Source organism: Lissotriton vulgaris, chromosome 1_1, assembly GCF_964263255.1.
Source record: "Lissotriton vulgaris chromosome 1_1, aLisVul1.2, whole genome shotgun sequence".
NCBI lineage: Eukaryota > Metazoa > Chordata > Amphibia > Caudata > Salamandridae > Lissotriton > Lissotriton vulgaris.
The window spans coordinates 805,454,911-805,599,089 of NC_141685.1; the positions used below are offsets into that span (position 1 = coordinate 805,454,911).

The following is a 144,179-nucleotide window of genomic DNA, read 5'->3' on the forward strand; positions in this document are numbered from 1 at the left end:
ACATACCTGACCTGACAGGAGGGAGAGTGGACAAAGGGTGCCAAGCACCTGGGGCTACTGCCCCCCGCTCTCTGAGGCCACCGAGGTTTGGGAGCCCCGAGAGGCATGAGGCCTGGGTCTCAGCCCTGACTACTGTCAGTGGCCACTATGATTTGAGGACTGTCTGTTGGGACACACCTGTGAGCAAGTTAAGGTTAGAGGCTGCACAGGTGGTGCCCACAGAGGAAGAGAAGGGTGCCCCATGGAGTAGCTGGGTGGACCCTGAGAGTATGTACAAAGGATTTAAAATAGGTTCTGATTGGCGTAGAACTGGAATGTGCCCCTGCTGTTGCGGGCCAGGTCCATGTTCTATCGCCCCAAGCAGGGAAGCCCATCACAGTGGTGATTGGTCTACCCTGCGTTTTGGCTGGAAGGGGGTTGTGTTGGACCTGGGCCTCTTGGCAGGGTCATCCCTAAACTTTTTGCCTTCCTCCAATAGTCTCTCTGACCTATTTTGTTTGGTTTAATGACTCTGGGCACTTTACCACTGCTGACCAGTGCTAAAGTGCATATGCTCTCCCTACTGAAAATTGTACATGTGATTGATGTCCATGATTGGTTCATTGGATTTACTGTTAGTCCCTAGTAAAGCGCACTAGGAGTGCCAGGGCTTGTGAATGCCAATACTGCTAGTGGGCCTGCAGCGCTGGTTGCGCCACCCACAGAAGCAGCCTTAAGATGTGTCTAGGGTCCGCCATTGCAGACCCCGCGTGCAGTCTCGTACTGTCATGCCGGCTGGGCAAGTGCACCCACTCGCCAGCCCCTGAACCTTCCCTTGACCGCATATTAGTCACCCCTATGGTAGGCCTGCGGGCAGGGTGCATTGTAGGTGTAAGGAAGGACAAGCCCTGATGTGTGTGGCATGTCCTAGTAGTGAGGTACAACTAAATTCGTATTTCACTATTGAAGGCTACCTGCTCCGTTAGGCCAGAATGGGCTGCTGGAATTATTACACTCTATAATCCCAGCAGCCTCAGGGAGCATGGTAGAGAGTCATGTTTAGTATGCCTGAACTCAGAATAATAAAATATTTCTTTCAGTAAAGTTTATTTTAATATCCTGTGTTTGCAAATGCTACTTTTAGAAAGTTAGCATTTGCTTGCCTAACCATTTCAGCCCGCCTCTGCTTGTATGTGTATCTGACTGTCTGGGATGTGTGAGTGACAGGGCTGGGGGATGACAGGTGGTGAATGCGCAGATTACACCTTAGTGGGAGGTAGGAGTGGCTCTTGACTCTGGATCTTGCTGTGCTCTGCCACCACAATGCTGGCTCCGCCCTCCTGGGGAGCGACTGATGACTCAGCCGACACCTGGCCCAGGAAGGGCGAAGCCCCATCAACAAGGTACTTCTGGCTGCCCCTGTCCACACAATGCTGGCTCCACCTCCTGTGGAGCGTCTGATGTGCCTGCCCCTCACACTGAAAGCAGAAGCCGGATTGCACCCAACAAAGTACTCAAGGACTGAAAGTGGCTATGCAAAGGCCCCCCTGGCCTGTAAGAACAAAAGAAATGCAGTATAAAAGAAGGAGCCTTGCTCCTTGCAAATCAGATCCTGTTTGGGCTACAGAAGGAACTCTGCCTGACGAGAAGGACAAGGAAGAGTGCTGTCTCTTGCCTGTGTCTGGTGCCTTGCTGCAGAAGGAGAGGAAAAGGAAAGACTGCGAGAAGACTTTTGCTTTGTAAAGACTTTGTGCCAAACTCTGCTAAAAGATCTCCAAGGGCTTGCTGCTGAACTTGCTCCCTGACCAGCGCCCCAGGACCAGTGGGCGCTACACCCTGAAGAAAGCGACTGTGTGTGCTGCTTATCGCTGCAGTACTGACGGAGGAGACTGGGAGCGCTGGGCAATCCTGCCACGCTCCCCGTAATCCAAGGCATCAACATCCCCCCGAGCACCGTGACCGGGGCCCCAAGCAACAGCGAGAGCAACGTGAGGTCCAGCCGCCGCTGGCCCGAACACCGTCCTCCACCTCTACCCTAGCAAAACCTTTGTTCGCTCATAGGAGAAATCGGAATTTGAAGGACAAAATTGTCCATTCTAAATTTAGCTGTAGGTTACCCAATGGCAACCATACTCAGAGATCAATCCTGACAAATCTACCGGTACGGGGCACGGTCCCGTGCTCTTCCTGCAAATCTTGAAAGAACATCATAGGAGGAGAGACATTTACCCACAATGGTTCCACCGTCAAAGCAACCGATCTTTGGAACTGCAAAACCACTAATGTGGTTTATTTCATCAGCTGCCCATGTGGTTTGGGGTATGTCGGTGAAACATGCAGATCGGTCCAAACACGACTAACGGAGCACCGATCTGCCATTAAAACCCAAAAACTGAATGCGCCTTTAGTGAAACATTTTCTGGAACTACAACACACACCTGACGAAATACATTGGCGCGTTCTAGAAAAAATCAAAACTGCAGACAACAAAGGAGGATGCTCCATTCGCAAAAAACGTGAGGTTTTTTGGATTTTTGTTCTAGACACGTACAAAAGGGGATTAAATAACGAAATTCCCTGGGAGAATGCCATCTGTCTCGTTTAGAAGGAATATTATATTCATGGGCATTCCTCTTGTCCCTGTATTCCGGCACTCAAGAACCTTTGACTGGACAAGAGACACATTATGCTCTCCCCGTCCGTTCCAGGCTTTCATGTATAAACTGTTTCTTCTTGAACTGAATCAATTAAAGAGACCCCGCTTTCCCCCCCCCCCCACCCCCCTTCTTTTGCACGTAAATCCAAGTGATGTGTATTTAATTAGTGAGATGTACTACACTAAGAATCTCCACCTTTCGACGGATAACTTTCATACTTAAGTTTCTCATCATTAGAACATCTTCCATTATGAGTACAGCTAATCTCTCCATACTTTATTTAAGTGTATGGATATTGTTTGAAATATAATATGGCGCAGATAGATGCTTTTCGGAATTCAACTGAACATACATTGAATCCGGCGTAACTTTCCCTTTAAGATATCACTCTGAAGGCCATTGCGTCAGTAGCAATTATGTAGTTTCCGGCTTTTAAAGCGTGCTTCTTTGAACCGGCTGGGTTACTCACCACTTCCAACGGCTGCGGGACGCCGTTTGATATTGTGAACACGGCTCCCGCGGGTTGATGACACGGCTCAACCTTCATCGTTCTTAGGTAAGCGCGTGGCACATCCTAGCCTGCATCTCACCCTTTAATGCACATCTTCATGCAATTTTGAATAATGGGCATTATTTTATCGACTTTCCCAACAGCGCGGCTGTATTTTCCAACGGCTGTGAGGAGCTAGTATATACCTTGATTGAAGCTCTCACGGGTTGATGTAACTGTTCGCCCTTGATCTCCTTGGGGTAAGCGAGCATGCATTCACGTTGGTATATCGAGCTAGGAAATATAGAACCTTTAGTAATAGGCACTGTTTCTTTTATTTCCCCAGCATCAGAAATATATGTTTTTCCACGGGTGTGAGACGCCACTGAACATTTTGATCGTGGCGCTCTCTGGTTGATGTTATGACTTGCCCGCTAATCGGCTGGTAAATAAACCATTTTGCTTTGTTTTTAAATGTTACATTATGGAGGTCTCCTTCAAGTTCCGATTCATAATTAGGAGTTTACTTTGATCTCCTCTTCCAGCATTCCGCATTTGTCACGGGAAACAGAATACAAACGACGGCTGGCGATACCGTCCATTCACACTTAGAAACGGTAAGCTGTTCAATCACGGGCATACTTAAAAGCTGACGTTCTCTGTGTTAAATGATTAGTAGTTTTCACGTTAAGTGAGAAAACACGCGCTCGCCTTTCCACAAGTATGTATGCACTCGGAAGCTGACCTCTATCATATGAGGTGTCAGGCAGTGTTTGATGAATGTACTATAACAAACCCGCTAAGTTAAACGGAAGTATTTACATTAGGAAGTTGATCTCTTTCATGTGGGATGTCAGATAGCTGATATTCGTCCACAACTTTAACACATATGGACATACCGGTAATCTATGGCCTTTCACGTTCTATTTTCAGCATCGTGATATATAGTGCAGGAAATTAACAGCCAACTTGAATACGGCTTTCCCTTACTGATATTTTTGTTCATCTGAAAAGACTTTTTAATGGTAAGTCATCCTTATATTCAATACCGCATTCGGACTCTGGATTAATTACATTGAGAATCAGAAATTTGAGATATTCTTAAATAATTATTTCCAATAACAACCAATCATCCTATGCACTATGTTATGATCCTGTTACACACTTGATAAAACCCTGTGGAGGTATTTTTTGGAATCGAGTCAATCTGTATTCACTTTGAGTATAGCAAATAGGAGATAAAAGGGAGAGCTACATGATCTGACATAGGCTGAAATCTGATTTTTATTGACAGGACCCTCGTGACTGTATTGAATTATGATGTTCTACTATAGGTCAAATAAGAGCTAAAAATAACTGTATTGAATTATGATGTTCTACTATAGGTCAAATTAAAGTTAAAAATCGAGAGGTTTATTTAAGGTATCACACTATTACAATGTATGATTTATATTTCTTTCAGCCTATACAGTAAGCCAGGTGAAGTGTAGTTCCACCGAGATGATAGGTGTTGATATATTCACAAGGAACAATTAGAGAACACTCATCCCGTGTTTCTCCTGGGTAAGACAATGATTTTAGCCCCTATACCCATGCACTTTTTATTTTCTGGTCAGCACGCTACATCCACAGCTAAATTGCAAAGGTTCTGATGGGTATAGATACTACATCAGATAATCTTTATGATTCCAACTTCTTTGAATCATTATTCCTTGATTCCCATTGTCCAAACACATAGCCACTGCTCAAATGTAAAATCTTTAGTGTGTACCTTATGTAGCTACATGGTTTAGCTGCATTCTGTAGGGAGTTGTTGTTATGTAAGCGCAGCAATATGTATTATTAATTGAATGTTGGGAGTTCTTTTATGTCCCTTTCATGTTTTTAATTTATTTCACATATGTTTTACAGATTGATTGTGGCTCCTGATGAAGGCGTTCTGTTGATAACGCCGAAACGCGCGTCGATGTTTTGTATTTTTCGCCACTGTTTTATTACATATAAATTTGTGTAAATTTGTTGTGAATGTTATTTATGTACGATTGTCAGTTTTTATAATTAATTGGTGCATATGATTTTGCACTGAGTTTTTTAATATGAATATGTACATTTAGAAATAAACTTAATTTTGTACTTTTAATTGTTGTGCTTTACATACTGTTTTTCCCTAGTTGTAATATCAATTGTACAATTTTTTCTCACACCGAACACCGTGACCGCATCTGCACCGGGAGCCCGAGAGCAAAGTGAAGGAGGACCCGTCCGGTCCAAGCTCCCGGATTGACTGCGCCTCGAGCTGTCAATCCACCTGCAAAGACGGACAGCCGCCCTGTGAGAACCCCCCTCTGGTCGGTATCCTGCCCGACAGCTCAGCTGTGAGCGCACAGCTGCAACCGGCACTTGGCTGGGTACGTCCTGCACTTGAGGACCGTACTGCCACTTGCCGCCACCACCCAGCCGCCGCCTCCAGGGTCGGAGTGAACGACGAAGGAAGGACCCCGCCGCCACTGACCACCGCTGCCCCGGATGACCCGTGACCTGCTTGGCTGAGAGCCACAACGAACAGCGACCCCGGAAAAGCAACGCGACGTGGGACAGCTCCCCTGGAAACCGCCGCTCCACAAGAAGTTGAAAGGTACTGTGTTGTATCCTCACGGTGCGAGCGTCCTGCAACCCGAGCTCGCACCGCACCATCCGCTCCCCAAAGCGAGCCGCCCCTGAAACCGAGGCTCGCACGGCTCCTGGTCCTCGGAGCCCACGCGGGAAGCGTGAACTCTGGCCGACTGGGCCCGATCTCCTCTCTGAAGCGAGCGGAGACAGCGGAAAGCGCATTGAGGCGCTATAAGACACTGAACCTTCTTGAGCTTGGGCATAAGGCCCAAAAGATTGCTTATTGCTAAAAGAGAACTGTGGCAACTTGAAACTAAGTAACCTAGAACCGCTATTGAAAGTTTGATAACTGTATTTACAAACCTGCTTGAGATTTATATAAAGATATATATTTTTACAAATACAGTTTGGTGTCATTGTGTGGGGGGTTGGTTGTGACGGTGTAATATTGCAAATGTTTAACCCAATGTGCCCCAGAGATTAGCCTAAGACTGCTTAAGCCACACTACCTAGAGGGTAAGCAGAGGTTGTCTTGACGGTAACCCTCAGCCCTGACGAGGAAGAGAGAGTCCCTGCTTGTCGCTAGTGTTGCACTGCGCCAACTAGAGATTCCCCCTTCCTACAATTACCGTGACAGGCATTTAAGTGGCCAACACTAAAGTGAAGTCACACATTTATAGCACCTGGGGGTGGGTGGCCAGAACGCTGAGCTACCGAGGCCTCTCGGTTGATGCTCTGTGGAGAGGAAGGATGGGCCGGGCTACCAAGGCCTCTCTCAGCCAATGCCATTTGGGAGGGGGGGAGGCTGACTCTGGACTGTTGTGGCCTCTCTGCTCACGCTGTCCAAGGGGAGGTTGGAAACAACAGCGTGCAACGAGTTATCATTTCTCTGCTGCTTTCCATGTTAGAGGTCTGTATTATCGCCTCACACGTCATGCAGTGTCAGAAACAGAACACAGTGTATCTTGACTGTGTCTTTATCTTTTGTCACAACAGAGCCTCGTTGGAACAAGCGCTTCTCTGTGCCATTAAACTTAAATGAAAGCGGGCACCGTGCTCGCGCTATACACATCAAAGCACTTTACCTTTTGTCACAACAGCGCTCCATTGAAACAAGCCCTTCTTGGTGCCCCTAAACTTAAATGAAAGCAGACGACGTGCTCGCGCTATACACATCAAAGCATGCAAGTGAGCGTGCTGGGCTCCAAAAATCCTAAAAAAAAGTTCCCCTTGGACACAAATAAAACACAAAAGCGGACAAAAACTGTGGTTAGGCGGTGCTGCTTCCGGAAAAAACAGAAGTGACTTATGCATCCACAGCCAACCATAAGCCTGCTAAGAGCAATGCCACAGTTAACAAATGGCAAGCGGCAGGAGAAATTACCTGGCAGTTTCACTCCCGATATAGATTACTTGAAGTCTCGGAGAGACAGCGCATGCGCACTGCCTAGCCTAGACCCGAAAACATTTATTAGTCACAGTTGCTCCAACTATGAGGCTGAAAGAAAAAAATTAAGATGAGGCGCAGCGGCAGTCCTGTTGACTAATTAAAATGTATTAGGAAGGAAAATGCACAAAAGTGTGTGAAGAGCGGTTTTGATTTTTTTAAATAAACAAGCAAGGGGTGGGGAGAAAGTAATTTTAAAAAGAACTATGACACAGCTCACATTGAATGCGGGGATCTTGATTTATAAAAATCCGAATTTTTGAACTGCCAAACCCTTAAGTGGAAGTCCACCAAACCGGCAGACTTTTCCATTTGAGGAAGTGCATCAAATGGGATATTAAAAGACTAAAAGGTGTGGGATTCAAAGATGGCTTCGGAAACTCGCATATTCCATACTTTGCCTCAGCGCACATTCTATAGGTCGTTTCCATGCTGCAGGCACTTGTAAATAAACACTGGCGAAATGTTGCTGTGTTATGTACTTGCATGTTTCACTATACTAATTCAACACTAATCCTCTGTGGGTCCCGGAGTAGCGTGCTACCCGCCGAAAAAGCACTTCGACGCCTCGTCAGGGGTAGTAAGCGCTATATAAATGCAGTTACAATACAATACAATACTAAAGTGAAAGCTTCCTCCTCACATTGTTAATGCGGGTGAGGAGGAGGCAGATGCAGCCCATGAGAGGGAGAGAGGGGCCGCTGTTCAAAATACAAAAAAGCTGCAGGAGGTGTTGTTCTGGGAAGATTAGGTGAACTAGGAGCAGTTGGGAGGACAGGAAAAAAAGACAAAGTGGAGCATTGCAGGAAAACATATGGCCCATAGTGAAAGGATCCATGTAGCAAGGGCAGTCTCCAGGACAGAACAAAAGGAGGGACTACTAAGTGTATTCACCAATGAAAAGCCAGCATTTCTAAAGGACAGTAAGAGGAACCAATTAAAAAGATGGGCGTTTTTTTGAAGTCCATACCTAGATACTAGTGTGCTGCCTAGGCGAGACCTACAAATGATTGCACTACAAATGATTGCACATCTTTCAACTTTTAAAAGGACCAGGTGTTTGAATGTTCAACCAAGGGATCCACTCAGTGATGTATGCCCCGGTGCTACGAAGTGGGATTTACATGTGTAGAACAAAGTATCCCTAAACACACCCAGCACAATTATTCCCCCCAATTCACACTATGGTTTTTCCAATAGAGCCTAACAACACTTTCTGAAACATCTTCAAAAAAAATCTCAATTCCATTTCATGAACCAGAATTTTTAATCATGTAAACGATGGGATATTGCATTTCTTTGCCAAAAGGTACGATTCTGAACGGTAAAAGTGGTGGGAGGTTAATGCATGCATGAACGCTCTGCCCTAGGCACAGCTGCTCGGAGGTAACTGGCACTGGAAGCATAATAAAGTGTCCGTGATGTTGGATGGCTAACCACATGGGGGGGGGGGGTGGAGGGAAGGGGAAGTTTCACAAACATTCTTTCCTTTTTGACAGCAGCTTGATAAAGAAGCAGACGGGGACAACAACTGCGGCTGGAAGCAACTGTCCTAAAGCAACTGAGGATAGGTGTTGGCGTTTTACTATCTAGTTGTTGTCACATCTTCTGGTCACTTAATTATGTACCGTTTTTTGATCTGCCCCCTGTATGCCATTCTCTTTGTTTTTCCAGCACCCACCTCCAAGCAGTTAAAACAGCACCCAGGTTAACAAGCCACATCTTCACCAAGCGAGGCCATTTCCCAACTCGCAACTCAGGAGGACTGGTTTCCCGCCCTTCTCGCCTTCCCTCATTCATCTATCTCTAAATAATACCAACTCTGCGCACCCCAACACTTATCACACCAGTAGCTCCTGCCCAGTTTGCCAATTTAACTAACAAACTGTTGTAAATGCTCGTCCTTTGTATACAAATAAACAAAAACAAAAAAGTACTTTTCTGCATGCCTGCATCTTATAACTGGTGACTCCATCTCCCTTCTCTCTCCATATGCCACCTGTATTCTTGAACATTCCCATTTTTTTCTTAAAGTATCTCTAGCCACATCCTTCTAAAAACAGTATGCACACAGTGCAGTTTTCAACCACTTACTACACTGCCCTGAATGGGTGTAGCTCAAGCTCAAAAATTCAGCACGGTCCGTTCTTTTACACCTCTGCTAACAGGTTAAGACACTTTGCACAATATGTGGCGCACAGCCTTATTCGGTTAACTCTTATTCGATAACATTTGTAGTTAACTTTGGTTTAACGACAAGCAAGCTGTGAGAGCTGGATGATGGTGCGGACCAGCAGGGTGGATGTGAAAACCTTGTACCATAACAGAGTAGCACATCTTCGAGAAGGAAGTAAAAAGCACTTTATATTTACAGCTCGTACATGCAGGCATTAGCTCGATGACAGGAGAATACCAGCCATGTGTAAAAACTTAGGTCGTTTAAGACAATACATTTCCAGTTGCACTGTCGAAAGATCACACCTAAACATGCTGGACAAGAAAAGGCTGTGTACAGAAAAAACAGAAAACATACTTATCAGTGTATACCTACAACGTTTAAATGTGTTCGCTAGGTTTAAAAATAAAAAAGATGAACTTTCGAGATAGGCCAACAGGTTATTGCACATAAACAAACCCAATAGCAGCCATATCAGTCATACAGTGTCCTCTCCTCCTAGCCTAGCTGGCACCAGACCACTAATGCCTGCTTAATCTTTGCACAACACTATTAACCAATCTGAGACATTCATGCAAAAAAGCACAGAAATAGAAATCAGCAAGTTACAAATTGAGTTTCTTCTTTTTTCTCAACCGCCTGCCCCAATTAATGGTTTTAGGCGGTTTGGAAACAAGGAGCCTTGAAGATATATTTTCTGGCAATGCAACAGTCCGAGCTCAGATCTTTGCATCACTTGCACAGTGGAGCCTCAGCGGCAGGCAGGTCACTTCACTTCAGAAATCCATCTGCCCTCTTTCTTGCTTCTCCCTGCTCTCGGACCAGGCCTTGTTTAGGGTTCTTTTCATTTCGTCATCCCCTTCATCGTACATCTTCTTCATCAGATTCATCAAGCTCTCGTTGGGGTCTGCGTCTTTGTCAATTGGGGGTTTGCTGTCAAGAGATGGGTTGAAAGAAAGACTATTTACCAACAGGCACAGTAATTCTCGACTAATTGTATGTCCTTCATAGTTCAATAAGCCTCATCCAATTAGTATGGCATTCAATCAGTGGCAACAGATTCTCCAAATATTAGGGTCCCCTTTAAAAACTGGTTTCTGTAACCAGAAGCAGCCAGGATTGGGAAAGGTGCAAATATGTTAACTTAGGAGGTGTCAAAACACATTAATGAAGTTGGCTTCTGAACATCTACGTGACACGCGGATTTAGGCTGCTTAAGTCTTTGTCGAACTGTGGGAGTCACAAGCAATGGAGTCGGTGTGGGTGTTTGTGCTTGGTTGGGTGCGGTTGAAGAGATTTAGTCACTTTGTGGGGCATGCATTACAAAAATACGCACAGTAGGATCAAAATGTGCCTTGGACCTCGGGATGGGAGCTTGTGTTTGCTGGCCGATGACTATTTGGCAAGCAACTAAGTAACTATGACGAGTGGAGAAAAGGATGTTCTAAGACGGTAGTCCCCGCCTTGGGCTTGCTTTAACTCTGCTGCAGGAAAGTGGGTGGACATCGGCTGCACAACTAGTTGGTTTTATGAGAAATTAATGTTTTGAGTGGTTGTGGGGCAGGGTGACAGCGAGCAAAAAACAAAAACAAAAAGGTGGCTATGAGAACACAGGAAGCTGCAGTTCACCTCAGGGCTGCTTCTTGCAAACGGTTAGCCTGTTACTATCATGTTCTCTAAACAGTCACAGTAGGTGTAATGTAGCTGAAGAACTTAACATGAGGAAAGAAGCATATGAATTTGCTTTCTATTTCCTTACAGTGATAATTTTTTTACCACCATGTAGATCACATCCATATATGACCACTGACCCTACGCGCAGCGTCCACGCGCAGCGACCGCGCCCAACCCGCGCCGAAGGTGCGCCAAAGGTAAGCCCGTCTACGCCCGTCCGCGCCTGGACCGCGCCCAGCGCCAGACCCCCTGCCCCTCGCGCCTCCCAGCCCCCCCGCATTACCTACGATGCCGCCTCCCTCCTAGCCCTTAACCCCGGCCGCGCTCCCAACTGCGTCCAAGCCGCCCCAGGACAAACCCATGGACCTTTCTCCTGCGTCACCTGCAAATTCAGCGGCACCGACAACATCTCCACTACAACCACACCACAGATTCCCGACCCCAACCACCTACAATGCATCCTTCTCAACACCCGATCGATCCACAGACACGCCATTGACCTATGGAACCTACTAGACACCATTTCTCCGGACATCGCCTTCCTCACGGAAACATGGATGAATGCTTCCTCCGCACCAGACATCACCATTGCCATCCCTGAAGACTATAAGATCACTCGCAAAGACCGTACCAGCCACACAGGAGGAGGGATCGCTATCGTCCATAAGAAATCAATCCGCATATCAACCAGCTATGACGCCAACCTCGCCAACTCCGAACACCTTCACTTCCAGATCCACATCGACCCCAAAACCACACTCAGAGGCACCCTCCTATACAGGCCACCAGGACCTCGCGCAAAATTCAGTGAAGACATCACGGACTTCATCACCCCACACGCGCTCCCCTCCAAAGACTACATCCTTCTGGGAGACCTCAACTTTCACCTGGAAAAGATCAACGACCGCAACACCGCCATCCTCGTGGACAACCTCGCCAACCTCGGACTTAAACAACTAGTCACTTCCCCCACCCACATCGCAGGCCACACACTCGACCCCATCTTCACATCCAGCAACCATGTCTCCTTCAGCCACACCACAGACCTCCTCTGGACTGACCACAGCTGCGTTCACTTCACCTACAACAAACCAAAACCCAGCATCCACCTCCAACCTACCTTGCAAAGAAACTGGAACAAAATCACCAAGGACCAAATCTCCGCATCGCTCCTTCAAAACACCCCAGCCCTCTCTTCTAACGCTAACGAAGCCGCCACCAACCTCACCATATGGTTATCCAACACCGCTGACACCTTAGCACCACTGAAAAAACGTCAAAACAAACCTGGCAGCAAGAAGGCCTCATGGTTCAACGATGATCTCAAGAAGTCCAAGAAACTCTGCCGCTCCCTTGAAAAGGCCTGGAAAAAAGACCCAACCACCAGCACCAAGGACGCCTTCAAAAACGCCACCCGCATTCACCACCAACTAATCCGAAAAGCCAAGAAAACAGCATTCAAGGATCGACTTGACAACAACGCTCACAACAGCAAGGAACTTTTCAACATCGTCAAGGAATTTTCCAATCCCTCGGCCAACTCCAACGACATCACCCCCTCTCAAACCCTCTGCGACTCCCTAGCCTCATTTTTCCACAACAAGATTGCAGACATCCACAACAGCTTTGACAACCAACCCGGAAACCAACCCACCCTACCATTTGCTGATCATCTTCCCCCCGTGAACACCCTTAACGACTGGAACACAATCTCCACTGAGGACACCATCCGCCTGATGAATTCCATCCACTCAGGATCCCCCACAGACCCATGTCCTCACCACATCTTCAACAAAGCAGACTCCATCATAGCACCGCACCTCCGAGACGTCATCAACTGCTCCTTCAACTCCGCCACCTTCCCGGAAGACTGGAAACACGCTGAACTCACCGCCCTTCTGAAAAAACCCACAGCGGACCCCACCGAACTCAAAAATTACCGCCCCATCTCGCTTCTTCCTTTCCCGGCCAAAGTCATCGAGAAAGCTGTCAACAACCAGCTCGCCGCCTTTCTCGAAGCCAACAAATCCCTCGACCCCTCACAATCTGGCTTCCGAGCAAAACACAGCACTGAGACCGCCCTCATCGCAGCAACAGACGGCATTCGAACTCTACTGGACAATGGAGACACAGTCGCCCTCATCCTCCTTGACCTCTCGGCAGCATTCGACACAGTCTGCCACAAAACCCTTTTACAACGCCTCAATAACATCGGAATCCAAGGAAAAGCACTTGAATGGATCACCTCGTTCCTTACCGGAAGAACCCAGAGAGTCCGCCTTCCACCATTCAAGTCCGAAGCCTCTGAAGTCATCTGCGGCGTACCACAAGGATCCTCACTCAGTCCCACCCTCTTCAACGTATACATGAGCCCCCTCGCGGCCATCGCACGCCAACACAACCTCAACATCATCTCTTACGCGGATGACACTCAACTGATCCTTTCTCTCACCAATGACCCCAGCACCGCCAAAACTAACCTACATGAAGGAATGAAAGAAGTTGCCGAATGGATGAAACAAAGCCGCCTGAAACTGAACTCAGACAAAACAGAAGTCCTCATCCTAGGTACATCCCCCTCTGCATGGGACGACTCCTGGTGGCCGGAAGCCCTTGGAAAAGCACCCATCCCGACAGACCACGCACGAAACCTAGGCGTCATCCTGGATTCTTCACTCTCAATGAACAGACAAGTCAGCGCCGTATCCTCTTCCTGCTTCAACATTCTTCACATGCTCAGAAAAACATTTCGCTGGATCCCCTCCGACACAAGGAAAACAGTCACCCACGCTCTGGTCACGAGCCGACTGGACTACGGAAACACCCTCTACGCAGGCACTACCGCAAAACTCCAGAAGAAACTCCAACGAATCCAAAACGCCTCAGCCAGACTCATATTAGACATCCCACGCAACGAACACATCTCTGATCACCTTAAAGACCTCCACTGGCTACCCGTCAATAAGAGGATCACTTTCCGACTGCTTACCCACGCACACAAATCACTCTACGACATCGGTCCAGAATGCCTCAACTCACGACTATCCTTCTACACCCCCTCCCGCCAACTACGCTCTTCCACCCAAGCCCTCGCCACTGTACCTCGCATCAACAAGACCACCATGGGAGGCAGATCCTTTTCATACCTGGCTGCTAAAACATGGAACTCACTCCCCGCTTACCTTCGCCTTACCCAGAACCACCTAGCATTCAGAAAGCAACTTAAAACGTGGATATTTGACAAGTAATCCTCCTCCCCTTCCTAAGCGCCTTGAAACCCTCTGGGTATGTAGTGCGCTATATAAATTCTATGACTTGACTTGACTTGACATATATGCAAAACGAAGGGGAACTATTAGAGCTACATAAGTGTTTAAGGCTGAACAGCAGATGGCGGTGCTGGTCAAGATTAAGGTGCCCAGGCCTAAACGTGTATTGGTTGCAGTACAACAGCCGGCACTGGAAATAGCAATAGGTCTCTCTTTTGCCAGAGTTGGAGCTATTGGTGTTGTAAATGACAAGGTCTTTTACCCAAGTGGTGTGAGTGCATGTATGTGGTGTGGAGTGGAATTATGTGGGTTGGGCTGAGATTGTTAATTGTGCAATTGTGTGTGCAGTGGAATAATGTGGATAGTAATTATATGGTATTGAGTGTACTGAAATAACGTGGAGTGGAATTGTGTGTCATGGAACGGAATTATGTGGACTGGTATTTTGTGCTGTGGAGTGATATGTAGTGGAGTTGAATTATGTGGTGTCCTGTTGAATTGTGTAGCTTGATGTACAATTGAGGTGTGGATTGGATGTATGTAGTGTGTAATTGAATTGTTGAGTTGAATTATGTGGTTTGTTGTCAAATTATGTGGTGTGGAATGGAAAATGTGTAGAAGAGAATCGTGTGGCGTTGAACTGTATGGCGTTGTGTGAAAATATGCTGACTGGAATTATGTGGCAGGATGTGGAGTGTATTTATGTGCATTGTTGTTATTTGGCATGGACCAGAGTGGAAATGTGTGAAGTTTACTTTTTTGGTTTGCAATTATGTGGCATGGACTTGAATGATGTGGAGTGGAAGTGTGTGTATAGTTGAATTGTGTGGCTTGTAATTATGAGATGTTTAAATGTGTTGTGTGCAATGGAATTATGTGGCATGGATTTTTGTTGTGACACTTAATCTTGACAGGGGTGAATGTTTGATTTGCTGTTTGATTTGCTCTGCATTCCATCCATCATCTGTGTGTCTTTTGCTTTCTCGTACCAAATTGCGCGGGGTATGCCCAGACGTGGGTCCTGGGCTCACTGTGCCACTGGATTCAATCTAGTCTGGCAGATATGGGGTGATGCCCCGAAACTGGTCCCAGGATGCTTGTTTCCGGTCCAGGGAATACCTGGCTTGGCTGTTCGGGCAGCACTCTTCCCATGAGGCACAGGGTCAAGACTGATTTGCATATGGCTGGGTCTAAACTGGGGGGTATGGCGAGCAAAAGAATGATGATTTAACCCAGATCTCTTGACTGGGGGTGAATGTTTGATTTTCTCTACATTCTGTCCAGCATCTGTGTCTCTTTTAATTGTGTTGAATTATGTAGAGTTGAATACGTGTTGTCGATTTACTGCAGTGCTGAGGAAACAGCTTTCATGGGATGCAAGATGAGGATGTTCCTCTTTTCTGTCCTCTCCCCCTCCTGTATTTGGCTAAAACAGATATAAAGATGTGTTTGATCTGGATGTTTATAGGGACCCTGTAAGTAATAATAATAATAAGGGTAGCTTATAAAGCGCTTGGTTACGCAGAAGCGTGTCCCCGCGCTGCAACTGAAGAACTCTTGTGAGAGGTTGGAGACCAGTGAACTGTTATGTGGAGAACAGGTATGTTTTTAGGTTCTTGCGGAAGCTGGATTCGGATGGATCCAGACGGAGATGGAGAGGGAGGGAATTCCAGCTTTTCGCTGCCAGATGACGGAAGGAGCGTCCGCCCATACGGGCCCTTTTGACCCTAGGAACCTGAAGTAGGCCCCCATATGAGGAGCGCAGATCGCGGGCAGGTGTATACCTTGTCAGTAAGTTCTGGAGTGGGATAGGTGATTTCTTAGCCAGGATGCGGTGGCATGTACAGAGGGCTTTGAATTCCACTCTGCTTTTTACTGGCAACCAGTGGAGGGTTTTGAGAGCGGCTTTGGTGTCTGATCGTTTAGGGGTTTTTAGGATGAGACGGGCTGCTGCGTTCTGTATTACCTGAAGGCGGTTCATAGCTTTGCTGGTGGTACCCAGGTAAAGTAGGTTGCCGTAGTCTAGGCGTGATGTCACAAGGGCGTGTACCAGTGTTTTCCGTGCTGACATAGGAAGGAGGTCAAGGACCTTCCTTATGGTTTTTAGGACGCCAAAACAGACACCTGCAACTCGGTCTATTTGGGGTCCAAAAGATAGGTCAGCGTCGAGCCAGACGCCAAGGTTTTTTACTCCCTGGCGGGGTCTGGGAGCTTCACCCAGGCATGGAGGCCACCACGCCGATGACCAAACAGATGGGTTCCTCCCCACAACGAGCACCTCGGTCTTGTTGCCGTTTAATTTAAGGCAGTTGGTGGACATCCAGGTTGCAAGTTCTTGCATGCAATCCCTGAAACTGTCCATCGCAAGACCGGGTGCACGCGATAGGGAGATAGCCAGCTGTGTGTCATCGGCGTATGACACGATGCTCAATCCGTGACTCACGGCAATTGAAGCCACTGGGGAGACATAGAGATTAAACAAGGTTGGGCTCAGGGACGAACCCTGGGGGACGCCCTGTCCCAAACCTATGTCTCTCGAGTAGTGGTCGCCCTGGCGAACCTGGAAGCTTCTCCCTGTCAGGAAGGACTGTAGCCATTGGAGTGCAGCTTCGGATATTCCTCCGTTGTTCAGACACTGTAGCAAGTTGTCGTGCGCCACAGTGTCGAAAGCTGCACTCAGGTCCAATAGGATGAGGGCCATGGTGTGTCCCTCATCCACCCCCTGACGTAGGGTCTCAACTGCAGTAAGCAGTGCGGACTCTGTAGAGTGGCGAGGGCGGAATCCGAATTGGGTGTCGTGCAATAGGGCAGCCCTTTCCACAAAGTCCATTAGTTGTATATTGACCGTTTTTTCAGCCACCTTGGCGAGGTAGGGCAGGAGTGAAATTGGGCGGAGATTGTCAAGTTTCTCAAAACTGATGGTAGGTTTCTTCCTGAGGGGCAGAACAACCGCCTTTTTCCAATCCCTAGGTACTGTCTTGGTGCTGAAAGATACATCGAGTAGATGTCTGATGTATGGTTCTATTACCCTTAGACTATCCGTCAGACGTTTGGGTGTGGTTGGGTCTCGAGGAGAGCCAGACTTCACCGACCTACAGATTTTGAGAAGATCTTCCGTGGGAGGGGTAACAAAGTTGGTGAGTCTTGGTTTATCTCCCCACTCCCTTGGGCTTTCAACAAAGTCTGCCCCGGTATTGGGCTGTGTAGGGAATGCTGAGTAGATTTTTGTTATTTTATCTGAGAAAAAATCTGCGATTTTGTCACACAATTCTGGCGAGCAGTCATCGGGGACAATAGCTGAGTTTCCGCTTGAAAGAGTTTTGTAAAGTGAAAACAGCTCTTTCGTCGAGTTACCAGCCTCATTGATCCTAGTCGTAAAGTATGCTGTTTTCATCTTTCTGATTAGTCCATGGTAGGTTCGTCTCTCGATTAGATAATTAGTTCTGGTTTCTTCAGAGAGAGTCTTGCGCCATTCTCTTTCGGTTCTTTTTAGTGCGGTTTTCTGAACTCTTAGTTCAGCGTTGAACCACGGGGCAGTTTTGTTTATGCGTCCCCCAGATTTGGTTTTTAACAGAGGAGCTGTGCAGTCTAGTGCCTGATTAATGCGCATGCAGAGGTTAGCGTTGGCCGTGTCAGCATCTTTCCCTCCTGGGCTTCCTCCTTTCGTTAATTCTGCACAGAATTTAGACTGAGAGAATGTAGCCCATTTCCGTTTGAGGTGGTACATGACTGGTGGCTGTGGGGGTCTGCTTCCAGGGATTCGTATGGAAAAAGGGACCAAATAGTGGTCCGACCATGGAATGGGAATTGGGGTCATAGCTTCCGCTTCCCCCCAGTTGACAAATATGGGGTCCAGCAGATGACCTAGTTGATGAGTAGGGCCTCTAACGATTTGGGTAAGTTGGAGGGCTTTCAGTGCCTGACCAAAATTCTTACTGACGTTGTCTGAGGGGTTATCGAGATGTAAATTGAGATCCCCGAGTACCAGAAACTTGTCATTGCATAGTGCGGTTTCCATGATTCCTTCAACTAGACTCTCCTCGAACCTGGCTATGGGGCCTGGGGGTCTGTAAATTAGTATGCCCTTTAGCGTGTAGTTATTATTCACTTTGACAGTGAAGCTCCCTGCTTCACTGTCCAGGATGGGAGAGCTGTCTAGCTGGCATCGTAGGTTTTCGCGGGCTATAATTGCGATTCCACCTCCTCTGCCTGTGGGTCTATCCTGTCTATGTATAGTATACCCTCCTGGAATTGCCTCAAGGGCGTAGGGTGTAGACTCATTATCTAACCATGTCTCTGTTAGAAACACAAGATCCCATTGGTTCTCAGTAAGTAGATCATATAGGTCTAACCTATGTTTTCTCAGTGAGCGTACATTAAGCAGTCCGCAGTGTAAGGTATAGCCCATATTGGTTGTATTCTTACCAAGGTCAAATGAGAAATGACAGTGTTCGCAACCCATATCGTTTTCCACGCATAGACTGTGCTTGCAGGAATCGTCGATATTGTGGCATAAGTTCAGTAGATCCTGCTTGCTCCATCGTATGTGGCCATCTGGTGGAGCAGGGGTTGTGGCCCTGGACCGCGTACGACCGCGGACGGGCGCAGACGGGCTTGCCTTAGGCGCGCCTTCGGCGCGCAAACGGCGCTCCCGCTGCGCTCGTCCGCTGCGCTTGCGTGGGAAGCACATTTGTGGAGAGAGAGGGTGGGCGTGGCCTGGCAGGGGGCGTGGCCTCGCGTGTAGCAGCGATGGCGGCCGAGTAAAGTGTCCCACGAAAACAGCGCTAGAACAGCTGATTGTGGGGTGCCTGCTTGGCGCTTCACACAGGGATGAGCTCAGGGTGCAATTACAAGTTTTAAAAATAGATTCGGACACAAATGCAAGTAAGTTTAAAATGCCGAGTGAACAGCACCTCCGGCTTCCGCCTCAGAGGACTCAGTTACCAGCGAATGCGCTATCAGTCAGCGCTTTAATAGGTGAGGGTGGGCGTGGCCTGGCAGGGGGCGTGGCCTCGCATGTAGCAGCGATGGCGGCCAGGTGAAGTGTCCCACGAAAACAGCGCTAGAACAGCTGAATGTGGGGTGCCTGCTTGGCGCTTCACACAGGGATGAGCACAGGGTGCAATTACAAGTTTTAAAAATAGATTCTGACACAAATGCAAGTAAGTTTAAAATGCCGAGTGAACAGCACCTCCGGCTTCCGCCTCAGAGGACTCAGTTACCAGCGAATGCGCTATCAGTCAGCGCTTTAATAGGTGAGGGTGGGCCACTAACATCTCTAAACAGGAGGTCAAACGTGTCTTTTTTGGGGATAAATCTAAACTGCGTTGAGAAGCCTGTAGCCACTTTACCTCATTTATTTTATAATTCTAACAACTTGGTAGGTTTTGGCTTTCCAAAGTACCTAAAAGTAATTACTAAACAATCTCACCAGTTTGTTCTTACAAGGTTGAGACTAGGTATTGTTCATAACTTGGTGGCATTCCCCCGGATAAAAAATCATACGTCAAATCCCTGCCCATGTGACGGAACCTCTAAACAGAGCACGCTGCACTTTTTGCTAATATGCCCCCTGTCTACCTTAAACCCCTTTTTAAGAAATACTCGGTGTCCACTGTTACAACTGCTATGAGACTCTTATTTGCACTCGATGTTCCGGATGTCTGTTTTTACACTGCGACTTTTATCCTAAAATCAGTGTCCACCAGAAAAAGCATGGAATTCTAATTGCACCCTTTCCTGTATTATTTGCTGCTATTTTTAACATATTCCTCCCCATTTGAACTGTATTATATCACGTATTTTATCGTAATCGTTTTTACAATTTTTACAGGAGTTGTATGTAATATTTTGTGTGCTTTTATGATTGTTTATTGAATAATCGAATAAAGCTTTCAAATCGAATCGGCTAAAACAGTGTGAATGGTATCCAGCAGCTGTTTCTGCCACCCCTGCGAGTAAATATAATTGACCCGGTTTGTTACAAGTGAAAAAATACAGGGTCAATTTACATTTTGTTGAAGTATGATACTGCACGATATTGAAATAAATACATGAAGCTTAGAAGGGGTTTCAAATTAAAAAAAAAAAAGGGTTACAGCAGCTTCCTTGACTGGGCTCTGTACCAAAGGGGTGAGTTTTATTTTTTCTTTATCTATTGGTTTTTAGGTTTTGCCTGGCGAGCTGCGCACTGCGCAGCTGCAGGGAAAACCTCATGAGAAGAGTAGAGTGCTTTGGTCCCCACCTCCGTTTCCATTGGCTAGCTCCATAAATGGAGGCTAGCCATTGGAACAGAGATCTGCCCGTCATGGCCGGACCAGATTCGTGGGCGTTCCAGAGATTTTTTCCCTCTCCGCCTCTGCGATGTCGTCATCGCGGCCGTGGGCGGGGTTTATTTTTTTTGTGCGTCCATGTTTGTGTTCGTCATTCCGCGGCCGATCGCCGCCCGAGGAAGTCCAGGTGAGTGCCTTCCTTGCCCCTTCCCGCTGTCCATTCCTTTCCCGCCCCCTCCTCCCCCTGTCCTTGTTTGTGTATGTGTAGTGTATGCGTTGTGTGTAAAAAATGACAGCACACAGCAAGCAAGCAGCTTTGTTTTAACCCACACACTCGTCAGCAGACTCACATGAATTGACTGGTTTATTTTTGGACAACCTCGTGTTAGACTTCCTCGTACTCTCTCTGCCTCGCCATAAGAATGCGGCGATTTTCTCTCAGATGTGGTTGCAGTTCAATGAAAACCCCTACGGAATGTAATCTCGTGATGAAAACTGAGGTCATGCAACGAATCACATGGGACCAACCATTTTTCTTTAACAAGAAGCTGGCAAAGCTACCTTTCAAAAAGTATTCAATGGGTTACAGCATGCATAGGTTAAGTTTTAGTAGTTTCAAGTTTAATGATTTCCAATTCAATGTATTTCGTCCGGACAGTTGATTTGTTTTTATCAATTCATGATAGGCATTAGGGGGAGAGTTGGGGGCGTTACGGTCAGAGCTGCCGCTTTTAAAACTTGGGAACAGCTTCGAATCTCGGTGTCAGCTCAACATCCTGCGGTTCTGACAAATCAGTTAATCGTCCCGTGCCCAAAAATGGGTATGACCTTGTGTAATGGAACTCCGGTGCTGGTGTAAAGTGCTCTGTAAATACGGGTCGAGTACACGCTCCATAAAACTGTGGGGAAACGGGCACAGTTTTGGCTCTTATTTCACTTGTGCTACTAAAGATAAATATGCACAGTACAAGCAATGGCCTATGTGATAAAAGCGCCAAAATCTGGATAAGCCCCAGGACCCTGTAGGATACCGGGTGGAACTACCAAATATGATATACTCGGGCCCCTTTCTTACTAAAAGTATTTTGATCGAAACACTGTAATTTCAGATACCAGAATCATGGAAGAATGCGATTGAGGTTCTATTTAAAGTGGGTGATCGCAAAGATCCAACCTTTTTTCGCCAAAAATCTTTAATAACCATGATGTTATTTTGAGCAAATGTTTCATGACCGTTTCAATGAATGGGTGAAATAAAGAAACATCAGTAAACCTTGTCGATGTAAGTTTCGAAGAGCTCGGTGCATTCAAGTTTTATTGATAGCTTCACGAACGTCTTTGTAGTGTATATACATTTTAGTAAAGTTCTTGACTCAGTTAATAGAGCCAAATAATGGAAAGTATACACAGAGATAAGTGTGGATTCTGAGTTGCCGAATTACACAATGATTCTCCAAAGTGATAACAGGTCAACGTAAAGATATTGCACTGATATTCACTTCGGAAATGATATTCCACTCAGCGGTGTAGATTAGGGCTGCGTCCTTGTCTCACTACTGTTCATATTATATTTAAATGAGCTGCCAGAATGCGTTAGGCAAGTGTTTTCAGATGCTCCAATGGTAAGTGATATAAGAATTCCACTGCTATTTGTAGGCCTCGCTGTGATACTGTTTTCTTTTGCAGAAGTAGGTATTTCCTATTAATGGTTATTTGGCAGAAAGAAAAAAAAGTTGGTAAGATGCTGTTGATGGATGGATGGATGGACAGACAGCTTGAGACGTTGGAATTCTAAGATTACTTCAACTCTAAATTGGAGTGGGGAAGGGGCTCAGATGAGTAGCGTAGCAGATACTTTTTAGTAGAACTTAAGCTGTATCCTCACTGTCACAGTGCAAAACGTCTTCAGTCCTCTCCCAGTCCACAACGGGCAGGTCAAGTGGGAAACTCATTCCCCCTCTGTCCACTGCCAGATGCCTCGAGTCTGAGGAGGGGGCTGCATGGAAAACAAAACATGGAGGGTGTTGGGATAGAGTCACCTCATACCAGCACCACTGTCAGAGACCCATTTTTAGGTTTTGCCTGGCGAGCTGCGCACTGCGCAGCTGCAGGGAAAACCTTATGAGTCCCGCTTTGGTCCCCGCCTCTGTTTCCATTGGCTAGCTCCATAAATGGAGGCTAGCCATTGGAACAGAGATCTGTCCGTCATGGCCGGACCAGATTCGTGGGCGTTCCCGCGATTTCTTCCCTCTCCGATAGTCATCGCGGCCGTGGGCGGGGTTTATTTTTTTTTTGTAGTCCGTTTGTTTTCTTCCCATTCCGCGGCCGACCGCCGCCGGAAGAAGACCAGGTGAGTGCTTTTTTTGGTGCCATTTGCCGTTCCTGCCCCCCCTCCCGCTGTCCGTGCCTTTTCCGCCCCCCTCCCGCTGTCCGTGCTTTCCCGCCCCCGCCCCCTCCCGCTGTCCGTGCCTTTTTGCCCCCCTGTAGTCGTTCCCGCCCCCCCCCTCCCTGTCCGTGTTATCAGGAAGATTTAAAACTAGTATCATGCACAGGTTGTGAGAGGAGGGCTGCGGCAGACCTGAGGTGAGAGAGCCTGGGCGCTACAAGAAGCAGAGAGCCAGGTGAGCCCAGCAGCAGGACCCCTGGCGTTCCCACGATTTCTTCCCTCTCCGATCGTCATCGCGGCCGTGGGCGGGGTTTTTTTTTTTCGTAGTCCGTTTGTTTTCTTCCCATTCCGCGGCCGACCGCCGCCGGAAGAAGTCCAGGTGAGTGCTTTTTTGGTGCTGTTTGCCGTTCCCGCCCCCCCTCCCGCTGTCCGTGCCTTTTCCGCCCCCCTTCCGCTGTCCGTGCTTCCCCCCCTCCCGCTGTCCGTGCCTTTTTGCCCCCCTGTAGTCGTTCCCGCCCCCCCCCCTGTCCGTGTTATCAGGACGATTTAAAACTAGTATCATGCACAGGTTGTGAGAGGAGGGCTGCGGCAGACCGGAGGTGAGAGAGCCTGGGCACTACAAGAAGCAGAGAGCCAGGTGAGCCCAGCAGCAGGACCCCAGACCCTGCCATGGCGGCGCAGTGCGACCCCTTCTGCGGGGCAGGCGGGTACCTCCTGCAGCAGCAGCAGCAGTCGGACCCGGGCTCCATGTGTGTGTGCTCGCTCCCCATCCATTGTCCTCGACGTTCTCCTTTCGTGGGCGCCCTCTTTTCTGTTGAATGGCTTCCTCTTCCCAAGCTTCGGCTTTTCTCCTTTGTGTTTTTGCCTTCTTTGTGCTTGTGTCCGATACTGTGGTGTATGTGCAATTCACTTTGGTGTCCTTATTTTCTTGCTCTCCTGTTTACTTTCCTCACGAGCGCTTACGGGTTCCAGCCGTCCGTGTTTGGATAGGAATCCACGAGCCTGCACCCGACCCAGGCCTCGCTCTTCCCGTTACCCAGCGATAAAATCCCTTGTATGGGGCGCAGTGCGACCCCTTCTGCTGGGCAGGCGGGTACCTCCTGCAGCAGCAGCAGTCGGACCCGGGCTCCAACAGCGAGCGCAGCACCGACTCCCCGCTGCCCGGCTCCAAGGACGACCTGAGCGGCCCGCACAGCCCGCCCGACCCCGAATGGACGGAGGAGCGTTTCCGAGTGGACCGCAAGAAACTCGGGGCCATGCTGCAAAGTAAGGTCCGGCCCGGCGGGGATTGGGAACTCATGGAAAGTTATGGAAAGTTTTCCCCGACGATGCGCCGACTGGAGGGAGGGTGACTCAGAGAGAGGGGACGGCCCGTGCCTCACCCCCTCCCGGCCTGTTTACAACCGGGGGGTGGGGGATGGGGGGGGGGGTTTGCGGGGCTTAAGTGTATGTAGTGTGCCATCCGTCTGGACAACTTGAAAAAGAGGAGTGTGCAGGACCAGAGAAGGCTCGTCCCGGAGCCTCCCCTCCCATCAGATCCGTTACATTCCCCATCCCAGGCGGCAGATGTTTGCTGTTAGCGCTTGGAGCCGGGAGCCGCAGTGACAGCTTCCCGGTGACAGGGCCAGGCGGAAGCGGGTCTGCAAATGGGACCATCCTTGAGCACAAGCACCGCATATTCACTTTGGGCGCCGCTAGACATAAAATACATACAAAGCGATTATTTACCTTTGACCCCTTCTGTTTAATTGATTGGCTGCACATGCTATTCTTGGAGACTGCCCAGAAGTGGAGAGTTGTGCTACAGGCACCTGGTTTGACCACTAACTAATGTGTGTGCTAGTTTAGCCAGTTAACCACGTGCTTCTGTGAACCGTGTAGGTATGTTCTCAATTAACCGTTTGAATATTTGCTCATTTGAATACTTGAACTGTGTTGTCATAAATGGTGCCTGCTACAAAGAAAGGCATTTTTAAAGGAAGCATTTTGAGAAAAGTGTACTTTTAGTGGGTTTAAACATTTTGTAGCCAAATCGTTTGGTCTTCAAATCGCTTTCACATGCCGCACTGTAGTGTGTTATCTCTATAGCCAATAGATAGATAGATGTAGATAGCATCCTTTTACCTAAAACATGCTACGGTCTCTATCCATGTAAACTTAAGTTGAAACTCCAATCTCTGGCCAGTGGCCACCAAAGGCGCCGCAACGGCTAATCAGAGGTTTTACCCGCTGCATTAATGCAGTGGCAAAGCTAGACCAAACTGACTAGCCACCATAATGTTCTCCCCTTGCACCGATTTTATCTGGGGATTACCATGAACTCGAAAAAGTAAAGTCATTTGTGTTAAATGTCCCTGTCAGGAGGTGACCGGAAATAGAAGGTGACAGGGCAGCTGGGTGCAGTACCGGCTTGTGCTGGAGTGTTGCTGCCAGCATTGGCGTTAAAAGGCTCTTCTACGCAGCAGCGTCACTACAGATCCCTTCTGTACGCAATGACGCAAAACATTTCCCAATCCGGGCCACTTTTGAAAGGCGCTCTGGCCACCTAGCTCCAGTGGCATTTGGCTTCTCCCGCTGTCCGTGTGCCCGTTCCTGCCCCCCCCCCTCCCGCTGTCCGTGTCTCCGGCCCCCCTTGTAAATGCTAGTTTTATTTTTGCAGTATATTTCCTTGGGAAAGCACATGTCTGTAGTTGCATTTGGGGAATGGATCTCTGAAACTGAGATCTGTTTTGAATTTGGGAAGTGCTTCTCTTAGAGACAGCAGCATAGTGTGAGCTATGAGAGCTGTGTGGGCTGTGAGAGCTGTGAGAGCTGTGAGAGCTGTGTGGGCTGTGTGGGCTGTGTGGGCTGTGTGGGCTGTGTGGGCTGTGTGGGCTGTGTGGGCTGTGTGGGCTGCGAGAGCTGTGTGGGCTGTGTGGGCTGTGAGAGTTGTGAGAGCTGTGAGAGTTGTGAGAGCTGTGAGGGCTGTGAGGGCTGTGTGTGCTGTGTGGGCTGTGACAGTTGTGTGGGCTGTGACAGTTGTGTGGGCTGTGACAGTTGTGTGGGCTGTGAGGGCTTTGAGAGCTGTGTGGGCTGTGAGAGCTGTGAGGGCTGTGAGGGCTGTGAGGGCTATGAGGGCTGTGAGGGCTGTGAGGGCTGTGTGGGCTGTGACAGTTGTGTGGGCTGTGACAGTTGTGTGGGCTTTGAGAGCTGTGTGGGCTGTGAGGGCTTTGAGAGCTGTGTGGGCTGTGTGGGCTGTGAGAGCTGTGAGCTGTGTGGGCTTTGAGAGCTGTGAGGGCTGTGAGCTGTGAGGGCTGTGTGTGCTGTGTGGGCTGTGACAGTTGTGTGGGCTGTGACAGTTGTGTGGGCTGTGACAGTTGTGTGGGCTGTGACAGTTGTGTGGGCTGTGACAGTTGTGTGGGCTGTGACAGTTGTGTGGGCTGTGACAGTTGTGTGGGCTCTGACAGTTGTGTGGGCTCTGACAGTTGTGTGGGCTGTGAGGGCTTTGAGAGCTGTGTGGGCTGTGAGAGCTGTGAGAGCTGTGTGGGCTGTGAGAGCTGTGTGGGCTGTGAGAGCTGTGTGGGCTGTGAGAGCTGTGTGGGCTGGGAGAGCTGTGAGAGCTGTGTGGGCTGGGAGAGCTGTGAGAGCTGTGTGGGCTGTGAGAGCTGTGAGAGCTGTGAGGGCTGTGAGAGCTGTGAGGGCTGTGAGAGCTGTGAGGGCAGTGTGGGCAGTGTGGGCTGTGAGAGCTGTGAGAGCTGTGTGGGCTGTGTGGGCTGTGTGGGCTGTGTGGGCTGTGAGAGCTGTGAGAGCTGTGAGAGCTGTGTGGGCTGTGTGGGCTGTGAGAGCTGTTGGCAATGTAAATAACAATGCCATTTATTTATAAGTAAAAAAAAAAAAAAAAGAAATGTCATTAGCAATGCCAATAGCTCTAACTTTTCCAAAGGCGAAACCATTGCATTGTAAATGCTGGTTATCTATTGGTTTTTATTAATCAGCAAGTGGGGGGAAAGTGCATTAATCCTGGATGTGCGCACATGATGCATAAGATATGCTTAACATCTTTACCTTGAGCATATCACCAAGTGAAACAAACAGGCAACAAATGAGACATTGTGCAAACCTTATTGCATTACATTTTACACCAATAGGGACCACCAATGACCACCTTTATCTACATCCCCTATCATGAACCTCTTTTATCATCTGGGATGCCCCCATTGTCTGTCGATAAGAGTCAACTGGACGTTTCGGTATTTCGACCAATTCTGAGGTGTACTGTGTTTCTGCAGCAGTGTGCCATTAGTTACTATTATGGCTAATAGAGTATGTGAGAGGGTGAATGTACGATACCCCCCAGAACCAAGCTACAGAGGTCACTTACCCGGACAGGGAGACAGGCAGGAGTCAGGACTGGACATAGTTGCTACAGCAGAGAAACATCAAAGCTCTTAGAAAGCCTTGGACGCTAACGAGAAAGGGTAGTGCCTGGAGATTTGAAGGGATGGAGCCAAATGAAGAGGCTCAATAGTGGAGGGGAAAGGAAGGAGTAGTTTCTGTCCTGTAACTCCAGTTCTGTAGTAGGTGTATCTCTGTTATAGTCATAATCTAGTGAATAGTCCCGCTCATGAGCACGGACCCCGGAGCAATAAAAAATAATCTCTTAAGGTGTCTAAAAATGCAGTCCTGCAAGACACTTAAGAGAGAATTTAAAGACATATAATGCGCCTTTATCCACAGGCTACACTGTCCAGTACTTCAACTAGGCATTCCACCAAAACCACAAACAGCACAGCCTGCCAAGTTTTCTTCATAGAGAAAAACTTCCCCTTTTACCAACAAAGCCTCTGGAATGATAGAGAGGAAGGGAAGGACAGACAAGCCCCATAGGCTGCCATTATGTGGCTCAAAAAGGGATACCGTTCCTTTAAGAAAACTTTCTAGAACTTTCTCAGTATCCCAGAATGCCCAGCAGGTCCCATTTACTTTCAGTTCTTTTTGAAGGCGTATAACGCTAGACCTGTAGCATTCCGAACATGAACATCCTTCTCCACCGGGGAGGAGGGTGGGCGCTTAGGACTATAACAGATACCCCTACTACAGAACTGGAGTTACAGGACAGAAACTACTCCTTCTGTAGTAGGGGATCTCTGCGTATAGTCATAATCTAGTGAATAGAATGGCAAGCCCATCCCCACACCAAAGCGGCGGTGGAGAAAAAGAAGTACAACACCAGTACTGTGCGAACAGATTTCGCAGCTAAGCTTGCCCAACCTGAGCGTCTGCCCTGGCATCAGAGTCCAGACAGTAATGCTTAGCAAAGGTATGGACCGACTTCCAGGTGGCCGCCCTGCAGATGTCTGCAATGGGGACATTACGTAACAAAGCAGTCGTGGCAGCTTTGCCCCTGGTGGAATGAGCCTTAGGTTTACCCCCTAAGGTCTTATTAGCCTTTTGATAACACAACTGTATACAAGACACAATCCACCTCGAAATGGACTGTTTTGAGGTAGCAAGACCGGTCCTGACTGACCCATAATTGATAAACAATTGGTCTGACCTACGAATATCCTTGGTTTCCTTTCCGCTGGAGAGGAAGGATTCTGAAAAAACGTAGGTAAAGTTATGGTCCGGTTAACGCGGAAATCAGAAATAACCTAAGGAAGAAATTTAGGGCGAGTACGCATAACAACCTTAGCAGCATGAAATACAGTACAAGGTTCTTGGCAACACAACGCCTGAATTTCACTCACCCTGCGGGCCGATGTAATGGCCACGAGGAACGCCGCCTTCCAGGACAGGTGCTGAAACGCAGCCTTATGAATAGGTTCAAAAGGTTCCTTCATCAATCTGGACAGCACCAAATTTAATTCCCATGAAGACGAGGGAAGCCGGACGGGAGGAAACACTTTCTTCAAGCCTTCCAAAAAATCTTTGATCACAGGGATCTGGAAGAAGAAGGCCTGTGAAGGGCATTTCCTGTAGGCAGTCAGCGCAGCGAGATGAACCTTAATGGAATGAAAATTAAGGCCAGACTGCGCCAAATGTAAAAGGTACGGAAGGATGACATCTTCCTTACAGGTCGGTGGATCATAGTTCTTGGACTTGCACCAGATGCAAAATCTCTTCCACTTGTACGCATAGGAAGTCCCAGTGGAAGGTCTCTTGGCTTTCTTCAGTATGTCCATACAATCTGCAGGGAGATTCAAATGGCCATATTGCAATATCTCAGGAGCCATGCCGCCAAACTCAAAGACGAGAGATTGGGGTGCACCATCTGCCCCCCGAACTTCGTGAGAAGGTCCTGCCGGCACGGCAGCCGAATGTGAAGAAGGAGAGACCGGTGAAGCAGGTCCGTGAACCACCACTGCCTGGGCCATTCAGCGGCAATCAGTATCATCCGCGCCCTGGACTGGGCCAGCTTGATGAGCACTGCCGGAATCAGGGGAATGGGTGGAAAAGCGTACAGAAAGCTGTTCGACCAGTTGATCCATAATGCATTCCCCAGCGTTCCCTGCTGGTAGTACCTGAATGCGAAATCTCGGAATTTGCTGTTTTCGGCGGTAGCGAACGGTCTGGAGTGCCCCACCTGGCGAAGACGTCTCCGAGCACTTCGTCGTTTATGACCCATTCGTGGTTTTCCTGGATCAGTCTGCTCAGTGCGTCCGCCTGAACATTCTGCACACCTGGTAGATGAGTAGCCGTTATCGTCAGTCCTCTGGCAAGAAGCCAGTGCCAGATCGCCTGCGCCTCCTGTGACAGGGTGCGCGATCTCGAGCCTCCCTACTTGTTGAGGTAATACATCGTGGTCGTATTGTCCGTCTGTACAAGCAGAGAGTTGGTCTGGAAGGATGGATGAAAGGCCTTCAGTGCCAAGTGAACAGCTCTGAGTTCCAGAAAATGTATGTGATACATGGACTCCTTCTGGGACCACGTTCCCTGGATCTGTAACTCCCCAGAATGCGCTCCCCAGCCGTGGAGAGAAGCATCCATCACGACAGTCTGAGTGGGAATGTCCTTGTGGAAGGGAACCCCCTTGAGGAGATTCTCCGCTGAACACCACCATTTCAGAGACTGTAGAGCATGCAGAGACAGTCTTATCTTGTCGTCCCAGTTTCCTCTCCTCTGGTCCCACTGATCCTCCAGACACTCCTGCAGCGGTCTCATGTGAAGCCGTGCGTATGGCGTTAGGAAGATACAGGAGGCCATCGACCCCAGTAGAGAAGACACCGTCCTCACTGTCATAGATGGAGCGGTCATAAGAGCCTGAGCCTTCCGAAGGAGTGATAAACGTCTTTCCTCCGAAGGAGACACGCTTGCTGACAGCGTATTGATGGAGGCTCCCAAGTACTGTAGGCATTGGACCGGAGTCGGGACAGACTTGGACATGTTGATGTGCAACCCCAGCTTGTTCAAGAGAACGGACGTCTTCTGGAAGTGCGCTTGAGCTTCCGAGAAGGAGGATGCCTTGATCAACCAATCATCCAGGTACGGGTAGACAAACACCTTGTTCTTTCTCAGGTGGCCGCTACCACTGCCATGCATTTGGAAAAGGTCCTGGTCGCAGACTTCAGCCCGAACAGTAACACTGTGTATTGATAGTGATTGGCGCCGACTTGGAATCGCAGGAACATCCGGTGTTTCTGTGCAATGGGCACATGGAAGTATGCATCCTGTAGGTCTATCGCGCACAGCCAGTCTCCCCTTTGCAGTTGAGGGTAAATCTGGTGCAACGACAGCATGCAAAATTTCTCTCTGCGAATCCACTTGTTTGCTTGTCGCAAATCCAGAATAGGCCTGAACTCGTTCTTGTCCTTTTTGCGGACCAGAAAGAACCGTGAGTACAGACCTTTTTCCCTTTGAGACAGAGGGACGTCTTCTATTGCCCTTTTCCTTAACAGGGTATCGGCCTCCGCCTAGAGCTCGCGCAGCTGAAACTGCGAGCAAACCAGTGGAATTGCTGGAGGCGGGCTGGTGAACCGAAGACTGTATCCATTGCAAACAATATTCAGCACCCACTTGTCCTGAGTAATTTTTCTCCACTTTGCCAGAAAATATTGAACGCTTCCCCCCACCGGAGTGGGTAACGGATGACGGGGAAGTAATCGCTCAGGGCTTAGACCCGGCCTGGCCTTTGGTCGCGGTGGCAGACTGCTGACCACCCCTACCCCTCTGACGTTTCTTGAAGGGCTTTCTCTGGAACTGCTGCTGCTGCTGTTGTTGTCCTGACTGCTGACCTCACCCTCTGCCCTGCGCCCCGTACCGTCTCTGGAACGGGCGGAAGTTCTTCTTCTGGTCCTTGGGCTTCTCCAAGCCCACAGCCGTCAGAGTCTCAGCCTCCGCCTTCATGCGGGCCATCTCATCGTCGGCGTGTTTCCCGAATAGGGTCTCGCCCGAGAAGGGAAGGTTGGCCACCCTCTGCTGGGCTTCAGGTTTCAGTGACGTCAATCTGAGCCAAGCGTGGCGCCTCAGATTAACTCCATGGCAGTATCAGTGGGCTGCCAGGTGCGACGAGTCTGCAGCTGCGCTGATCAGCTGGTTCGACACCAGCAATCCCTCATTCAGGATTTCCATAAAATCCTCCTTCTCCCGCGGGAGGAGGTCGGCGAACTGTTGGAGGGACTCCCACAGCGCCCGATCATAGCGTTCCAACAGCGCAGATGCACTGGCAGCCTTCATGGAGGTAGCGGCCTTCCCGCATACCTTCCTGCCCGCTGAGTCCCACCAGCGACTCTCCTTGTCCGGAGGCACATTTGAGGACTGGGTGGTGGCGTGTTGCTTTCTCGCCGCCGTCACAATTACGGAATCCGGAACTCTGGATCCACTCGAAGGAAAGCCGGGTCCGCATCTGGAGCCTTGTATTTCTTTTGCAGCCTGGAGGGGGCTGCCTTTGCCACCGCCGGAGTGAGGAAGAGCTCCATGGCGGGTTCCACTAATCCAGGCACCAAGGGCAACAGAGGCCTAGATAGGTGCTTCTTGTGGAGAGTCTCAAATATTACGGAGGTCATAGGCGTTGGCACAGTCAGTTGAATGCCCAGCTTGCTCGCACCCCTCAACAAGACTTCCTGAAAGGAAACCATGTCGTCCACCGGGGATACCCTCGTCCGAGGGGATTCTGATAGAGTTGGTGAATAGTTCCCTGCGCTGGACAAATCCGTGCTGTACCTAGACCGACCCCTCCTGCGGTGTCGTCTGGATCTCGTCGATGAGCGACGGAGACTCCTGGATCTCCCTCTCCGTCCAGAGAGGGAGATCTAGGTCTTCTAGGCCTTGGGCGCTCCGCGGTTGCTTGCGGTGGAGCCTGCGGTGGTGGCCTGACCGGGGACCTCAGCCGAGGTGCCCCCTTAGGCTGCGTAGAGAGGTGCGTCAGTGAGATCGACAGCTCCTTAGGCAGTGGAGGAGCAGGAGGAGGAGGAGGAGGAGTAGGTGACTTCGGCTTGGGGGGCGAGTACACCACAGACTACACCGAGCCCGGTGACTCCCTCATCTTCTTCCTTGGTGTAGGCGATCGAGAGGCAGCTCCCCCCTGTCGGTGACCGACGTCGCCGTCGTGCCCCGGAGGATCTGGAAGGACTCTTGGCTCCAGAACGCCTTCTGGAGGCTGATCTCTTCCTCTTAGGCGCCAAGCGCCTCTTCGGTGTCGAAGAACGCCTCCTCGACGCCGACGAACGTCGTCTCGACGTCGAAGACCTATGCCTCGACGACGGGCTTCGCCGCCTCGACGCTGATGATCTGCGCCTTGACGTCTAATGAGACGTCGGCGACCTCCTTCTCGACGCCGATCGTCGAGTCGAGGGCGAGCGCCGACGCCGTCGGGAATCCTCATGACGTCGAAGTGTCGACGACGACGTCGAAGGTGACGACAACGATGATGACGGCGACCTAGACGGCGGTCTTGTCAGTCCCCTCGACGACAAATGTCGACTCGACCCAGAGCCCTGGGGAGACGGGGAGCAGATCGCCGTCATGCCTCTCGACGCCGTGGTCGGTGCCATCGCCCTGCACGGAGAACGGCGACGCTTTTTTGCCTTATTGACGCTGGGGACCCCCAGAGGCCCCAGCATGGGCAGAGGAAGCAGATCCAGCATGGCCAGACCCTCCTTGACTCTGCAGCCTTCTTTCTTCCAGTCCTTGGAGCCTGATCTTCCTTCTGTTTCTCAGGGTCCTGGAGGAGAAGGTCTGGCAAATCTCACACTTCTCTGGTAGATGACTAGAAGGGAGGCACAGGATACACACAGGGTGTGGGTCCGACCTGGCCTTCTTCCTGCAGCACTCCGGGCATTTATCAAACAATGCTGGCATTTTTGACAAAAAAGGAGTGCTCAGAATACTAGAAAATGAAGAGGGCACCAAAACACGTCGAGTGTAAACACTCACACACTTTAAAAGTGAAAACTTCTTACAATAAACCCAAAAAAGGGAGAGCTCAATGCTCCAGCGTCCTGCTAGCAGGAGCCGGAAAAAAGAACTGAAAGTAAATGGGACCTTCTGGGCATTCTGGGATACTGAGAAAGTTCTAGCAAGTTTTCTTAAAGGCACGGTATCCCTTTTTGAGCCACATAATGGCAGCCTATGGGGCTGGTCTGTCCTCCCCTTCCTCTCTATCATTCCAGAGGCTTTGTTGGTAAAAGGGGAAGTTTCTCTCTATGAAGAAAACTTGGCAGGCTGTGCTGTTTGTGGTTTTGGTGGAATATCTAGTTGAAGTACTGGACAGTGTAGCCTGTGGATATAGGCTGCATTATATGTCTTTAAATTCTCTGTGCAGGACTGCATTTTTAGACACCTTAAGAGATTATTTTTGATTGCTCCGGGGTCCGCGCTCATGAGCGGGACTATTCACTAGATTATGACTATACACAGATCACCTACTACAGAAGGACATTTGCAGAAAGTTCCTCTACCAATACACGAGAGGAGGGACTGACAGAAAGGAGGTGGAAGTAAAAGTCATGTTTCTACCAGATATGGAGACTGGTTACACAGCAGCACTCCTCCCAACCATAGATACTTCTCCTTTCCAGGTTGAAGTGCTGGAGCCTGCCATGGATTAGGGAAGTACCAGGAGCGAGAAGCACTGGGGGAGGGATGTATATTTGCATGCATTTGCATTAAGTTAGCAGTACTTGCAGGTGTATTTAAACCTGCCTTCCTTGCCTCTTTCATTAGCTTGTGGCACCCTTCTTTTTGTGTATTTTGTACAACAAGGGAACCCAAACAAGTTGGCCAGGGATCTTGGGAGTCAATTATTTTCAACAACAGTGGTTACCAGAAATTGAGATGGAAACCAAAGAATTAATATAGACTCAATCGTAGCTATATTTCATGGACATGTCCAGCCGGACAGAGGTCTAATATTTATTTGTAAATTATAACATAGTAGTACACAAAAATACATAAACTGGGACACAGTCATGTGTCCTACTTAGCAGATAGAGTGCAAAACATGGGGAAAAAAACAAACAGGGGGCTCAGGGAAAGCTTGATTTGTTTTACAAGGAATATCCAGTGTTACAAAAACAAATCATTACCAACACCTTTACATCAAAATGAACTAAAGTTTCTCTGCGTATAAGGTTTATTAAGGTGTTGACGGCGTTTCAATCCGTTTAAAAGAATGAGCAGATCATCATCAGGACATTAATTCCATGCCTGTGAATTAGAGCCTCTTTAGCCTAGAGGAAAAAAGGGGGGGGGAGGGGGGGAGGAAGGATATAGAAGCGAAAGGTTAGGAATTGGTAGAATTCCGGGGAGATTAACGTGGAAACAGTCACTGCAAACGAATTTGGGGTGATACTGATGGACATGCATCCAATAGCAAGGACAGACTATGCCAGTGTGAGGCGTGATGGGGGAGTTCCAAGTAGTGCGTAAAACATCTTCATAACACGGAGTGCGAACAAGAGGATGCGCGAAGAAGGTGGAGAGCGTGCAGTCAGCCACAACGTTGTGCCTGGTTTAGGTGGTGAGGATTACTCATTGGTATACTGTGTCGATGTATACGGGGCGTGTGAACTGGTAGGAAGAATATGTGTGAGCGATTGGTACATAGGCAGTAGCCTATCCGCGCAGAAGGGTTCTACACGCATGTTAAGTGAACACATGCCGCATATAGTGATCGTGTGGAACAGTCAAAAAATTGCAATCATACCCAGCGCATTTAGTATGGATTAATCACAGTGGGGCGGTTGGATGGATCGACGTGAAGTATTAACATACGTGATGGTAATCATAGTGTAATCGATCAAGCGGTATTAACTGCAGCAGCTAAAGGACTCAAGAAAACATTTTAAGGGCTCTCATGACCATTTATACACGATATCTGTTCAACAGCTATTCAATGCATTAAAAGTTGACAATGCTAATTGGCATGTATCCACGGCGGTCATGATACCCTTCTTTCTGTGGACACAGCTTAAATTGCTGAAGAAAATAATGAATAGGTTGTTTCCGGGCTGTTAGCTTCCTTTTTAGAGCGGACCAGCTGGGTGAGACGGGCGGGTTGATTATCTCATGACTCTGCCTGTAATGGAGTGTCCACCCTACTCCTGGAACTTGGAGGTTAAGCAAGAAGTCTCAGATTCTTCCATTGTGGCTTAAGTGAAGTTTGGTTGCGAAGCTGTTTGCCTGGTTAAACTCTGATCGTCTATTAATTCACACTGCCTGAAAGAGGCTTTGACCTTGTAACAGTAGTCAACTGCTCCTAGTCAAGAGGAAGCCTTGGAAGCAGATATTGCTGATCCCATTGTAAATGAGTGGTGCTTTAAACCCTTCAGAGACTTGACAGTAATTCTATTTTTGGCCGAAACTTCACATAAAGAGTGACGCTTGAATAAAATTAAGTTATTGCGTCCCTTCCAAGTTGTTCAACCACCCCCCCCCACCCTTTCTTTCCACTTCTTTCAGCTCCTCTATTAAGCGACGTAGAGGCAATGTGGTTTGTAACGAAGTGGTAGGAAGCAGCTGCAGTACACTTTGCCCCTGCTCTCGCCACCTTCCTATGCCTCTTAGAGCTCCTTTTGATCCAGCGATCGTCAGATAAATTGACATGCCTTCAACAAACACTGTGAAACAAGCACCCCAGTCTTACGGTGTGTTGCTGGCTACGGTGTGCTACAATGGTTCCTGAAAGTCCTTACTCTGCGGCCATGCATGGTGGAATCAGCCGCCATGCTCAGTCTCCGTGCCACAGTTCAGATGGAGACGCGAGCGCCATCTTGTACTGCTGCTTCCCAAGTGGACCAAGCCTTCTAATCGTCGGCCCCCAAAGCATGGCATGACGGGAGCTCTACATGGCCGCCTCTCCAGTGTTAAGAAGAAGAAAAAAAAAAGCCCACCAGGGTAGTGTGGACAAGCAACCATGGCAAAATATATAGGTAAATTAAATTGACCTGACCTCGTATACATAATACAGTACTCATGTAAAGCACTCCTGTGCCCTCAGGCAGATTTTGTGCTATATTAAAAATACATGCGAGTGAGGGGTGGGTGGTGGCACCGATGTAGATGGACTGAAAAACGATGCACTCTTACAGAGTGCTACACTAGAGAGTAAACAAGATTATAGCAAAAGAAAAGCAAGCATCCTCCGAAAGCAGCCGCAATAGTGAAATAAAATGAAGTGTTGTCTCCATGAAACGCGTGCCATAATGGAGTGAGAAGTGCCGGTTTAGAAGGTCAACCACAAAAAGCGTAAATTAAAATAAGATTGTTTGAAGCACAGAATCTGTGAAGCGTGTACTGCACCGATTCAACAAAACACATCAAATACTTGAGGGAAGTGCCCGATTACATTGACGCACGGCGGTCGTGATTCATGTGCCGTGCTAAGTGGGTAGTGCTTGGTCCGAATGAAATTATTTTTTAAATGCTCCAAACACGTGAAATACTATGACACAAGTGGAAGAGGACAAGTCCTGAGGCGTTACTGCATGGACGTTAACATTTGTTAAAAAGGTGGGACAAACATGAAACATTAACCACTTACAAGCAAAGTTTTTTTTAAAGGACACCAACATAAGCCAATCAAAAGCTGAAGGCATGTTGTAAGTCCCCAGAGTGAACAGAGAATGCTACAAAGACAGTGCATGCACTCTGCCAAGATTCAACCTAAAAAGCACGGGTTTATGCAGGTCAGTACTGAAGCGCACCGGAAGATTTAGAGACATTCAAAATACAATAGCAGATGATACAGTTGAGCTAACCCAGCATTCAATACACGACCGCATGAGCTGCTCAAAACCAGCCACACGGTGCACTGTTGGAACTACCAGCATCTATCGCGAAAGCAGAGGCAGCTGCAGGACAACTATATTATGTATTAGCACAGATAGCGTAGGATTCCACAAAATAACAGTGGCGATAAGTTGCAAAAATCTTTGTTACGTTGCACCCAGGAGTGAGGTTCTGCTGTAGAATTGTAAGAGTCTAATTTCTACAGTATTAAGAACAGATACTTGCCAGTATGGCAATTAGTAGCATTGGAGAATAACAATATTGGAGTCAGATTATGGGACTGGTTGCTTTGCTACTAAGGCACATTAACAAAGCAGGGTGGAATTTATTGCAAGCACATTTTTCTAAAATAAAGACTGGAGTAATGCCATGCCCGGTTTCAGCTAAAAAAAACCAGTAGATGCAAGGATTTAAAACTCACTTTTTGTCTTTTAGCTGCTTCTCCACCTGGGTTAGGTACTCCCAAGGTTGCTCCGACTTCTTCTTACACATTACAAGAACGGTGTCCGTCTTAATCTACGAACAGGGATAAAAAAAAACTTAAAAAAAAAAAACATACGGGCAAAGGGAGAGTTTTCTATTTTAACAAGTCAACTCACTATACTTCTTCCATAATATTTATTGCATTTGTCCATGGAGAATTCAAAGATTAAAATATATATATACATCACTAAACAAAATAACATACGAGTCGGGAATCAGGCAGAGATATACACAAAGGAAGGAGATATCACCAAACGTACTTGGAATGAAGGAGGTGGAGAAATGAAAAGAAAAAGGGGAACAACAAAGGAAGTGAAGTAAAAAAAAACACGAGCAAGAAAAGGAAAGTACTAAGGAGCAGAATGACGAGACAAAACTGGCAGATGGATAAAAGGGCTTTCAACACCATGGTGAATGTAAGACACATCTATAAAGGTTAAACTAAAAAATATGCAGCCATTTGTACAATATACTAGTGCTCTGTTGGTGAATAACATAAAAAGAAGCAAGGCAGAATGAGAACAGGAATATGGTGGCAAAGCAAAAGTATACAATGGTTTGATTTTGAATCCATATTAAGAACTTTGAAAAAAATACATTTCGTTTGTGATGCTCTCAAAGTAAACAGCAATATCGAAAAGAAAAAAGACGTGCAGAACGTGAGGAGAAAACATGGCAAGGCATGAATACAGAGAAGAGAGATGAAGTATAGAAGTATGAAGTATCTTTGCCTTAGTTGAAAAGGGGGTGATTTGTTGTGTACAGTACTATTACAGCCACCAAACACAGGCCGGAAATAATCAAAGATTGGAGAAGGAAATAAATCACATTAAGAATGAGGAAAAAATTGAAAAAAAGATGGAGATGGCCTTGGTGAAGGCAAAAGCCAGAGAGAAGGAAGGAGTACTTTTTGAAATCTTTAATAGGTTAAGGGATCAAAAGCAAGCTGTCAGACTCCATTGGAGCCATGGGGCACACAGGTTTAATAGGCCTCGGTTGAGGTGATTTGGTTTGCCTCGAGTCCTGGGGCTGATTTATTACGACTTTGAAAACAGAACATTAAGTACACCCCCTTGGCACTTGACTCACAGGTAGCGGGGAAAGCAGTCCAAGGCTTACTCAAGGAGGTGGTGGAGAGGTAGAGACTCAAATCAGAGTCTCTCACTACAGTGCTCAATAAATCAGTAAACCAATGCTTTATATTAAAAAAATATACTTTAATCTATACCAAATCATGTGCTACACAAATGCAGGATTAATAATACAAAAGTCACCCACTTCACTATCGGGTCACTAGGGCCACGCTGGCACGTTTACTTCCTTGGTGCTTGCGTGAGTGAGTCGCCTCAAGGCCCAGATGGGGGTAGCAAAGAGCGTAAAGAAGGCATTGTCTCGCCACTACCACTTGCAGTACCAATCTCTAATTCATCCAAAGCAGAAATGTCGATCTTTCAGCAGAAAGCGTCATACATTTCAAGTGATGACCCCTCACCTGACTTGGAAGCTGGCTGTTGGAGACAACAGCTTCAGGTCTCAGTAGAATAGTCCTGGAACAGTGAATCAGGATTCCAGTCCACATTTAAACCACGTTCGTTTATGTATTCCCTTAGCACAGTTCTATGCCTGGTTCGAGGGTGTTCCGACGTCTTGTGTATCAATCTGCAGACACTCAATCTACAGTCTATCTCCATGTCTCCGCAGGAAGCATGGATGTGGCAAGAGTATTGTATTCGGAGAATCCCACAATGGAGAACAAAGGGAAGAGAAGTCTTTAAAATGTGCATGAGTATTTTGTGAGTGACAAACCCAGGTGAATAAAAGACAGGTCATGGTCAAATGATTACGCTTCCCTTTTCAAGACATGGTTGTCTTCTACCCAACTAAACCACCCATAACCCTGATGGAGGAGATACCTGAAGGGATAATAAGAGCAGACCTGACAGAAGGGTCACCAGTCATCCCAAAATGTATAGGTTAGGGACTCCTACAAGATTCATGAACATCTGCAATCTGTACAGTCTGGCCGGCTAACCCCGACCTCTATTTTGTACATCATACCTACAATAGAAATTCAAGATGGTGTCCCCTGTCACTACGGTCAACCATGGTACAAACTTGATTCATCCTACCATGACCACATAGTGCCACACACAGTATACAAATTCACGGCAGGACCAAAAGGACATTACAATCTGCAGCAAACAGGTGACAAGGACTTTTCTAGCTCCGCAAATCACAACATAGTCAGGAGCGGACAGTCACAACTATGAAGGGCATTCATGTTGCCCACTACCCCTAACTACAGACCGAGCTAAGCCACGATCTCTGGGCAGACGTTTTGTGATGGCCAGGGCAATTTCAGACATGCAAAACATTTCAAAGAAGAAAAAACAGTATAGGTGTTAAAGTAAAACAGTAGGAAAAGGGAAATGGGCAACACAGGTTGAGAAATGGAGACAAAAGAGAACACAAGCTGGAGGGAACAGTGGAACTGAAGAAGACGAGCATGAAGTCAACAGATGCATTATGACTCACTTTCCTAGAGCTGCCTTCCGCAGAGATGGGCTTCAGAAGGTTATTGATAATTAAGGAATGATTCTTCCCATTCAAGTCCTTCACCAGCAGCTCAAAGGATCTGAAAAAAGACCACCAAACATTAGGCAGAAACCAATGCAACATACAGAAGGCAAGCCGTCAATAGCAAAAAAACTGGAGTTTTAAATATCTACAGATAGCTATAATGTAAATCACGGATCTAGAGAACCAGTTCAGACGACCACCAACAATTCACCCCTAACCACTCCACTACCCCTCTTCCCAGCCACACAAAACTTTCAAACAAATTTTTACTGGTAATAATGCCTTCCTATCTGTTAATGCCTCGTCAATTCAGACTTCTTCCAACATACCCCTAATGAAGAAGGGTTAAGTCAAGAAAGGCTCAAGATGAATGGCTGGCTCAAGCTAGTCCCATGGGGATCAGAGAGTCAAAATAAACGTGATACCTGTAAGCTTGGCTCAGCTCTATTCCTCCCTAATGCAGTGTTAAAAGACGACAACATAAATACATAAAAATAATAATAAAATAAAAACACGCTAGACACAGGAAAGTTGAATATACAAAACCTAAAATAAAGTTTTGTGCTATGTGTCTGCAGACAGACAGAGCTGCAATTCCACTTGTGCCACCCAGAATATCTACAATCTGAGAGCAAATTCTGCAGGAAGCTAAATTCCTCTTTGATTTGAAAGTCGATTAAATTGCCATAATGAATGTGTTGATGCTGTCCCTCTTAACTGTTTGTAAAGTCAGGGGTAAGCAATAATATTAATAACGAAATAGCTATCTGTCATATTTTGATATACCTAGTCAGATAAAATTAATAAATGAAACTTAGATTTACTGACCCTAGTGTACTAATTAGATTATTAAATTATTGCACAATAGTCATTGTGCTTTTAAAGTAAAAAGAGAGCAAGAAGATATTCAACCATAGGCTGACAAGAATCTAACCAGAAAACCGGAGTTCAAAAACATCATAATCCAGATGTAAGATTACTTTGAATTAATTTAGCTCTGAATCTGTGCTGTATAATAAAAACCCTTGCTTATGTCAGGGCCACTGGAATTATGATCGCGTAAGAGGTGCGTTTTTCCACACAATTGTGGCATTGGCCTCATTTGCCATAATATCCATCATCTGCTGCATAATCTGCAGATGTAAAAAGAAAATTTCTAGCTGAAACGGCTTAAAAGTTACTAAAAGTGCATTGAAACGTTGCGAGTAGAAAGCCCATTACAGAGGTTGCCTGGTCATCTTTCTGTTGCTTATTTCTTTTTTTGGGAGCTAAACGGGTACTAATGAGGTGCACCCGATACACAGATTGTGTAAAAATGACTAACTAATGAAGTAATACTATCATCACAAAATGTGCTGCATTACGCCACATTAATTTACCTTTTCTTGCTGTATAATTTACTCAACGCTTCCGCATAATTTGTCTCTCTTCTGCCGTATAATTCCAGTGGCCCTGACTTATGTAGGGTTTAGTAGACGATGTTACTCAACATAAAACAGCAATACAGGCTATTCGAATAGAGCCCATGATAAACGGACATTTCTTGGTTCACTTATAGCAGTGATGTCATGGCACCAAGGTATATAAACTTACTTTTGACAGATTTCAATGCAGTACAGTCTATTATATTAATAAACACATGGACAAAATCCACCCATACTGCATGGTCAACCTGGATTTTTCAAGCCTTTTGCTGGAACCTATGTTGGCTTTAGAGTTCTGTGAACTTTACCCATGTTGACTAGTAGTAAAGTGCCTTTACTCCCCCCTGAATATGGTTTAATTTGCATATTCATCTTTCGAGCACATTTAACTTGCCTGCAAGACCCTAGCAGGGCTCGAAAAATCATATAAATGTTACTAGACCTGCAGGTCTAGAAACGTTAATGATCTACCCATCCTAACTGTAATGTACTTGGCCCGTGAACTGGTCTCAAATTGTGTGATCCTAGGCAAGTATTTTGTCTTATGGTGCCGCCTTTTTCTTTATCACATAAGAGAGCCCCTTCAAATATGAAAGTTCACTATGTCTGCTGTACAAAAAAACTCTTTATTTACTAGACTAAATGGTTGGTCCATGTATAGCAAGAGGTCGAGCCCATATATAGGGTACAAATGATCCCTGACTTGCCTCTTATTTCACTAATAGCATTGTCATCTAGGCAGCAGCAGTAATGATTCCCAGTTCATGTTTAAAAACTCACTTTTCATAAATATATTACCAAAAGCATGATGTAGTAGTGCACTGTCATTTGCAGACAGCATATTTTCCATTGAAATGGCCAAAATACTTTCTCACTAACATGTGGTTTAACAAATGGTGCATAAACAATGTTTAGAAATTCATTTTTAGCAAAAGTATTTCAAATTTGCACATCACCAAGTACATTTCCTCATTTGTTTTGATCCTATAAAATTATTGTTTTCACTACAGAATTACACAAACATGTCTTCATAACTAGTGAAATATATTTGAAATGTTGAACAGTTCACTTGGCTTTTTCAGCTGTTAAAAAAAGGCTGACCTCTTACAGCCTTTATTTAACATGCTTGGCACATATTTACTTTACAAAATCCTCTAACTTTAGTCACAAAAAGAAAACTAAATGTAGGAAGAAAACTGACTTTTGACCTCTGTCTCTGAAAGCCAGCAAATGTGACAAGATAAAATTTAAAGGCATTTTTATTGCTCTTTCAATAAGTGAGCAATAAAAATGCCTTTAAATCTAGTCACATTTGCTCTGTTTTCAGAGACCACGGTCAAAAGTCAGTTTGTCTTACTATATTTACTTAAGTTAGAGGATTTTCCACTCACCCAAAGGGCAAGTAGTCCCTGAAAATATCTGGTCCTGAATAAATCTTGCTCGACAATGGGAGTGGATTTTTCGAGGCCTGCCTGATATATGGTGCAAAAAGTGCACCCAGAGCCTAAAAGTTAAAAGTCATTTAAAGAGACTGTAGCAACTTTTGTGCCATCCACTACAGTAGCCTTGCTCACTAAGCCACTGGAGTCAAGCTATCCTGGCTGAAGAAGGCTGATAGCCAGAAACCGGTCCTAGGATGCTTGATTCCGGTCCAGAAAAGACATGGCTTGGCAGTTCGGGCTGGACTGTTCCCATGAGGCACAGGGTCAAGACTGATTTGCATATGGCCATGTCTGAACTGGGGTGGCTTGGTGAGCAACAAAACAATGGATTAAACCCAGATCTGTGACTGGGGGTGAATATTTTGCCATTGTGCAACATTCCGTCCATCATCTTGTGTGTTTTGCTATCCACTACAGTAGCAGCGCAAACATGGCCTCGGGCCTACCATTGTAACCTCACTTCTGCAGTTTAAACCTGCAATGCAAAATGTTTACATAACCCTATGACCCGAAAAAAAGAAGAAAATCACCTTTTTAATTAAATATTAGTAAGTCACTCCTATGTAAGCCGTGTAGCCCAACAGGTGGGGCAAGTGTATTAAAAGGTAGGGCATTTAGAAAATTATTACTGCCATGTCCCTACAATGACAGGGTCCTAAAAGCAATTTTCGTTGTGGCAGGCCTAGCTCTCCTACAAAACAAGAACACGGATTAAAATACTGATATCTCAGATATAAAAGCAGCAAGAAAATTAACAAGCACTGGCGTTGCCAATAGGTTTCGCATTTGTAAAGTTGGAGCTATTGGTTTTGTAAATGACATTTTATATTTATATATCGTTATTGGCATTGTCAATTACCCAGAGTAATTGGGAATGCAGTTTGCCCTTCACACCCCTTATTCATAGCTACGTTTTTGGACTTGCCACTAAAGTGACTGGTTCATGTTCTGGTTTTCTGATGAGTGGCTCTTGCTTTCCTGCACTAGACTATCAAATGTTACTGGAAATGCTCAGTGCGGGCACAAAACGCAGATTGTGTCCTTGGCAGTGAGGACCATCCTTCCTTTTCCACAGCACTGCGATGTGAAGTGTACCTCCATTCTTAACACAACAAAAATTATTGACCAAATGACTGTAGTCCTGTTGGCTTTGTCGACGTTTGTCACAGATTAAAGGCATGCCACTGTATTTAATTCTGCTCCAGTCTGTGAATTATTGTTTACATGCTTCTCTCTTAGGTGGGTGAACAAAGCGCGCCTACATAGCTTTACAATTATAACCCCTTGTTAACCACGGTTGCCCAAGAACAAACCGCGAAGAGCTTTATTATGATTTCTTGTCACGCTTTCCATTTCTCTTGTGCAGCTTGTGTATCTTTATACTACATAGTTTGCATTAAAACATGTAAATATCTAGAGCAGTTTATAATTTGACGTGTTCCTCCGCTATTAACCGCTCTATTGCCCATGCATTTAATTTTATGCTCCGGAAATTACGAAACCTAGGTATCGTGCATGTTTTAAAATGATTTAATTCGGTAAAACCTCCCCGAGCCATGTTTTGTCTCGGCGATCCTCCTGCTTTACGAGTGTAGTACGAGGGGCAGGGTTGCGCGTGGAGGGGGAGGGGACATTGTCTTCGGCTGGCAAGCTGATATCAAAGCGAATGTGCTTCTGGACATAGGTTTTAGCATTCTGTGGAGGGATGCCGATGTCAGTTCGAATTGACTGCCAGCATTTCGCTTTCGGTCCATTGGCAGATGGGTTCTGGGGCTCGCATTATTGTCGCCTTTGTGGTGAGCTGAGGACGGAGCCTGGTCGCTGCTGAAACGGCGCATCAATATGGTGGTTAGGAGGTTAACGGTGTGAAGAAACCGCAGTGGTTTGACGAGTCGATCAAGCCCTTGAATTTTCGCCTATTACATTCGCAAGCGAATGATGATAGGCGAAACCTAAAAACCACTAGTTGTGATGGGTTTTTGCAAATCAAATTGACTGGTGAAGTTGGATCTTTAATAAATATTAAGGAAAAGTCATTTTTAGAAAGTTACTCTTTTCCTCCCAGCACTGTCAGGAGGCTAGTTAGCAAAAGCCTATGCCAGCTCTCTGACCTGAATAGGTGTGAAATGCCTCCTAGGTGCAAACAAGCTGACCTGAATAGACAGAGAAGACTACTCTGAGCTCCAAAGAATATGCATGGTGGGGGGATGTGGACCTCTTTTTTGACAGCAGTGTCAAATCCTGCTTGACAGGGCTTTGAGTCACATTTAACACTTGAGGCATACTTGAAAGGAAGAGAACAGGATGCCAAGACATTTCGTATAGATCTACTCTTTGGTTGTTGAAGGGCCATCCTTTGTCGTACCAGACTGGTCTATGGGTTTCTTGTGGGTACAGTGCCTGCGTTAAACTGGACTTTAATGTTAGATGTTGGAGGACGCAAGGATTACCATAGTAACCTCTCAACACATACCTTCAGAGCCCAAGATTAGTGTGGTCGAAAATAAAAATGCCCTGACTCCAGGCATTTTGGGCCTGTTTGAAGTACGGTAAACAGGTCTACCCTGCTCCCTCTTGTACCCAGGACAAAGAAGTGGATTCCAAGAGTCAACTGGCTGACCTCTTGTGCAACTACAGGAAGACAACAAGCTGCAAGGCATCTTTTCCTGAAGTTACCGGATGACCAGTCGCAACTAGATTTAGACAGGACCCAGCTGTTGGTGTCTACTTCACACCATTCACAACTCTACGTGCCTCCCCTGAGGTCCTGGGGGTCTTAGAAGTGTTCTCCTGTGGTTAACGGGGACTTAAAAGATGTAGTCAGAAGATACCATCTTTGAAGGACGAACCTGGTCGGTGTTTCAGACCAGCACTCCATCTCAGTGAACTTGCGTCTAGGCCCCCCTCTAGCATGACCCACTTAGACTACGATTTTTGCCTACAGGTTTCTAGTGTTATTTCCAATTAACGCATTTAAAAATTCATATCTTCAGTTCCACTTATTAGATTTTTGCTGTTTTGTACATTAAATGTGCTAATTTTCTAATTCATTTTGGGATTTGTATTGTTTGGCATTTTGACTTTATTACGGTTTTGGTACTGCATAAATACTTTACACATTGCCATAATTGAAGTCTGTCTGCTCTGTGCTATAGCTAACATGGGACTAAGCCCAGGTTAATTTAGTGACTTTAAAAAAGGTGCACCCTGACAAGAGTTGCCATTACTCTTTGGGGTGGGCAGTCTGCCATTCCAAATAATAATCCCATTTCTTACAACATGCATTCAAGAAATAATGTTATTTTTAATCTAAAAGGCTCTATAATTTTAATATGATTGCAGTATTATTTAACTGTAGAATCTTTTGATGACTTGGCTTAAGCTTGGTCTCATTGGGGCAATCAAGACTATTAGCTCAGCTATTCCTAGCCAGCTCGCTCAACAAGTTTAAAATTGCTTTTATTGCAGTTTGCACTTTAGATCGCTTTTCTGACTATTATGTACCAATGTCCTAAGAACATGCAACAGAGACAATTACGTACAGTTCTGGCAAGCAGAAGCTGGACTAATTAACATACTTCTCAGCAAAGTGAACCTGCACGTTTTCCGCTGGGATTTTGTGAACTCCACTCAAGGTGATGTAGATTTTCACAAATGCATTGGATTGGTCCCAGCCTACAAGATAACAAAAGACAATAGAAGGAAAAAAAAACAATTACAAACACCAAATGGTCATTCAGAAGCACAGTTCATGTCTAAAGGTTCCAGGCCACAGCATACCCTTTCACTACAGTTCTTTTTGGTCAGGAAATATAATATGCTGGCACACAAAAGCTTCCAATCCCATTCATTCTACTCATCATTTCTGCATTGTCTTAGCACACACTTAACAAGCATTGTACTGAATCAAATACTTCCACTTTTGCATTTGGACTTTGCTTTAATAGATAAATAAATAAGCCATTTAAAACTTAACAAAAAAATATCAACTAAAATGTTAAACAAAACAAAAATGATCTTAAAATTAATTTAGAAATAACGGAGACACACTAATTATGCATTTAAAGTTAAACAAAATTAGGAGTGGCTTCCATCAAAATATTATGCTAAATAATTTAAATAAATACAAATACACTTTGACGTAATATTGAAAATAAAATATTAAAATTAGAGAAGGTTTAACATCCCAATTAGTTTGAATATATAATCATGAAATTAAGGTTTGATCCAATTCTATTTAAAGTATTTAGAAATAAAACAGAAAACTTGACAGTAGGAATTGAAAACAATTCAAATATAAACCAAATATAGAATAATCGCAATTAATGTAACTTGCATCAAAAAGTATACAATTATTTGATTGCAAGGATTTGGCAGGCCACATTATTTTTTGAATTTTTAGTTTCAAATAAATTAAAAGTAGGAAAACAAACTGAGGCCCAATAAGAACATTGGCTCATAATTGTGTAATTCAAACACTTACGGTTATCTAACCAATCAATCAAGGAATTTGTAGAGCGCGCTACTCACCCGTTAGGGTCTCAAGGCGCTGGGGGGGGGGGGGTGGTCGCTACTGTTCGAACAGCCAGGTCTTGAGTCGCTTCCTGAAGGCGAGATGGTCCTGTGTCAGCCGGAGGTGGGTGGGGAGGGAGTTCCATGTCTTGGCTGCCAGGTAGGAGAAGGATCTTCCTCCGGCGGTGGCTTCGCGAATACGTGGGACGGTGGCAAGGGCGAGGCTGGCGGAGCGGAGCTGGCGGGTTGACGTGTAGAATGAGAGGCGGTTGTTGAGGTACATGGGGCCCTCGTCGTGGAGAGGCTTGTGTGCGTGGATGAGGAGTCGGAATGTCATTCTCTTGCTGACGGGGAGCCAGTGCAGGTTTTTCAGATGGACAGAGATGTGGCTGTGGCGGGGGATGTCCAGGATGAGTCTTGCCGAGGCGTTCTGAATGCGTTGTAGTCTTTTCTGGAGCTTGCCTGTGGTTCCGGCATAGAGGGTGTTTCCGTAGTCTAGGCGGCTGGTGACGAGGGCCTGGGTGACCGTTTTCCTGGTTGAGGTGGGGATCCAACGGAAGATTTTTCGGAGCATGAGCAGGGTGTTGAAACGGGACGATGAGACGGCGTTGACTTGCTTGGTCATCGTGAGGGAGGAGTCCAGGATGAAGCCCAGGTTGCGTGCGTAGTCTGTGGGTTTGGGGGCGGTGCCCAGGGCAGGTGGCCACCAGGAGTCGTCCCAGGCAGAGGGGGATGGTCCGAGGAGGAGGACTTCCGTCTTTTCTGAGTTCAGCTTCAGACGGCTGAGCTTCATCCATTCCGCGACGTCCTTCATTCCTTCTTGGAGGCTGGCTCTGGCGGTGACGGGGTCAATGGTGAGGGAGAGGATCAGCTGTGTGTCGTCGGCGTAGGCGATGATGTTGAGGTTGTGTTTGCGTGCGATGGCCGCAAGGGGGCTCATGTAGACGTTGAAGAGGGTGGGGCTGAGCGAGGATCCTTGTGGGACGCCGCAGATGACTTCGGTAGCTGGGGACCGGAACAGGGGGAGGCTGACTCTCTGGGTTCTACCGGCGAGGAACGAGATGATCCATTCTAAGGCCGCGCCTTGGATTCCGGTGTCGCTGAGGTGTTGTATCAGGGTGTGGTGGCATACAGTGTCGAATGCTGCTGAGAGGTCCAGGAGGATAAGTGCGGTGGTTACCCCGTTGTCGAGCATAGACCTGATGTCGTCGGTGGCTGCGATGAGGGCGGTCTCAGTGCGGTGGTTAGCTCGGAACCCGGACTGTGACGGATCTAGGGATCCGTTTGCCTCGAGGAAGGCGGAGAGTTGTTTGTTGACCGTCTTCTCGATGACTTTGGCAGGAAGCGGGAGGAGCAAGATGGGTCGAAAGTTCGTGAGGTTCGTGGGATCTGCGTTGGGTTTTTTCAGGAGGGCGCTGAGTTCGGCATGCTTCCGCTCTACAAACAAACTCATGTAAGAATATGAGTTAATCTATACTACTATTATAAAGAGAGAACTTGCACCTTTTGGCTAGGTAAACTCGGGAACCACAGCGCCAATCTACACACCCGATACATCTATGAAAATGTCAGGGTGTGTAGATGGACATAGGCTATATAATTTTTTTTTTTAAAGTAAATTAAAAAAATTAAGTTTGTAAACAAAGTAGTCCCCTGAAAGTAGCGCCGGCCGGGTCCTAGCGCTGGCCGCGACGCGACGTGCGTGATGACGACGAAGGAGGAGGGCGGTGCAGTGACGAGCGGCTGTGCAGTGAGGAGCGGCGGCACAGGTAAGGAAAGGGAAAGTGAGACTGTGTGATGCAGGGGGAGGCAAGCAGGAGGCAGCAGTAAATGAAAATGTCGGAGCGCGTGTGAGTCGGGCGGGAGGGGGGCGCGAGTGAGTCTGGGCAGGAGGGGGCGCGAGTGAGTCGGGGCGGGGCGGGGCGGGAGTGAGTCGGGGTGGGAGTGAGTCGGGACGGGAGTGAGTCGGGGCGGGAGGGGGGAGCGAGTGAGTCGGGGTGGGAGGTAGTCGGTGCGGGAGGGGGTCGGGCGGGAGCGGGTGTACTGCCCCCAGCCCCTTTCTGTCCCAGGCAACGCTGGGGCGGGCTGCTAGTGTAATACAAAGTAGTGTCGGTAGAAGTAAAGATCATGATCAATAGGTAGAATGTGAAAAAGGTAGGAAAAACAACTGGGAGCATACAGTGTGTTACAAGATTGTGGATAATGATAGGGTGAATAGAAAGAGAATAGGTAGCAGAGGACAATGGTCTACAGTGAGTAGTAAAAACCGGTCATTGAAATTATAAGGCGAATCACTTTTCGCCAAGTAGCATGCTACTCCGGAACCCAAAAAGGATTAGTGGCAAATTAGTAGAGCGAGATATGAAATTACTTTTGAGCGGTGGACATGTGAGTTTGTCATTTAGATTGAAAAGAGATAGTGGAGGGATAGAAGAGGGAAGAGTCTAGAAAGTGTTTTTCTAGAAAGGGTTTAGAAATTGTTTTTTCTTTTTTGTGAGATCATAGCAGTAGGAGGAGGTTTGGGATGGATAATGGAGAGATGGAGAGGGGGAAATGAGTCAGAGGGTAGAGCTTAGAAAGGCGTGTTTAAAAGATCTGAACAGTAAAAGTGTTTTTTAGATGATGCAAGGTGGAGTAGAGGATGGAAGAGTCTAGAAAGGGTTATTTTGGGGATCATAGTAGTAGAATGCTTTTTGGGATATTTTGTAGGTCATAGTAGTAGAATGCGGTTTCAGAGAGCGGAGGTAGAGGATATGGAGAGAGGTATAGGGTAGTGCATTGAAGATGCTGAATTAGAAGTAAAGTAATAAATATAAAGATACACTAGAACAGGGAAGGTTTATATCTATAAAGATAATAATATATGTAGATTTAGGTTGCTTTTAATAAACTCAGACGTTCAAGTATTGCTGTACTTTAAGCTAATTTATTTGTTTTTATATTTTCTGTAGTTCAATAGGAAGCAATTGTAGATAGTTCTGATAAAGATGAACTTATTTATGCAGTGATATGTATACATGTTAAACACAGAATAATATAACAATAAGTAATATTTATAAACATAATTATTATACACATTTATACAAAGGAGTACACATATGTAGGTGCACACCTATAGAGCAAATAAATGCTGATCTACTCAGGGATATGGTGCATATTTATGTTTGATATTGTGGTAATGTGGGGCCATTATGGACCGGTGCAGCGTAAGCTTTCCTCACACACAGAACAGATGATTAAATAGATTGTAAAATATAGCTGTTCAAGCTCTTTCATGGAGCACTAACCTTCACCTCCCCTATCCTTGTCCAATGCCTTCTACCCCTGGCTGTGTGCCCTACTCACCCATCACTGTTAATATCAGTCGCAGCCACGGCTTAGCCAAAATAAGAGCCCATCTGCCCCCCTTCACGCCCTCCCCGATTCAGACAATGAAAAGGCTGTACAACATCAATACGGCAGAGCGGCGAAAAGAAGACAACATATGGGAAGGGGTGGGCAAGAAAGCAAATGAACCAATGAAGATTAAATACTAGAGTTTGACCCCAAAAGCTGAACACTGTGCCGAAACCAAGGATACTTTAGATGGGAAGATACAAGCAGATGAGTTCAGATGAAGGACTGGAAGCTCAGCCATAACGCTAAACATACCGATATCCTAACCAGCATCTGAGTCCAGAGTCTTAGCAAAACCATTCCTCTGATATCTCAAACCCCTGCATTCCATTTTCTGGGATTCACTCCAAAGCAGATCTCTGGAGGGTTTTCTGATACTCCATTATACGGAGTTCTTTGCAGCATGAACGTGTATGCCATTTTAACACCACTCTTGTAATGCCAACTCTTCTGAGTACCACACAAAGGAAGCAGATAACATTCTCAACATCACATCTCTCTCTATCAGCACAATACTGCCCTCACTGGAGATTGCAAACTCTTTAGTACCATAATTGTGGATCTTCACAGTATAGCCAGAGCTAAGTGGCCCCACAACAGTAGCTGATTTCGTAAGCTCAGAGGTCTCTTTGGTTAACTTCTGATTGACTTTGTTAAGTTCGGTCTCCAGCCTCCGCTGCTCAGCAAGCAGGACTTTGCACACACGTTGCCGGGATGCTTTCGACAGCAGATCTTTAACTTCCTCCAGGTCTTTACGTAGCTTGAGATGATAAAAAGAAAAAATAGCGATTACAGCCTAGTAACAACACTTTTATTGTTTTACATTCCTTTATTTACTCAACATGCAAGCCGCTGTCTTACTTTCTCTTTGCCCATTTGTTTTCTTATTCACTTTCTCTACATACCAATTCTTTAAATTTTTTTGCATGCCATTTCATTAGGTCATTTCATATGTGAGGTTAAGTAACTGGTAGTGCTCTCAAAATAGCATAGTGAAGGGAGATAGAGTTAAGAGTGGTCCACTGCGAAGGGAGCTGAGAGAGAGGACTGATGAATGGAAACCTCTGTCTCAGGAGGGTACACTCAGGACTTCGAAGTCACTCATCCCTATTATGACAGTCATAGGCAAGTTTCCCATTTCAAGCACACCCAGAGGTGACCTCTACCCTTTAAATACCTTTCTGTCACTATCACATGAGGCATACAGGATGGCCAAGCACTGCCATTTTTCAGCCCTGAAACACAAATTCCTTTGTGTGTGACTTCGAATGTTCATTCAAAAGAAATGCTATATGAAGAGCTCGTATAAGTTAGGGTTTGCACAAATGCTACAATAGTGTCATTATAGACAGGCACCAAGAAGCAGAAGTGATTTAAACAAGGCTTAATGGAAGTTTGCATTACATTGATCAAGAGAAAGGTTATTTAGATATGTGCATTATAGTCTGCCAAGTGTTTTTTAATGTCCAGTGGCCTTACATCTCAAGATTAGATGGACTCAACATTTGCGTAGCTCACTATACCACCTTTTTTGTTTAATTTGTCACTTTCACGAAGTCGGCAAAGGCGAAACAAACATTGGCATAGCCAATAGGTCTCAACTTTTGGACCTTATAAATGTTTAGCCATGCACAGTTGATGTTGTTGCACCAAGGATACTGTGCTGCATAACTAAATACTTATAAAGTCCCAAAAGCAAGACCTATTGGCTAAGCCAATGCTTCTTTTTGTTACTGTCATTACATAAAAATAACTTTAGATATCATTGGCCTGTCCTTGTATTTTTACAACAGCTTTTTTGCAGAAGAAATATGCTTTTCAATTGTTAATTTTATTCATTAGTCATTTAAAGTTAGGAGTTTATTGCTGTAATTGAAACAATGCAAACAAATTACATTATGAATTGCTATCAATTAACACTTTAACCCCTTCACTGCGGCGGCTATTCTGCCGCAGTGCTATGGGGGCGGGCGGAAATGCGGCGGGCGCATGCTGGCGACGGAAGCGTCGGTTGAGCTGTGCTTATGACGGAGCGGTTCCGTCATGGCCCCGCCCACTCAATAGAACGCTCAGCGCAAGCGCGGAATTCGTGCCGCGCAGGAGCGTCGGGCGGGCCATGACGGAACCACTCCGTCATCAGCACAGCGCCACCGCAGCTGATGACGGAGCGGTTCCGTCATCAGCATACAAATGGTTAAACATTGTTTTTAACTTGTATGTATTTTTAATGGTACTGTTTTTTATTTCGTTTCTAGATTTTTAATTAGGGATTTTTTTTATAATTGATAAACACAGGGGTTGTTTCTCCATGGGGGTGTAGGAGCGTCACCCCCCCCTCTTTGAGCCGCCATAAATCAAAGCATATAGAATTTATAATGACTGCATATTGTTTTTTTTGTTTTGTTTACGTTGCCCAGGTCACAGCACTACGCAGGTCGGGTTTCCGAGGTGGGGGCAATTCTATTGATTGGCAGGCAGGCAGAAAGGCTGCATAATAATGGCTGATGCCATGATGTGAAGTGCACCTGTCAGGTTGAACAGGCCTCTTACTGTGCCCAGCTGGACAATTCAGACCCACTGAACTTGCACTGCCTTAGAATCCCTGGGGAGCTCCTTCCCATCCCCCCAGTCTCCTTTGGAGCGCTGGGTTCACTGCCCCAACCAATCCTGGCTATCCTGTTCAACAGGCAGGGGTGGGAGAATAATAGAACGACCAAACACTGTGTGGCTTTATATTGAAGTCACAAAGTAATGTGCCATGTTTCTATTCAAAGATGATCCAATATGCTTTCCTCGCGCACAGCTCCACCGTAGGAATGGATGAGGCCCTCACACTGGACAAAGAACAGCTTGAGATTTCTGAAGGACTCCGTCAGAGTGTGTCGGTGTTTTCACCCCATCAGCCGTGTGAGTGTTTTGCTGTAGAATCTTCCTCCGTTATCTACGAGGCAACCATGTTCACTCAGAAATGCTCTCATTTATCCAGAGTATCAAAAGGAGCGAGAAAGGTGTCAGAAATCCCACTTTTTTGGCCAGTGGATGCCCTGTGCTTGAAGGGAGGGGAAGAGAAGTCACCTTCATTCTTTCCCCCAAGTATGTGATCGGAGGCCCCAGCTGGGAGGCGCAGCCCAGGCCTGGCGGGTGTTCTTTTGGACGGTGACAGCATTCGGTCAGTGATGCTTTTTACCAAATTAAATGTAATACTAGTAAAACAAAACAAAAATGTGCTGTGAACCGTCACACTAATAGACCTGATTGTGTAAGTTACTATTTGGTGACTGTGACCAGTCAGCAGTTTTTATACTGGCAGAGCATGCAGCAGAAAGGGAAGTGTATTTTAAATGGAGGATTTTGCATTATGGTCAGAGCTGCCAACTTTAAGACTGTGAACCGGGCTTCGAGTCTCGGCGTCTGCTCAACATCCTGTGATTCTCGGCAAATCATTTAATCTCCTCCTGCCTTTCAAAAATTAAAGGTGTCCTTGTGCGAAGTAACTGGTGCTCGTGTAAAGTGCTTTGGTTCGAGTTTGCGCTACTCAGAACTGAAAACAAAATTAGGAAATGTTTGATTTGATAGAAACTTTCCTTTAATTGCTGCCACCTGCTGTCGCACGACAAAGGGGAGTGCTCAGCAAAAGATTTAGCGCCAGCATCAGTAACTGAAATGCACAAGGACTGCAAACACAACAATGGAAGAGCTAATTAAGCAGGCACATAAGCGTCAAGTCATCGTCTATCTGAGATATGTCATCAACAACTACTGCAGGGAAATATGTAGGTTCTATGAAATATAAAAGGCCTCATCTTAAAAACAACTGAGACAAGCGCTGAAAGACAAGCGCGGCCCGCGGCCGCGAAAGTTAATTTGTTTACGAGAGAAAAACAATGCCTGTAGACGCCGAGGGCATGTACAGCGTTTACCTTGCGGGAGGCGCGATAATTGCTAACAGATGTAACCGCTGCTCGCTCCCGCAACGGAAACGCCAAACTTGCACGAGTGCCAATGGAGAACAATGCAAAACATGCACTAGTTTGACCAAAAATCCTGAGCTATTCCAAGAGGTCCCTCCTAAGCAGCGCTTGCGCGCTGCGTAGGAGAGACCTAAAAAGCAGCTGATTCGTAATGCCAGGGAGAGGAGCCTGGTGACAATCTTGGTAAAAACTGTATACTATGCCACAGGAAACATCGTTTACAACTCACAAGTTACAACACGTGTCATTACAACAAAAGTTTTACAACGCGAAATCCATTACAACGCATGTCATTACATCGCATTTTCCATTACAACGCATTCCCCAAAGTAAAGCCCCAGTGGAGTTAGAATAGTATTTGCGTTGTGATGGATTATGCGTTTGACATGTGTTGTAACAACATGCGTTGTAATGGATTTAGCAATGTAAATAATTTGTTGTAATGCATTGTAAAGTGTCATATTCCTATGCCACAACAGACCGTCTAAACTAATCTGCACGGATAAAGCTTCCCTAAGCTCATGACATCTGAACTCTGTGGTGCCCAATACACATCTCGGAAGTCTGTCCCTTTGAATTGATCTGAAAGCTACTTGTAAACACAAGACATCAACATGGGAAAATTGGCCTGTCTGGTAGAATATATACCCCAGTGTCAATTTGGCCTCAGTAAGAAGCTCACGCTTTCATGTGTTTAAAAGATATTGTTTCTGGCATCATTGGGGGGTGAGGGGGTGCTAAAAAGTAAGTGATCTTGGGTGTTTAAAATTGTGGTTTTAGCACTGCTTTTTAGGATATTCATGATATATTTTGATAGTTTTTGCTGCTATTACTTATAGGTTTTTTAAACTTTTACACTTTAGTAGAGATTTTTGGCGCTGCCTGTTACAGACTGCCTCGCTGCCGTCTTCTAGTTGACTCATTGGTGGCAGGGGGTTTTTTCACCCATCCAGTCGGCCATCTTTAATGCACCGAAGAGTGGAAGAGGTAAGCTGTCTAGCACGGACTTCGGGTTTCCAATCACGCATAAAAAAACAACAGGCCAATGCGTAGATGCACGTCAAAGGCGTAAAACCAGTCTACGTATGGACGGCGCCAGGGATGCTGGCTGGGTGACACCGGAGGGTAGCGACTTCACTTCTCCCAAGAGGCCTTAATGAGATGGCTTCCTAAAGGGGGACAGCGGGTCTGTGATATCTTTATTCCTACTATCACACTGGCTCGCAAATGTTCTCACTGCAAATAGAAACCCAAAGCTAGCTTTGGACTCTGGAATGCCTTCCCACAACTGCAAGGAAATACATAAGGCTAAAGGGACCTGACTCAGGAAAAGCTTCTATGTGCCCTGTTGAATGCATGGCCGATGGTCAAACACAGTACTGAGATACATGAACTGATTGTAAATTTGGAATTAGCCCAAGATTCGGTCATGAATAAACAGTCTAAGGAACATTCTAGACCATAATTAGTAGAAGCTAGCCCTCCAGGATATTGGATTGTCAGACTAGATAGTGCCTCTCGCAGAGGAAGGAAGGAGGGGGATGGCAATAATTTCAATTAACTTTCTGAGCTGCACCTTGCAACCTATTAGCTTTGACTTACACGATGTCTGTGAGATAGCGCAGTTTAGATTTAAAGCTAATAAACAAGCTTCTCTTTTTTGGGCTTTTGTGAATCGTCACTATGGCTCTCGTACTCAGGATATTGAGTCCTGTGAACACATTTATGAACCATTCATTGTTGCCCCAAATTTTATCATTTAAGGAAATTTTAATCTTCATCTGGAAGACCTCAAAAGAAAAGATGTTAGTACATTTTTAGAAATGATGAACAATTTTTGGTATCTCCAAATTGGTTAACTTTCCCACTTGCCACGCCCTTGATGGAAGGCAGGAAGTGACCTTCTGTTTGGTTGGTCGGACCTCCTAGCAATTACTTTTACCCTTGAATTACAGATGGAAGAAGTGTGGATACAGGGTAAGCATATATCCTATAAAAGTTGGTGTGAAGCAGCCCTAGATGAAATAATGGGGACAAGCATCATTGCACATGCTCCCTCGCCAGAGGCTTTTAACACCTGCTTCCATTCCATGGCCCCACTCAAATCTAAGACGGCCACGAGAGCCAAGGCTTTTGCACCATGGTTTTCGGACTTAAAAGAGCTTAGACAAAGATGCAGTAGGCAAGAAAGCAGATGGAGGCTTGCTCACATTGCAAGAGAGAAAATTAGAAACAAAGAGCTAATGGTTATAAATAAACGCGTCATTTGTTATGCTAAACCTGTATATTATATCAGCACACTATGTGCTGCTAGCAACACCTGTAATGACCTTTTCCAAGCTGTGAAAGAGGTATATACTACCCTAGCCCCCAAGCTCAGCAATTTTTAGAGATTTCGCAAAGCTTTTGTATTAGAGTTGCAGATTATTTTAAAGAACAGAATTGAGGCATCCATATTTTCTATTTTTACAGATAAAGGCAGACCGAAAACTATTTATTTTTGCAGTCTGTATTTAATTTCAAATACGGAAAATACGTTTTCTTTGAATGATTTTTCCTACTGGCAATCATGGTATACAGATTGAGAGAGGGGGGACATGAAAAAAAGACATTAGATTTCCTAATTAAGCGCAGATCTACAGTAATTTATTGCATTCTACGATGCAAGTTTGTCAGATAATGCTAGTGCACTGTACACTGATGAAACCTTTTGGACAAAATAAGTATACACATTTATCAGTTAAATATGGAAAAAATACCCATTCATATATACAGAAAACACAAAACAACAAGCATTGGCATAGCCAATAGGTCTCGCCTTTGGGACCTTATAAGTGTTTAGTTATCCAGCACGATATCCTTGGTGCAACAACATCAACTGTTTCATGGCTAAACACTTATAAGGTCCCAAAGGCGAGACCTATAGGCTATGCCAATGCTTTTTTTGGTTAGCCCTGGCCGATTTTTTATCCCAACCCAACCCTGCAGAGGAACCCCCATTCTACCACGCCTCCTGTGAGCCCTGCTTTGTACACACAAACTGCAAGGAATATGGGACACGTTTTTGCATTGTGACAAACTTTCGGCACGTGGACAGGTGAAGACCTTGGGGCACATTGGGGAAGTGACAACCTTTGGGTATATTGCCAGTAAGAGAGGGGCTTGGGACACACAGTCGCAAGGGGGTTTTGTGGAGTATGGACAGAATGAAGCCCCGATGCCACATGGATAGTCAGGGGAGTCTGGGGAATATACACGTCAGTAAGTGAGGCCAATATAGTGTGGGGAATATTGGACACAGAAGAGGTGCACTGGGCAGCCTGTGTGAGGTTACAGGGGCACTTGGGTAAAGCTCAGCGAGCTTGGGTCACGTGGCAAGGATGAGGCACGTGGGACGTGTGAAAAGCTTGGAGAGGGCACGAGTGTGAGGCTCTGACTGGAAAGGAATGTGAGCAACTGGTGCTATCATGGCGATATAGTCCCCAGCACCCTCAGTGCGTCACCTGATATGATCAACTTAATCCAAAGCGCCTCGCAGCAGGAATGTGAGCAACTGGCGCTATCACGGCGGTATAGTCCCCAGCACACCCAGTGCATCACCTGATATGATCAACTTAATCCAAAGCGCCTTGCAGCGGCACTACTTGCAAAATTGTCTCTGTATTGTAAGGAAGGCGTTGATGCTGTGCGGAAGAACACCAACCCGTTGCCTAAAGCGCTATGTATATAACTCAATAGATATACTCCCAATGTCCCACGCACCTTCCGAACCCCCTGCGGTGTGCCTGTCGCCTTAAGATGCAGACTTTCCCCCCAAAGCCAGTAATTGCAGTACCTGCTGCTGCCGGCAGCTAATCATCCTATCTCCAGGGTGACATCTGTGCCTGCCCTGATTACAGGGCGCACGCATAGACTGAGGAACAGAATGTTTCTGGCCTGGTCCCTGTTGATGGGGGAGGGGGAGGGGGCGGGGGGGGGGGGGGGGTGACGAAGGGCCCTGCTGGGGCCAGTCTGAAAAACACACGCCTGCTTCCGAAACACAAGCATTGGCCGCACAGCCGTAAAAGTAATGCCGAGTGGCCGCGAAACAAAGTAAAACATTTTTTTAAACGCAAGTGATGACGCAAGTGATGCTGTGCACGCCGTGTGCGCGTAATAGAAAGCTGGTGGCCGGCCTGGGTAGCACTTTTAAACCACCTACTAAATTTCTCGCAAGTGCAGCGCATGCGCTGACTCTAGCGAGACCTAAAAATAGATAAATACTGAAAAAAAGAGCAAACAATATGGATTAATACAGATGGAAGTGTCAACAACAAAAAATACCATAAAACCGGGAGCCCTAAACATAATGTCGGATTTTGAGGTAAATGAGGACATTTTCTCTCTGGAAGAGGCCATGGAGGCTTCCTCGGTTAAGGAGACTGTTGCTACTCTGTCCACCCCTGCATCCCTCCCAATATCCTATATGCAAATAAAAACTCTACTTATGCATCTGAAATCAGGCCCCCCAGAGGATCCAAGCCTGTATTATTACTTTTTGGGAAAAAGTATATAGCCAGATAATCTGCACAGGAGTCCATCCACAAATCCCATTAAAAAGAAACAGAATGAGTAACCAGATGATTTTAAAAATCTGCACCCGATTTTGCTTTTGCCTGCACCAGCAAAAGATTTTGAAAAATACATTAATCAGACTTTGGCAGAGTTTATTTTTACGCAGGACTGCTGGACAGCCACGGCTCGTGCAGGGCGTTGCGCCGGGTGGTGACGTCACCCAGAGGAGGGGCAGGGTGGGGGGTTGTAAAATGCGGGATATGGACGATGTCAGGTAAGTACCGAAAAAAATAATGTGATGCCGCGCGGGCAACGAAATTGGTTTTATTTTATTTTTCCGGTACTTACCTGACATCGTACATATCCCGCATTTTACAACCCCACCACCCTGCCCCTCCTCTGCCTGACGTCACCGCCCGGCGTAACGCCCTGCACGAGCCGTGGCTGCTGCTGGACCCCTCACAGAACGGTTTCCGTTGCGGTCACAGTACAGAATCGGTTCTAGTCGCTGCGGAAAACTACATCCACTGCCAAGTGAACCAGAGTGGCACGGCTATCCTGCTCATGTTGGATCTGTCAGCAGTATTTGATACTGTGCCCCCCTCCTGCTTGGTGCTAAGATTGCACCGTTTGGGGGGGCGTGGCCAAGCAACATGGCCGACAGGACGTGAGCTCCACCAGCTCCGTCCCGAAGACCGGCAAAATCCTGCAATAACCTCCTGCCCGGGCTGTCACGCTACCTGGGACTTGTGTCGGAACTCCCCCTGACCCATCTGAGGCCGTTGAACTGGAGACGCTGTCCTGAACTCCTACGTGATCGGGGATAAAGACATTGCCGGAGGTGGCGGAGGCGCGCTGCGCTACGCAACGCCGCGGACTGGGCCTACACGGCGGGCGATACGCCTGATGCTGGCGGGCTGGGCGGGACCCTGACGGGCCTTGGCGTTTTCTCCTGGGCTCCTGGAGGCGGCCTTGACTGGGGAGAGGCAGCGGCTTTCCGACTCGGCGATCGGAGGTGAGCGACAAGGCGGAGCGGAGGTGCCGTCCATCTTGGCCGGGCTCCGTAGGCGGAGCTCCGCCCCAGTCGCTGCGGCTGCCGGAGGTCGCCTGGGGAGCCGCCGGAGAGCTTTCCTCCGCGACGAAGAGCGTGAGTACTGCTGCCCGGACCCTCAGTATGTGATCACTGCTGGAGTGGGGGTCCCGCCTGACTTAGTGCTAGACCTGGCCTGATTTCGGAAGCGGCAGCTGATAGGAGCAGCGCGCCGGCCCCCCTCTGCCCCCCCTGATTTAAGAACTGTGTTTGGCTCCTGTGTACTATCATCCTACTGCCCTGGGGGGGCATGGAAACTGGCGCCCATGTAGATGCGGTGGTCCTGCGCCCCCTCCCCCACAAGTCTGCCATCTTAACTACGCCTGAGGTGAGGCGGTGAAGCAGCGCAGCGTGGTGCGTCTGTCCAACGGCCCAGCCTGACACTGTAGACCCCTGTGGGGGGGCCATCTAAGAGACTTGCTGACTTCTGGCTGTTGCGGGTGGTGAGAATCCTCGGGCTGCGTGGAGGGTGTTTGAGCCCGCGCTGCCGCCTGCCCGGACCCCTGCTCCCATGAGGGGGAGCCAAGCTATGGACTCCATTGTACTGCTGGGGCCGTGAGGAGCTGTGTCTACTTTGTCTTTATCCTGCGCTGCCTACTGGGTTGGCTGTTCTACTTTAGGGGCTGCTTGCATCGTGTTGCCAGTGACTCTGTGTGCGATTTTGCGCGCCTATTGTCCTTGTCCTGAACTTGATTGGGAGGCTCCCCCAGGACCGGTGGGACCCGGGTGTGGCGCCTTGGAGTGCGGTGCTTGGGCTCTACAAACGTCGATATGACGGGCCGCACAGGCAGTGCTACGAAAGCCACCCAACCAAACACGATAGTGCAATACATTACCCCGCGCCTCCAGCCGCAGAGGATCACGCGGCAGACAGGAGCGGATGATGGAGGAGAGGGGGCTGTGGAGCCATCCAGAGCTGAACTCCTTAAAGCTATCCAGGAGTCCCACTCTGCCCTGGAGCGCCAAATAGAGACGGTCTCTGTGGATGTCAATCTCTTGCGGACAGACCTCCGCAAAGTAGCGGATAAAGTTTCGGATGCAGAGGGCAATATCACTCAGTTGCAGGGGGAAGTAGCATCTTTGAAGAAATCGCTTGCCCAAATCACCACTACTACCCTCGCATTGGAACGACTTGCCGAGGATGCGGAAGGGAGGGCGCGTCGGAGTAATATCAGGGTCCTGGGGGTTCCGGAACGACCTGAGGCGGGGAACCCTGAACGATTCCTAGAAACGTGGATTCGTGAACGGCTGTGTCCGACTAGATTGTCCAGTGTCTTCACAGTGGAGCGGACGCACAGAGCCCTTGTACCCCCTCCACGACCGGGTGAGGCTCCTAGAGCTCTCATAGTGAAGATCCTGAATTACAAAGACCGGGATTGTATCCTTAAAGCGGCAAGAGAATCAGAGTCCCTCATGATTGAGAATAGCCGAATCTCAATTTATCCTGACTATACCCAACAAGTGCAGGAGCAGAGGAAATCTTATCTGGGGGTCAAACAAAAGCTACGCGATATGAAGCTGCAGTACATGCTGTTGTATCCTGCCAAACTGAAGGTTCTGGCCCAGGGTCGTGCACACTTTTTCGAGACATCAGCGGAGGTGTGGGAGTGGCTTGAGATCAGGGGGGATGATTTGCCCCCAGGGGAACGAGGTGGCCCACTTGAGACTTGGGGGACCAGGCCGCAGAGGAAACGTCGTGGTCGACGAGGACGCCGATCTGGATCCCGGGGTCCCCCTGAGTCTAGACCCACGGTGGGGGCTGATGGAGCTATCCATATGGAATCCTCGCCGGAGAGAGCGGGTCCGGGGTCGCCTGGAGCTCATACCCCCAGTGAGATATTGGTACCGGACACCTTGCAAAAGACGCCCCTGGGTGCGGACTCGGCGGCTCCGGTGATCCCGGAAACAGCTCTGACTGAATCGAGGTTGGAATGATATTTTCCCTTTCCTTTGCTCTTGCTCATCTTGTTCCTTTGCTTTGCCCTCAATGTGCCCGTCTGCACGGATGTCCTCGGCCTGGGTGGCCGCCTGCTAACGGTGTACTGGGCTGCCTCGTCCCCTCCTTGCTGTTGGGGTCCCCCTGGATATTGGACCATGTTATGGGACTGGCGCTCTGGCGGCCTGGGGAGTGGGGAGAGGGGTAGGGGAACTGGCCGGGGTTCAGAGTGATGCCCACATTGCTGACAGTATTGAGGGGACATGCCCGGGTATTTTTTCTTGGGTTTGTTGGGTCTTTCGGGGAGCTGGGAGGGAAGGTGGGTGGGTCTGGTTTGGTGTGTGAGTGTGGGGTGTATGGTCTGTATGGGATGGCTGTGCACGTCCTGGCACTGGCGGGGCAAGGGCGGGGTGGCGTTTTTTAGTGTTGCTATCCTATTGCTCGTGGGTGGGGGGTGGAGATGGGGTTCTGCGAAAGTTTTGAGGTTTGGGGATGTTGGGGGGTGGGGTGGGTTCACGACAGAGGTTACATTGGCATCTTGTACACATTGATTCAGAATTGTGGGGGGCTCATACTCTGGACTATACCCCCAGGTTTGTATATGGTGGGGGCAGGGAGGTCCCGGTTCGCGTTGTTCTTACGCTATGGCCCGTGTGGGCACAATCATAAGACATGGGTTTCAAGTTTTTAACGTGGAATGTACGTGGCCTGGGCACCTGCACTAAACGACACAGAGTCCTCACCTTCCTTAAACTTCATGGGGTCTCGGTCGCCTGCTTGCAGGAGACCCATCTAGATGATGATGGTGCACAGCGATTGTCCAGGAAATGGAGAGGCCAGATTTTTCACTCCTCCTTCTCTACATATGCTAGGGGGGTCCTCATCTGGGTGGCCCCGGGGATTCCCTGTACTGTACAATACATTGACGCAGATGTAGAAGGCAGGTACATATTGGCGAAGCTTCGACTTGACGATAGGGAACTCCTGCTTCTTAACACATATGCCCCGAATACCGATGACCCGACCTTCTTCTCTCAGGTGCAAGATCTACTAGCTCCTAGCTTGGACGCGCCTCTTCTCTGGTTTGGGGATTTTAATTGTATACTGGACCATGAGCTGGACCGCCATCCACCTAGGGCGGGCACTAAGCCCCGTATGACGGCGCGTCTGAGGGAGGTGATGTATAATCTTGGGGCGCGAGACGTGTGGCGCACTTGCCACCCCACCCAGAAGCTGTACACGTGCTACACTCCGACCCACGGTACGCACAGTAGGCTGGACCGTGTACTCGCGGCTAACTTCACCACCTCCATTGCCTTGTCCGTCACTCACCAGGCTCGGTATCTATCGGATCATGCCCCGGTGACGTGTGTGGCGCAGTGGCCCGATCGAGCCGCGCGGACGTGGAGATTGCCGGCTGACCTGCTGCAGGATCAAGTGGCCAGGGAACATGTGGCGGAGTCACTGACAGGTTATTTGGAGCTCAACTGGGAGGGGGGGGACTTGCCCTTCTCCACTAAGTGGGAAGCGTTAAAGGCAGTGGTGCGGGGCACGTGTATGGGCCTCTCCTATGGGGTCCGGAAACAATTGTTGTCTGACTTGCGAGATGCGGAGCTGGTGCTCCAGCGAGCCCAGGCTCGTGCGGATCCGGGAGCACTGGATCTTCAGACTGAACGTGAGGCCTCAGTGTCGATCCATGACATACTCACACGGCTTGATAAATTCACGCTGGGGCAATATAGGCAACGTCTTCACCGTGAGGGGGATAAGTCCGGCCGCTTATTGGCCTGGATTCTGAAGTGGAAATTCGCACCTGAGAGGATAGTAGCTCTACGAAACCCTGCTGGAACTATGGTCCACTCTGAAATTGATGTTCTTGAGGTTCTTCGGGATCATCTGCGGACTGTCTATGAAGCTGACCCATTACTCTCGGAGGATGGCAGTCATTCGTATCTCGATGATGTCCAACTCCAGACCCTGCCGGAAGCTGCGATGAAAGAACTGGACGCCCAACTGACGCTGGGTGAGATAACGGCAGCGATGGCTGCCCTCCCCCGCGCTAAGGCCCCTGGCGGAGATGGGTATCCGGTCGAGTTTTACCACGCGTTTGGGGATGTCCTGGCCCCCCTCCTTTTGCAGGTCTACAATGAAGCCCTGCGTGTTGGCACTCTTCCGCCTACTATGAATCAGGGAGAGGTATGCATGATCCTGAAGCCTGGAGGTGATAACACTGATCCCGCGGCGTATCGTCCTATCACGCTGCTGAATACAGATGCGAAAATCCTTACTAAATTGTTGTCCATGCGCCTCGCCCCACTCATGACTCGACTAATCCACCCTGATCAATGTGGCTTTATTCCGGGTCGCAACACGGCGATGAATTTACGTCGCCTGAATAACATACTACATGAAGTGAAGGGGCGAGAGGGTCCTCACGTGTTGGTCTCGGTTGACTTGGCCAAGGCCTTTGATACGGTGCATTGGGCCTATCTGCTGCAGGTGCTTCAGAAAATGGGGTTTGGACCTCGATTTTGAGACTGGATCCGTGTGCTCTACAAGGAGCCCCAAGCCCGGGTGCGCCTGGGATCGGCTCGATCGGCAGAGTGGGCGCTTGGGAGGGGCACCCGACAGGGCTGCCCCCTCTCCTATTTGCTCTTGCAATTGAGCCTCTTGCCGTTTCCGCCCGCACTGAACTACAGACTTGGGGCATAGTGGTGGGGGACACCACCAACGTAGTCTCCCTTTATGCGGATGATGCCCTTTTCTATCTGACCTCCCCAGCTGAGGCCCTCCCTGCTTTGTTGCGAGTCCTTGACAAATTTGGCGCTGCCTCTGGGTTGCGTATAAATGTTGCTAAATCTCTAGTTTTTCCACTGACTGACACTGTCCCGGACCCCGACACGGAGCTTCAACAGTTGGGCCTCCGTTATGAACGAACGGCATTCCGATATTTGGATATCCAGGTGGCCGCATCCACAGAGACCTTGCTGACCTATAATATTGACAGAATACTCACGGCCCTCCGCAAATCTATTACCTTTTGGAACACACTCCCTCTCTCTCTCATGGGGTGCTTGGCAGTGGCCAAAATGGTGATGCTTCCTAGGGTCTTATATGTTTTGCAGAACTCTTTGTGTCTGTTACCTCCCCGAGTGTTCCGCACATTGAACTCTCTCCTCACCTCCCTGCTTTGGGCGGGTGGGCGCAGTAGAGTCGCGTTGCGCACGGTGACAAGGTGTTGGGATGAAGGGGGCCTCGAGGCCCCGAGATTTGACCTCTACTACTACGCGGCGCAGCTTCTTCCGGCCGCCAGATGGTTTGCCGATGATGATAATTGGGAACTGGCATTACTAGCTAGTAAGGCAACCGATAGGGCCCTGCAGGAAGCCTTGATGCAAGGTCGCGGAACAGATGACACTTTGCCTTACGTGGTGCGTCACACTGCTGATATTTGGCAGCGCTTTGTCGAAAAAGTGCTGCGTCGTGCGCCGTTCCATAGGGAGCTCCCAATCTGGATATTGGCCCCGGTAGTCCGGTTGGAGGAAAGCATGTCTTTTCGGGAGTGGCGATCTGGTGGATGCGAGACCCTAGCGGACCTCTACCCGAATGACACCTTTGTGTCCTTTGAAGCTGCCAGAGAGTCCTTTGAGCTGAGTGAGGGACAATACCTCCATTACGGTAGTCTCCAGGATGTGGCCAAGATCACATGGCCCCAGTTCCCGGAAGCGCCTCCGCTCACTAATACCCTCGACATCATCATGTCCTGTGGGAGGGGTAGACGCCTGATCTCCCTCCTCTATTCCGCTATGCGCCGGGATTCAACCCCCCCGTTTGCTCCGGCCTGGGTGGCCTGGGAAACAGACCTGGGTGTAGAATTGGAGCCTGCCCAAAGAAAGAGGATTGGGCTGTTGAACCACAAGGTCTCCTGCAATGTACGCTTTAAACTCATACACTTTAATTTTGTCCACCACACATACATGACACCGGTCTCCCTTCATCCTATATCGGCGGATAGGCGCCACAATTGTCCTAGATGTGGAGTGAGAATGGCGGGCTTCCTGCACTTGGCATGGGAATGTCCTCTTATCCAGGACTTTTGGCGCAAGGTAGTGAGGTATATCGTCCAGGCTGCGCGACTCAGGCTTCTATTGGACCCACTCCAATGTCTGCTTGCACTGGTGCCCAAACCTAAAAATAAGAGACTATCTTATAAGTTCCTGCAACTCCTACTAGTCTTGGCTAGGAGACGAGTGGCTATCACTTGGATGGGTCAAAGGGCGCCGGAGATTTCCCTGTGGTTGAGGGACGCGAGGGAATGGGCTTTAGCTGAAGAGACCCATATGCAGCGTACCCGTAGGGATGGAAAGTTGCAGGATGATCTGCTGGCTTGGAGGATGCTATGCATGGAGGGCCTGGCGGAGGACGACTCAGATGCCACCAGCGCCGAGTTGTTTTTTTCTGATGCTTCGGGGTCTGAATGTGGAGGGGAGGGGAGGGGAGTGAAGGGGAGGGCCGTGGGACCGTGTAGGTGTTCTCTGTTGCCACGTTACAGTACCTTAATATGTATGAATGAATATAGCCGAAATTCCCATAGGTCTATGTAGTCTTGAAATTGACTAGGCCTTCACTGGCCCTCACACAAATATCCTACTCTATTGGATCAGTACTAGAGATGCCAATCTAGGGGTAGATTTTTGTTGTTTAATTGTTATGTGCTATATAGATATGACGTGCTAAAAAAATGGCGAAGACATTGATACGTTTCCTATCCTTGGAGAGCAAATGCAGATTTCTCCTTTGTTAGACATGCCCTGATCCTGTGCCGCCCAGCCTCCGGGATGTGGGCCATACATGGCTGTGTAGTGTCCTTGGAACTGCATACACTTGTTGCTTGTATGTCCATAGTGCTAATGTCGATATGCTTTGTGCCTCACTTTTTCTGTGACTTCGCTACAATAAAAATATGTTTAAAAAAAAAAAAGATTGCACCGTTTGGCGGCAAGTGACACCGCACCAGCTTTACTGGGGGTCCTTTCTCACTGACAGAACCCAGACTGTCAGCTGTGGTGATTTCATGGCGGAACCATTTAAACTCCCTTTTGGGTGCCACAATGGTCCTAGCTCAACCTCACTTTGCTTAATCTGCATGTGGCACCACTGGCAACTCTGGTGCAGTCATTTGGTTTTGTCATATGAAGATGACACCCAGATTATTGTCTCAGTGTCTGCTGACATGATATCAGTAGCAGAGAAATTCAAACTCTATGTTGGACGTTGGAATCTGGATGAAGGAGTACTGTCTGACATTCAATACGGAGAAGACAGAGATCCGATCTTTGGGGCTAAGCACTTGGTGTGGTCAGAAGTGTGGTGGACAGAGACATGTGGCCCCCTACCTACTCCAGGTGCTTCTGTTAGAAACCTAGGAGTCATCTTTGATAACACAGTCAGCGCCACCACAGCACCAACTTCCCTTCCACATTATCACTCAGCACCACCACAGCACCACTCAGCACCACCACAGCACCACTCAGCGCCACCACAGAACCACCACAGAACCACCACAGCACCACCACAGCACCAGCACAACCACAGCACCACTCAGCACAACCACAGCACCACTCAGCACAACCACAGCACCACTCAGCGCCACCACAGAACCACTACTCAGCACCACCATAGCATCACTCAGCACCTCCCCAGCATCACTCAGCACCACCCCAGCATCACTCAGCACCACCCCAGCATCACTCAGCACCACCCCAGCATCACACAGCACCACCCCAGCATCACTCAGCACCACCCCAGCATCACTCAGCACCACCCCAGCATCACTCAGCACCACCCCAGCATCACTCAGCACCACCCCAGCATCACTCAGCACCACCCCAGCATCACTCAGCACCACCCCAGCATCACTCAGCACCACCCCAGCATCACTCAGCACCACCCCAGCATCACTCAGCACCACCACAGCATCACTCAGCGCAACCACAGCATCACTCAGCGCAACCACAGCATCACTCAGCGCAACCACAGCATCACTCAGCGCAACCACAGCATCACTCAGCGCAACCACAGCATCACTCAGCGCAACCACAGCATCACTCAGCGCAACCACAGCATCACTCAGCACCACCACAGCATCACTGGTTCAAATATGTTCTTTCAATGTTTCAAGCTGTTTTCAAGCTTTATTACAAATCACAAAAAGATGTTAATATTTCACTTCTGTTCTTGGATTTTCGTCACAATAAAAAACACTGATTATAATCTTCACAAAAGTTAGTTACAAAAGTTTAAGCTATTGCCATTACAAATTTAATAAATTATTTAACAATTAATTTTAAAAAAAAGCCATTGTTATTTGTAATATCAATACATCTAAGTCACGTAAATAAAAAACATGTTGCATTACAAATGCTATAGGTGTCACATTTGCAAAAGTTATAACTATTGGCATTGTAAATGACAAAGCTATTAATTTAGCTATTTTAACAAACACATAAATAAAAATAAAATTATTTTATAAGACCAATAGCTCAAACTTTCCTAATGCGAGACCTATTGCATTTCCAATGCTTGTTATCTATGTTTCACAGACCTAAATCACTTTCAGGTGGGGCGGAGGGGAATTGACAGATTTTCCTCCTGCTCTCACAAACATGGGCTTAAACTCGCCAACCTTTTACTCCCCCATTCCAACGGTCATAGTCACCAAGGAACTAGAATAACAGGCAAATATATCAAAGAACAGTAGATACTCTGTAACATTTTGTGGCGCCTATGCGCATACACCATACAACTTTACCTATCCTATAACACCCAACATCCCTTGTAGTGGAAACCCTGAAGATCTCCAGAGATTGTTACAGGCTCGCAATTGACCACCTCACAGAAAAGTGCTGGGCAAAGCCCCCCACGTTAACTGTATTAAGCCTACAGCTACTGCCTGTCTGACAAAATGAGTCCCTTTTGTGACGTCCTATTTCATTTGGTTGCTGCTCATAAAGAAAGGAATCATGACTAATTGACCAACCCCCCCACCGGCCCTCACCCCATTTTGTTTTGTGGTGGAGGCTCTCTTCTACAACCAGAGAGTAATATATTGAGCCACCAAGGAAAAACAGAAGTCCAGGCAACATATCTTTCCAATTCAAATCTCGATTTTGTTTTAAGATTTTTCCTGCACATTTTAAATAGGGGAGCATTAGGAACACCCTGGGTGTGCAAATGTAGCTCATTTCATTGCAAAAGAGATAGGCTGAAAGAAGGCAAATAGGTAAAGGAAGATGGTAGAGTGTAGTTGGAGCTAGAAGAGGGGGAAGTACTCAGTGAAGAACAGAAAATACCAGCAGCTCAATGGTGGAAAGAAAAACTGGTGTAAAGAAAGGAACTGAGGTGTAGGTGGGTGGCCTGTGCTCGGAGTTGGGAAAGAAAACCTAGTGTGAACTTTGTGTTTCTCCCTTTCGATCCGCAAACCACTGGTGCTGTTTGCAGCACATCACTAATAGCAACCTCATTTAGGTCTTGAAAAGGTAATAGGTATGAGACTGGGGACAGGGCATGGCTGCACCTGTGTCCAGTGCCCCTGCTCGGTTTTAATTGGGCACAGATCATTCGCCCATTAGCTCCAACTTTATTTAAGATATGTGGATTCACCCTTTAGACAGGTCAAACTTACAGTGTCTAAAACAATGGTTCTTCCAAAACACCGTTTTTTGCTCGCTCACCCATGCATTGGCATGGCCCACCCATACTTCATTGTCCTCTTAAATACTTTGGGGCAGATTTATGAAGGACTTGCGCCGCCGGTGCGTCACTTTTTCCCATGTTAAAAATGACGTTCTGTGTCTCGCGCTGAGACGCCCGCGGGTCCGCACAGACTGGTCGCTCAGTTTCACCAGCGAGGATTCATTCCGCTGTCCGAGTTTTAGTCCGGTCTTTAACGTGGTACAAGATCCTGTGTAGTAATGGAAGCAATCATCGTGTTTTTGAAAGGGAGCATATTTGGATAGGAGATCGAATGAAGCAATAACGTGATTAGGTTCACGCTCTCTTGGTATCAGGAGCCCTCGGTCCCATCATCCTCACCAGACGGAGTCACGTGAATCACCGTGCTTCTTGTGCCCTTCTACACTACTCCGACACCCCACCACCGCCTGTCCTGAGGAAGACCCCGCCGTAGGGCAATAGCGTCGCCTACTCTTCTGGGGTCGAAACGTCGACACACCCTTGTTTGTCCCTACCCATTAACAACGGATCATTTGTGACTGTGTGAGCTGAGAATGGGATAGGATTTTTCAAGTACAACAATACGTGAATGACAATGTATACATGTCCAATGTGGCACTCAATGTTAAATGTGGATGAGACCACGTACTATGTACTTTTCTGTAACTAATTTGACTTCTGCACTATCCTGTACACTTTCCCCCTTCTCACCCTTCTTTCCTTCCCACGCCCCCCTGTCTTGGGCATTAAGTAAATGTCTTAAAGTGTGATGTTGTGAAGACATGGTAATTAATTTCCAAATTAGGATGTATATTAAATAGCATCTCTCCAAGTCATTTCTTTTTCTCATGAAGTTTCTTGTTGTGTATTCTATGAATTGTGAGTTTGTGCTTTTTGATATTGTATCAACTGGGACCCCTCTTCATATACTAAAAATGACGCACCGGCGGCGCAAGTCCTTCATAAATCTGCCCCTTAATGTGGAACCGGGCCAGTTACCAGAACAGTTTGCTGTGGGGATTGGCCCTAGAGACAGTAGTCAGGGTTGTTTGCAAAGAGAGAGTAGAGAAGTGTTTATGTTAAACTAGCTGCCCGCCACGACGTTGTCCGGGTATGACAGATATGTTTGCTGGCATGTAATAGGCACCGTTGGCAGGGGACTACATGTTTAAGGAGGACCTGGAAAATAAAACATGCGGTCACGGGCGAATTATGGGAAATTTATTTCAGGAGTTGCTTGCCCTTTCACGAAAAAGCGCAGAACGTGAATCTGATTTAAAAGCTCAGTGTTCATCTCATGGAAATATGTCCAGAGTTCGGTGTTAAATAGGTTGAGATGGGCGCACTGTGACGGCAATATCGAAGCTCTTTATTTTTCGGCAACAGCGAAGCTCTTTATTTTTTGTCCGGTAGGTGGCGCTATAGACTGAGAATCTATGCGTACAGAAAGGTAACAACGGTTTAAAGCTATATTGGTAGAATGGGGCGAGCATTGCGAAATACTGTCTGTTAGCGAAGGAGAAGTGTGTGGAGGAACGCAGCGTCATTAAGGCGCATAACCTCAAGGATCTACTGTGCCATCACCCTATGTCCCTCTCTCGACCACAAATATCAGGCAATTCACACGCTCCAAACGGCACCCGACGGCTACTCAGCGCGATATAACGCTATTCACACGCTCCAAACGTACTCACACGCCCACCTCTGAGCCAGTGCTACTTCCAGCAGACTACTTTGTCACACAACGTGCTTTGTCCCCTCAAAAGTATATGTTGCGTCGGTGTATAGCCTATGTCCATCTGCTGTGCCTCACCTTTCCGATGCTGCAATCGGTGCTCTGGTTGGCGCTGTGGTTCCGGAGCTTACCCGCCTCAAATGTTTGGTCTCTCGTTTTATTAAATTAGTATAGATATAGATAGATGTATAAACAGACCCTCCAGCTTATCGCGATGTGCAAAAAAAAATTTGCGAAATCGGCCGATCTCGGGAAATGCCGCGATATTTGGCTAAAAGCCCACGAAATTTGCTGTTTCCGCCGTTCGCCGTCTTTTCGCCCGCGTTTCCGCCTTAAATAGAGAAGGAGCGAGGCACCCATTTTCCTATTCCCCCTGCGGCCGAGAGAGGGAGAAGACTACGGCGGCCGAGAGAGGGAGAAGACCAGCAGCAGCACACCAGCAAGAGGGGGAGAGAGCACGAAGCGGCAGCGACCGGCGAACAGAACACAGGTACGTCCGTCCTTCACGCTGGTGGGGGCCCACCGCACACATAGGGAACCGGCTTCGTTAAGAAGCGCTGCCCGGGTGGGAGGGGGGCAGTGGAGATGTGGCCGACCGGCCCCCAGGACTGCGTGTTTACTGCTAGGCATTAAAAGTCCGCGGGGTAAAACGTCCAGGCTTCTGCCCTAATTGCAAGCCCTGAGTGACTCGGCAGTAATCGGCAGTAAAGATTTCCATGCTGTAAGGCTCGGTGCGCTGGGGTTAATTAGTTAAAGCCAGACAAAGTACATGTTTACTTCTTGTGTAAACAAAGGGAAAATGAATGCAGTGAGTGGACAGGAAAGTAAAACATTAAGCGTCTAAGGCTAAATAACATTTTACATTTATTCTTTGAGTAATTATACAGGATTTTACATGTTTCACCGCGCTGCTTCCCGACTGGCTTTCTATAATTATTTACCTTGCTGTTCAATTTAAGACTTGTTGTACTCCCACGCATTTGGCTATTCGTCTTCCCTGCTCGTCTCCCTAGCCTCTCTTCTTCGTCTCCCTGGCCTCTCTTCTTCATCATTATTTCGTAAATCGCTCCCACTTCATCTCCAGTGTGTGTTACCACTCAGAATACTGAATATATTTATATGTGCGCCTCGTTTTACATTACTTGTAGTCTTTGGCCTCATTTTTAGAAAAAAGATATGGCTTTGCTGCGGTTGTAAAGTGCTAGAAAGCCAACTAGTTTCTTTACTTTGTGAATGATTGATAGCAAAGGCAGAGAGACCGGGGAAAGCGAAATTACAGGCAGAAAGGCAGATTTTTTTAATGTTGCGCATTGTGAAACCTACACCCTCAAACTTTCAATCAAACACAAAACATTAATAAACCTGCTGTCAGTTCCTTACCATTTCTTTTAAAGTTACAATATAATTTCTGAATGCTCATTAAAATATGCAATGATGCAGCGACTGCTTCTGCTGTTTCAGGGACTCGAATTGCTGGGGCACTTGACTTGTGAGTTTTGAAATTAGATTTTTATTGGTGTTTTGCAATTGAATTATACAAAGGATTGATGTATGCTGTTAATGAAATGACCCAAGAACATGTCTGCCTATCCTAAATTTAGCACACATTTCTTTGGAACTCGAAAAGTATAAAACATTGTGATGTATGTCATTCCATTATAAAACAAGCATTTACAATGCAATGGTTTTGCCTTTGACAAAGTTAGAGCTATTGGCATTGTAAATGTCAAAATTTTCACCTATGTTTTTTTTTGTAAAACAGATAAAGAAATGGCTTTGTCGTTTACTAGTAAATAGCTTTATGGTTACGAAATGTGAGACCTATTGCATTTGCACTTATACACACATATAGGTATATGTACACAGAGCTATACACACACACACACATACAGAGCTCCTCCTCTACACACATTGACAGGCTTTGTATACACAGCTACATACACACACAGCTACAGACATGCACAGTTATACAGACAGACACAGTTCCACACACACACAGTATTATACATACATAGCATCACACACACATAGCATTACACACAGACAGCATCACTCAGCTCCTGGACACATATCTGCACACATACACAGCTACAGACACACACAGCCACACATTGCTATACACATAGCATAATACACACATAGCATCACACACACAGCATCACTTAGTTCTTGTACACAAAAACCATGTGCCCATCTGAGGGCCATTGTTTGTACTAACACTGCCCTTTTGTTTGGCATGGACCTTGCTTCCGACAATTTTTTTTTATTACACGGGACTATTCACATTGCTTGCCTGATCCACCTTGTAATTAAATGTCTATGGTAGAAAGCAAGTACAAGGGGGAATTCTGCGGCGATAGCTCTGAATGCCTAAGCTATGGATATTACACAAAAAAGTCCATTGCTACCTAATTGCAAGTATGTATTTACAGTGACATTACTTCCCGGTGAACAGTACACCTATAAGAGCATAACAAAATGATTTCGTTTTGCCATTCGCTCACTTCCCTTTAGTGAATCGAGCACTTGCTTTCACGAAGAGTATGTCATTTGCCGATCCTGGGCCAAATCAGCCTTTCATCCTTCCAAGTTTCAAAGATGGCAAAGGAGTTGTGAAAGAGTACAGTACAGTGGGAGCAAGTGCTATATAAAACAAGCATTTACAATGCAACGGAGGGGGGGCGGAAAGGCACGGAGAGCGGGAGGGGGGCGGGAACAGACACACACGGACAAAGCAACAAACAAACAAGTCAGGTCCCGGGCCGGCAGCCAATCACAGCGCGGCCCGGGAAATGACGTCACGGAGGTGTCCCGGGCCGGCAGCCAATCACAGTGCGGCCCGGGACACGCGGCAACAAGGGGCGGGGCTTAAAAAAAGCCAGAGAAACGCCCCCGAATCGCGTTTTCCCCGAGAAAGCGTGATTGACAGCCTCTGTCTCCCAATGGCTAGCCTCCATTTATGGAGCTAGCCAATGAGAGACAGAGGCGGGTCATCAAGCCGACATAGAACTCAAGAGGTTTTTTAGCGCATGCGCACTACGTACGCACTTGCAGGCAAAACCTAAAAAATGGGTACCTAAAAAATGAAGGCATTTGTTCATGACAAAATAGAATAAACGGGCAGCTCGAGGGGAGCAGCCCGTAAGTCTCTACAGTATACATAAACCCCAGTTCAGAGATCTGGGCCAAAATCCATCGTTTTTTTTTTGCTCACATGCCATTCCAGTTTGAACCCAGCCATATGCAAATCAGTCTTGACCCTGTGTCCCATGGGTAAAGTCCAGCCCGAACTGCCAAGTCAAGTCCTCCCTGGACTGGAAACAAGCATCCAACGTACATGGCCAAGATTAACATGCCTTTTACCTAAAACAAATGGGCTGAATTGTAAATAAACAAACTGTACATAGCTCCATGTTGTCAAATAACTCAAACAGTAAGATATCTGTGTTTGGTGTTGCAAAAAACCCAAAATAAAATTCCGCTAAATTTCCATTTTTGTGCCGCTAAATTTTCATTTTTGTGCCGCTAAATTTGCCAATCCATGCCGCTATATCCTGGGGGGTCTGTATAAAGTGCTTAGATCCTGGCACTGTTGATGACAACAGCCAGAGCAACAAAGGAAATGGAATAGAAAGTGATTGAAATGTAGAAGCACAAAAATAGTATATTAAGTGACCGAACCAAAAGTAACCGGTCAACACGTTTTAAATCCCAAAGGCAGGGCTTTAAGTGGGCTGGGTCTTACCGGGTCTGACCACGGGCAGTTTTTTTTAAGGGGGCCTCGAAACAGGTCTCTATCGGGATCTGTTTTGAGCCCTGGCACAGGCGACCCGTTTTTTTTCCGGACTGCATTCTGCTGTCACTGCAGTCCGGAATAAAGTGCAAGGGCGCAAAACAGAGCCCAATAGAGACCCGTTTCAAGACAGCACGCACATCGATGTTCCCTGCTCACACTAGTCACAAGTGGAAAGTTAGGGCATGACGTTATACCAGGTGAGCGTTGCAGGGGAAGGGAAATCCTGTAAAAAGTAATTTTCTCTCTGGATTTCCCTTCTCTTTTTGAAACGCAGGAGTAGCAACATTGTCTGTAGTGTCACCAGGGCTTTCAGTGTAAGCTTTTTCAATATTCTATACAAGCCATAGTTGCTGCTTATTTATCGTATGCAACTAACAACCATTGACAAAGCCAACAGTCCGGACATGTAGGTATGATGTTACTTGTTGTATTATATACCTGGATGCAATGACAGAAACAGCAAAATACAAGTTAGGCGGCACACTATGCTAAGCACACATTTTTAACATACTGTTTTTAAGCCGCGCCCTCAATTACACTAACCACGCCCCTTTGAGAGACCCACCCCAGTTTTTTCATCCCACTTAAAGCCCCGCCCAAAGGAGATCCCCGCCATGAGTGAAGAGCAGGATACTAGGCTTTCTATAAGAGAAAAGTCAGAAGGTGGCGGGAGCTCATGGTGGCATGGCGGAGCAAGGGTTACAGAGGAAGACGGAAAACCAGTAGCACACCACAATCTTTAAGCAGACCATTAAGAAATAAAAGGGAGTTTTTTTCTGTAAACATGAACGAAGCCGTTTTTCAGAAGTAACTAGAGCTATACTATGAAAACCTTGGAAATTCTTTCACCTGATTCCAGATAGCCAGAATGGTTTATGGGCAATGTTGATGACATAGGGCTTAAGAGGTCAAATAAGCAGAAGGCGCGGACGAAATATCTTCATGGTCTCGGAGCAAAAAATACGCCTTGAATCGCCAGGAAAAAAGGTTTGTGGGAAAAACAAACGGACTCAACGGAAGAAATCATTAATACAGTCCCAAAGATCAACAAAGACTGCATGAGCTTATCTTAGGTTGGACTTTGACAAATTACATAAAATGAAATACAAAAACAGCACGAGGCAACACAATCGGAAGTCACGACTGGGAAAAGGAGGACACTGGGCAGAAAGAAGCACATCTGACAAGTGAGGTGCTGCAGCCCGGCTAGGAAAAAATAAAAATGTCAAAAAGGACAAACAGAAAGAGGGGACATGCACCATTCGGGCAAATATTGATCTCCCTATTTTAACTATAGGCGTGCTCCCTCCCTACACTGTTCCTATGCTGTTTTTCTCTCCTCTCATTCTTCTACTACCTTCACCAACGTCCCTTCCCCCTTTCTGCTTTTCCTCTGTTGCCCTCACCCGGCTGTGCTGTCACCTCGCCGCATATTATTGCCCCCTTTCAATTGTCCTTGCTTTCTCCACTGTACACATTAATGTTTTTTTTACCCCGTGTCCTCACCTCTTCCTCCATCCTGTACCCAGCAAGTGATTTCAGACCTCGCAAAAGTAGACCGCCCCAGACACCTCTGGAAATTTCCCGCACCGCACGTCGCTCTTAAAATGACGTAAAAGGCAGAGGTTTAGACGTCCCCTACAGACAACGAAACACATATACGTCATCTATTAACCACGCCCCGCGGAGATCTTCCTGATGTGACAAGTGGCACATACCGGGTAGCGGCTGGTCGGCGACGTCACTTCCAGTGACCTCGTTCAACCAATGTTTAAACACGAAAGAAAAGACAATGTGTGGCCGCCAGAATAAAGTAGCGAATAAGGCTTGCGTGCAGAGTGAAAAGACTTGGCCTTATTAAGGTCATGAAAGTTCCTAATAGTTGGTATTACGAAGTGAACGGCAATTTAAAACAGATTATTACTGAAAGGATACATTTCCCTGTCCAGAAAATTACAGGAGCCTCTCTGCTCGGTCTCCAACTTGCGTTTATGGTGATATATTTTCTGGGGCAGCATTGACACCTACGTGGACAGCCATGTGACATGCTAAAGCGTTTATAACCCTTAAGAAATCTCTGAAGCGCTTTCCAGGCATGTAGTAGCACGCATGGGTAGTATTTATTTATGCGTTTTGATAGAGCGCGTAATCAGGTCTTTACGTGGGATAAAAAAACAAGCATTTGCAATGCAATAGGTCTCGCATTAATTAAGTTTGAGCTATTGGCATTGCTAAATATTGCAACACCAATTGCAAAAAAAGTCTATAAATTGTAGGCCAAAAAAATGTGTATTTATTTTTGTAGCAATGGTGGCATGCTGCGCTTTAGATGAATATGTTTAAATGTAAAGTGCGCCATACTGCGATTGCTACAATAGTTCATTGTGGATGCGTTAACAATTGATGTGTGCATAGATGGCTGGTGTTGTGTGTGCCTGTAGAAATTGTGCACTGATGGCTGGTGGTGTGTGTGCCTGGTGGAAGTGTGCACTGCCGGCTGGTGGTGTGTGTGCCTGGTGGAAGCCTGCACTGACGGCTGGTGGTGTGTGACGGTCCGTGTGAGAAGACGTGAGAATCTCAGCATGTTTATTAAGGAAGCAGAAGTATTATAGAAGCATTCAAACACCGAAACAACTAGACGTGATTGAAAAAGCTACTAGTTGTTAGTGAAGAGGACAGCAACAGGAAAGTGTAAAGGTGCAGTTCCTCAAATAAAGACAGGACACTGTGTGAGGAGATACGCGCTATTTATTTAACTTCAATCTCCTAGAGAGCGCCGAGCACTGCGCACTCTCTCTCGGCTTTCGCGCCTCTCCCTGGAATGAGCGCGCAGCCGCCAACATGGCCGCCGGCACGTCACGTGACCACGCGACGTACAACCACTAGAGCGCTACACCACATATCTCCCTTTTTTCCAAACAAAGAAACTTTTAACTTACAGTCCGCCGCTCATATCAAAGTCTTGAAACCTGGCCGGTATCACCACGGTTCTTCCCCTCCGGGTCAGTCTTACCGGGGTGGGTGTGATCTCCCTCTCCTGAGTCTCTACACCACACCCTTCATCTCTCAGTGCAGCCGCGCTTTCTCCTTGTCTCCTCATGTCCATTTCCTTCGCCGTTCCCTGGCTGCTGTCGTCCTCTTGCTCCTCGTTCCGTTCTCTTCTCCTCTCATACAGCTCCTCCTCTGCTTGTTCCAGCTCTACACTGGGTTCCTCCGCATCTTCTAGCTCTAATCCACCTTTGCTCCATCGTAGTACCTTGTTGCATCTTGCCATGCGGTCTTGGGACCACACGTTTCCATCGCTCAACAAGGCCGCTCTGTCATACACCTCTTTGACCTGCATAGGTTTACTGTACTTGCTGTCCCCCTTCCTTTGCAGCGTTGCTAACTTAACTCGCACCCACTCGCCTTCTTCCAGTCCAGTATTCTTCACATTCCTGCGGTTGTTGTAGTGTTTGGCATATATGGCCTGTGCTTTTTCCAAGTTGGCTTGAACCACTGCTGGGGACCATTTACTCGTTATGGTTTTCTCTTTCCATACTCGGTTGTCCCTGGTGAAAGGTTCGCGACCCCTCAATATTTGGAAGGGGCTGTATCCTGTCCCTGTGGGGGTGATTCTGTACACCCACACCATGTGCCATATCTCCTTCTCCCAGTCCTTGTTGCTTGAATCGCTGCTTGCACTGACCCCATCACTACTCTATTGAAACGTTCTACCAGAAGACCGTTTCCAGCAGGATGGTAGATAGAAGTATGTTTGGAGAGGATGCCATTTCTCTGCATAAAGTTGCTCCATTTGTCAGACGTAAACTGGGGGCCATTGTCACTCAAAATGGATTTGGGGATGCCCTCTCTCACAAGTGTCGGACAGGAACTTTAAGATTGTCTCTGTGTCCATCACCTCTTCCACTTTCATTTCGGGCCATTTTGGATATCTGTCAATGAGGACATGTACGTACTTTTGAATGCCTTGTCCATCTAAAATCGGGCCCAAGATGTCTATGGATAACTCCTCCCACGGATTCTGAGAAGGGTCGAATTTACCTAGTGCTGTGCGTAGGAGTTTGAGTGTCTTGTCTGCTCCTTGGCACTGTAATCAATCCCTGACGTGCCGCTCAGCTCGTAGGTCCATGCCTGGCCACCAATAATTTTGCTTGGTCCTCAATTTAATCTTTCCTATACCCAAATGACCTTCATGGAGCATTGTCAGTAACTTGGGAATAATGTTTGCCGGGGGTATGACCTTGTCCCCCCTGTACACAAACACCCCTCGATCGTCCATCAACAGCTCTTCCCTGACCTCGTAGTACGGTTTTAGGCTCTCGTTGGTTTGTCTTTTGTCCGGCCAGCCCTTCGTGATGTATGATTTCACCTCCTGCATGGTCTGGTCTTCGTCATATGCTTCTTTCCATTCCTGATTGCCAATGACTCTTTCTTGGTCTTCCATGAGTACCACCACTTCTCCCAGTTCTATGGCCGCTGCCCTGCTTAAGTAGTCCGCCACTCTGTTCCGGCTGCCAGGGATGTATTCTACATCGTATCTGAATTCCAGTAATTTCAGGGTCATCTTCGAAATCCTGGGAGTGGCACTCGCATGTCCGCTGGATGTTAGCACCTTCAGTAGGGGTTTATGGTCCGTCTTCAACTGGAACCGTGTGCCCCACAGGAATTGCCTGAACCTTGTCATTGCCCATACGACTGCCAGCATCTCCTTTTCGATGACGCTGTATTTCTTTTCTGTGTCGCTCAGTGTACGGGATGCAAAGCTGAGTGTTTTCATCACTCCTTGGCCTCGGTCCTGCCTCAACACTGCACCCAACCCCTTGTCGCTGGCATCTGTTGTGAGCACTGTCTTGCCCTGGGGGTCATATCCCTGCAGTGGAATTGCTCCTACTACATCTTTCTTAATGATTTCAAATTCTCCTTGTGCTTCCTCCGTCCAGCAAAACACTGAACTTTCTCTTGTCAGCTTTCTCATGTGATGTGTCTTTGTGGCAAAGTGCTGCACGAATTTAATGTAGTATTCTGCCATTCCTAAGAATGACCTGACCTCCTCCTTGTTGGTGGGTGGCGGTGCTTCGCAAATTGCTCTTACATTCTCTGTTTTTGGTGTGATACCTCGCACTCCAATTTCGGGGCCTAGGTAGGTCACTGATTCCATGCCCAACCGGCACTTAGCCCATTCCGCTGTGAGACCCTTATCATCCAGGATCTTCAGTACCTTGTTTAGCTTTGCGTCGTGGTCTATCTTGTCTCGCCCCATCACCAGGATGTCGTCTTGAAAGTACTGGATGCCATCCATATTTTTAAATAGTTGGTGCATAAGTTTCTGAAACACCACAGCCGCCGACGCTAGCCCGAACGGCATGCGACAGAACTGATAGCACCCGAATGGGGTGATGAAGGATGTTAATTTCCTGCTTTCCGGGTGCAATGCAATTTGATGGTACGCTGAGGTCAAGTCTATGGTGGAGTACCACTTAATTCCCCTGGTCTTGGCCAACATCTCTTCAATTCTTGGTAAGGGGAACTTCTCCACCACAATGTTCTTATTCAGTTCACGCAGGTCTACGCATAGCCTGACTTTCCCACTGGGCTTCATGACCACCACCAATGGCGTGAGCCACTCAGCGCACGTGATCGGTTCGATGAACCCCTTTCTTTCCAGTTCTTGCAGTTCCTCCTGCACCGCCTCTCTCACTGCCAGGGGTACATTCCTCACCTTATGAGATACAGGTATGGCGTCATCCTTCAGCACTATCTTATGTGAGAATTTCTCCAGTCTTCCTACCGTGCCTCCGAATACTTTGGGGTACTCCCTCTTCCATTTGTCCAGATCTGGCCAAACCTCTGGTTCGGTGAGTAGTATTTGTTCTTTCCCACCAGGATCCAGTTTGATGCCCAGATCGCCTTGGTCCAGCCATCCCAGCACAGATGGTCCCTTCTCCGATATATACAGTTTGCAGAATGCGGAGCGGCCTCTGAACTCAAACTTTAAAGGTCTGAATCCAACCATGGGTATGCAGTCCCCATTGTATGTGACTGGTCGGATGTCCAATTTCTCCAATTCCAGGCCTAAGTGCGGCTTAAAAGTTTCATTCCACACCGCTCTCTGGACAATGGTATAGGGCAGTGGTTCCCAAACTTTTTTGACCTGTGGCTCCCCTGACCTAATCGGCAGTTGGCCGTGGCTCCCCGCCATTTTTTACCGGTGGGTGAGTGGGTGGTGTGTACCTCCTGTTATCTTCCTTAAAGTATTTGGGACGCAATGATGGTATTATATTGGTTGGAATGCTTGAATTATTAATCTCATCCACTGGCAATCACTTTGGCTGCATCCCAATCCATAGTTTTTTTCCCCAACAGAATGCCTGGTCCCAAACCCTTATTTATGCCAGCAGCTGCTTTCAGTACCTTTTGGTACTGAGACCCGCTCTGAGAAAATGGAACATTGAGTTTGGTCTGTCGTAATCAGTATCCCCAGCCTTATTTTTACAATAAAAAGGTCTGTCCTTCCATCTGTGTGCCCATCTATATCCAAACATATTCAACCATTTGCACACCTATCCACCATATATCCTTCCGTCCATCATTTCACTCATCCATCCCTCCATCCACCCTTTCACTCATCCATCCATTATTCATCTACTCACCCCTTCACCCCATCCATCTGTACAATCATCCATGCATCCACTCTTCCACCCAGCCATCCATTCACTTACTCATCCATCCACCCATTCACTTACTCATCCATTCACCCAGTCATTTATCCTTCCACCCATTCACCCTTTCAGTCATTCATCCTCCCTTTCTCTCTCCATCCCCCTTTCACTTATCCATCCATCTACCCACCCATTTATTCATCCATTCATGAATCCATCCATTGATCCTATTACTCATCCATTCTTTCACTCATCCAACCATCCGTTCACTCATCCAGCCCTCCGTTGTCTCATCCATCCACCCTTTCACTTCACTCATGTATCCATCCTTTTGTCCATCTACCCCCTTTCACTAACTCATCAATTCTTACATCCACCCTTTCACTCGTCCATCCATTCACCATTTCACTTATCAATTCATCCATCCACCCATTTACTTGCCCATCATCTACCCTTTCATTCATCCTGAGGTAATATAAATTTTATGGTCATGTTGTGTTCCCTAGCGAGTACCCCACCGACTCCATGTACGAGTTAAAAGTGCATGTAACTTCCCTCCTGTATCAGCTATGAAGACGCAAATACATTTGCGTCCAACGTTAACTTGTCCTCTTTCAGACCCACCATGAATGGGTTTGATGGTCCGTTCCTAAGTATGCTATGCCAACGTCTTTTTGAAGTGTACTCCTACGTTTTTCAGCCTGGCTGAAAGTAGGCCCTGAATCTCTGCCACCGAGCCTCTTTTCTGGCTTCTGACTGCGAGGGCCTCTGCCCAAGCAGCCCCCGTACCCGTGAACTCTGACTTACTTCTAGCGCGGCCCTCCGTGCTCAGCTCAGCCTGCTGCCTGCCAAGATTGACTATAACCTTCGAGTTATCTGTTTTCCTCCCCGAAGATACATTCCAGCCTGCTAGCTTCAGTAAACATCCTTCCTCAGCTACAGGGCTAAAGGGCCGACCTGTCTTTATGCAAGTAATTCATAGCCTCTGTTGCCATGCTTCCATGGAAGGCCCCATGCCCCCACGCTTCTCATACAGACACTCAGGCGCTTATACACGCACTCACAGCAAGTATAGAATAGCTTCTGCTCTAGAGACCTTTCTGCCCAGATAGCTTAGTTCCTAAACATCAGATATCAGATATGATAGAAGCACAAGTTGATCTGACATGCCAGACTTCTGTCTCTTTCCGTCAGTGTAAATGTCAAGTCCCCTGCACCCCGTCTATCACACGTCATGCAGCTGCGCGCGCATCCAAGCTTCCGATTTCCGCTGACATTGCAACATTCTGTTAGCACCACCCCTTGGTGCCACCCACTTGCGTCACCTATCAGTGACGTTTCTAGCACACACGCCTAGTTTACGCCTCTTGATGATGTACTAGCACCACGTGTATACTGTTATCTTGTCTTCTCTCAGCTGTTACGCCTCTTACATTGAACATTATGATGTAAATCAAGTATATAAGCTATGTATTGTCAATAAACGACGGCGCGCTCATCTATCCCTTCTGACATCCTGTGTGGTGGTCAGAACATGATATCCTGATTCCTTTATGAGGAATAAAACCCTTAGAAACTCTTACACCACGGACTCTGTTTTCCTTCTTTCCGATTGAGTTATTATTGATTAAGTACTTACCTGCATAGAAATTAAGAGAGTAAATTAATTATTTACATCATTTTGGCGCCCGAATAGGGACCCCTCCCCCACCTCACGCGCCGGAAGGTGCGTTGCAATCCGTGTCCCCTGCCATCAGTTAGACGGACAACACGTGTACTGGCAGGATTTCCTGCATCCCCCTCTGACACACGGAGGTGACGAAGACTGCGATCAGTGCCCAGACGAGGCGGTGAGGAGTGCGGAGGATCCCGACCAGAGCCCAGCCGAAGGAAGCAAGGTCCGAGGTGTGAAGAGGCCCACCAGTTTTCCGAAGTTTTCCGAAGTTTTCCGAAGTTTTCCGAAGTTCCGAGTCGAGTCCAGTCGAGTTTTCCGAGGCCTTCTGTTTTCCGTGCTTCCCGGTGAGTACCATTGCTGGGTCGTATCTAGACGGGTTTGGGTACGCAAGTCCGGTCTGCACTGTTTTTAGGCAGTGTATCTGTACTGTTTAGCAGTATATAAAGTATTCCGAATTTCTGCACTGTTACAGCAGTGTATCTGTATCGTTGAGCGGTACATTCAGAGTAGGGGGAAGTTAGCTATGTCTTTAAAATGTTTCATGTGATTAATGTCGTGGTATGAATGTGATTGTTTTTGTGCATTATTGTGTTTTCTTGTTTAAATAGTTACATGCTAATTAAGTATTTAGGATCAAGCATTTCAGTATCAAGTAGGCACAATGCCGTTTTTCAACAAATTAAAGCAGATAGGAACTAGGAAAGGGATGTTAGAGGAAGAGATTCCAATCCCCCCTAGGGACACTCCAGGTAATTTCATGTATAATAAGCATGGCATAGACGCCATCTTGTATCTAGAGTTATGGACAGATTATACCAAGCACCTAGAGGAAAGATACCGATGGCCAGTTAACGGAACATGGGATGCCGAGTGCATCATAAAGGTAGAAGAAATATTACGGAAAAAGAAAGCTAGACAATCTCAGAAAGACGCCATAGAATTTTGGCGTAAGGAATCACGTAAGCGTGCTGATAGAGCACTCCGTAGAGAAGACAGGCTTAAAGAATCAGAAAAGGCCCAAGAAAACGAATTAGTTACTGAGGGAATTCGAGTAAAAGTAGAACAAATAGATCGTATCCTAAATGGCAAAGTGAACAACATGTATCTTTTGGCCGATGGTACCCCTGACGCCATTTCAGAAATACCGGAAAATTTGCCGTCACCATTAGTTCCAACTAAAGTAATGCATAAGACTACTAAAGACATATTCCTAAATTCATATCTCGAAGATGTAGCGCCAGCTTACACCAATCTGCCTGTTCGTGCCCTGCCTACTGACAGGGCCGGGGGTGGTACTGCCCCCCAAGATCACTCTCAGCCGACACCGAAAAAGACTAGTCCCGTTCCGCCAGCTCCGCCACTTCCCTCACCTAAAACTGATCTGCCGAAACCACTTCAATCAGATCCTACTAAAAGACAAATTCAGATACTGACTACACACAGAGATAATGCCCAAGCTTCCGCTTCAGAAGGTGCGACCGCGGGTCTCCAGACCCCGCCACCGACTCACAGATTAAATCTCAGAGGTCTGCAGAGTCCTCTTACGTACAGATCCCCCCGTTCTTCTAATTCATCCCGTCTTGATGCACTAAAAGAAAATATGTCAGTTTGTAGATACGATCCAGAACCTGGACAGGACGACTTAATGGTATTAGCGTCTTTACGGTTAAGATCTGCTACTGATAGTTTGTTATGTTATGCAGGAATGAAGGAGCACCTAGATAGAATATATGAGTTCGTTCAAACGGGAAAGGACCCCGACAGTATTAAGGATGCCCTGGAGAAACAGAAAGTTACCATGCAAGCACTGATACTACGATTTTTCATAAATTGTCTAATCAGAGAACGAGACAGGCCCGGAACAGAGCAGAGTGAATTGGATGCATTGAACAAGTGGGGTCAAAATATAGCCGACGGAAAACATGACAGACAAAATTGCATAGAGGCCATGTATAAAAAGATTAAGAAAGCAGTGATAGCAGTACACGAGAAAGAGAAAGAAAAGGCTCCCTCCGAGGAGGAAGAAGAATCTGAAGAACTAGAACCGACTACAAGCACTATAGCATATGTAGGTAAGGGAACTTATCTTAGGAAGGGTATCCGTCCAGAAAGCAAGAGAGTTTTCTTCTCTGCCTTAACGAATCCGAATTCTGCTGAACATCAGTTCCAGGAAACTGATAAACGGCTTCGAGATCGAGTTGGGTACCATGTACTCAATTCTATGGATGAACAAGAATTAGCCCGATCAGCGGTATCATGGGCCGAAAATGCAGACATATATAATGATGACACCGTAGCACAGACATTTCTGAACCTCTCCCCCGACGAACAGAAATTAGCAGGTATATATATGATTCAGCACCTTCTCATTAAGTACAGAAAACATTATTCCGATCCAGGTCCCTTACATGAGACACTAGAAGCACTACTGATGGATAGATGGAGAGGCCTAAGCACTAAATTAGTTCAAATAATTCTAGAACAACGACGCAGATATGATACTTTTGTAAGTCCTGAATATGTTCCCGCCCCACCTCCAGAAAGGAAAATGTACCATATGCAGTGCGGGGGTGGTATTGAAAGTCAGAACCCCTTGCGAGAAGTGCACCCTGTTATGGGTGAGGATAAAATTTTGAAACGCGTGTATGTACACACGCCTCTAACTAAATTAGAACTGTTAGAAATGAAGAAATTAGTACCGTGCCATGATAAAGACCCTGCAGGTTTTCATAGAGAGCTCAAAGACATGTTACTGATGGGGGACTACACATATGATGATATCATGAAAATGTTGAAAGTATTATTGCCTACGGGTATATTCGAGAAATTAAAGGAAAAGGACTGGGAGGTGGGAGACGCAAAGATTGCCTGGGCAGAAATAGAGGATGAAGAAAAGAAACGGGTTCCAGGGTTAGGCCTTGGGGACAAAACTAAAGCATTACCAGGTTTAATAGTACAGGTCCTGCCCAGATTATTGACAACTAGAAAGGAGGATTGGGATGCAATCTCGTCCTGTAAACAGAAACATGATGAGGATACTAGCGACTTTTATTCAAGATTCGAGAAATGTTTTATTATCAATAGTGGCCTCCAGCCAAGTAGCGAGTCGTACCCACATCTTTTCGTATCAAAGTTAGTAGAGAATTCCCTACCGTTAGTTAAAAATAGAGTGTATAAAGTCGAGAGTACATGGCAAGCAAATACGCCATCCCAGATGTTACAAATGTTACAATATCACCAGAATAGAATTAGGGAAGAACAAGATCAGGAACAGAAGCGCATGAAAGACACGAAAATGAAAATGTTAGTAGCCCAGACGGTCCCATCCGACAGTCACAGGAAAGGTACGACCCAGACAAGTCACACTGCAGCTCCTGTTAAAGGGACATGCAATTATTGCAAGCAGCCAGGTCACTACGTACACGAATGTGCAGTTCTGAAACATAACATAGCGACAGGTAAAACTAAAGAGAGACCGCATCCGCCTAGACAAGACCATAACCAGCATCAGTCTACACAGAATACACAGCCCATGCATGCATCCGCACAGACAGCACAGACCGTAGCAGTACCACAGCCACAGCCCATTGCTGCAACTCAGCAAGTCTCACAACAGATGTACCAGTATGCCCAGTCAGCTTACCCCGAATATTCCCGATATACATGAAACAGCCTAGAGAGGGAAGGTGGCTTGCCTCTTATCGAGATTCCTGTAGATCAAGAAGGTCCTTATGTACACAGTCAAGTATTGGGGAAAGATAGAAAGTTTTTAATTGACACAGGGGCAAGTCGCACTACAATAAGTCATGACGAAGTTCCAGGGGCACCCCTCTCAGGCTCACAAAATGTTTCCCTTGGTTTTTCAGGACAACCTATTGTAAATGAAGTCTCAGAACCAGTTCCCCTGGCTGTGGGTCCATTATCACGCGTTACAGACCTGTTACTAACAAAATCATGTCCGGAAAATCTGTTAGGAATTAAAACACTGAAGGCTCTAGGGGCTATAATATGCTGCTCCCCGGAGGGAGTTAGACTCTTTCTGCGGGATTTCAAGGGTCATTACGTCCTTCGTGAGTTTGACGTCAGATTGAAAAATGTACCTGATTACTTGTGGGCAAAAGGCCCAACTGATGTAGGATGTATGCACATTACACCATACCGCGTTACCCTCAAGGCAGGTGTTGTATTACCCAGAATCAGACAATACAAGTTACCACCCGATGCTGTAGCGGCTTTACTGAAAATCATTGAAGAGCTCATTGCCCAAGGAGTGGTCGTCGAGACCGACTCCAATATCTGTAACTCACCCATCATTCCGATTCTTAAACGTACTGATCCCAATGCACCGCCAGTATATCGGCTGGTGATTGATCTTCGAGAATTGAATAAATGCATTATCCCACAGTATCCTGTGGTCCCCGATATATCATCTCTCTTGACTGCTATTGATTCAGAAGCAACGTTCTTTACTGTAATTGATCTCAAGAACGCCTTCTTCAGCGTGCCTATTGATCCAGAGAGCCAATATCTCTTCGGATTCTGTTTAAATGGACGCAGTTTCAAATTTTCGCGCGCACCTCAAGGATTCACAGAAAGCCCCAGCATCTATAGTCAAGCACTGAAAAGACAACTAGATTGTATTCAAATGCCAGTTAACACCGCTTTACTACAATACGTCGATGATCTGCTGATCACCGCACGAAGTGAGCCCGAATGTGAAAAAGCATCACTGACAGTTTTACATTTCCTGGCCGACAAGGGACACAAGGTGTCTCCTTCGAAGCTACAATTCTGTGTTCAGCAAGTTGTGTACTTGGGTCACTTGCTGTCCAAAGTGGGGAGACAGCTCACTCCCGATCGCATTCAGTTAATTGTGAACATGCCGCAACCCAAGACACAAAAGGAAGTGCGGGCCTTCATAGGCCTCACCTCGTACTGCAGACAATGGATTCCCCAGTATGCATTTCTAGCTAAACCACTCATCCAGTTAACGACACAGGAGGCAGCGACTTCGACTGTCCTCCCTTGGACTCAGGAACACACACAAGCTTTTGAAGAATTAAAGAAAGTTTTATGCCAAGCACCAGTTTTAGCGACACCATGTTACAGCAAACCGTTTACACTTTTTGTTACAGAACGTGATGGCACAGCGTTGTCTGTCCTCACTCAAGACCAAGCAGGTTCACATAAGCCTTGTGCTTATTTTTCTAGTACATTGGATTCAGTAGCTCAAGCACTCCCTGCGTGCTTAAAGTCAGTAGCAGCAACAGCGTTAGCAATAAGACAAAGTGATTCAATTGTTTTAGGTCATCAGTTAACAGTTCAAGTACCACATTCTGTAGAGGTTTTGTTAAACAGAACCCAGACTCAACACTTAACTATAGCACGACTGACAGGTTATGAATTAACACTATTCCAGCCACACATAGAAATCAGACGTTGCAGCATCCTGAACCCCGCAACACTGTTACCTACAGTTATGACAGATCCAGCTCCGCATGATTGTATAGAAATAATTAATGCAGTAACTAAGCCTAGACGAGACTTAACAGATGTCCCATTGACAAATCCAGACCTGACACTTTATGTGGACGGTTCATGCATGAGAACAAGTACAGGAGAATTAGTGGCCGCGTACGCCGTGACCACTGAAACTGAAATTAAAGAAACACATCGTATTGACACCCTGTCTGCTCAAGCAGCAGAGCTCATCGCTCTGACTCGAGCCTGTATTCTAGCCAAGAACAGAAATGTTAACATATACACAGATTCCCGCTATGCCTTCGGAGTTGTACACGACTTCGGAGTCCTCTGGCAAGAACGAGGTTTTCTGACTTCCCATGGGGCCAAGATACAACATGGCCCCCTTATTCAAGCACTGTTAGAAGCAATACATTTGCCCTCGGGCATATCAGTCATGAAATGTAAGGCACATACCAAAGTCACAGATTCCGTTTCCCAGGGTAACGACCTGGCAGACCAGACAGCAAAACATACAGCATTGACTTACACCCAGACTACTGATGTGACAAAGACAATAGTCCAGACCCAGTGTATGGCAGTTAGAGATCCCGCCCTAGATGTAATTGATATCCAGACACATGCTACTCCAGAGGAGATAAAGAAATGGACTGAACTAGGAGGGATTCAGACAGATCAAGGTTGGGTGACGAAGGGAAAATCTATATGGTTTCTCCCCGACTCAATGGTTCAAGTCATGATAAATACAGCACATAGTCCTGCCCATCTTGGAGAGAAAGCCATGTTAGACAGTTTACAGAATCTCTGGTACAACAAACACTTACGAGCAGCAGCAAAACAGAAAGTGCGTACTTGCATGATCTGTTGTCAGTTTAATCCAGGTAAAAGTGTCCCTGTTGAGCAAGGTGGATTCCATCCTCCCGATCACCCTTTTGAAGTCCTCCAGATGGATTATATCCAGATGAATAGCTGTAGAGGATTTAAGTATGTCCTTGTAATTGTTTGTGCTCTGTCCCGCTGGACCGAAGCATACCCAGTCCCAGACTACACGGCTCCGACCACTGCCAGACAGTTGGTTCGTGAATTCTTCCCACGGTACGGTTTGCCCCGTGTCGTGTACTCAGATAACGGACAGCCGTTCTCGTCCGAGTTGATGAAACAAGTTTCCCTCTTGCTAGGATATCAGTGGAGGTTCCACTGTGTCCGACATCCCGAAGCAGCTGGCCTTGTAGAAAGGCATAATCAGACACTAAAAATCCGTCTTGCCAAGATCTGTCAGGAAAAAGGGGTCGACTGGATAGTCGCCCTGCCCGTGGCACTATTCTACATGAGGATGGTCGCCCACTCGAGATCAGGGCTATCCCCGTACGAAGTGGTCTTTGGCAGACCGCCGAATATGTGGGGGACGCCCGTTCCGAAAAAGATCACTGATATTGATTGTAACATGTTGACAGATTACCTTGCCTCCTTGATGTCTGCACTCCAATCATGTCGTTCACAGGTTGCCGCAGCCTTCCCTGACAACACCGATGTAAAGGCGCATGAGGTCCGCCCAGGTGACCTGGTAGTCGTCCGGAATTTCGACCGGAAAAGTCCGCTGGAGCCCCGCTGGAAGTCTCCCAAAACCGTTCTGCTTACCACCAGGACCGCCGTGAAAATCGAGGGGAGAAAGGGGTGGGTCCACACGAGTCACATCAAATTATGCAATGAACTAAAAAACGGACTGAAACAGGACTCTGACTCGTCCACCCCCACCAAAGACTGTGTTGAAGCACAAGACGTTACTGTGCCTAAAAGAGAAAAGACTCCTCAAGAACTTTACCGAATGAAGCTTCGATCTAGCAAGTCAGACAGTTTAATTGTTTAAGTCCTCCCTTAGGTGAATCGGTTAAATAGTTTCTGACATGTATCCCCTAGATCGAGTTAGAGAGAGAGAGGAAAAGAGAAGAACATATTGCAAATCACTTCGTAGTCACTGCATAGTGACACTAATAATTATGTTTATTCTGAGTATTCTAATTATTATTGCCAGCATTCTGCTTCCTATGTACTGGCCTATTTTCAGGCGTGAACAATCTGCTTACAATGTCTCTGCTGAACACACTTTTAGTGAACTTCCCGCACATGAACTCTCTTACAGACTTGCGCTGCGCAACAATACATTCATTAGTATGTTACACCATTCCCATCAGACAAATAATGCTACAGACTGTTGGATATGTGGCCGACTCCCTCCCTACCAGAATTACAAGGGAGCTCTGCCTCTCTTTCCGTACCCATTCACTCACAATGGCTCCTGTGGAGCATGGTTTAAAATAATTAATTCTTTAGATCCTGATATTGCTGTTTTCGATGGGGGCTGGGTTTGGGGAAACTTGAACTTAGTCCTGCTCAACGTCTGTTATCCTGATCAAGAAGGACTTCCCACTCGAATAGGAACTGATCTAGAAAATGAAGTATAGGGATTAGGTAATTACACAATCAGCCTTATGATCCTCACTGTTGAATCTGAAACTGCTCCAGTTTTGCCCCATATGTTAGTGTTACCAGTCACAGGTGAATTATGTGTTAGCAAGAAAGGTTCAGTACACGTAGGTCATAGTAAATGCACTACTGTGGTCGAGTTCAGTGACCATGGTAAATCGTCCTTTAAAGCTACCAGTCATTCCTATTTTGTTTGTGGTCATACCGCATACATACGTTTGCCTCCAGATTGGGATGGTACCTGTTACATTGCATTCCTTCTGCCACCTGTTTTCCTAGCTCCTCCTGATTACCATAGAAATACGAATCTAGCACCGAATAGACCCAAAAGAGATATTCCCCTTGTCGACTACACAGAAACGGCATGGGAACAGTACACTGATTTCAATAAAGGATTCTTTTTCTTCCTAGGACCTGTCCAAAATAGTAAATTAATACGCAGATTAACGAGAACACTTGAAGCAGTAGTGAACGAAACTGCCTCCGCTCTAGGTAACTTAACAGAGGAGCAGTCTGCTATACGGACTGTTGTCCTTCAAAATCGTCTCGTGATTGACGTCATCTTGGCAGATAGAGGTGGAGCTTGTAAGGTCATCGGGTCAAGTTGCTGTGTTTTCATTCCACAAAATGCACCATCTGTCTATCAAGCTATCACCCGTTTACATAAAATTGCAAATCAGATACATCAGAATCCAGGCACCTGGACTTGGTCCGGTTGGTTCTGGACTACGTTAACGGCTTGGGGATGGAAGATCTTATCCTTCCTAGGCATTGGTCTTGTTATAGTATTCAGTTGTTGCCTATGCCTGCAGTGTGGGCCAGCGATATGTGGACTGTGTGCCACATCCTGCATTGAGCATTCCAGTTGCCTCTCAAACAGTCAAAGAAAGAAAGACGAACATATAATGTTACAAGAACAAACCGATCGATTTATGAGGATCGATATATCATGAAGGGTCCGTAGGGAACAAGGAGGGAATGAGGTAATATAAATTTTATGGTCATGTTGTGTTCCCTAGCGAGTACCCCACCGACTCCATGTACGAGTTAAAAGTGCATGTAACTTCCCTCCTGTATCAGCTATGAAGACGCAAATACATTTGCGTCCAACGTTAACTTGTCCTCTTTCAGACCCACCATGAATGGGTTTGATGGTCCGTTCCTAAGTATGCTATGCCAACGTCTTTTTGAAGTGTACTCCTACGTTTTTCAGCCTGGCTGAAAGTAGGCCCTGAATCTCTGCCACCGAGCCTCTTTTCTGGCTTCTGACTGCGAGGGCCTCTGCCCAAGCAGCCCCCGTACCCGTGAACTCTGACTTACTTCTAGCGCGGCCCTCCGTGCTCAGCTCAGCCTGCTGCCTGCCAAGATTGACTATAACCTTCGAGTTATCTGTTTTCCTCCCCGAAGATACATTCCAGCCTGCTAGCTTCAGTAAACATCCTTCCTCAGCTACAGGGCTAAAGGGCCGACCTGTCTTTATGCAAGTAATTCATAGCCTCTGTTGCCATGCTTCCATGGAAGGCCCCATGCCCCCACGCTTCTCATACAGACACTCAGGCGCTTATACACGCACTCACAGCAAGTATAGAATAGCTTCTGCTCTAGAGACCTTTCTGCCCAGATAGCTTAGTTCCTAAACATCAGATATCAGATATGATAGAAGCACAAGTTGATCTGACATGCCAGACTTCTGTCTCTTTCCGTCAGTGTAAATGTCAAGTCCCCTGCACCCCGTCTATCACACGTCATGCAGCTGCGCGCGCATCCAAGCTTCCGATTTCCGCTGACATTGCAACATTCTGTTAGCACCACCCCTTGGTGCCACCCACTTGCGTCACCTATCAGTGACGTTTCTAGCACACACGCCTAGTTTACGCCTCTTGATGATGTACTAGCACCACGTGTATACTGTTATCTTGTCTTCTCTCAGCTGTTACGCCTCTTACATTGAACATTATGATGTAAATCAAGTATATAAGCTATGTATTGTCAATAAACGACGGCGCGCTCATCTATCCCTTCTGACATCCTGTGTGGTGGTCAGAACATGATATCCTGATTCCTTTATGAGGAATAAAACCCTTAGAAACTCTTACACCACGGACTCTGTTTTCCTTCTTTCCGATTGAGTTATTATTGATTAAGTACTTACCTGCATAGAAATTAAGAGAGTAAATTAATTATTTACATCAATCCACCCATCCATCCTTTCACACACCCATCCACCAATTCACTCGCCCATCAGCTGCCCTTTCACTCATCCATCCATCCTTTCACACACCCATCCACACTTTTACCCATCCACTCTTCCACCCATACATCTACCCTTCCACCCATACATCCATCTATTTACCTTTTCTCTCATCCATACTTCCATTCATTCACTCATCCATCCATCCTTTCTTTCATTATTTATCCATTCCCCCTTTCATTCATTCATTCATCCTTTCAGTAATCCATCCAGCCATTCAGACATTCCTTCACTTATTTACTCACCCACCTTTTCACACTATGAGCGGAGCCTTTGTTTGCAGAGTTGCAGGCAGAAGAGTCCCATCAAGAATGAACTACAGCAAGGGGTGGCCTGGTGGAGAGTTCCCTATGCCCCTGCACATAGGCAGACTGAAAACGTAGAAATCATGCTTGATGCACAGTGCCAGGATGTGAGGTTACTGTAACATGGTGTTGTTTCCAGGGCTTTAAGCGGTGTAAAAAAACTGGGGGGTCTCTTCAAAGGGGGTGTTTGATGTAATTAAGAGCGCAGCTTAAAACACCTAGGCTAAAAATCTGCGCTCATTGGTATTATGTTGTCTCTGTCATTGCATCCAGATATATAATGCAGCAAGTATCATTACACATCAACAAGCCAGGACTATTGGCTTTGTCAATGGTTGCTAGTTCCTTAAAAAAAATGGAGCAACCAAGGCTTTGTTGAATACAATATTGAAAAAACTTCAGTTCTAAAATGACAGAACAGTGAGAGAACGATAACCTGTTCTTTCAAACTTAATTTATAGGCTTCTTGAATGAAGTGTTTTCTAATGTTGCAGCATGGGCGTTTTACTTTTTGTCGTACAGAATGCCCTTCTGTACCCTGAGGCAGCCACATGGTGTCACACCCCCTGACTGCCCCTTTGTCATTCAGTAAGTGGCAATCAGCGGCATACTGAATGACAATGGGCGGGAGGGGCTGCTCTCCTGCTCCTGGAGGAGTGCGAGGCGCCTCCAGCAGCAGGGGTGAGGCCTCTCACAGGGGAGCAGCACTGCTCCCTGTGATGGCCAAAATTACAGATAAAAGGCCCTTCTCACCCTAGTGTGCGCGGCGCCCCTGGCACCTCATTACGGCGCACAGGGGCGCCGCGGCGCACAGTTTGGGAACCACAGGTATAGGGTGAGCCTGTATCTGCCACTATACTTATCGGCACTCTTCCACTCGTCATCTCCAGTACTGGTTTGGTCGATCTTTTACTGTCCACACTTAACACTTGGTCGTAGATGCAGAGCACGGTGTCGACATCCTCCTCTACGTCTTCCTCTCGATCTTCTCGTTCGTGGTCGATATATTTCACCATGCCCTTGGAGGATTTCCTTTGGCACACTTTCTCGTAGTGGCCTATGATTCCGCAGTACATACATTTGGTGTAAAATGCTGTGCACTTCCTCCCCGTCATCTACTTTGTTCACCATAGGGCTGGGTACCATCTCTTTCTTCGCCGCTTCCGCGTGCCAATTCTGCCCTTTTGACTATCACCATCACCTCTTTCAGCGTGGCGTCTCCGCTGGCCCACAGCTTGTCCTGCACGGCCGTGCTCGTGGTGTGCATCACAATTTGATCTTTGATGAATTCTTCTTTGAACGTGTTGTATTTGCATGTGGTCGCCAGTTTCTTTAGTGCTGCCATGTACTCTTCCACTGACTCCCCTGGACGTTGCTTCCGTTGCTGGAAGTTCAATCTGTCTATCGATACACACACTGTCAGCTTGTAGTGTTCATTTAAGTCATCTATGGCATGGCCATATACGTCGTCGTCTGTGCTTCCTCGTTGTTTGGGCACTAGGTTCTTGTAGATTCTGAGCCCTTCTGGGCCTAGGTTATGTAGTAGAATGCGCTTCTTCCTCTTGCTGTTGAATTTTTCCTCATTTTCATCTTCGAGTACTTCGATGAAGTTGTCTATGTAGTCTCTCCAATCTTCCCACTTCATGAGTGGCTCACCTGGTTTAGGCAGGAATTGCACCGGGGCTGTCATGTACACCGCTTGCGCGCTCATCTTTTCGCGCTTTTCCGTGGGTGACGTGCCGCCGTGACTTCTGGGACTGCCTGGCGTGCTGTCTGCCTCCTGTTTCTTGGTCTGTAACTGGGGTCTTTCTGTGTCTGCCCCTTCGCTCTTTCCTGAGGTAGCCAGCGCGGTTTCCCAGTCACAGGGTCGCAGTACTCTTGAGCGCCCTCGTCACCAGCTCCGTCTCGATTCTTTTCTCCCCCCCCCCCCAGTGCTTGTCTATTGCCCGTGGGGTGGGGGGCTCTGCCGCGCTCTCTAGGGTTGGATGTGGCGTGTGGTAGCTTACTTGCAAGTCGGTGCTTGATTGCTATCTCAGTGGCCTGGTTTGGCTACCTTCCTTCTTGTCCTAATTGCTTGTCTTCATTGGTGCTCCTTTAAGGATTCTTTCCTTGTGCGGGTGTTCAGAATCCCACCTTCGTCGCCATTGTAAAGGTGCAGTTCCTCAAATAAAGACAGGACACTGTGTGAGGAGATACGCGCTATTTATTTAACTTCAATCTCCTAGAGAGCACTGCGCACTCTCTCTCGGCTTTCGCGCCTCTCCCTGGAATGCGCGAGCAGCCGCCAACATGGCCGCCGGCACGTCACGTGACCACGCGACGAGCAACCACTAGAGCGCTACACCACAGAAAGAAACTTCATAAGAACCTGAGAACACATTTTTATTCAATGCATACCCCAGCTGGGATCCTTGAGGATAAGGGTGGATAGGCCTCTAGCTTAAGAGAATTGGGCCTGGGGGTTGTATAAGGGACACTTTTTTTTGCTTGGGGGACCGGGTGGAAAGGCAATCTGTGAATTCACAAACAATGTTTGAATACACAGGGGGAGACTGGGTTGTAGACAACTTGATGACTTGTCTACTGTGTATTTTGGGGAAAGGAATGTTGTAATAATTATGCAAATAAATATGCATATCAAATTACGTGTATTTTTTTGTTATGTTTTCTAAAAGTGAATCCGACCTGAGATCGCAAACTTTTCCCAAAAACAATAACGTGCGTCTTGGGCTATGATCCAATGATGGTTTTACAGAGGCCATCAACGTGGCCCCTCCATAAGTCTTTCTCACACTTACAACTGCTGTTGCTGTCTGACCTGCTCTTTTCAGCTCCATTAGGGCTCAGTGGCTGCCATTTTGCTGTAGAAGAAGGCAGTTTCCTCCACTAAAGGTCCCCTGAAGTTTAAAGTCCTTGGATACACAAACAATTTTATTAGGTAGCATTTGCTACGTTTGTCCTCCTGATAGAGGAATGAGTCATGACATAAAAAAATGTAGACAATGATTGTTATTATTATGTTTGAGCTTGTAAAGCGCACTGTTACCCGGAGGTTTCCTGGCGCTGTGTAACGCTGGGGAACCCGTCCTGGCTTTCCCTGTGGGATGGACCCTGCTGGGAGCCCCCAAGGTGGAGCCAAGCATCCCCGGCATTGGAGGGGCCGTTGTGGAGATTAGGCAAGCTAATGCCCAGAGTTGCCGAGTGGGACCCCTGATTAGAGTAGGCACCGAAGCGAGAATTATCGAGTCCGCTGACCGAAGTCCACGACCCTGCCGCGTCGGGAATTGAACCCTGGTCCCGGCCGACTTCTGCTCCCGGGTCTGCCGCCTCTAACCAGTGAGCCACACCACTCCACAATGATGATGACTGAATGCTGTTTCTGACCTGTGCCTTCACTCTCTGCTGGCTCGAGGCAGCTGGGAAGTGACGACAACTGCTGGTAAGAATGTATTCATGTAATCTGTTAAAGTGTAGAAATATGGCACGGTGGCAGAACTGGCTGACCTATCTGATGGGTCACCACAGGCTCCGGAGACTGCAAATTGGACTACACTACTGAGACACACGTGGAGTCAGTGGCAGTGCCAGGCATGGGGTCTGTAATCAGAGCTCCTGCTCTGTCATCTGGTGGAGGGCCCCAGCAGAGACACCATCAGTTCACTACTGTGTGTAAAACAAAAGATAAACAAGGATATTGTCCTGGATAACTAAATATTTATGCGGTCCTAAATGCGAGACCTATTGGCTATGCCAATGCTTGTTCCATTTTGTTATGCGTCCAAACACCCATTTGGTAGCAAGTAGCAGGTGTACCCCAACTGCGTGGCATTTAGTAAATATCAAAGGAATCTCTAGTGCGCTGCCAACTATAGGGGTCGTACTGAGATAGAGAATATACACAGGCACCAAAATAAAAATGCTCAATAATAATAGACTACTGCGTAAAATATCTGTGCAATGCAGTAAAAAAAAGTACATAGATATGTAATTCAGATTCAGAGGACTATATTAATTCTATATCATGATCATGATTCTATATGATGGGCTGCACAAAAAATGTTAATGTGTACATATTCCCCCATGTTTCAATAAAACTCTCCCACATTGTTGTACCAAAATACATTTAAGCCTTCCTTATTTATGTACACGATGGCGTACATTGCTCATGTGCTGCATATACTAGGTGAATCATGATTCATTGCCATTAAAGAGAGGCTTAATAGACTTGCAATGTCCATCTCTGTGCCATGGCAGTATTTTGCGCACTTCTTGAGCTGTGCAGGGTGTGAGCAGCTTGAAGGGCAGCTGCAGCTCTAGGCCTCCCCCTTCCCCAATGGCTGTGCTATGGCTTAGCAAAAGATACAGAAAGAATCTTATCTGAGCCTCTTGTCACCATACATTTAAGAATAAACAGGCTCACGGAAGAAATGTTGCAATAATGTAACAGACTCACTCAGTAACCAAGAATGACTCAGCGAGCCTGTCTGCCTTTGACACTTCTGGAAAGTTAGGGAGGGATTAGCAGAACGAGCTGCTTTTACTCCTTTGGGGTTTCAGAGAGCAAAGGAGATGCAGGCCCGGCTCATCCCCGCCCACCCCGCCCCCTCCTCCCATGGCTGGACCTCAGAGCCTGAGAGGCAAAAACGGAGGAACAGAACGGCCTCCAGCCACTGTCCGGAACAGGAAAGCAATGCCTAGTTGCAATGTATACTCATTCTCAGACCCAGAAAATAAATACATTTAACCTTTGAGGTGCACTTGGGTGAAGTTACCATAATTAAGCAGTCCACGGTCTAAAATGCAAAAGCAGCATCCAGACAGGAAGGCAATGCTTCTTTAAAATGTAAACGCGAGGTCTAGCCTTAAAGTATAATATTAACAATACGTCTGCCAAAGAGGAGCTGTGCCTCCTTTAAGCCCTCACCCAAAGGGAAACAAGCCCGGGAGTGGGAAATAAAAAAAAAACACGCAAGTATGCATGAGACTTTTGTAGCCCCAGCAAGTACGGAAAGCAATTCCATGCTCGCCGGACATTGTTGCATCAGAAAACAAGACGGGAAGTTGTTTCAAAACAAATGCATACCCCCACCCAATGCGGACTGATCAAGTTGCCATTCTGAGGAAGAGGGTACGGAGGAGAAATGACATATTAAATGTGAGTGAAAGGGCTAAAGACGGGTAAGTGGAGTGAGAAATTGTGACGGGCGGAGAGGAAGGATAGGAAAGGAGGGGGAGGGGCAGAGAAGCTGACGAGGACGTGGGGAGGGGAAGAGCGAGGCGCTTGAGAGAGTGCTGTGCTTTGAGGCATGATGGCCTGACGGAAGGCGATACATTGTGGAAAGAGGTTCAGGGGGAGAGCGTGAAAAGTGGTAAAGGAGGAAAACTAAAGACGAGAGGGAGAGAGAATAGAAAGGCAGATTGGGGGCTATGTGGACGTGGGGTAGATGAAAAGGGTGTTAGGAGTGAAAACTGAAAGCTGGGGTTAGAAAGGAACGGGGAGGAAGAGGGTACAGAGGGCAAATGACAAATCAGTGTAATGTGAGTGAAAGGGCTAAAGACGGGTAAGTTGAGTGAGAAATTGTGACGGAGTGGGGCGGAGAGGAAGGACAGAAAAGGCGGGGGAGGGGGAGGAGCAGAAAAGCTGACGAGGAGGCTTGTTGCATGCTTTCACACGCACATGCACGCAAGCTTTAGGCTGGAAAAGCTTGTGGGTAGGAGGGAGTGTGGAGGGGTGTGGGGCGGGGGCAGCAAGACAGAGACATGCTGGGTGGGAGGAGAAAGGGAGCGAGTGAAAGCACGACAATTGGTGTGTATTTGAAGCTCTTGGCATTGCTGTAGCGGGGGAGCGCATTCCTTTGAAGTCGGATGGGGGTGTGGGGGAGCGGCTTCCTTTGAAGTCTGATGCCGAGGCATGGTGTGGGATGTGGCTGGCGATGTGAACGCGCCTGGCTCACATGAACTGTACCGAATCCGCAGTTTGGGGAGACATTTCGGAAGCCTTACTATAATCTCGCCCACCATCCCTACGGGATTAGACGAGACCTACAAAACGGGAGGGTCTCTCAAAGGGGCGTGGCCAATGTAATTAAGGGCGTGGCTTAAAACCACTTAAACTAAAAACCTTTGCTTAGCATAGTGTGCCGCCCGACTTGTATTTTGCTGTTTCTGTCATTGCATCTAGATATATCATACAACAAGTAAGATCATACCTACAACAAGTCAGGACTATTGGCTTTGTCAATGGTTGTTAGTTGCATTAGATAAATAAGCAGCAACTATGGCTTGTTGTATATAATATTGAAAAAGCTTCCAATTAGAGCCCTGGTGACACCAGGACAGTGTAGTTGCTCCCGAGTTTCAAAAATAGAAGGGAAATCCAGAGAGAAAAGAACTCTCTTTAAAGGATTTCCCTTCCCCTACAACGCTCCCCTGGCATGACGTCATGCCGTAACTTCTCCACTAGTGAGAAGTGAGCAGTGTGAGCATACCACATCAATGTTCCTGCTGTCACTGCAGTCCGTAAAACACAGACTGCAGTGACAGCAGGCACAAAACAGAGCCCGAAAGAGACCCGTTTCGAGGCCCCCTTTAAAAAACTACTGGTGCTCAGACCCGGTGAGACTGGGCCCACTTAAAGCCCTGCGCGTACTTTACCCTTACCCTTTGCGCTTTACAATAGAGCGAGGTGAATTCCATAAGGAAGGAGTGTCACATGGTAGTAGGTAACACTACTGATATGTACAACAGATACTCCCGGTGAGAGGTACAGATTAATAGCTTACAAATTCACCCAAAGTTACATATTAAGAAAAGGAGGACCGATTAATGTTACACAAATATTTAATACATATTTACAAAATTGAGATGGTCCTAGTAGCACTCATAAGTGTCATGAACAAACAGGGGCAGGACCTGGGATGAGGGGACCTGTGCCTGGTGGGGAGCTTGTGAGGAGAGTAATTGATCAAAGTGTCTTTGGAAGAGAAGAGTTTTAAGAACTGTTTTTGAAAATCCGGAAAGAGGCGGTTTGGAGGTGGCGAGTTCAAAATTCTAGTCTTATTATCTGAGAAGGATTGTGCAATAAGTCTTTCCCTTTAGAAAGTTGGAGGTTCAAGCAGTAGATTTTCAGCATTGCTTGAAGGTCTGGATTTGCCTGATATTATGAGTTTGTTGGCCAGATAGCTAGATGTGGAAGCTTGTATGGCTTTATGGGTGATGCAAGCAGCGTGCATTCATGGCCACAGTTTTGATTTGAGAATGGAGGTTGAGTCTTTTGTCCAGGATGACACCTAGGGATATGACACTGTCAATAATGGTAGGTTTGTTGTTAAAAATGTTCAGACTATCCATCCATGATTGACCAGGAGGTGTAGAGTTTGAGGTTGAGAAAAGAAGGAATTCGGTTTTAGAGGGATTCAAAATTAGATGATGAGATGTCATCCATTCTTGGTTGGTGTTGAGGGTGGTGGCAAGGATTGAAATGTCGAGTTGAGAGAGCTGATTTGCATATCGCCATTGTCTAACCCAGGGTGGTGTGGAGTGCAAAAAAACGATGGATTTGGGCCCAGATCTTTGGACTGGGGTGAGTGTGTGACATTGATCCACATTCGGTCCATCACCTGTTGTAGTTGTAGTTTTATATAGCGTAAACTCAACCTGGGTTTCGCCCATCAAAGCACAAGCTAAATCAGCCAGATAGCCGCATGTGGAGACCACAGCAATGCTATTGCTAGAGGTTTTCAGGTAAGGGAAAATACATATAGTGTCCAGTCAGTGCCTCTTGTCCCAAAACTGGATGCCCCTGACCCTCTTTATTCCCCCCACTCTGACCTCAGTAAGCCTTCGGTCAGCAAGCGAGCCACTAGCCCCCTGCTGTGAAGTTCGCAGTACTCTATCCTTCAAAATCCTTGGGATTTTGAGCTGGACAATAACATTCACCAGAGATCTTTAGACTGGTCCCCTGCAGTGGCTGGCTACATGCAGGTTCATCTCCACAAGTGATTTGAAAAGGTGGTGTGCAGTCACCTGAGAGCGGAATTTCCTAGGCCTGATATCCCTAATAAGATGGATGAAACACCCAACATAGATCAGAAAATGCGTACTTTCCTCAAGAAGTATAGCTGTAACCCAAAGAAAGGCATTGCCCACTCTTTACTCGCCTGCCAGGACAAATTGCTGGACGTCTCTGTTCCATAAACAAAGAATTTGGAACTGGGCCTGAAGGCGCAAGAAGCTGGTAGAGGGGTGGACGCTGAGATCCTCGCTGTTTGGGTTCCGCGGGCTATCTGACTCCTAGGCAATGGCAATTGTGCACTCTCGTCAGAACGGCGCAAATCGATCCTGATGAGAATTGACCCCAACTTGTTGATTTACAGTGGCGACTTGCCGAGGGAGTGCTGCAGGGCGGTGAGGCAGGGCGGGGGAGGGGCAGGGTGGATGGGTAGTGGACTCCGACATAAGACGGACAAGAGTTAAGGTAAGTAATTAAATAAATAAAACAATTTACCCTGCGTGCACTGCATCGCTGAGTTAACGATGCAGCGCACACAAGGTAAATCATTTTATTTAATTACTTACCTTACTCCTGTCAGTCGTATGTCGGACTCCACAAACCCCCCTCCCTGCCCCGCAGCACTCCCTGGGGGAGTCGCCACTGTTGATTTGCCCAGTTTGGAAGATGGCCCCTAGCAGAGGACAAACTGTTTGGATGCCGCTTTGTTTAGGGCATTTGAAAGTTCATAAACACATTCACCGCCCTTGACAATGCTCAGCCCTCCCTCAAGAAAGTTTTTCAACCCCTTTTCTGGCATGCCGGTCGATGCGAAGACGCCTGGATGGGCGCTCCTTCTCACAAAGTCCTCAGAGGGACTTGGCCTCTAGCATTGTGGGGAATGGCAAGACACCTCCATAGCTGGATTCGTCCCCTCCAGATCTTCAACCTACTCCCCCTAACATGTTTATATAAGATACTGCTGTTACACTGTCCATTCTTAAAAACTCTGAACCTGCTTTCAACTGACTCTTGAAACTGCTAAGAGCAAACAAACCCACAGCCATCTTCAATGAATTAATGTTCTCCTCCCTTTCCTTCCGATTCGATCTTCTGCCAGTTTCCTGACCCAAACACATTGCTCCCCATTCTTCATTGCTCGCAACCAACTCTACCACAAAACCCAGCACTGTATCAAAAACTGCTCAACCATTCCACGCATCCCGATTTTTCAACCACCAGGTTAACTCCTCTTGTACTTCCTCCATCATCTCCACCTTGTCTCCATAACAGAGATCCTTCGATAAACCTGGGGCCTTATTTATGAAGGCCTTGCGCCGCCGGTCCTTCATAAATAAGGCCCCTGGTGCCTATAGGCATTGCAAAACCTATAATGCAAAGGTCATGGAAAGACAGCTTGAATTGACAGCAAAAATAACATGTGGAAAATCTCTCGAAGTCACTTTCTTCCATCCAGTCAAATGGCATACTTCTCTCTTTATCATTTTTAGGTCTCGCCCTGGAATTCGCATCCGAAGGATGCGTCCAGGGCGGAGACTTATAGCTATCCGATGCCGGGGAATGAGGGACAAGAAACTGTCACGAGCTTTAGCAGGCGGATTTGGCTGCGCGAACGCGCACGTTCCGTCCTGCGCCGCGCCGTGCACTTCCCTCCCATACTCCCAGCAAGTCAGCCTAACGCGCATGCATGCACACGTATTTACACTTACACGGACACGCAGGCACCCAGACAGGCAACCCCCCCACAGTCACACACACACACACACACACACGCATACACACAGACTCCAAGACACATACATACACACGCACGCTCACACACATACACAGCCCGCCGCCGCACGCGCGCGCGCGCACACACATGCCCCCCGCCCTCGCAGCCCAGCAACAAGGCGAAGCCCCACTCACCGGCTTCCTCGGCTCTCACCGGCAGCAGGACTCTTCCTTCCTTCTTCGGCACCGGGGCGCAGGGTAGGCTCCTGCCTGCTCCGGTGCTCAAAAGAATCGGGGCTCTTCCGTGGGAGGCGGGGTAGGCTCCCGCCCTCCTACTTCCTGTTTCCGATTGTCCCGCCCGGCCTGCCTGACTTCCTGGTCGCAGGCCGGCGGCGGACTGCAGCACGCGCCATGCTTGTTTTTTGGTAGGCCCGGGGAGATGAAGGGATTTGCCCAGAATGAGAGGATGTTGAGAAAAGACTCGAACCAGGCCCCCCAGTGCAAAGTCGGCGTCTCTGACCGTTAGGCCACATTATCAGGAACGGCGAAATTGTGTAGCATCCAGCAGCCCCTACTAAACATTTAACACTTTGTTAGCTGGGCGCCACTGTGCTCGGCATGTCTGTGTGGTCATGCCATGAAGCCCGGGAGGGAATCGACCAGCCCGGCTGATTTGTCCCAGCAGAGACAGGGCTAATGGGCCTGTTATTATCGGCAGATGCTTCAAACAAAACTCGTTTATTCGCTGGCTATTAATCCCATTGATGCCTAATTGACTATCTATTAACATTTAACAGTACATCAAAACGGCCGCTGAATAAACTTGTTAGCATTTCTAAGAAGGGAGGGCGCCAGCCCTTCGAAACAGTCATTAATTTCCTTATCGGGCCTATTTAGGGCTGCCCTTCACTCGCCAGAGGTAATTATGTGCCGTCCTCAAGGGTTCAGGCGAGGGGAGGCGCCTATTGTGTCACCTGCTTGGCCTGGGGACAATGCAGTCCCGGAGCAGGCGAGTTGCGAGCTCCCCGGCCTGCAGGCTTTGATCGGTCCGGCCTCTCCGGAGGGTGCTGGCAGTGCCGCCAGACCGCTGGCGCCATGCTCCTCTTTGCCATGGGTGCCATGCTGCCCAGATCTCCCTCTCGCACCCACGTGAGACTTTGGATCGTGGACGTCTGAGCGCGGCTCCGATGCTCACACGGACAAAATGGCGCAAAGCCGGGTGTGTGGCATCAGCGTTACCCTAAGCGAAAGAGATTAAAACTGACGCACTAGACATTTTCAGCATGAAACTTAAACTGCTAAATCAGAGATTGATCAGTTTGTATTTGGGGTTCAGGCGCTGTTAACAGTGAAACTACAAGTCTCAGCATGCAGTGTGCGTTTGGCTGTAAAGCTAGACCTGGCTGAGACCTTATATGTGATATTGGGCAACATTGTAGCTGTGCTGACCTCAGAATCAAGGTGACAAATACAGTGTTAGTATGCAGATTACCACATATGAACACGAATTTTGCTTTATTGCCAAATTTAAGCATCCACAACTTCATCTTTGACTCTTCAATCTGGGTCACCCTCACACACCCTCTCACACCCTCACCCTCACACCTCCTCATCCTCACCCTCACACCCCCTCATCCTCACACCCCTCAACCTCACACCCCCTCAACCTCACACCCCCTCAACCTCACACCCCCTCAACCTCACACCCCTCAACCTCACATACCCTCATCCTCAAACCCTCACACCCCCTCACACACACCCTCACACCCCCTCACACACACACCCTCACACCCCCTCACCCTCACACCCCCTCACCCTTACCCCCTCACACCCTCACACCCCTCAACCTCACACCCCCTCAACCTCACACCCCCTCAACCTCACACCCCCTCAACCTCACACCCCTCAACCTCACATACCCTCATCCTCAAACCCTCACACCCCCTCACACACACCCTCACACCCCCTCACACACACACCCTCACACCCCCTCACCCTCACACCCCCTCACCCTTACCCTCACCCTACCAAACACTCACCCTCTCTCACCCTCACACACACTCTCACCCCTCTCACCCTCACACCCCCTCTCCACCTCTCACCCCCTCACCCTCACACACCCTCTCACCCTCACTTACCCTCTCACCCTCACTTACCCTCTCACCCTCACTTACCCTCTCACCCTCACACACCCTCTCACCCCCTCACACACCCTCTTACCCTCACACACCCCTTACCCTCACACACCCCTCACCCCCCCTCACCCCCCTCACCCTCACACACCCACCTCACCCTCACACACCCCCTAACCCTCACACACCCCCTCACACACCCTCTTACCCTCACACACCCCCTCACCCTCACACACCCCCTCACCCCCTCACACCCCCCTCACCCCCTCACCCCTCACACCACCTCATCCTCACCCCCTTCACCCCTCACACCACCTCATCCTCACCCCCCTCAGCCTCACATCCCCTCACCCACCCTCACACCCCTCACCCTCACACCCCTCACCCTCACACCCCTCACCCTCACACCCCTTACCCTCACACCCCTCACCCTCACACCCCCTCATCCTCACACCCCCTCACCCTCACACCCCCTCACACCCTCACACCTCCTCAACCTCACACCCCCTCAACCTCACACCCCTCAATCTCACATACCCTCATCCTCAAACCCTCACACCCCCTCACACACACCCTCACACCCCCTCACACACACACCCTCACACCCCCTCACCCTCACACCCCCTCACCCTTACCCTCACCCTACCAAACACTCACCCTCTCTCACCCTCACACACACTCTCACCCCTCTCACCCTCACACCCCCTCTCCACCTCTCACCCCCTCACCCTCACACACCCCCTCACACACCCTCTCACCCTCACTTACCCTCTCACCCTCACTTACCCTCTCACCCTCACTTACCCTCTCACCCTCACACACCCTCTCACCCCCTCACACACCCTCTTACCCTCACACACCCCTTACCCTCACACACCCCTCACCCCCCCTCACCCCCCTCACCCTCACACACCCACCTCACCCTCACACACCCCCTAACCCTCACACACCCCCTCACACACCCTCTTACCCTCACACACCCCCTCACCCTCACACACACCCTCACCCCCTCACACCCCATCTTTGACTCTTCAATCTGGGTCACCCTCACACACCCTCACACACCCTCGCCCTCACATCTCCTCCTCCCCCTCACCCCCTCACACCCTCACACCCCTCAACCTCACACCCCCTCAACCTCACACCCCCTCAACCTCACACCCCCTCAACCTCACACCCCTCAACCTCACATACCCTCATCCTCAAACCCTCACACCCCCTCACACACACCCTCACACCCCCTCACACACACCCCCTCACACCCCCTCACCCTCACACCCCTCACCCTTACCCTACCAAACACTCACCCTCTCTCACCCTCACACACACTCTCACCCCTCTCACCCTCACACCCCCTCTCCACCTCTCACCCCCTCACCCTCACACACCCCCTCACACACCCTCTCACCCTCACTTACCCTCTCACCCTCACTTACCCGCTCACCCTCACTTACCCTCTCACCCTCACACACCCTCTCACCCCCTCACACACCCTCTTACCCTCACACACCCCTTACCCTCACACACCCCTCACCCCCCTCACCCTCACACACCCACCTCACCCTCACACACCCCCTAACCCTCACACACCCCCTCACACACCCTCTTACCCTCACACACCCCCTCACCCTCACACACCCCCTCACCCCCTCACACCCCCCTCACCCCCTCACCCCTCACACCACCTCATCCTCACCCCCTTCACCCCTCACACCACCTCATCCTCACCCCCCTCAGCCTCACATCCCCTCACCCACCCTCACACCCCTCACCCTCACACCCCTCACCCTCACACCCCTCACCCTCACACCCCTTACCCTCACACCCCTCACCCTCACACCCCCTCACCCTCACACCCCCTCATCCTCACACCCCCTCACCCTCACACCCCCTCACACCCTCACACCTCCTCACCCCCCACACCCTTACACACCCCCTTGCACCCCTCACACCCCCTCACACCCCCTCACCTCCCTCACCCTCACTCACCCTTACTCATCCCCACAACCCACACCCCCTCACACCCCTCACCCTCATGCCCCCTCACCCTCATGCCCCCTCACCCTCATACCCCCTCACCCTCACCCCCCTCACTCTCACCCCCCTCACTCTCACCCCCCTCAGCCCCTCACCCACACACCCTCAGACCCCCTCACCCCCCTCACCCTCACACACCCCCTCACCCACCCTTTCACCCTCACCCACCCTCACACAACCTCTCACCCACCCCTTCACCCTCACACACACACCCTCACTCTCACACACACCCTCACTCTCACACACCCCCTCACCCTCACACCCCCCTCACCCTCTCACACCCCCCTCACCCTCTCACACCCCCTCACCCTCACCCTCTCACACCCCCTCACCCTCTCACACCCCCTCACCCTCACCCACTCACACCCCCTCACCCTTGCACGCCCTCACTCACACACTCGCACTCTCACACACTCGCACTCTCACACACTCGCTCTCACACACCCTCGCTCTCACACACCCTCGCTCTCACACACCCTCGCTCTCACACACCCTCGCTCTTACACACCCTCGCTCTCACACACCCTCGCTCTCACACACCCTCTCTCTCACACACCCTCGCTCTCACACACCCTCGCTCTCACACACCCTCGCTCTCACACACCCTCGCTCTCACACATCCTCGCTCTCACACACCCTCGCTCTCACACACCCTCGCTCTCACACACCCTCGCTCTCACACACCCTCGCTCTCACACACCCTCACTCACACACCCTCACTCACACACCCTCACTCACACACCCTCACTCACACACCCTCTCACACCCTCACCCTCTCACACCCCCTCACCCTCTCACACACCCTCACCCTCTCACACACCATCACCCTCTCACACACCCTCACCCTCTCACACACCCTCACCCTCTCACACACCCTCACCCTCTCACATACCTCTACCACTATCGCCCTCACTCTACCACTCTACCGCCCTCACTCTACCACTCTACCGCCCTCACTCTACCACACTACCGCCCTCACTCTACCACTCTACCGCCCTCACTCTACCACTCTACCGCCCTCAGTCACTCTACCGCCCTCAGTCACTCTACCGCCCTCAGTCACTCTACCGCCCTCAGTCACTCTACCGCCCTCAGTCACTCTATCGCCCTCCCTCGCTCTATCTATCTATCTATCTATCGCCCTCCCTCTATATCGCCTTCACTCACCCCCTCTATCGCCTTCACTCACCCCCTCTATCACCTTCACTCACCCCCTCTATCGCCTTCACTCACCCCCTCTATCGCCCTCACTCACCCCCTCTATCGCCCTCACTCACTCTATCTAGCGCACTACCACAGAATCATTCGGGGGTACCACAGCATCACTCAGCACCACCACAGCATCACTCAGGGGCACCACAGCATCAGTCAGGGGCACCACAACATCAATATGCGCTACCACTGCATCACTGAACGCCACAGCATCACTCGTCGCCACCACAGTATCAATCTGTGCAACCATTCAACATCAACTGGTTCAAATATGTTCTCTCAATATTTCAAGCTTTATTACAAATGTCACAAAGATGTTAATATTTGACTTCTGTTCTTGGATTTTCGTCACAATAAAATACACTGAACATAATCCTCAGTTTAAGCTATTGCCATTATAAATTACAATAACTTTTATTTAAGTATTATGTATTTAAAAAAATTAAAAGCCATTGTTATTTGTAATATCAATACATCTAAGTCACGTAAATACAGAACATGTTGCATTACAAATGCTATAGGTGTCACATTTGCAAAAGATAAAAGTATTGGTGTTAGACGGGACCTGAAGGGTCGGCCGAGGACAAGGGGAGAGGTCTCCGGGGAGAGCCGTCTCCAGCAATCGTACAGACAAGTAACTTCCCCCCACAGATGGACACCACACCAAGATAAGGTTTAACGTTCTTTATAAGCAATCTTGAAGTACGGTAGAATGGTACAAGGAGGTCAGGACTCAGGGGTCCCCTCGATTCTAGTCTCTTGGATGGGGAAAGGGGGTAGCGGGACAGTCTTGTTACCAATCTGGCAGTTGCGATGAAATGATGTTTAGCTCACAATCCTCGAGCTCGGTGTTCTAGGAGGATGGGCCGCGGCAGCGCCAGCAGGTCCCGAGGAGATCGTAGATAGGAATGGGCCGCGGCAGCGCCAGCAGGTCCCGGCGAGGACGAAGGGTGCAAGAAGGCCGCGGCAGCGCCAGCAGGTCCAACGAGGATGAAGGTTGCAGAAGGCTGCGGCAGCGCCAGCAGGCAGGACGACAGTTCACAAGGCAGGGCTGCGGCAGCACCAGCAGTCCGTCAAGGATGAGTTCTTCACGGTGTCTCTCGACTCCAGGATACAACTGTCTTCCTGCTCTGGAGCTGCCTCAGTTATAGGTCTGGCCCCCTTTGATGTCCGGACCCTCGCACTTGGAGGTCGGGAGGTCCGGGATGAGGGAGTCCAGACACCCAGCAGGGGGGTGGAGCCAGCGCCCGGGGAGGCTGGGGGCGATCGGCACCTGGCGGGGGAGAGCCATCGACACTTCTTCCTCCCATTGACCTGCCAAGTGGTCCGTTCACCTCCTGGGTAGATGGTGGTGCCGGGATGTCGGGGCCTGGCCAGGCCCAGGGTTGGGGTCGAGCTGAGGCCATGCGGCCTCGTGGTGCAGTGTCTAAGATGACGGCTGGGCCGGGCAATGGTGCTGACGGTGGCCCGGGCCCTGTCATGCGGGGAGGGAGCGAGCCCTTCATGTGGCCTGTCCAACATGCGTCCCCCCCAGCTGAAGGCGGGGAGAGTCACCCATCCTCTTGGGGACTTTCCTCGTCGAGGCGGAAAAAGCGTGACAGGCCATCCGCGTTGGCGTGTCTTGGCCCGGGCGATGCTCCACAGTGAAGTCCATCCCCTGCAGGGAGATGGACCATCGCAATAGCTTGGGATTTTCCCCCTGCATCTGCATTAGCCATTGCAGGGGGCGATGATCTGTTTGCACCCGAAAGTGGGTACCAAAGAGGTAGGGCCGGAGCTTCTTGAGGGCCCACACTACTGCGAAGGCCTCCCTCTCGATGGTGCTCCAGCGCTGTTCCCGGGCCAGTAGGCGTCGGCTGATAAAGGCCACTGGTTGGTCGACTCCCTCGAGGTTCAGTTGGGAAAGGACGGCCCCAATGCCATGGTCGGAGGCATCAGTCTGGACGATGAACTCCCGGCTGTAGTCGGGAGCCTGGAGTACCGGGGCGGTGCACATGGCGGCCTTCAGCTTCTCGAAGGCCGCTTGACAGTCGGGAGTCCAGTTGACTCTTTTTGGCTGGTTCTTGGAGGCAAGTGCCGTGAGGGGCCCCACAATGCTGCCATAGTCCTTCACAAACCGCCGGTAGTATCCGGTGAGCCCCAGGAAGGCTCGGACCTCGGTTTGGGTTACGGGGGGCTGCCAGGACTGGATGGCGGCGATCTTGAGCTGAAGGGGGGCCACCAGACCGCTTCCCACTTGGTGTCCGAGGTAGGTCACGGACCCCTGGCCAATCTGGCATTTGCTGGCCTTGATTGTGAGGCCGGCCTGTTGGAGGGCCTGCAGGACCTCTCGGAGGTGGCGGAGGTGGTCTGACCAGTGGCGGCTATACACAGCAATATCGTCCAGGTAGGCAGCGCTGAACTCTTCGAGGCCCGCCAATACCTGGTTCACAAGTCGTTGAAAGGTTGCTGGAGCGTTTTTCATGCCGAATGGCATCACTTTGAAATGGTAGTGGCCATCCGGGGTGGAGAAAGCGGATCGTTCTTGGGCCCTGGGGGTGAGGCCGATCTGCCAGTAGCCCGCTGTCAGGTCGAAGATGCTGAGGTAGCGGGCAGCCCCCATGCGGTCGATCAGTTCATCTGCTCGGGGAATGGGGTGAGCGTCGGTTCGGGTGACAGCGTTCAGCCCCCGATAGTCGACGCAGAATCGTAGCTCAGGGGTGGTGCCTGGGGCAGCAGCCTTGGGGACCAGCACGACTGGGCTGGCCCAGGGGCTGTCCGAGGGTTCGATGACTCCGAGTGTGAGCATTTTCGATACTTCTTCTTGGATGCAGGCACGTACCCGATCTGGTACGCGGTACGCCCGATGTCTGATAGGGGGACTGTCCCCAGTGTCCACGTCGTGCAAGCACCACGGTGTGACCCCTGGGGTGAGGGAAAATAGGGTTGCAAATTGCAGCAGGAGAGCCCGACAGTCTTGGCGCTGCTCCGGGGTTAGGGCATCTGAGAGTCGGACCCCGTCTACTGAGCCATCTTTTTCACCGGTCCTCAGTAGGTCAGGGAGGGGCTCGGAGTCTTCTTCCACTCCACTGTCTGTAGCCATCAGTAGGCTGAGCTCCGAGCGCACAAAGTGGGGTTTGAGTCTGTTGGCGTGGAGGACCCGGAGGGGGTTCCGGGGAGATTCCATGTCGATGAGATAGGTGACGGGGCTCTTGCGCTCGACCACTTTGAAGGGCCCCGTCCACTTGTCCTGCAAGGCACAAGGTTCGGTGGGGGACATCACCCATACCTGCTGGCCAGGTTCGAACTCTATGGAGGAGGCGTTCTGATCGTACCATTTCTTCATGTCCTCCTAACTGGCCTCCAGATTGGCTTTGGTGATCTCTCTGAATCGTCTGGTCTCATTGCGTAGGGTCAGGAGGTACTTGTAGACGTCTGGAGGGGTTTTCAGGGGGGCCTTGAGTTTGCGGCCGCTCTTCCCGCTGGCCTGACAAGTGAGGCAGGACCGGCAGTGGTTGAGGACGTAATTTCTCATTTTCGGCCAGTAAAAGTGGGTCACCAGGCGGTTGTAGGTTTTGTCCTGTCCCAAGTGTCCAGCCAGGGGGACATCGTGGGCCAAGTTCAACAGGAAGTCTCTAAAACGGAGGGGCACCACCAACACTCGACTGGCCCCCAACTCCGCGATTCTTTGTTCGCTGTATAATAGGTCATTGTCCCAATAGATCCAGTGGGCCCCGGCGGTATCTCCCGCGCTCTGGGCGAGGGCTTGCTGTCGTAGTCCCTCGAGGGAGGGACAGGTCTTTTGCTCTTGACGGAATTGTTCCTGGGTGGGTCCCCCTTCTTGACGCCACTGAGCCAGGTCTGGAAGGTCCTGGGGCTGAGCGAGCCCTTCTTGGGTTTGTCCCGGGGGGTCGGCGTGGTCGGCGTCCCCCACTGGAGCGATCGGAGGAGGAGGTGCTGGCCATTCGGGTTCTTCGGGTTGGGGGATGGCGCGGGCTGCCATGGACCGGGTGGTTACGCACGCCCAGTCCGGGAGGCCCAACATCCCCAGGTGCTCTCTTCTTTCCACGGCGGCCCACGGGGAACTCTCAAGATCGTTCCCCAGGAGACAGTCCACGGGGGCATCATCGCGGACCGTCACCTTCAGCATGCCGGATACTCCTCCCCATTCGAATGGGACGCAGGCCATCCGACACAGGCTCTCGGAATTGTCGGCTGAACGGACGGGGCAAAGAACGTTCGGTAGGATTTGTTCCGGGGTTACCAGGTGACAGCGGACGGCCGTCACACTGGCCCCCGTGTCACGTAGGGCTTCAGCCTTGCGCCCATTTATGTTCACCCACTGACTGTATTTTCTGGTGTTGGCGGGTAGGGGAGCCCGCGGGATCATGTCTCTTCCCCCTAGGCACGCCAGGACCATGGCGGCCGGTTCCCACTCTTGTTGCTCCTGCTCGTATTCTTCATGCTCTTCGGAGACTGGCGCTTCTCCTAGGGCGGCGGCCGCTACCTGGCGGGACCCTGGAGTCTGGTTCTTTGGGCAGTTCGGGTCATTGGCGTAGTGACCGACTCGCTGGCATCGGTGACAAGTGACATTGGCTCTGAATCCCGGGCGCATCGGGGGGCTGCCCCGGCCGGTCGGGGGCGGGGTGCTGGTAGCGGGAGCGGCCGGGACGGCGTCCTTCCCCCGGCCCTGGCCTCCTCCTCCTCCTCGGGGACGGTGATGACCTTGGTTGTTCCTGTTCTGCTCGTTCGGCCCACCCCGGCCCACTCGGGTGCTTTCCCATCGGTCAGCCTCGGCGGCAAGCTGCCGTGGATCAGTCAATTTACTGTCGAGGAGGTGCTGCCTGAGCTCGACGAAGCAGTTGTTGGAAAGGTGCTCCCACACGATGAGGTTAAAAGGCTGCTCATAGGTCGTTACGCGGCTCCCCTTTATCCATCCCTCGTAGGCTCGGCTGAAATAGTTTACGTATTCCACCCAAGTTGTACCCGGGATTCGGGTGCAGTCGCGGAACCTCTGGCGGTACATTTCGGGCGTCAGCCCATATCGAGTGAGGAGGGCGACCTTCATGTGGTCATAGGACGTCATTTGATGGTCCGGGAGCTGTAACAGGGCATCGCGGCCTTCATTGACGAACCTCCCCCATAGACCGGCTCCCCAGTCGCTTCGATCGATCCGGTGGGAGGTCATGGCGATCTCGTAGGCCTTGAACCACTGTTGTATGTCGTCGTTTCGGTAATACTCTCGGACGACATCTTTGGGAATGTGGACCTTTGGTTCTGTAGCTCCTGGGGTGCGCGGTGGCTCGGGCACCCCCAGGTCTTTGTTTTGCTTCCGTAGTTCTATCTCTGCCAGTTTGCGCTCGTGTTCGTATGCCAGTCTTTTTTCTTCGAGCTCTCTTTGTCTTTGCTTTTCTTCCCGCTCTTCTCGGAGCCGTAAGTGTTCCAGGTTCATTTTTTGTTCCGCTAGTTTTAGTTCTCCATCCAACTTGAGCCGTGCCAACTCTAATTCGTGCAGTCTGCTTTTTTCTCGCTCTTGGATCTCTTCCCGGGAGAGACCCGCTCTCCTGTCTTCGGAAAGAGCGGTGCTCGTCTCCGGTGCTTCGATGTTTTGGTCCCGGGGACCGGCGGTATTTGCTTCCGCCCACGATTCTAGGGCGTCATCTTTTGTGCTCAGACCGGTGGTAGCAATGCCAAGTTCCATGCAAAATTGTTTTAATTCTCGATGGCTGTACTCCTCCAGTTTTTCCATTTGGAATTTCTCTGTAGATCCGCTCTCTTGGGTCGACATTGTGGTTTAGTCGTGGGGTGAGTTGCTTTCTGTACGATTACGCGTTGGTTCGGATCGCGCCGCTGGCCACCAATGTTAGACGGGACCTGGAGGGTCGGCCGAGGACAAGGGGAGAGGTCTCCGGGGAGAGCCGTCTCCAGCGATCGTACAGACAAGTAACTTCCCCCCCACAGATGGACACCACACCAAGATAAGGTTTAACGTTCTTTATAAGCAGTCTTGAAGTACGGTAGAATGGTACAAGGAGGTCAGGACTCAGGGGTCCCCTCGATTCTAGTCTCTTGAATGGGGAAAGGGGGTAGCGGGACAGTCTTGTTACCAATCTGGCAGTTGCGATGAAATGATGGTTAGCTCACAATCCTCGAGCTCGGTGTTCTAGGAGGACGGGCCACGGCAGCGCCAGCAGGTCCCGAGGAGATCGTAGATAGGAATGGGCCGCGGCAGCGCCAGCAGGTCCCGGCGAGGACGAAGGGTGCAAGAAGGCCGCGGCAGCGCCAGCAGGTCCAACGAGGATGAAGGTTGCAGAAGGCTGCGGCAGCGCCAGCAGGCAGGACGACAGTTCACAAGGCAGGGCTGCGGCAGCGCCAGCAGTCCGTCAAGGATGAGTTCTTCACGGTGTCTCTTGACTCCAGGATACAACTGTCTTCCTGCTCTGGAGCTGCCTCAGTTATAGGTCTGGCCCCCTTTGATGTCCGGACCCTCGCACTTGGAGGTCGGGAGGTCCGGGATGAGGGAGTCCAGACACCCAGCAGGGGGGTGGAGCCAGCGCCCGGGGAGGCTGGGGGCAATCGGCACCTGGCGGGGGAGAGCCATCGACACTTCTTCCTCCCATTGACCTGCCAAGTGGTCCGTTCACCTCCTGGGTAGATGGTGGTGCCGGGATGTCGGGGCCTGGCCAGGCCCAGGGTTGGGGTCGAGCTGAGGCCATGTGGCCTCGTGGTGCAGTGTCTAAGATGGCGGCTGGGCCGGGCAATGGTGCTGACGGTGGCCCGGGCCCTGTCATGCGGGGAGGGAGCGAGCCCTTCATGTGGCCTGTCCAACAATTGGCATTGTAAATGACAAAGATATTAATTTCACTATTTTCAAAACCAACACATAAATAAAAAATGTGTCATTTACAAGACCAATAGCTCAAACTTTCATAATGCGAGACCTATTGCATTGCAAATGCTTGTTATCTTTCTGTCTTGTCACTTTAGCTGGACCTTTACAGAGTCTATATGGGAACTAATAAACTCCAATGACTGAGATGGCTCAAATATAGGCTTCAGAGGTCAATTCAACAAGGGAGGGGTCCGTGGATCACACGCTACCTTCAGCCCACTGTATTTAGGTAATTCCAATTCCTCTCCCTTTTATTCCTTTGGGGGGGGACATTGTGCACACATTTGGGCCACTATCTCTTCAGATTTCTGGGGCCTGGACACCATACTGAGTTCCAAAATAGAGCTTACTCTACACACTGTCCAACACTCCATTTTTCCGTACAAAAGACTGGTTTTATAGACTTTGAGATGCACGATCTGCTTTTGAAACAAGCCTTTTCCCCCTTCCTGTCATTGTCCCAACGTTTTCTGCAGCACAAATTTTCTTGTCCAGAAGATGATGGAGGTTATCCTCTGGTGCTCAATCTGCGACAATTCAATCAGTGGGTGTTATATCGCCACTTCAAAATGGAGGTTATTCACCTCCTTCGAGATATCCTTCAAGAAGGGGATTGGATGTTCCATTTGTATCTAAAAGACGCCTTCTTTACGGTTCCCATATATATATATTTTTATTTTTTATTTTTTGGGAAGCTTATAAAGCGCAATGGTTATTCCAACCGGAGTGTCCCAGCGCTAGGACATAACTGAACCCCAACAGCCCTCCCCAGCAGCCACCATAACGTGGGCATCCAAACAAAATGGCACCATACCACTACATTCCTCCCCGGGGAAAACGGAAGAGCCATGTTTTCAATTTCTTACGAAACAGAGACTCCGACTCAGTTGTCCTAAGATCCACTAGAAGCTCATTCCAGGCCTAAGGTGTCAGGAAGCTAAAAGATCTTCCGCCCAACCGCGCCTTACGCACCTTGGGCACAATCACTCTTGCACTACCCAATGATCTCAAACTACGAGCAGACTGATGAACTTTAAGGAGAAGCCATAAAAAACATGGTCCCCTCTTCCCAAGGACCCTGTGACTCAGGCATAGAGCCTTAAAGGTAACTCTAGCCCGAATAGGAAGCCAATGCAGTACCTTTAAGGCTTCTCCCACCGATGCCCTCCTAGGTACATTCAGGATGAGCCGGGCTGTGGCATTTTGGACTTTCTACAGGAAGTTCAGATTTTTAGCTGTTACCCCCATATACAGGACATTGCAGATGTAACCAACGCCTGTACAATCAACCTTTTAGTATTTAGGGGGAGAAAGTCCAAGATCTTACGTATCATCCTCAAAATGCCAAAACACGTCCCAGCCACAGCTGATATTTGTGAGGAGAAGGAGAGACCATCGTCGAACCACACTCCCAGATTTTTCACCTTGCCTTTTGGCACTGGACAAGTTCCCAGTGCTTCGGGCCACCAGTGCTGTGACCAGAGAGAGGGCTGTTTCCCAACCACTATCACCTCTGTCTTCTCTGCGTTTAGCTGGAGACAGCTCAGTCTCATCCAGTCCATAAGTTCCCCCAGACAGGTTCTAAAATTGGCAGCCCTTTCAGGTTCCTTCTGTTCCAGGGTCACAACTAGCTGCGTATTATCAGCATATGACACCAGCTGAATTCCATGTTTCAGAACAATGTCTGCAAGTGGGCGCATACATATATTAAAAAGGGTTGGGCTAAGAGCCGAACCCTGCGGCATCACATGGTTTAAAGGACAGATTCTGGAATTGAAAGTATGTTGCAAGACCTGAAAGGATCTATTTGCCAGAAAATTCTTCACCCAGGTCCACACGATACCTCTGACCCTGGCTTCCCTTAGCCTTTCTAAAAGAAGGCTGTGAAAAAACGTGTCGAACGCGGCGCTCAAGTCCAGCACAAACAAGGCTGCAGTCCTACTTTCATCAGCCGCAGCCCTAATTACTTCGGCTGCCAGCAGCAGAGCGGACTCTGTACCATTCATAGGCCTGAACCCAGACTGGGTTTCGTGCAGAACCCGTCTCTCTTCCAAAATCTTTGAGAGATGGCCAATCAGGTATTTCTCTGCAATGTTAGCCACATAGGGAAGAAGAGATATTGGCCTTACATTTTCAAGAAGAGCAGGTTTCAACAGAGGGACCACCATTGCATGTTTCCAATTGCTAGGGACCTGACCGGTTCTAAAATGACAGGTTCAATAGCGAGGTAAAGACAGGAGCAATCATTTTCTTTCTCAGTAGCAGAAATGTTGGGGGGGACCCGGTCTAGAGGTGACCCAGATTTTACCACCTCAATCAGCCTGGTAACCTCAGCCTCCACCAAAGGACGGAGGACAAACATATCCTCAGGCCCCGGAATATCCAAACCAGTTGCAGGAGCATAACTCCTACTGCTTTCTGGAAAGGTGGCATAGATCTTAACAATCTTATTAGTGAAAAAATCAGCAACCTTATTGCAGTAGTCCGTAGAGGCAGAAAACGCAGATGTGACACGTTCCAAAGAGGACAGTTGTTTTACTACCTAAAAGATGGCCTTCGTTACATTTTTAGCTAGATTAATTTGCCCAGAATAGTATTCCCTACTCACCTTCCTGATCTGACGATGGTATAGCTTTAAAGCCTCCAGATATTTCTGTCCTTTCTATCCCTGTAGCTCTTCCTCCATCGACGCTCGAGATGCTTACAACTAGATTTCATTTGTGCCAAATCTGCCGAAAACCACTTGGCAGAGGTACGCCCACTTTTGCATTATTTTAATGGAATCAGGGAGTTAACTGCCTCCAGCATCCAACTAGATAATACATTATCGGCATTCAGGATGTTGTCCCCAACCTCAGGGAGGCTGCCCACCAATGCTTTTTCAAAGTAATCCTGAGTTAATACCGCCCATTTCTGAACCAATTTCGGTTTTGAGCAGCTACCAGGGAAGGTCTGACCTGGCATCAATACGCTAAAGGATAATAAATAGTTGTCTGACCAAGCTACAGGAGTTGGCAATGAGGCGGCTGTCCCTGCACAGTTGGTATATTTGCACCTCACAGGCAATTTCTACAATTCCAATTGCGGTCCCAATGGTTTGAATATTGGACCTTCCTTTTGGCCTCTTTTCGGCACCTTAAGCCTTCACCAAACTAATAAAGTCGGTGGTTGAGGCGCTGAGAGTGAAAGTTGTGCGCCTGATTATCTGTCTTAACGACTTGATCATTATGGCTTAGGCTCACTATACCTTACTTGTCCAACTTTCGTGGATGATCACCCTTTTGCTGGAGTTGGGCTTCATTCTGAACCTCAAGAAATCAGTGATGATCCCTTCCCAGCAGATGGAATTCTTGGGATTTCAGGTGGACGCGATCGAGACTCAACTGCTTCTCCCAGCTGCCAAAATGAATTTGATCACGAGGAAATTAAAATCCTTTCTGAGCAGGCAGACTCACATTGAGATGGGATGCATGATGGGTGGGGCTCTTGGCCTCTTCTATCCAAGTGATCTTCCTGGGCCCGCTGCACTACAGGGCTCTACAGCGCTTGAAGAGCCGTCACCTCCAACACAGGTTTGCGTATGACTCTCAGATACCGCTATCTCAGAAAGCGACTGTAGGAAGCATGCAGTGGATGCAGCACATGGAAGCCTGAAATGGCAGAGACATCTTCGAAGCTGTGCCAGATGTGGTAATTGAATCCAACGGCAGCTTTTGGGGTTGGGCTGCAAAATGTAAAGATTTTTCCACGGGAGATCATTCGTAAGAAGAACCCACTCATCACATCAGTTGTATCGATTTTTGGCAGGCTACTTCCCAATCAAAACCCTATTGCCCAAGAAGACCAACTGCTGCGTCCTCCTTAGGATGGACAATGTCTTGACAGTTTGGTATATAAACAGACAAGGCAGTCCCAGGTCTCGGATATTGGCAGAGATTGCAAAGGACTTTTGGTTCTTCTGTCTCCAGAACAGGATAACGGTGATAGCGGAGTATTCACCCGAAAGGGACAATGCTGTGGCAGATTAGAATTCCAGGTTTCTAAAGGGACCCCAACAATTGAAACCTTCATCCCCTAGTTTTTCAGGTGGGTCAGCAGACTTTGAGTCTTTGCAAAGCGGATCTGTTTGCCTCCAGACTGAATTGTCAGTTGAAGGATTTCTACAGTTGGAGGTCGGATCCAGTGGTGTTGGCCATGGATTCCTTTCTTCAAGATTGGATACCGGAATTAGGCTATGCTTTTCCTCCTTTTGAGATGATTCCCAGGGTCACTGCCCAGGTCAGACACCAGCGAGTGGTTGTGGTGTTGATCACTCCCATATGGAAGAGACAATCTTGGATTCCTGTTCTTCTGGAGGTGCTGAGGAATTTTACACTGGCCCTTTTGATTTTCCCAGAGCTGCTGTTGGACCTGGCTGAGATGAACCACCCCCTTCTGATGCTGGCTCTCATGCCCTGGAAAATCTCAGGAGACACGGCCAAAATGTTGGGAATTCAGAGGAGCCTGCCCACTTTATAAATCAAGCTTGGGCTCTGGCCACAATCAAACAATATGCTTCGGCATGGCGGAGGTGAGTGGGTTGGTGCCTAGAACAAAATCTAGATCTTGTGGGGGCAGAGTTGAAGGATATCATTAATATTCTATCGGAACTAGTTTAATCAGGAATGCTTTTCAGGTCGGTAAGCAATTCCGCTATATCTGAGGGTCACTCTCAGCTGGATGGTAAACCAGTAGGTATGCATCCTTTGATTTGCAAACTGGTCAAGGGCATCAGGGTTTCTAACCCACCTAAGCCCAGTCATAGCATGTTAATTCTGTTGTATGGTTAATTGAGCAATGATCGGACAATGTTTTGCTGTCAACTAAGCAATTGTCAGCTAAATTGACCATTTATTGTGTCTGATGTCTTGTGTAAGATAGAGTTTCGGATGTGAGAGCCCTGGACCGAGCAGGTAGGTTATTTTCTCCTGAAGGTGTTTCTTTTACAATTTTGAAAAGGACTAAAACTCTTTCTAGATGCATTTAACACCCACCTTTCCTCACATAATGATAAGCTTTGTGTTGTTGAGTGTTTGAATGTATATGAGGAGAGCACTCTTGCTTGTCGTGCTGACCATTTGGGCAATTACTTTTGGCTATTCAGAAGCTGTTTAAGCCGGTGTGAGCTACAACTCTTGCACGGTGAGTCAGGAAGATCACGGTGGAGGCCGGCATTGATGTTTCCCTTTATGGGGCTTGTTCAGCTATGGGCGCCATGGACTCCAAAGCTTTGTTGCTGAGATCCAGGCTGGAGCATATTTTATGTGCAACCAACTGGTCATCTGATTTGATGTTTAAACATTTTTATTACAAGCTTATTGTTTATGCAACTTCTATTGTGGTGGATCAGCTTTGAGCCAGCATAATCTGATCCTCCAATCCTGACAGATTAAAAAAAATTCTAGTGTTCATAGCAAAGAATCTTAGATTCTATGAAGGACACAGAGGCGAGGATTATCCCACCTGATTTGGGTTTGTGTTGATATATATCGGTTTACCATGTTAATATCAAATTGGTCATGTTGTTTTGATGATTAAGAACTATTTCTGATAAACCAGTGGAGCGGACTACTGGAACCCAGAGCCTGCTGAGGGAGACAGTGAAACGCCAGTAAAGGAATTCCTTACAAGGTACTGTGAATCAAAAGGAGCAGGTCTAGCATTGAGGACGATGAAAAGGAACCTCTATTCAAGCCTGTAGTTGGGCTTGCAGAATGATGAAAATTAGATGCTGCACTGAAATACTCATTTGGAGCCCTGAGCCGAAGTACCAATGGAATGGGGAAAATGGGAGCATGTGGACATGCTGCTAAGCAGCCTCTCATGAAATAAGCTTATAACAATCACCACCCCTCTTGAGAAACAGTGCTGCGGCGGACAGGAGAGGTCAGGTGCCACATCAGTGCCGTAGGTGGATTGGGGTACGGCTGCCCCCGCTGTTGAACATCACCTACTCTGAAGAGGTCTCCGAAGAGGTGAATGCCCTCCATTTTAAAATGGTGATAAAAAACCCAGTTGTGAAAGTCCCTGAGGTTTAGAAATACTCTGTGACCACCCCTTCCCTCTCAGGGACTACGAAGATGGTATTGCAAAACCTCTAGGACTTTGAGACCCCATGGAAATGGTACATTTCGCCATCAGATTCTGAATCTCCTCGTCTATGACCACCTGGCCTGGAAGGGAAAAAGACAGCAGAAGGGGAGGGACACGTTGAGACGGAGTCCCCTAAAAAACTGTCTGATAGCCCTTCACTTTCTGGAGGATCAAGGCCTTGTGAGTTATCTGAGCTCCATTGTATAAGAAGATAAACATCCGATCCCCCAATGATACCTGAGAGGGAGAAATCAGGCTCACCTGCAATTGACAGCTGTGGTTCGCCGTGCGTTCCAGATCCGCAGCCACCTCTCCCATGCCTGGCTCTGCAAAATTGGCAGTGGGTGGGGTAGAAGGTGCTACCACTGTCCCAATCCTGTCAGGAGTTACTCCAGCGATTGACAAACCCATGTTGAAGGCCTCGGAGGAAGGTACGGCCGAGTGAGCGAACTCAGAAACAAGTGGCTTGCCAAAAAGGTTGGAGGGAAAGACTCTTTTGAGGTAGGTTTGGGCTTTGACCAGGGCTGTGAAAGTATTAACAAATTTGCCCAGGTCCTTGTTCAAAAGTTTGCCAAAAAGGAGGCCAGTGGCAACAGGCCCGACTTCCACAGAGGCTAATTCTAAAAGTTTCAGTTTTATGCACATAAGTATTGTTTTCCTGCATTCCTTAGATATGCCACAGTTAGCATTGCCTACCTGACCAATGGCACGCTGAGCATAACCCTCCAGGACCTTGAGATCAATAAGAGTCCTTGTTTCCTTGGCATCAACCACTATCTCTAGGGTCTTTGCCAGTGGTACAGTGACATCCAGCAAGTGATCTTGGCAAGACTGCCAGGCTCTATCAATGCCTTTTTTAGTGTCTTTGGAGAACTTATTAAGGTTGTTAACAACTTTAGGAGTGTCGGAGACCTCCTCCTCCAAAGTCGGTTGGGACATTCTGTCCAGGCCTAGCTTTAACCTCCTTGTCGAATCTTTTGCATAGGTGGGCATACGTGTATGCAGCGACTCCATGGCATAGGCTCCTGTCGCTAGATCTGGGGTAAGCAATGTCCTCTGGGTCGTAGTCCACGAGCTCTCACTGGGACTAATCCTGCACTGGGGTGGTACGACTCCTCTAGGCTGGGATAGGACTGTCATCTGGGGGAGGGGAAGAGTTGGCCTGAGTGTCACCATCCTGGAGAAGAGGACTAGAGGGAGGGGTAGAAGGGGAATGGGAGCCAGTAGGGGTGCTGTAAATGTGTTCCATTAAAAAGGATTGAGAGAGATGGGATGGAGCATCTGTGTGGGGCTGTTTAGCCCTTTGGGCCTGAGGGGGATACCTGGAGTGGGCTCAAGGAGGTGAGGAGGGATTGGAGGGAGGGGAATAGGGATATGTTATGCAATCATGTGAATCTGGTGAGAGAAGGTTTGAAGGGCAAGGGCCAGGGTCTTGTTCACTGAATGTTGGACCAATGAGTCCAATGCCTCAGCTAGGTCCTCCCCCAGTCTGAACTCCTTCACATTATAAGGCTCACCTGGGGTCTGAGAGCCAGATTGATCCACAGCTGAATAGTAGCAATAATGTGTTCGACCTGGTATCATTGGGGTGAGTCTCCCTTCCATGTTTTTACTGATTGCCTCCTCTGTTTTTGACCTGTTTTGCTATTTAGACACTTTGGTCACTGTGCCACCGCTATTCAGTTCCACAGTGCAAGTGCTCCCTATGTTAAATTGATGTATTGATTGGTGACTCCTTCATTGGGTTATTTGATTTACTTCTCAGACCCTAGTACAGTACACCATGTGTGCCCAGGGCTTGTAAATCAAATGCTGCTGGTGGGCTTGCAACACTGGTTGTGCCACCCTCAGAAGCAGCTCGTAAAGTGTGTCTCAGGCCTGCCACTGCAGAGCCTGTGCACAGTCTAGTACTGCCATGTCGACTTGGTAAGTGCACCCACTTGCCAGTCCCTAAAACCTTCCCTTTTCTTTATATCAGACACCCCTATGGTAGGCCCAAGTGCAAGGTGCATTGTATGTATAAGGTAGGGATTGCCCTGGTGTGTGTGGCATGACCTAATAGTGAATTACAGCCATTTTCGTTTTTCACTATTGCAAGGCTACCTGTTCCCCATAGGTCAGAATGGACAATTTGATTATTACATCTTATAATCCTAACTGACTCAGTGAACTCGGTGGAAATTCGAGTTTACTATGCCCGAACTCAGAATTATAAAATACATCTTTTAGTGAAGTTGGTTTTAACATTATGTGTTTGAAAATACCACTTTTAGAAAGTAGGTCTTTTCTTGCTTAACTATCCAAGCCTGCCTCTGCTAGGCTGTGTATTCCTTGTCTGGAGTTTGAGTGACAGAGGCTGGGGGATTCCAGGAGACAAGGTGAGTCAGCACAAGGCTGAATAGAGAGATCTGCATGTAGATGGGTGGAGTTGCACCTGGGACCTGAATAGGGCTGTGCCGTCCCTCTGCAATGCTGGCCCCTCCTCCTGTGGTGTGTCTGATGTCCCTGGTCTACACTGTGAAAGGAAAGAAGGAGTCTTGTCAACAAAGTGCTCCAGGACTGACCAGAATTGGTTTGGACTAGGCAGGGGCCTCTCTGCCTTCAGAGAACAAAGATAATAGTAGTATAAATATGGGGACCCAGTCCGCAAGACATTAGATCACTTCTGGGAACAAGACGAACCTTTGCCAAGGAGAAGAACCAAGGAAGCTGCAGGAGGTTGGACTGCCCCTCTGCCAGCATGCTGTTTGCTTGGTTGGCCTTCAGTGGTCTCTTCACTGCCAAGGAAAGGAGAAGGGACTTTTAAAGAACTTTCATCATCTTGCAGAATATTTCTTGCACTCCTACGGCACACCATTGTCATGCCTGCCTGCGCATGTCCACAAGTTTGACAACAACACTGTGATGTTGTGCGATGAAGGTGGCGCCAACATGTGTGTAGGCCTATGGTAAGGATAGGGTGGCCACAGATGTGGAGTTCATGGCTGGCTGGACTCACGATGCGGTTGGGGGTAGACCTTTGGCATATGCTGCGGTAAAAGCGACACACACAACAGTTGGCATGTATGATCCCGGACCACGGGCGGGCTTGCGTTACCTCATTTATCCCTTCGGCCAAGCCCGCACTCAGGGGGCATGCTACATTGCAACATTGTCCATTGCGGGACGGGTGGCGCCAACACTACAAAAAAGACACACGCATTAATTACTTCCTTGGCAATGCCAAAAACTTAACCAGGCATAGGTCCCCGGGTTGATTAACCACACCCCTACACTGGACTGTTGTGCGCCAGTCCACTCCGCTTACGCTTACGCTTACAGGGGGTACTACACAGCTACATGTCCAAGGTCTACCCTACTGCCTGAGGTGACATGGTTGCGTTCGCTGTACACACCACAATGTTATGTGGTAGATCCCGGGACCCTCATGCATACATAATGACCACACAGACACACTTAGATCGTTTGTGGAACTGGCTACGGGCGCGTGAGCCCGGACCCTTTTATTGCCAGGGTCACATGTCCAGTGATGCCTGTACTGGATGGCTGTGGGGTGAGTGTAAGCCAGACCTCAGGGAGTGGTTGGCGCTGGCAACAACTACAACAGTGATCAGACAATCAGAAGTTCAAAGTTCAAACAGCAAGGGTCCATGACTTGAGCTAGTGGTCCGGATGCACTGCGACCGGCACAGGCACACCGCCACAGGACGGTGACTTGCGGTGCACTGCGGTAGGGCCACAAGAGCTGAGCGGGTCCTCGTCGATGTCCACGCTTACAGGGGGAGATGTAACAAGCCACATTTCTGCGATCGTCCCTACTGACTGAGGTAACATGGTTGAGTCTACTGTCCACTACACTCCAAACACCAGCAGTGTATGTCGACATGGATGTGTCTGTGGTCTGCATACTGCAGTCTGGCCAGCACATCCATGCCACACTTGGCATTGTGTACATTCTCATTCATGGGTCACTTGCCTCCTTCGCTCATGCCTGGTTCCCTCCTCTCTCCACAATCTGCTATTGTGTGGCTGAGGTGCAATGCCATTGATGGCTTATGTACATGGCTAGCCCAGGTTATCACAGTAAGTTTTGCTGTCTTGTCTGGTAGGTGGGCATGTTGTTGGGCATGTTGTATGAGATTTTGTAACGTGTGCATTCCCATAGTTGTGAGTTGCATGATTGTAGAGTTCAGGTGTGTGGTATGTTCATTTGGTACTTACCAACGACAAGTGCATTTCTGTAGGTGCCATCCTGGAAGCCCTGGTTGATGATGGACTGTCAGAAGATGTGGGAATCATGCACACTGCCTGGTTAGTTGGTGACGACATTGGTGAAGAGTTCCCGGTGGTCCACTATTGACTGCACATTGATGGAATACATGTGCTTTCTTTTGCGGTAATTGTGTGCAATGTTGGCAAGGGGCACAAGTAGGACATGTGTGCAGTCAATTGCCCCCAACACGTGCAGGAAGCCAGCTATGGCGTAGAAGCCTTGCTTGGTCTCCAGCTATTCCTGCGCAGTGTGGGGGAAGTGAAGGTGCTGGGGTACCAAGATGATGATAGCATTCAAGACAGTTGTGATGAACTTTGATAGGGCTGGTTGTGGGACTCCTCTGACTCTAGCGGTTGTTGGTTGTAAGTTACCCGAGGCCAACAGATGCAGAACAGCCAGCAGCTTTGTCTGCGGAGGAATGTTGGTTGTCCGCTGTGTTGGTACCATCAGCCTGTGGGCAATGATGGTCAGGATGCGGAGGATGGTTGTCCTTTTGAGCCTGTAGTGGGAAATGACATCTTCTGGTGTTAGGTCTGTGAGGCTGGTGAGTTTTCTAAAGGTCCACTGTCTTTGTCTGTGCTGCCTCTGTGGTATTCCGGAAGGGTGGCGGGCCTGGGTGTGGTGGCGGTGGGTGTTGTGGCCCTCTTGGGGCTCCGAGCTGCATGATCAGTAGCTCAACGGCATCTGTTGTTCTTCAGGTGTCGCTCTGGGCTGGGCTCCCTTTAATGGGCTCCCACCAGGAAAGAGCAGGTGTTAAATCCTTGCTGCTAACGCACCTTATCGCCTGTTTTGGGAACTTTTCGCCGATCTGGCTGGTCGTTGAGAATGTTGCGGAGTGGTGTTGTTGCTGCTTTTTTGCACGGGAACGCCTACTTTGCATATCATTAGCGTTAGTTGCCGGGGTCATCTGTGGCGATGTTTTTTGCGCCTGGTATCGCAGAATAAATGGTGATATTGGCTGTTAGCTCCAGCTTGTAAATGGGGTGATAAATTTACAGCCATTTGGGCTGCGATAAAGTGCTGATAACTCTGTGATAAGTTATTGAGAATATGCCTCCTAGTTTTGAATCAAAACAGCATATAGAGTTAATGTGTCACCTGCAAAGCACACCATTTAACATACAAATGACAGATTTTTATTTTATGTAGATAGTTAAGTGAGTTTCTTCTTTTAACACAGATCCTTTTGTTACTTGCAGTTCATAATTTGTAATCCTTCTAATATAGCACAGTGAGCTATGAAGGACATGTGACTCGTACACCTTATTGTCAGGGACTGTCCGGGACTATGTCAGGAATATAGTCAGGAACTTAAGAAAGGACTGGTGACTGGGTAGAAAACGTACCGTGCACAGAAAGAGTAGTAAAACACTGCCCAGGATCACACAAGGGGTCACAGGAGAAAAGGGATCCAAAGGGGAAGCCTGTACTAGGTGGCTAAGATTCAGAAAGGAAAGGCACTCACAAGGCAATTTAGCATTCAGACTAACTACACCAGGACGGACTTGCAAGACATATATATAATACAGCATTAAGAATAAAGGGAATGTGGGGTAAAGCACTCAGGAGCTCCACACGGTACAACTGAAACTCAGTAAGTTCCTCACCCACAATTGCTGTTACAGATACTGACTAAAAATATCCACATATGGGATACTAGCAGCCCGTCCCGACGTTGTCCGGGTATGAATTGCTGCTGGCCAGTAATATATTGTTTTGTAGGATTTCGTTTTGATAGCATTTCTTATCTGTGAGAGGTCTGTGAAACTCTCCGATTCACAGTGCACTGCTGATGCACTTAGGAGTGCGCGTTCAGTAGTGTGTGAACTCGAGTTTCCCTACTTTATTTTTCCTTCCAATATTATATAGCGCGAACTCGACAACATGGCATGAGCACAATTTACATTACAGAAGAACACATTCATTTGTGGTAGGCACGGGGAGACAAAGTGATTTGCCTGGAATCACAGGATGTTGAGCTGATGCCGAGATTCGAACGTAGCTCCCCAGCTCTAAAGTTCGCAATTCTAGAACTTGTGGCGGGAGGTGTGTCTAAAAGTGTATGTCGGTGCTGGCCATCAATGAGAGAGACCTGTGCATTTTTCAAATGGGTGGTGAAAAAATATGAGTATGTTGCTGGAGATGTGGGCCGCCGTGCCACCAATGTACTTACCGGGGGAGGGTAAACGCCCATTATTCCATAACTTTCTTTCCGCATACCATCACTCCGCATACTTTCATTACGAAATTACCATGACTCCGCAATGCCATTATAACGCATGGCATTACATTTTATATGCTTTTACCACTCCTACATTTACAACAAAATTCTTTGTAAATGCATGAATGGTAAAAGCATGTTTTTTTTTAATGTTTGGATATGGTAAGTATGGGTATAGGGCTATATGTTTTGGGGTACTGAGGTATATGTTTTGGGGTGTTTGGGTATTTTAAGGGTTCAGATATAGTTTTGGGTTATGGGGTACAGGGGTAGTTTTAGGGTTTAGGGCTAGGTTTGGGTTTTGGGTACAGGGTTATTTTAGGGGTCAGGGGTAGGTTTGGGTTTTGGGGTACATGTTTTTTTAGGGTTCAGGGCTAAGTTTGGGTTTTGGGGTACAGGGGCATTTTTAGGGTTCAGGGGTAGGTTTGGGTTTTGGGGTACAGGGGTATTTTAAGGGTTCAGGGCTAGGTTTGGGTTTTGGGGTATAGGGGTATTTTTAGGGTTCAGGGGTAGGTTTGGGTTTTGGGGTACAGGGGTATTTTAAGGGTTCCGGGCTAGGTTTGTGTTTTGGGGTACAGGGTTATTTTAGGGTTCACGGGTAGGTTTGGGTTTTGGGGTACATGTTTTTTTAGGGTTCAGGGCTAGGTTTGGGTTTTGGGGTACAGGGTCTTTTTTAGGGTTCAGGGGTAGGTTTGGGTTTTGGGGAACAGGGGCATTTTGAGGGTTCAGGGCTAGGTTTGGGTTTTGGGGTACAGGGGTATTTTAGGGTTCAGGGGTAGCTTTGTGTTTTGGGGTACAGTGGTATTTTTAGGGTTCCGGGCTAGGTTTGTGTTTTGGGGTACAGGGTTATTTTAGGGTTCAGGGGTAGGTTTGGGTTTTGGGGTACATGTTTTATTAGGGTTCAGGGCTAGGTTTGGGTTTTGGGGTACAGGGTCTTTTTTAGGGTTCAGGGGTAGGTTTGGGTTTTGGGGAACAGGGGTATTTTGAGGGTTCAGGGCTAGGTTTGGTGATCTGAGGGCTTGGGCTCTGAATGCAGTCAATCTGGAGGCTCGGGTACTAATGGCAGACAGGCTGCAGGCTCGCGCTCAGGTGGCAAATAGGCTGCAGGCTTGTGCTCAGATGGCAGACAGGCTGCAGGCTAGGCTCAGATGGCAGGCAGTCTGCAGGCTCGGGTTCAGATGGAAGGCATGCTGCAGGCTCTGGTTCAGATGAAAGCAGGCCAGCTGAAGACTTTAGGAGACTGAAAACAGCAGGCCGGCTGGGGTCTCTAAAAGCAGCATGCCGACTGAGGATTCTGGAGACTCTGCAAGAAGACAAGCTGATGGCAGAGAGGCACAAGTATGACAAACTTTAAATTCTGGGAATGGAGATATCCTGTGAACAGCAGATTCCCTGTTGTCAATAGTGAAATCTTCACAGTTCGTTGACTCATTAAAACACACTGAAACACTTTCTTTGGGATGGCTAAGAATACTGCTTATCTTAGAGTCTCTGATGACCAGACTCCCTTTACCATTTGGCACTTCACATGTCTTAGTCCAAGGAAATAGGTCGGACACACTTGGTCTTTGGAAATGTTTTCAATTTCCTCTATATAACAAGGTGTTACAGTTGAATCAGATCATAGAGTAATATTTCCTGACTTCTCAATATGTGGTGTACTTGAAGGCGAGAGAGCAAACAAGGGGTCAGGATTTGTATCCTTCTCAATTAGGAGGTTGGCTTCAGTTGCAGCAGTTAAATCAAGAGTGTGGTTTGAATCACAGGATAATGTCACATCAGGGATTATGTGGGTCACGGGCTCAGGTTGTCAGTATGGCCTGTCTGCGGGTTATCTCTGAGATAGAACTGACTTCACTACCAGGAAAAAAAAGCAAAGAGATCTTTTCTGTTTTGCCTAGCATTTGGGGTTCCTGAAAAGTGAAGGGACACATCTGAGATGTAGTTCCTAGATGTGATTTAGCACTAGAAGACAAAACGCCAAATGAGTTAGAAAATTCTGACTTCAAACACATACTTTGATTAACTGCACTGTGAGAAAAGGTACTATGGCTTTTCTGAGTAGAATCCGAGTGATCAGCCACAGTATTATTCACAAAATAGCTGGACAAGCTCTGAGTGGAACGTAAAAGAGCTTACAAGGTTTCATTCTCCATTTCTAAGGAGGCTAACGTAGAGGTGGAAAAGTGGTCTTGTACAGGGGTTTTAGATTCCCACTTGAACTCTGGGTTATTGTTTTTTAAAAGAGTCTGAAACATTTTATTCTCTCGTAATTCAAGAATCTTAGATGTAATTATATCCTGTGAAGACTGCAGATCTTTCTCTACAAGGACAGTGGTAGACTTGGCAACTTCACAACAAGCAACAGAGTTACAAATTGGATTTTGTTCAAAACGGCAATTGTACGAGTTACTTACCTTCGGTAACAATGGTTAGGTGGCTTGGAACCACCTTGCAAGCACAGGCGAGAGCCATCCTGGAAGCACAGGCATGAGAAAGCGCTGTGACAGAAAGAAAGAAAGAAAGAAAGAAAGAGAGAGAGAGAGTCTGCAGCTACAACCACAAGGGTAAGGGCCACGAGCCCGGACAGAGGAGCAACAGTAATTCATCTCCAGACTATACTGCCAAGGATGGCCACACCTCCTGAAAGGAGGAGGAAGTCAAGGACAGGTAAAATAACCCCCAACGAAGAAGACCAGGAGGGGATCAGAACTCTAACAACAAAGTGAAAGAGCCAAGGTAGGCCCTCACGATGGAGGAAAACCAGCCGGAGGGATGCCTGCTGGAAGAAAAGGAAGAGGACACCCATAGAAAAAAGACACACAAAGGGAGGCGACTGCAGAAAACCCAAGCAGAGGGTCCTCGCAGAACGGGGAGGAAGGTTGAGTCGTGAAAGAATCTACGGCTAGAATCGTCTCTACCAGATACATCGTTACCAAAGGTAAGTAACTCGTACATCTGATAGAGACTACTAGCCGCAGATTCCTTAACTTAGAATAGATACCCTAGCAATACCCAAAGGGGAGGAGGGTCTGCGAGAGGACCTCTCCAGCTACAGACGAGCACAAGACCCCCAACAGGGGACCAGTCACGGGGACAGGGAAAAATAGCCCCGTCCACTGCAACAGGGGATGAGTCACAGGCCCTGAGCTGAAGAGAACCTCAGCATTGTGGAGGAACACCAGCTCCACAGGAGATGTGTCATAACGACAAAGAGGCGACCCAGGCTCCACCAACAGGATTAGCAAGGATAAAACGAAGAATGCCAGACAACCTCAAGCCCAGTCAGTGTACAAGGGACCTCCACCGGAAGCCCCAAGGTACAGACAATGCAGAGGAAGAAAAGCCACCTACAGACCCCAAGGAGAAGGGGTAGGAGTACAGCAAAGCCCTTCACCGGGAAACAACCCTGTTAAGAGGGCGGCCGAAACCCTCACAGCTCGAAGTCAAGACAGAACAGCGCCTCAGCAATAAGGTGATGGCGCGAGATACAGAAGATTTTGTGTGTACCTCATTCAGATCAATCACCTCCATAACAAAGTAATATATTAATTTTGATTGCTGTGTATTAATAAAAACATTCACATTACATGTGGGAAATGCTTTGCACTAACAGGTTTGATTAACATATTAATCAGTGATGTAAAACGCATGTTTAATCTATTTTGTGCATTTAAGTGGTGTAATAATGCATGTCTGTGTCGTAATGTGCATTGTGCATTTGCATGTTGCTTTTCTGCTTTATTTTTAATGGCTTGCAGTGTGATGCTTTTCTGCTAGGTAACAGTTTTAAAGGGTAAATATTAGCACTGGTGGTTGGGGGGACAGAAAACAGACTGTATCTCACATGCTAGGAAAGAATGGCCTTCACATTTGCGTGTGGATCGAGAATTGGGTGCAATATACGAAAGGTGATGGTGAGCTTGCATTTCCTCAAGAAGGTTCCTTTAACATAGAGGTTTTGCGAAATTTGAGAGAAACAATGATCAAACTTAGGCCTACACCTAGACCTACACAATTTGAAGCGTTAATGGATTGGGAAGATGAGGCATATGAGTAAGAAAAACACAGATCAGAAAGAGGTTATGATTTTGGTTTGAATAAATATCAGAATAAGAATATTGAGGATAACATATGTAGATGGGAACAGGTAAATGTACCACATGATTTGTTTCCTGTCAGGAGTATGGGAGGATCTACAGGAGAGAAAAATAAAGAGGAAGAGAAGCATGTTCAAATTTTAGACTGTAGAAACAGTGACACAAAAGATGAATTGCTAGATGATTTTCTGGATAATAGATCACCTCCATATCAAGGGGAGTCTGCAACAGTGGTGCCAAAGGTACCACTAGCAGAAATTACAGAAGTTTTCCAAACTGTTCCAGTTCCCATAGGTATTGATGCAATAAATAGACAGGAACCTGTTCAAATTAATAATACAATAATAAAGTCAGAACTCCTTCCAATGAGTATTTGGCAAGAAAGATAAGTGATAAATAGGTTGAATGATGAAGAAGAAAATGAACTAGCAATCAAAACACGAGAATTGTTTGAAAGTTTAAAAGAACTGCCCATTAATATGGAAGCTTTAACAGTCCCAATGAATATAGATTCTGAAATTTTGGTTTGCAAAAGTGAGGTAGAGGAAGAACATTCACTGACCATACCGTTAAATGAGGTAAAACCAGATCTTAAAAGAGAGTTATTATCCGAAAGTGTCAGGAATAAACTGCCTAGTGTGTACGAATTGATACAACGATAGATCTGACAAAAACTCTGATTTATGCAAATTGAACTGAGATCCTAGCTGAAAAACAGACTGGATGGTTGCAGAGAATTAAACCTAGATAAAGATTAAAAGAAGTCTCCTTGGGTCTGAAAAGTGAGGAATTGGGAGAGTGGGTACAAGGTGGCTATAGAAAGGATGCAGAATGCCAACAGATAGATATTGCAGAATTAAAGGTAAGACATGGAAGAATTAAGCTCTGGGAAGGTAAGTATGAACAGATTAAAATGTCACCAGGATAAAGAGATACTCCTTATGAGTAAAAGCAATGCCTTGAAAAGTAAGGATTTGCAGGAAAAACTGGAAGAAGTTGCCAGCCAGACTGGAGTATAAATTTCCAAATTTAGAGATTTGCAAAAACCATATAGATCAAACTTCACAGAGACGGGCATAGAAAATTTAAACAAAACTGTAAGAAAAGCTAAGATTAAAGAATTACTGAGAAAGAGAAAGAAAGTTGAAAAATGGAGAAGCAGGAGGAGGAAGAAAAAACGAATAGCTGATAGAGGATCATTAGCAGTTCCTGCTGCTCACAAATGTGAAACTGACTACATTACCAGAGGGAATTGGTTTGTAGATGAATTGGCAAAATATTGCACAAAACAAGATTGTTCTTTGAATCAGACATGGGCGAAGAAAGACACTTTTTCCCAATATCACATGCTTACTAACACAGCAGAAACATGGGAAGAAGTGAGGAAAATGCAGGATCAGGCAAGTGATGAGGAGAAGGAAACATGGGTAAGAGAAGGTTGCACAGAAAAAGAAGAAAATTATTTTTGGGCCTACCAAGATGAAAGAGCTGTTATGCCCAACAGTATGTTTGCCCATTTTGCATACATGTATCATGGACAGGCACACACAGATAGGAAAACTGACCGTGCCAACAAAGTTATCAGACTGATTTGTGAAATATTGAACACTAACAAGAAACTGTATTGTGCCTGTTGTCCAGAAGCTTCTGGAATTGGTGAACAGGTGATTGGCACAATGAAAATTAAATTAGTAAAAATGTGTGATTCCACTGTCGTGAATTGGCTGGATGCTTTGCCCCTAGTTCTAGGGACCATGAGAAATACAAATGATAGAAGGATAGATTTAAATCTGTACAAGGTACTAATGGGACAGGGAATGAGAAAAGCACATATACCTGGTCAGCAAGACAGGCCATTAAGAAATGGACTGCAGATTTTGGATGCATGTTCAGAATCAGGTGCTAAGCAACCAGAAGCTGGTAACACAAGAGAAACAGACTGTAAAACTGGTGATTTAAGACCAACAGACTGCGAGAGTGTACAGCATGGTGTAAGACTTAATGATTTTTCACCTGACAACGATTTAGAGAGTACTACAGAACTAAGACAACAGACACTGAGACCAAATCTGAAGTACAAGTCACTGGAATGGACATATATGGCACTTCCTTATATACAATAGGAAGCAGTTAGCCAGGAAAGTCTGGGAGTGACTGTACGAGAGGTGGTCAAGGAAGAAGAAAACTTGGAAATACTAAGAGTTATCTTATCTTACACTAGAAGAGACAAGGATGATCAGGAAAATTCAAACAAAGTCTGTGAACCTATAGATAGGGATGATTTACACATGAATTGAGGGATTACTTGAGGTGACCATAACAGTGTTACAGAAAACAATTCTGGGTTTTGGCACACATGATGAAGACGATTTTTGATGAACAATTTCCAAGTAGTTAAAATAAAAGAAGGGGCAAAGGACTGAAAGTCATTCAAGTGTGGAAACACACTTTTTACAGACAGTATACATTTAGTATATTAGATTTATAGGTTAACCTAGATACCATAGTAAATATAACATGGTTTGCTTTAGGTATAAGATATTTTTTATGTTGTATCATTTTTTCTCTAAGGAGACTGTTAACAATGTACCAATAGTTGCCACCAGTAGATAGAATTGCACTTCATAAGGATAAGGACATTTCAGATTTAGAACTAAAGATAACATTTTTGTCAAGAACAAGGAAAATTAGAAAGAATTTGCTGAACTAACAAAAAATTATTGAGAAGAAGTGTCTGATCGAATACATTTAGTGGAGAATATGGCTGATCCTGGGTATTTTGGTGATGATTCACAAATCGTTCAAGGTATTCAGGATTTGTGATCATCAAAGGATGGAATTGATGGAGCGAGATACAGAAGATTTTGTGTGTACCTCATTTAGATCAATCACCTCCATAACAAAGTAATATATTAATTTTGATAGCTGTGTATTAATAAAAACACACATATTACATGTGGGAAATGCTTTGCACGAACAGGTTTGATTAACATATAAATCAGTGATGTAAAATGCATGTTTAATCTATTTTGTGCATTTAAGTGGTGTAATAATGCATGTCTGTGTCGTAATGTGCATTGTGCATTTGCATGTTGCTTTTCTGCTTTATTTTTAATGGCTTGCAGTGTGATGCTTTTCTGCTAGGTAACAGTTTTAAAGGGTAAATATTAGCACTGGTGGTTGGGGGACAGAAAACACATATATTCTGTGTATTTACATTTTCTTTTTCTGTTTACCGTAGTTTTGGTGGGTTGCAAATTCCAAAATGGCTTCGTTTTTCCCGGTTCTGCGCATTTGAGCAACCTTAAATCATTTTGCTGAAAGAAACTCGTCCATGCTCGGTGCTACACTGACAACTTTGCAACCTCAGCTAACTATGACTCGAGGCCACTTGATATGAATGTTGGTGAAGTGGCTGCAGGCCAAAGTGATAAACACGAGAACAGCTGAATGTCTGCCAAGGACAAAAGCAGAGTGCCTTTCAAAAAATGACCACGTGGAAACAGCTGAATCACTGAAAATGAACATTTAAAAAAGGCCTGATGACGAACAGGAATTGTCGAACGTGTATTTATCAGTTTGTCAAACAAAGTTATTCATGGACATTCTGGAAGTTAAGCAATACATTGTTGATTAACGAATATCCTGAGAGCTAATAATTGCAATGTCATGACCAATCAGAAAAAGGAAACCGGAAAGTGTTGAAACATTTGAGGGTAGATAGCCAGAAAAATACAGTATAAATATCAGAGCAAAATTAGGGTTTAATGTCATTGGAGCTGATTGCAGAGGTGAATGCTCTTTGCACTGCAGCTGTTTGCAGAGATGCTGGGAGCCTGAAACTATGCCAGACAGCTTGCTGATAACCCCTGTAGGTTGGAGATTCATTGAGGGACACTAAGCCTGGGTGAGAGACTGCGTCCGAGGAGACTTGGGTTATTAAGTATAGCTTTGGGGTTTAGTGCTGGGTAGGCAGGTTTTTTAGTGTAGAAATCTTTAGAATTAAATGCATGTTTTAACTATGGTTTCTCTGATCTTTTCATGCAGCATTTCACTTTCAGTTGCATTGACCAAGGTTTAATGTTTTATTTTAGATAATAATGCAATTAATGAGAATCTGAATTTTTTCTTCATGATTAAACAGTTTTACTTGATTTATTGCCTTAATAAATAGCAATGCTCAGTGAGAATTAACAATGATATAATAAATGCTAATTTTCTTTTATGCAAATTATTTACATAAAATCTTTTTAAATGATTTCAGGTGTTTGTGATTCTTTAGAGTCAATTATTTATGCAAATCAATGAATTGTTGTAGTGAGGTTAAGCTGGTCTTGACAATCACCATCAACTTGCTCATCTAATTGGTCCATCGACCTAATTGGCGGGGTACATTGATGCATAGATTAGTTTAGTAGGATTATTGATGAAAAACAAAATGTTGGTGTTAAAAATCTCTGCTTAGAGGTATCCTGTCATAGGAAAGAATACATTTAACCCATTTTATGTGTATATATTTGCAAGGGTCTGGGGTAAAGTGTGTGTGTGACTAGGTGTGTTGTACTTCGTTGTTATAGGCCCCACCGGAGTGACCTGGACCCTGGGTTGGTGATATTTCTGGGTGAGTGCTGCATCAAAGGCAGGAGGAAGAATAAGAACGAGACCTCACAATGGCACCGTAGGACAGAAAAACAGAAGCGCCAGAGCCCAAGCCAAGTTTGCGGGTCACAGAACAGAAGAGCAGGCAGGGGGCAGCCAGCTGCTGACAATGCCATGAAACTAAACGCCCGGATCACGTCAGACTCAGAACAAGGGGCAGGGCTAGTAAACCGTCCCAAACGACCCCAAAAGGGAACCGCCCCGGACGGAACCAATCCACTAAGTAGTGGATCCCCAGCCCCAAGCAGCGGACAAGCAGGGACGGCTGCACCGCTAAAATTGCAGACGGAAGAAGAAGAGATCGCACCCGCGACCTACCGTGACGCCATGGAGAGCAGAGGCCCGAAGGACGTCCACACCTCTCCAGCACATGATAGGGCTATATAATAGCTACCAATACACCACATAGGGCATGCTACGGCCCAAGAACATGGGAACCCTCTTAGGAAAAAGTATCTGCAGCAGAGGACAACAAAAAAGACTTGCGGAGGAACCGCAGACAGCTTGTCAATCAGCCAAAAAGAATACACAGAAGCCCTAATCTCAGGGCTAACACGGCTGACCAACAGCCAAAACCGCAATCGAAAAGGGGCCGGACCAGCAGCCAACAGCACCAAAGTCCAAAAAAAGGACCGGAAGGCACCATAATCACACAGAACACACATAACCAGGGCTTCTCGCAAAACAAGGCCCCAGAACAAAATGGAAGAACACCTCCCAAAAACCAGAAGGGCTCACCGGTCACTGAGGGGGAGAAGTAGGAGGAGGACGACGACGAAGCCCCGTCAGAAACCTCTGAATGGCAGAGTCCGCAGGGGCGTGGAACAAAAGAGTGCCATCAAAAGGAAGTTCCACCAACTGTTCCCTAACGTTCTCCAGGAACACACTATCTCGTAGCCAGGCATGTCACCAAAGGGCCACAGAAGAAGCCATGGTACGACCAAGCACCTCCGAAATTTCCAGAGCGGAGCGAAGAATAAATGACGCCAGCTCCCGGCCATCCAACACATGGTGCCGCAGATCAACACGGCACCCTCCCGAGAAACAGCAGACAGAATGGACTCAGCCGAGTCCCACAAGCAAGAAGTGGCCCTAGCCAAGACACACAGAGTGTTAAGGGTCCACAAAGATGCGCTAGTGGAGGCAAAGATATTGCGCCCCCAGTAATCTAACCAGCGAGCCTCCCGTGATGGGGGAGACAACACCGATGAAGGGAGGGAAAGTCAGTCTGTAAAAGAGGGCCCCTGGTAGAAGGGTGAAGGGAAAGACCGACAGGGTCATGCTGCACAGGGTGGTGTTGGTGCAGAAGTTGTTGGGGCACTGGGTACCCCGTGGCGGGCTGCCCCCAAGCCCCCAAAACTGAAGTGTGGAGCAAAGCCTCGAAGGGAAGAAGCAGCTCCCGACCACCAGAACCCTGATGGAGGACCTCCAGAAGATGATCCGTGGGGAAATGGGCAGCTGGATCACCCATGCGCAAGATACCCGCACCCGTGGAAACAGCTCGAGCGAAAGCAGCACCCGCCTCCGTAGTGCCCTGCGTTGGGGAAAGCAGCTCCTCTGTGGGTGACGGCCACAAGCTAAGGCAGCCGTTCCCCAGTACCACCAGAGGCAGGAAGGGCCAAGATCAGAAAGGGAAAAAGGGACTGAGGAATGGGGGACATGAGGCGCCGCCAGCGAAGTCATTGGCCGCAGTGACGGCGAGGAGCTGTCCTTAGACAACGCCGGGGAAAAAGCCATGACGCGGCGACCCATCTCCGGAGAAGACAAAACCATCAACCGACGAACCTCCAAAGAGGAGGGGGCGTCCGAGGACTAATCAGCAACCCGACGCCGGCCTGGCGCCGTAGAGTCCGCGACCGGGGGCAGTTCAATGTCGACGGGCGCCGCAGGGGACACCGGAACGACCTCGGCCCCAATGCACGTGCAGGAGATCCCAGCTGGGTCGGAGCCGGGGTGGCTAAGGAACGGTGCCGAAAAGGCATCAACTCAACCCCCAACAAGGCAGCCGTCTGCAAAGAGGGACGAGGGGGGCTCGAGGACATGCCCCAACCCTGAGCCGGCCCATGCTGTGCGCCAGGGCCGCACCACGCGCGGAGAACCCACGCCCCTAACAGGTGGGGGACCAGCCCTCGGGGTCAAACTGCGACACTTACCAACAGGTGAGCGACGCTCTTGCGGCCTGGGAGAAGGCCGATGTCAGAGATGCAGGCGGGGGTTCTTCAAACCGCCCGTGGGGGATATACGCGGTGACGATGCTGACCTGGACATGCGTGCCGAAAGGAGTTTCATCCGGCGCTCCCGCAGGGACTTCGGTTTCAGTTGCTGACACACCTCACAGTCTGTGGAGTCGTAGTCCTCTCGCAAACACCACATGCAGATGGAGTGAGGATCTGTCGCCGACAGCTGGTGCGCGCAAGATGAGCACATTTTGAAGCCCGAAGACATTCACACACTGTTCTCAAGAAAACGCTGAAGGCGAAAAAGGGAGGTCTGTAACAGGCCAGGAGTACACGATTCAGGTCCGCGTCGCAAGCGGAAAAGAAGAAAAACAGACGTCAGCGCACTGGGTAGGGCTTATGTGACCTCGCTGACGTCACACCCACAGAGGACGATGGGTGGAGTTGCGTGGCACTGCCCCCGGCGCGCAGGGATGCTGGGCAAGAAAGTTTTCCAGGTCCATTCTCATGCCTGGGGAATATTCTACTTTAAGGAATCTGAAGCTAGTAGTCTCTAACAGATAGCTGTCTTAGTTTTAGTAGGTCTTTTCTCTCTTTTGTTAATCTGATTGTTTACTTTGAATGTAGCATTAAACATTGTCTCTTTGGTATCAGGGACTCATCTTCACTGGGTCATTAGACTGAGGTATACCAGTTGTATGGAAACCTGAGGTTATATAATGCACCTGCTCTTTCTTTTTCTGTTGTGTCATTAAACAAGCTTTACCTGGTATCATTGAACTACTAGTTTGGTAGGGTGCCAATAAATACTGTTCCTGGAAATTGTCTTCAAAATAAACATTGTCTTGACAGGAGGTCTCTGAGTTACAAACTTCAGAACAATTTCCCCCAATAGTACCCCTCTCTAAATTACTATTTTGTCTTTCTGCTGCTAACAAGGTTTGCAGAAATTCATTTTCATCTTGTAGGTCACAGGCTGACATCAGGTGAGGATCAGGGTTACAGATGGAATGAAAATCTAACATAGAAGGATCAGCCAACAACAGAAAATAATAATCAGCACGTAAGAGTCTGTTTTGTTTCATGAATCGATCTCTAGAGTCCAAGGACTTTCTAATAGGTTGAACGGAACTGCGCTGCCTTGGCAATGGATGTCGGCCATCACACGCAGACTTTCTCATTCTGATGCTAAACATCTTGACAAGAACTGACAGGGTGTTTTTTTTTTTTTTTTTAAAAGGTAGCTAACTGAACGCAAAAAAAAAACAAAGTGACCCTGGTCATTCTGTCAGGAACTGTTGGGGACTATGTTGGGAACACAGTCAGGGATTGAGCAAGGACGGGGTACTAGGTAGAACATTTAAAGTGCACAGAAAGAGTAGTACAGCACTTCCCAGGATCACACAAGAAGTCAAAGGAGAAAAAGGGATTCAAAGGGGAAGCCTATACAAGAAGGCTAAGACTCAGAAAGGAAAGGCACTCACATGGCAATTTAGCATTCAGACTAACTACACCCAGGACGGACGTACAAAACATATATATAATACAACATTAACAATAAAGGGAATGAGGGGTAAAGCACTCAGCAGCTCCACACAGTAAGACTGAAGCTCAGTAAGTTCCTCATCCACAATTGCTGTTACAGATACTGACTGAAAATATCCACATATAGTATATGCATGCAAAGGCAGGGTCTGTGGAGCTTATACCTATGGTGATGTTATAACTGTAACTCAAAGACAATACTCACAATGAAGGAACACCGCCTAGGTAGTCAGCTGTGCCCACGGATCCTGGCGATCAAACAGGAACACGCAAGGCAGTACCAGCATAGGGGTAGAACTAAACACAAGCCTAATAGACAAGGAGCTAGCAAGGAGGAGTGCTTATCAGGAAAGGAAGGAAATCACAGGGCACACTTGGCAGAAAGCAGGTGACAAACATACAAGGTAACAGAAGCAAGACAGCAGATTAGAAAGACAGCAAACTAGAACTGGAACTAATGAAATGGGAAGCAAAGCAGGGACTGGAAAGGGATATACAGAAGGGGAGGCTACAAGAGTACACTAGAATAGTGCAGGTTAGGGAATCAAGAAAACAAAGTAGCATAGAAGGCAGTGCTGAGTCAGGAACAAGAATTGAGCTAAGGCTCTGAGGTCAAGGTAGAACTGCAGGCAGTGCTGGTTCATGAACAGGGAATTACTAAACCTTCAGGAGTCAAGGTAGCACTGCAGGCCATGCTAGTTCAGGAACAGGGAATTACTAAAGATTCAGGAGTCAAGGTAGCACTGCAGGCAGTGCTAGTTCAGGAACAGGGAAATTACTAAAGCTTCAGGAGTCAAGGAAGCATTGCAGGCAGTGCTCGTTCAGGAACAGAGAATTACTAAAGCTTCAGGAGTCAAGGTAGTACTGGTTCAAGGAAACAGGAAATAGCTACAGCTCAGGAAACAAGGAGTCCAGAGAGCACTACAGGCAGTGCAAAACAGGAACTAGAAATAGCTTAAGCCCAGGAACAGGAACAAAGAATAACTATAGCTCAGGAAGTCAGGAAACAAGGTAGCACTGGAGGCAGTGCACATTCACGCACAAGGAATAGCTATAGCTCAGGAACTCGGGAAACAAGGTAGCACTGCAGGCAGTGCGAATTTGGGCACAATGAATATCTATAGCCCAGGAATTGAGGAACAAGGGTTAACTATAGCTCAGGAATCAAGGAATATCAAAAGCTCAGGAAACAAGGATCGGTCTCACCGGAAAACAGCTATTATGACCAACCTTGGCCTGAAGGGAGCTGGGGCTTTAAAGAGCTCATAGTAATCACGTGCACCAGGTGTGAGCAGGCCATCAGCAGCCATCCACAGGTGAGCTAAATTCCTCCACTAACCCTTGGCCTGCAGGGGTGGAGACGAAGCAGTAAGTTTCAGGCATGAGCAGGATGGCTTCCACCAAACCCAGCATGGATTGGGATGGATGTCAATTATCAAATAGTGTCCAAATGGCTGGAAGTCAGTATATACATGAAGAGGAGGGTCTGGAAGCTTATTAGAACACTGGAGAGTCCCACAGTTCAGCCCCATGGTGGTGGACACGAGACCGCAGGGAGCAAGTTGTGACACTTATAAACCTCAATGTCTTATGTAACACATACTGTACATTGATTTACACACTTATATGACTTATTGTCAATCATAATATGTATGTGTGATGTAAAGCGCTCTGACACTCACCATTGGCATGAGTTGTGCTATAAAAAAATAAAACAAAATAGTGGTATTTAAATTGTTATTTGTCTGAATTCTGGGACAGACCAACATATCTGACATTCTTACAGTGCATGCATACCTCTTATATACAGGGACTGAACAAAGTCCAAACCATGCCTCTCTTACGTACTTGTGAAGCAATAACAAGCTGAGTACCTTTGTTTCTCCTAAATTCCATTTGCATCCTCGGTTTGAGGCTCCAGAAGGCTCCCAGCCAGGATACTCAAAGAAAAGACCTGATGGCCTCTTAAATCCAGCCTTTGTTTTGGGACCAGCTCGAATTTAGAATAACACATTTGCTCAGAACGAAAGCAGACAACATGCAGATGCTGCTGAATGTGTCCTGGTGTCTGAAAATGACACCTGGACAAGTTCAGCATATTTCATGGGGCCCAATTTCTTGGCAGGGTGGATGGTGTCCACCCTGTGAAAATAGTGGGTGTACGCTGTCTAACCATGTGTACCCCTTACTTGTTCCCTGCCACCCCAGGTACTGCTGTTTTTTTACTACACAGTAAAGGGATCATGTGCCATTCCATATCGTAACTACAAAGTTTCCTTGTATGAGTGGTGAAAAGACTTCCAACCGTGCCTCCTAGAATAGATTTCACTCTCGTTTGTGGTCTTGAACAAATTGCACTTGTCAGATTTCGCCACAATGTCAAGTTTAGAATTACATGTAAAGATATTATGCCATTA

General features: G+C 47.8%; 1 protein-coding gene and 1 pseudogene across 1 annotated transcript; one reads left to right on the plus strand and one right to left on the minus strand.

Moving 5' to 3' along the window:
• Positions 1-9,530: 9,530 nt before the first annotated feature.
• On the minus strand, positions 9,531-77,484 carry CACYBP (calcyclin binding protein). The gene is made up of 6 exons (XM_086956664.1): positions 77,328-77,484; positions 51,555-51,765; positions 46,676-46,772; positions 40,187-40,286; positions 37,590-37,684; positions 9,531-10,292 (listed from the first exon to the last, which is right to left on the minus strand). The coding sequence occupies exons 1-6, from the start codon at positions 77,337-77,339 to the stop codon at positions 10,136-10,138; spliced, it is 672 nt and encodes a 223-aa protein (XP_086812790.1). The 5' UTR covers positions 77,340-77,484; the 3' UTR covers positions 9,531-10,135.
• A 57,243-nt stretch (positions 77,485-134,727) lies between these two features.
• LOC147747874 (uncharacterized) lies at positions 134,728-135,690 on the plus strand (annotated as a pseudogene).
• The last annotated feature ends 8,489 nt before the right edge of the window (positions 135,691-144,179 follow it).

Excerpts from the sequence above, each read along its gene's own strand:
- CACYBP (XM_086956664.1), bottom strand. Across the intron at positions 46,773-51,554 it reads TGTGAAGATCCACAATTATG|GCTGGGACCAATCCAATGCA; the intron begins GTACTAAAGAGT and ends GTTATCTTGTAG. Across the intron at positions 10,293-37,589 it reads AAGCAGCTAAAAGACAAAAA|CAAACCCCCAATTGACAAAG; the intron begins GTGAGTTTTAAA and ends ATCTCTTGACAG.